The sequence below is a fragment of the Arachis stenosperma genome, chromosome 5 (assembly GCF_014773155.1).
Source record: "Arachis stenosperma cultivar V10309 chromosome 5, arast.V10309.gnm1.PFL2, whole genome shotgun sequence".
NCBI lineage: Eukaryota > Viridiplantae > Streptophyta > Magnoliopsida > Fabales > Fabaceae > Arachis > Arachis stenosperma.
In genome coordinates, this window is record NC_080381.1 from 14,282,045 (window position 1) to 14,426,223 (window position 144,179).

Sequence of the window (144,179 nt, forward strand, 5' to 3'; positions counted from 1 at the left end):
AAACCGGTGATTGGCACACTGTGACAGAGTGTGTGCATTAGCTTTCCTGCGCGGATGGGAGGTAGCTGCTGACAACAGTGAGACCCTATACGAGCTGCCATGGAAAGGAGTAAGAAGGGTTGGATGAAGACAGTAGGAAGCAGAGAGACGGAAGGGAAGGCATCTTCATGCGCTTATCTGAAGTTCCTACCAATGAATTACATAAGTATCACTATCTTTATCTTTTATGTTATTTTCGTTCATCACCATATATATCTGAGTTTGCCTGACTAAGATTTACAAGATGACCATAGCTTGCTTCAATACTAACAATCTCCGTGGGATCGACCCTTACTCACGTAAGGTTTATTACTTGGACGACCTAGTGCACTTGCTGGTTAGTTGTGCGAAGTTGTGTAATGCCATGGTATGAGCGCACCAAGTTTTTGGAGCCATTACCAGGGATATGAGTTGTGAAAAAGTATAGTTCACAATTTCGCGCACCAAGTTTTTGGCGCCGTTGCCGGGGATTGTTCAAGTTTTGAGCAAGCTTTTGGTAACAATGCCTGGGATTGTTCTAGTTTGGACAACTGACGGTTCATCTTGTTGCTTAGATTAGGTATATTTTTTTTTTTTTCGAAATTCTTGAAGATGAATTCTAGAGTTTCATGATGATTTGTTGAAATCTGGCTGGCTGAGAAGCCATGTCTAATCTGATTGGACCGAGGTTTCAACTTATCACCACAAGAGCTTGTTGATTTTCATCAATCTTGCTTTTGGAGCAGTGATCTGCTAAGGCTTGGCTGACCTTTGGTCATGTCTAGTGTTTTGGACCGAAGCTTTCTTTGAAAGCTTGGCTGGCTGTGAAGCCATGTCTAATTCCTGGACCGGAGTCTTAGACTAGCATTGCACTGATTCCTGGAATTCTCATTAAGAATTTTGATACCTTTTTCCACTTAATTTTCGAAAAACACAAAAAAAAAATTTGCAAATTCATAAAAAACCAAAAATATTTTTTTCAAGAAACAAGAAACATCAAATATTTTCTATTTCTTCTTTTTTTTTCTTGCTTGAGTCTAGTGTTTCATCTTAAGTTTAGTGTCAAATGCATGTTTTTGTTACATTTTTTCGAATTCATGCATATATTTCTTGCTCTGATCTTTAAATTCTATTGACTTGAGTGTTTATGTGTCTCATATAGTGTCAGTAGTACACAAACTGCTAAGTTTGGTGTCTTGCATGCATTGTTATTTGATTCTTGTTGCATTTTAATTATTAAAAATCCAAAAATATTTTTAATTTGTGTCTTTTCAAGTCAATGATACAAGGGATTGAAGATTCAGACACACTGCAGAGAATTATCAGAAAAAGCTGAGCATTCAAAATGCCCAGTGAAGAAGGCAGACTGGCGTTTAAACGCCAGCCAGGGCACCTGGTTGGGCGTTTAACGCCCAAAAAGGTAGCATTTTGGGCGTTAAACGCCAGAATGTATACCATTCTGGGCGTTTAACGCCAGGATGGTGCTAGGGGGAAGATTTTGTTTTCAAATCAATTTTTTTCAAGTTTTTCAAAACCAAATCTTTTTCAAATCAAATCTTTTCACTCAAATGTTTTCAAAATTAATTTCTTTCCTTTCAAAGATACTTACTAACAATTAATGATTGATTGAACATTTTTTGCCTTTTCTGTTAAGGAAGGTTTTATGTTGAATCATATCTTTTCTTGTTAGGCAAGTCACTAATTTTCCAAATCAAATCTTTTAAAATAATTTTCAAAACATATCTTTTAAAATGGTTTTCAAATCATATCTTCTCAATCACATCTTTTTAAGACAATACCTTTCAATCATATTTTTTTATCATATCTTTTTCAATTAGTTTTCAATCAAATCTTTTTAGTTTCTAATTTCAAAATCTTTTTCAAAAATCACTTGATTTCTCTTCCACTTTCAATTTTCGAAAATTATCAATCAAATTTTCAAAATGTTTTCAAAATCTTTTAATTGAATTTTCGAAAATCCTCCTCCCTCCTTCTCACATCCTTCTATTTATGGAGTACCACTCCATCTAAATGCACAATTCGAACCTTATCCAATTAAAGTTTGAATTCTTCTTCCCTTCTTCTTTCTATTTCTCTTTTTCCTCTGACATTTCAAGGATCTCTATACTGTGACATAGAGGATTCCACATTTCTTTTTCTCTTCTCTTTCATATGAGCAGGAGCAGAGACAAAGGCATTCTGTTGAAGCTGATCCTGAACCCGAAAGGACCTTGAAGAGAAGCTAAGAGAAGCCAAAGCACAACTCTCTTAGAGGACCTGACCGAATTCTTCAAAGAAGAAGAACCCATGGCAGCCGAAAACAACAACAATGCCAACAATGCAAGGAAGGTGCTGGGTGACTTTACTGCACCTACTCCCGACTTCTATGGGAGAAGCATCTCTATCCCTGCCATTGGAGCAAACAACTTTGAGCTTAAGCCTCAATTAGTTTCTCTAATGCAACAGAATTGCAGTTCCATGGACTTCCAATGGAAGATCCTCATCAGTTTTTAGCTGAATTCTTGCAAATCTGTGACACAGTCAAGACTAATGGGGTTAACCCTGAGGTCTATAGACTGATGCTATTCCCTTTTGCTGTAAGAGACAGAGCTAGAATATGGTTGGATCTCAACCTAAAGAAAGCCTGGACTCTTGGGAAAAGCTAGTCAATGCCTTCTTGGCAAAGTTCTTTCCACCAAAGATGGAGTAAGCTTAGAGTGGAAGTCCAAACCTTCAGACAGAAGGATGGAGAATCCCTCTATGAAGCTTGGGAAAGATACAACAATTAATCAGAAGATGTCCCTCAGACATGCTTTCTGAATGGAGCATCATAGGTATTTTCTATGATGGTCTCTCTGAACTATCCAAGATGTCTTTGGATAGCTCTGCTGGAGGATCTCTTCATCTGAAGAAGACGCCTGCAGAAGCTCAAGAATTGATTGAAATGTTGCAAATAACCAATTCATGTACACTTCTGAAAGAAATCCTGTGAACAATGGGACTAGTCAGAAGAAAGGAATTCTTGAGATTGACACTCTGAATGCCATATTGGCTCAGAATAAATATTGACTCAACAAGTCAATTTGATTTTCTCAAAGTCTGTCTGGAATGCAAAATGCACCAACAGTACTAAGGATGCTTCATTTGAGGAAGAAGCTTATGATCCTGAGAACCCTTCCATGGAAGAGGTGAATTACCTAGGAGAAACCCTATGGAAATACTTACAATTCTTCATGGAGAAATCACCCAAATCTCTCATGGAAGAATCAAGAGAGACCTCAACAGGTTTCAATAACAATAATGGTGGAAGAACAGGTTTAGCAATGCAAGCCTTTTCCATCATCTTCTCAGCAACAGACAGAGAGTTCTAAGCAGAATACTTCTGACTTAGCAACAATGTCTCTGATCTAATAAAGACCACTCAAAGTTTCATGAATGAAACAAGGTCCTCCATCAAATTTGGAAGGACAAGTGGGTCAGCTGAGCAAGAAAGTTACTGAACTCCCTCCTAGTACTCTCCCAAGTAATACAGAAGAAAATCCAAAAGGAGAGTGCAAGGCCATTAACATGGCCGAATGGAGAGGAAAGAGAGAAGAAGACGCCACTGAGAAAGACCCATGGGCGTGCACCACTCTCCTCTGAGTCCTCAATGAGGAACCTTGGGAATCTGAGGCTCAAAATGAGACCATAGAGATCCATTGGACTTACTTCTGCCATTCATGAGCTCTGATGAGTATTCTTCCTTGAAGAGGATGAATATGTTACTGAAGAGCAAGTTGCTAAATACCTTGGAGCAATCATGAAACTAATGACAAGTTATTTGGAAATGAGACTTGGGAGATGAACCTCCCTTGCTCACCAAAGAACTGGATGATTGTCTAGGCAGAAACTGCCTCAAAGAGGCAGGATCCTGGGAAGTTTTCTATACCTTGTACCATAGGCACCAACTTTCAAGAAGGCCTTGTGTGACTTAGGGTCAAGTGTGAACCTTATGCCCCTCTCTGTAATGGAGAAATTAGGGATCTTAGAGGTGCAAGCTGCAAGAATCTCATTAGAGATGGCAGACAACTCAAGAAAACAAGCCCATGGACTTGTAGAGGATGTTCTGGTTAAAGTGAAGACCAGTACATTCCTACTGATTTCATAGTCCTAGAGACTGGAAGTGCATGGATGAATCCATCATCCTTGGCAGACCCTTCCTAGCCACAGCAAAGGCTGTGATTGATGTTGACAGAGGAGAGTTAATCATTCAAGTGAATGAAAAATCCTTGGTGTTTAAGGCCCAGGATATCCCTCTATCATCATGGAGAGGAAGCATGAAGAGCTCCTCTCAAACAGAGCCAAACAAAGCCCCCACAGTCAAACTCTAAGTTTGGTGTTGGAGGCTACAACCAAACTCTAAGTTTGGTGTTGAACCCCACATTCAAACTCTAAGTTTGGTGTTGGGAGGTTTCAACACGGTTCTGACATTTCTGGGCTCCATGAGAGTCCTCTGTCAAGCTATGACATTAAAGAAGCGCTTGTTGGGAGGCAACCCAATGTTTTATAATTAATTATTTTCTTTTGTTATTTTATCTTTTTTGTAGGTTGATGATCATAAGAAGTCACAAAAACAATGAAAAAAGCAAAACAAATGAAAAAACAGAAAGAAAAACAGCACACCCTGGAGGAGAAGAAACTGCGTTCAAACGCCAGTAATGTTAGCTGTTGGGCGTTTAACGCCCAGTCTGGCACCATTCTGGGCGTTTAACGCCAGAAAGGGGCACCAGACTGGCGTTAAACGCCAGTAAAGGGCAAGAACCTGGCGTTAAACGCCAGGAATGGGCACCAGCCCGGCGTTTAACGCCAGAAATGGCTCAAAAACGTGATTTTGAGCAACATTTGGTGCAGGGATGACTTTTCCTTGACTACAGGATCTGTGACCCCACAGGACCCTACCATCACTCTCTCTCTCTTCCCCCTTCACCAATCACCTCAACACCTCTTCCCAAAACCCCTCACCTATCAATCCCATCTTTCTCTTCACCACTCACATCCATCCCTCATAAACCCCACCAACCTCACCCTTCAAATTCAAACCACTTTCCCTCCCAAACCCACCCATAATGGCCGAACCTTTACCCCCCTCTCTCCTATAAATACCCTTCTTCAACTCTTCATTTTCACACAACCTAAACCCCACTTCTCCCCCCTCTTTGGCCGAATACACCACCATCTCCCTCTTCCTCATTTCTTCTTCTTCTACTCTCTTCTTTCTTCTTTTGCTCGAGGACGAGCAAACATTTTAAGTTTGGTGTGGTAAAAGCGTTGCTTTTCGTTTTTCCATAACCATTTATGGCATCCAAGGCCGGAGAAACCTCTAAAAAGAGGAAAGGGAAGGCAAAAGCTTCCACCTCTGAGTCATGGGAGATGGATAGATTCCTCTCAAGGGTGCATCAAGTCCACTTCTATGAAGTTGTGGCCTTGAAGAAGGTGATCCCCGAGGTCCCCTTTTCACTCAAAAAGGGTGAATATCCGGAGATCCGCCATGAGATCCAAAGAAGAGGTTGGGAAGTACTTACCAACCCCATTCAACAAGTCGGAATCTTGATGGTTCAAGAGTTCTATGCCAATGCATGGATCACAAAGAACCATGACCAAAGTGTGAACCTGAATCCAAAGAATTATCTCACTATGGTTCGGGGGAAATACTTGGATTTTAGTCCGGAGAGTGTGAGGGTGGCGTTCAACTTGCCTATGATGCAAGGAGATGAGCATCCTTACACTAGAAGGGTCAACTTTGATCAAAGGTTGGACCAAGTCCTCACAACCATATGTGAAGAGGGCGCACAATGGAAGCAAGATTCAAGAGGAAAGCCGGTTCAATTAAGAAGGCATGACCTCAAGCCCGTGGCTAGAGGATGGTTAGAGTTCATACAACGCTCAATCATTCCCACTAGCAACCGGTCCGAAGTTACCATAGACCGGGCCATCATGATTCATAGCATCATGATTGGAGAAGAAATAGAGGTTCATGAGGTTATAGCCCAAGAACTCTATAAGGTGGCGGACAAGACCTCCACCTTGGCAAGGTTAGCCTTTCCTCACCTCATCTGTCACCTCTGTTATTCAGTTGGAGTTGACATAGAAGGAGACACCCCCATTGATGAGGACAAGCCCATCACCAAGAAAAGGATGGAGTACACAAGAGATCTCACTCATCATGAGATCCCTGAGATTCCTCAAGGGATGAATTTTCCTCCACAAAACTATTGGGAGCAACTAAACACCTCCCTAGGAGAACTAAGTTCCAACATGGGACAACTGAGGGTGGAGCATTAAGAACACTCCATCATCCTTCATGAAATTAGAGAAGATCAAAGAATCATGAGGGAGGAGCAACAAAGACAAGGAAGAGACATTGAGGAGCTCAAGCACTCCATAGGATCTTCAAGAGCAAGAAAGAGCCGCCATCACTAAGGTGGACCCGTTCTTTGATTTCCTTGTTATTGTTCTTCTGTTTTTCGAATTTTAATGCTTATGTTTATCCATGTTTGTGTCTTATGATCATTAGTGTCTTAGTGTCTATGCCTTAAAGTTATGAATGTCCTATGAATCCATCACCTTTCTTCAATAAAAACGTGCCTAATTGATAAAAGAAAGAATTGCATGAATTTTGAATTTTATAATAGTTTAATTATTTTGATGTGGTGGCAATAGTTTTGTTCTCTGAATGTATGCTTAAACAGTGCATATGTCTTTTGAATTTGTGGTTCATGAATGTTGGCTCTTGAAAGAATGATGAAAAAGGAGACATGTTATTGAGGATCTGAAAAATCATTAAAATGATTCTTGAAGCAAGAAAAAGTATTGCTATTCAAAAAAAAAAAAAACCGAAAAAAAAAATCGAAAAAAAAAAGAGAAAAAGAAAACGAAAAAAAAAAATAGAGAAATAAGAGTTGTGATCCAAGGCAAATAAGAGTGTGCTTAAGAACCCTGGACACCTCTAATTGGGGACTTTAGCAAAGCTGAGTCACAATCTGAAAAGGTTCACCCAATTATGTGTCTGTGGCATGTATGTATCCGGTGGTAATACTGGAAGACAGAGTGCTTTGGGCCACAGCCAAGACTCAATAAGTAGCTATATTCAAGAATCATCATACTTTACTAAGAGAATCATTAACACTATCTGGATTCTAAGTTCCTAAAGAAGCCAACCATTCTGGATTTCAAAGGATAGAGTGAGATGCCAAAACTGTTCGGAGGCAAAAAGTTAAAAGCCCCGCTCATCTGATTAATACTGATCTTCACAGATGTTTTTGGAATTCATTGCATATTCTCCTCTTTTTATCTTATTTGATTTTCAGTTGCTTGAGGACAAGCAACAATTTAAGTTTGGTGTTGTGATGAGCGGATAATTTGTATACTTTTTGGCATTGTTTTTAGTATGTTTTTGATATGATATAGTTAGTTTTTAGTATATTTTTATTAGTTTTTAATTAAAATTCACTTTTCTGGACTTTACTATGAGTTTGTGTGTTTTTCTGTGATTTCAGGTATTTTCTGGCTGAAATTGAGGGACCTGAGCAAAAATCTGATCCAGAGACTCAAAAGGACTGCAGATGCTGTTGGATTCTGACCTCCCTGCACTCGAAGCGGATTTTCTGGAGCTACAGAAGCCCAATTGGCGCGCTCTCAACGGCGTTGGAAAGTAGATATCCTGGGCTTTCCAGCAATATATAATAGTCCATACTTTGCCCAAGATTTGATGGCCCAAACCTGCGTAGCAAACCGGCCTCAGAAATCCCAGCGTTAAACGCCGGAACTGGCATAAAACTTGGAGTTAAACGCCCAAACTGGCATGAGAACTGGCGTTTAACTCCAGAAAACGTCTTTACACATAAAAGCTTCAATGCTCAGCCCAAGCACACACCAAGTGGGCCCGGAAGTGGATTTTTCTGTCATTTACTCATTTCTGTACACCCTAGGCTACTAGTTTTCTATAAGTAGGACCTTTTACTATTGTATAGAAATCTTTTGATCACTTTTAGATCTCTAGATCATCTTTGGATATTTTAGTTCTTAGATCATTGGGAGGCTGGCCATTCGGCCATGCCTAGACCTTATGCTTATGTATTTTCAACGGTGGAGTTTCTACACACCATAGATTAAGGTGTGGAGCTCTGCTGTACCTCGAGTATTAATGCAATTACTATTGTTCTTTCATTCAAATTCCGCTTGTTCTTTATCCAAGATATCACTTGTTCTTCAACATGATGAAGGTGATGATTGACGCCCATCACCATTCTCACTCATGAACAGAGTGACTGACAACCACTCTTGTTCTACAAGCATTTGAGGCTTGGTGAATATCTCTTGGATTCCTGATTGCACGATGCATGGTTGATCGCCTGACAACCGAGTGCTCGCCTGACAAACGAGCCAACCATTCCGTGAGATCAGAGTCTTCGTGGTATAGGCAAGAACTGATGGCAGCATTCAAGAGAATCCGGAAGGTCTACCTTGTCTGTGGTATTCTGAGTAGGATTCAATGATTGAATGACTGTGACGTGCTTCAAACCTGTAACCTACTGGGCGTTAGTGACAGACGCAAAAGAGTTATTCTATTCCGGTAGGGGAGGGAACCAAACCGGTGATTGGCAGCACTGTGACAGAGTGTGTGCATTAGCTTTCACTGCGCGGATGGGAGGTAGCTGCTGACAACAGTGAGACCCTATACGAGCTTGCCATGGAAAGGAGTAAGAAGGGTTGGATGAAGACAGTAGGAAAGCAGAGAGACGGAAGGGAAGGCATCTTCATGCGCTTATCTGAAGTTCCTACCAATGAATTACATAAGTATCACTATCTTTATCTTTTATGTTATTTTCGTTCATCACCATATATATCTGAGTTTGCCTGACTAAGATTTACAAGATGACCATAGCTTGCTTCAATACTAACAATCTCCGTGGGATCGACCCTTACTCACGTAAGGTTTATTACTTGGACGACCCAGTGCACTTGCTGGTTAGTTGTGCGAAGTTGTGTAATGCCATGGTATTGAGCGCACCAAGTTTTTGGAGCCATTACCAGGGATTATGAGAGTTGTGAAAAAGTATAGTTCACAATTTCGCGCACCACTTAGATTGAGTAGTTATCTCTTGGGTTCTTTAATCGGAATCTTCGTGGTATAGGCAGGACCTGATGGCAGCATTCAAGAGAATCCGGAAGGTCTAAACCTTGTCTGTGGTATTCTGAGTAGGATTCAATGATTGAATGACTGTGACGTGCTTCAAACCTGTAACCTACTGGGCATTAGTGATAGACGCAAAAGAGGGATTCTATTCCGGTAGGGGAGGGAACCAAACCGGTGATTGGCAGTACTGTGACAGAGTGCGTGCATTAGCTTTCACTGCAAGGATGGGAGGTAGCCATTGACAACGGTGAAACCCTACACGAGCTTGCCATGGAAGGAGACTTGCGTGTTTGATGAAGAAGACAGTAGGAAAGCAGAGATTCAGAAGATGGAGCATCTCCAAAACCCCAACCTATTCTCCACTACTGCAAAACAAGTAACCATTTCATGTTCTTTTGCTTTTCACAATCAATCCTGATAATTTCTGATCTCCTGACTAAGATTTACAAGATAACCATAGCTTGCTTCAAGCCGACAATCTCCGTGGGATCGACCCTTGCTCACGCAAGGTATTACTTGGACGACCCAGTGCACTTGCTGGTTAGTTGTGCGGAGTTGCAAAAGTGTTATTGCAATTTCGTGCACCAAAGACAGTAGGAAAGCAGAGATTCAGAAGATGGAGCATCTCCAAAACCTCAACCTATTCTCTATTACTGCATAACAAGTACTTATTTCATGTTCTTTTGCTTTTTACAATCAATCTTGATAATTTCTGATATCCTGACTAAGATTTACAAGATAACCATAGCTTGCTTCAAGCCGACAATCTCCGTGGGATCGACCCTTGCTCACGCAAGGTATTACTTGGACGACCCAGTGCACTTGCTGGTTAGTTGTGCGGGATTGCAAAAGTGTGATTGCAATTTCGTGCACCAGTAGTGTAGGATAAATTACTTGAATTAGCACTCTAATGAAGGCAAACAAAAAGTGCATATTATTAAAATAGTATTGGATAACACCAAATTCAGCACAGAATAACTAACGGAATATCACTAAAATTTTAAAAAATTATACTTAACTAAATAAAAAATATTAGATTCATTAAAATAGAAAACTCACATAATCAGGAGTTGAGTCAGTGATAGGCTAGGTTCTATAATAATAACTTCAGTGCATGAAAGAGTTATGCCATTGTCAAATGATGGTCTATAGATGCACTATTCTAAAGGCTGCAAGATGACACAAAAAATTGTTTAGAATAACTCAATATAGAATAACTAATGGAATAACACATAAATTATAAAAAATATATATTTAACTAGAACTTACTCATAAAGAGATTTTTGGGCTTGTTGTTCAGGTTATGGAGGATTAGAGGTGAATATGTGTGCTTGTTGTTGAAGTGGCGTAGGATGAATTGGCACTCTAATGAAGATAAACAAAAAAGTGCATATTATTAAAAAATTATGCTTGACTAAGTGAAAAATATTAGATTCATTAAAATAGAAAACTCACATATCCATATGCATTTGTTGTTTAGCACCAATCTCACTCTCAAGATTTACAGTTGGACTACTAATTTAAAACACACAAATTTATTATGTGAGACATATAAATATGGTCTTAATAACACAAAAATTATGTTACTTACTTGTCAGATTCTAGTGCATCTTCCAGTTTTGGATTCCCATGGATTTCTTTTTCAGCAGGAAGAGCATTTTCTTTTTTTATTGGTGCTTTTTTAACTTGATCATCTTTCTCCATTTTCTCCTTTAACACTTCCTAGTTGAATAGCACCGAAATTATATTAAGACATCATGAAAATTTTTGAATAAAAAAAATTATGTTATATATGAAAACTTACAAAGCTACAAGCAGTAAACTCTTTTTTTTCCTTTTTTACATGCGTTTTTTTTTTTTTTTGAAAAAAATCTTAGAGGGAATTCTTGTATTTTTTCTAAGAAAAAAGATATGAAACTATAGTTATGAACCATGTTATTCATATTAAGAGCACATAAGCTACACAATAAATTTATATTTAAGAAATAAAAAAATAATTAAAAAATTACATAAGATCACTTGGTGCATTTAAAAATCCCTCAATGATTGACTGTATTTAAAATATAGGATCATTCTCACTTGACAAATTGATCGTCGGTATTTTAAGAAAAAAAAATAACTTTAAGAAAATTATATAAAGAAATAAAAAAATATAAGATCTTGATTTTACTGCTCTAAAGAAGCACGCTGAGCTTCTGTCGAGTCTTTTTTACTCTTTTGTTGTTCAGGTTGAACAATTTTTTTGTGTTATTTTCTGTAAAACATTTTTTTTAGCTTCACTTCTAAAGATTTATCATTTTTTTATTCTTCTTTCTAGTTTTTTTTTCTTTTCTTTCTTCTCTTTTGAAGAAAAAAAATTTGATCAATAAATAAAATATATTTTTAAATAAATATATAGCTTCTGAATCTTATCCGTAGTTAAAATTAGTCTTTGTTTCTGAAGATAAAAGTTCTATAACAAATTTTTTTTACTCTTTTTTTATCTTTTTTTTCTTACTTGAACTCTGCTCTTTTTATGATCTCCTAAACAAAAATTTAATTAATTAGCATATTCAATGCTATAAGATTGAACTTTGAGTGTTAATTTGAATGGTATTTGGTGTTATTTTGTAAAGAAATAATGATACCAAAATTTGAAAGAAATGCGTTCTTTTATTTTACCATTTCTTCCTTTCCCTCACGTTCAATCCTCTTAACGAACATCTCTCTTGTCCATTGGACAACCCACAGTGGTCTAGGTGTTATATTGGCTGTGATATCAATAAATTTAGACTCATAAAAGTATATAATCACGAGTGCAAAAAGACACTTATCGATTGAGTATTTTCCTTCATTTTTGTTATTCTTTATTCTTTTAATTAGGAAGTTCAACAAGTGAGTAGCCCAATTCTATCTTCGTGTGTTTTCAATATCAAGAATTGCTGGCATGTGAACTGGTAAGATTTTGCACATAGTTGTTGACAATAAGAAGCATTTTTGGATTAAGAGAATGAACATCCTCTTGAATTTCAGCCTATTTTCCTCTTCATTCACGCTCATTTCTAACAAAGATTTTGTCAAAGAAGACAATGAAGTGAAATTTTTAATAACTTCCTTTTGCTCCGCAGTGATGCCTTTATTTATAATCTTTTATGGAAAAGCATCTCCTACAACAACACCAAAATAAGTAAACAAAAACATTATCAAAGAATAAAAATACCAAAAGTTGATCATGAGAATAGATTACAGAAGCAAATTTTACTTATTGCTTAAGTCCAGGACATCCTTTATCTTTACAGGGGTTATGGTGATTTTTCCATACCGTGTAATGAGGGTATTTTCATATAAATAGAAGGAATTAGCCCGTTCATTCAAAAGCGTGTGTGTCACATTTAAGGATGGGATATGGCTCAGAACACCAAATCTCATTTCATCCACAATAACTTTCTTCTCTTTACTCATTTTTCTAAAATATCAGATATAATTCTTGTAGAGCACTACCAATCATGAGTTTTCTGCAAAGTAATTGAAAATTATATTATAAAATTTATTTATGCAACAAAAACAGAGTTGTTTTGTTTAAAATATGCTTAGATCATTGGTGCGCGAAATTGTGATCACTACGACTTCGCACAACTAACCAGCAAGTGCACTGGGTCGTCCAAGTAATAAACCTTACGCGAGTAAGGGTCGATCCCACGGAGATTGTTGGTATGAAGCAAGCTATGGTCACCTTGTAAATCTTAGTCAGGCAGACTCAAATGGGTATAGTGATATACGAATAAAGCATAAAGATAAAGATAGAGGTACTTATGTAATTCATTGGTAGGAACTTCAGATAAGCGTATGAAGATGCCTTCCCTTCCGTCTCTCTGCTTTCCTACTGTCTTCATCCAATCCTTCTTACTCCTTTCCATGGCAAGCTCATGTAGGGTTTCACCGTTGTCAGTGGCTACCTCCCATCCTCTCAGTGAAAATGTTCCTATGCTCTGTCACAGCATATGGCTAATCAGCTGTCGGTTCTCGGTCAGGCCGGAATAGAATCCAGTGATTCTTTTGCGTCTGTCACTAACGCCCCGCCTGCTAGGAGTTTGAAGCACGTCACAGTCATTCAATCATTGAATCCTACTCAGAATACCACAGACAAGGTTAGACCTTCCGGATTCTCTTGAATGCCGCCATCAGTTCTAGCCTATACCACGAAGACTCTGATCTCACGGAATGGCTGGCTCGTTTGTCAGGCGAGCACTCGGTTGTCAGGCGATCAACCATGCATCGTGTATCAGGAATCCAAGAGATATTCACCCAATCTAAGGTAGAACGGAGGTGGTTGTCAGTCACACGTTCATAGGTGAGAATGATGATGAGTGTCACGGATCATCACATTCATCAAGTTGAAGAACAAGTGATATCTTGGACAAAGAACAAGCGGAATTGAATAGAAGAACAATAGTAATTGCATTAATACTCGAGGTACAGCAGAGCTCCACACCTTAATCTATGGTGTGTAGAAACTCCACCGTTGAAAATACATAAGAACAAGGTCTAGGCATGGCCGAATGGCCAGCCTCCCCCAAAGAGGGTTTAATCATCAAAGCATGATCAAAAGCTCTCTAATACAATAGCAAAAGGTCCTACTTATAGAAAACTAGTAGCCTAAGGTTTACAGAGATGAGTAAATGACATAAAAATCCACTTCCGGGCCCACTTGGTGTGTGCTTGGGCTGAGCAATGAAGCAATTTCGTGTAGAGACTCTTCTTGGAGTTAAACGCCAGCTTTTATGCCAGTTTGGGCGTTTAATTCCCATTTTGGTGCCAGTTCCAGCGTTTAATGCTGGAATTTCTGAGGGTGACTTTGAACGCCGGTTTGGGCAATCAAATCTTGGGCAAAGTATAGACTATCATATATTGCTGGAAAGCCCAGGATGTCTACTTTCCAACGCCGTTGAGAGCGCGCCAATTGGGCTTCTGTAGCTCTAGAAAATCCACTTCGAGTGCAGGGAGGTCAGAATCCAACAGCATCTGCAGTCCTTTTCAGTCTCTGGATCAGATTTTTGCTCAGGTCCCTCAATTTCAGCCAGAAAATACCTGAAATCACAGAAAAACACACAAACTCATAGTAAAGTCCAGAAAAGTGAATTTTAACTAAAAACTAATAAAAATATACTAAAAACTAACTAGATCATACTAAAAACATACTAAAAACAATGCCAAAAAGGGTACAAATTATCCGCTCATCACAACACCAAACTTAAATTGTTGCTTGTCCCCAAGCAACTGAAGATCAAATAAGATAAAAAGAAGAGAATATGCAATGAATTCCAAAAACATCTATGAAGATCAGTATTAATTAGATGAGCGGGGCTTTTAGCTTTTTGCCTCTGAACAGTTTTGGCATCTCACTCTATCCTTTGCAACTCAGAATGATTGGCTTCTTTAGGAACTCAGAATCCAGATAGTGTTATTGATTCTCTTAGTTAAGTATGATGATTCTTGAACACAGCTACTTTATGAGTCTTGGCCGTGGCCCAAAGCACTCTGTCTTCCAGTATTACCACCGGATACATACATGCCACAGACACATAATTGGGTGAACCTTTTCAGATTGTGACTCAGCTTTGCTAGAGTCCCCAATTAGAGGTGTCCAGAGTTCTTAAGCACACTCTTTTTGCCTTGGATCACAACTTTATTCTTTCTTTTTTCTTTCTTTTTCTCTTTCTCTTTTTTTTTCGATTTTTTTTTTTCGCCTCTCTTTTTTTTTGTATTCACTGCTTTTTCTTGCTTCAAGAATAATTTTTAATGATTTTTCAGATCCTCAGTAACATGTCTCCTTTTTCATCATTCTTTCAAGAGCCAACATTCATGAACCACAAATTCAAAAGACATATGCACTGTTTAAGCATACATTCAGAAGACAAAAGTAATGCCACCACATCAAAATAATCAAACTGCTATAAAATTCAAAATTTATGCAATTCTTTTTCTTTTTCAATTAAGAACATTTTTTTTATTTAAGAAAGGTGATGGATTCATAGGACATTCATAACTTTAAGGCATAGACACTAAGACACTAATGATCACAAGACACAAACATAGATAAACATAAGCACTAAAATTCGAAAAACAGAAAATAAAGAACAAGGAGATTAAAGAACGGGTCCACCTTAGTGATGGCGGCTCTTTCTTCCTCTTAAAGATCCTATGGAGTGCTTGAGCTCCTCAATGTCTCTTCCTTGTCTTTGTTGCTCCTCTCTCATGATTCTTTGATCTTCTCTAATTTCATGGAGGATGATGGAGTGTTCTTGATGCTCCACCCTTAGTTGTCCCATGTTGGAACTTAGTTCTCCTAGGGAGGTGTTCAGTTGCTCCCAATAGTTTTGTGGAGGAAAGTGCATCCCTTGGGGCATCTCAGGGATCTCATGATGAGTGGGGTCTCTTGTGTGCTCCATCCTTTTCTTAGTGATGGGCTTATCCTCATCAATGGGGATGTCTCCCTCTATGTCAACTCCAACTGAATAACAGAGGTGACAAATGAGATGAGGAAAGGCTAACCTTGCTAAGGTAGAGGACTTGTCCGCCACCTTATAGAGTTCTTGGGCTATAACCTCATGAACTTCCACTTCTTCTCCAATCATGATGCTATGAATCATGATGGCCCGGTCTAGAGTAACTTCGGACCGGTTGCTAGTGGAAATGATTGAGCGTTGGATAAACTCCAACCATCCTCTAGCCACGGGCTTGAGGTCATGCCTTCTCAATTGAACCGGCTTGCCTCTTGAATCTCTCTTCCATTGTGCGCCCTCTTCACATATGACTGTGAGGACTTGGTCCAACCTTTGATCAAAGTTGACCCTTCTAGTGTAAGGGTGTTCATCTCCTTGCATCATAGGCAAATTGAATGCCAACCTTACACTTTCCGGACTAAAATCCAAGTATTTCCCCCGAACCATAGTAAGATAATTCTTTGTGTCCGGGTTCACACTTTGATCATGGTTCTTGGTGATCCATGCATTGGCATAGAACTCTTGAACCATCAAGATTCCGACTTGTTGAATGGGGTTGGTAAGAATTTCCCAACCTCTTCTTCGGATCTCATGTCGGATCTCCGGATATTCACCCTTTTTGAGTGAAAAAGGGACCTCGGGGATCACCTTCTTCAAGGCCACAACTTCATAGAAGTGGTCTTGATGCACCCTTGAGATGAATCTCTCCATCTCCCATGACTCGGAGGTAGAAGCTTTTGCCTTCCCTTTCCTCTTTCTAGAGGTTTCTCCGGCCTTGGATGCCATAAATGGTTATGGAAAAACGAAAAAGCAACGCTTTTACCACACCAAACTTAAAAGGTTTGCTCGTCCTCGAGCAAAAAAAGAAAGAAGAGAGTAAAAGAAGAAATGAGGAAGAAGGGAATGGCTTTTGTGTTCGGCCAAAGAGGGGGAGAAGTGGTGTTTAGGTTGTGTGAAAATGAAGGGGTGAAGAAGGGTTTATATAGGAGAGGGGGGGTCATGGTTCGGTCAAGTGAGGGTGGGTTTGGGTGGGAAAGTGGTTTGAATTTGAATGGTGAGGTAAGTGGGGTTTTATGAAGGATGGATGTGAGTGGTGAAGAGGAAGATGGGATTTGATAGGTGAAGGGTTTTTGGGGAAGAGGTATTGAGGTGATTGGTGAATGAGTGAAGAAGAGAGAGAGTGGTGGGGTTGGTGGGGATCCTGTGGGGTCCACAGATCCTGTGGTGTCAAGAAAAAGTCATCCCTGCACCAAATGGCAAGCAAAATCACGTTTTGAGCCAATTCTGGCGTTAAACGCCAGGCTGGTGCCCATTTCTGGCGTTTAACGCCAGGTTCTTGCCCTTTTCTGGCGTTTAACGCCAGTCTGGTGCCCCTTTCTGGCGTTAAACGCCCAGAATGGTGCCAGACTGGGCGTTAAACGCCCACCTGCTAGCCTTACTGGCGTTTAAACGCCAGTAAGTTCTGCCTCCAGGGTGTGCTGTTTTTCTTCCTGTTTTTCATTCTGTTTTTGCTTTTTCAATTGATTTTGTGACTTCTCATGATCATCAACCTACAACAAACATAAAATAACAAAAGAAAATAGTCAAAATATAACATTGGGTTGCCTCCCAACAAGCGCTTCTTTAATGTCAGTAGCTTGACAGATGGCTCTCATGGAGCCTCACATTTTCTCAGAGCAATGTTGGAACCTCCCAACACCAAACTTAGAGTTTGAATGTGGGGGTTCAACACCAAACTTAGAGTTTGGTTGTGGCCTCCCAACACCAAACTTAGAGTTTGACTGCGGGGGCTCTGTTTGACTCTGATTTGAGAGAAGCTCTTCATGCTTCCTCTCCATGGTGACAGAGGGATATCCTTGAGCCTTAAACACAAAGGATTCTTCATTCACTTGAATGATCAGTTCGCCTCTATCAACATCAATCACAGCCTTTGCTGTGGCTAGGAAGGGTCTGCCAAGGATGATGGTTTCATCCATGCACTTCCCAGTCTCTAGGACTATGAAATCAGCAGGGATGTAATGGTTTTCAATCTTCACCAAAACATCCTTTACAAGTCCATGAGCTTGTTTTCTTGAGTTGTCTGCCATCTCTAATGAGATTCTTGCAGCTTGCACCTCAAAGATCCCTAGCTTCTCCATTACAGAGAGAGGAATGAGGTTTACACTTGACCCTAAGTCACACAGAGCCTTCTTGAAGGTTATGGTGCCTATGGTACAAGGTATTGAAAACTTCCCAGGATCTTGTCTCTTTTGAGGTAATTTCTGCCTAGACAAGTCATCCAGTTCTTTGGTGAGCAAAGGAGGTTCATTCTCCCAAGTCTCATTTCCAAATAACTTGTCATTTAGCTTCATGATTGCTCCAAGGTATTTAGCAACTTGCTCTTCAGTGACATACTCATCCTCTTTAGAGGAAGAATACTCATCAGAGCTCATGAAAGGCAGAAGTAAATCCAATGGAATCTCTATGGTCTCATTTTGAGCCTCAGATTCCCATGGTTCCTCATTGGGGAACTTAATGGAGGTCAGTGCACGCCCATTGAGGTCTTCCTCAGTGGCGTTCACTGCCTCTCCTTCCTCTCCAAATTCGGCCATGTTGATGGCCTTGCACTCTCTTTTTGGATTTTCTTCTGTGTTGCTTGGGAGAGTACTAGGAGGGAGTTCAGTAATTTTCTTGCTCAGCTGTCCCACTTGTGCCTCCAAATTCCTTATGGAGGACCTTGTTTCAGTCATGAAACTTTGAGTGGTTTTGATTAGATCAGAGACCATGGTTGCTAAGTCAGAGGGGTTCTGCTTAGAATTCTCTGTCTGTTGCTGAGAAGATGATGGAAAAGGCTTGCCATTGCTAAACCTATTTCTTCCACCATTATTGTTATTGAAACCTTGTTGAGGTCTTTCTTGATTCTTCCATGAGAAATTTGGGTGATTTCTCCATGAAGAATTATAGGTGTTTCCATAGGGTTCTCCTAGGTAATTCACCTCTTCCATTGAAGGGTTCTCAGGATCATAGGCTTCTTCTTCAGATGAAGCGTCCTTAGTACTGCTTGGTGCATTTTGCATTCCAGACAGACTTTGAGAGATCAAATTGACTTGTTGAGTCAATATCTTGTTCTGAGCCAGAATGGCATTCAGAGCATCAATCTCAAGAACTCATTTCTTCTGATTAGTCCCATTGTTCACAGGATTCCTTTCAGAAGTGTACATGAATTGGTTATTTGCAACCATTTCAATCAGCTCTTGAGCTTCTGTAGGCGTCTTCTTCAGATGAAGAGATCCTCCAGCAGAGCTATCCAAAGACATCTTGGACAGTTCAGAGAGACCATCATAGAAAATACCTATGATGCTCCATTCAGAAAGCATGTCAGAAGGACATTTTCTGATCAATTGTTTGTATCTTTCCCAAGCTTCATAGAGGGATTCTCCATCCTTCTGTCTGAAGGTTTGGACTTCCACTCTAAGCTTACTCATTTTTGAGGTGGAAAGAACTTTGCCAAGAAGGCATTGACTAGCTTTTCCCATGAGTCCAGGCTTTCTTTAGGTTGTGAGTCCAACCATGTCCTAGCTCTGTCTCTTACAGCAAAAGGGAATAGCATAAGTCTGTAGACCTCAGGGTCTACCCCATTAGTCTTGACGGTGTCACAGATTTGCAAGAACTCAGCCAAAAACTGATGAGGATCTTCCAATGGAAGTCCATGGAACTTGCAATTCTGTTGCATTAGAGAAACTAATTGAGGCTTAAGCTCAAAGTTGTTTGCTCCAATGGCAGGGATAGAGATGCTTCTCCCATAGAAGTCGGGAGTAGGTGCAGTAAAGTCACCCAGCACCTTCCTTGCATTGTTTGCATTGTTGTTGTTTTCGGCTGCCATGGGTTCTTCTTGTTTAAAGATTTCTGTTAGGTCCTCTACAGAGAGTTGTGCCTTAGCTTCTCTTAGCTTTCGCTTCAAGGTCCTTTCAGGTTCAGGGTCAGCTTCAACAAGAATGCCTTTGTCTCTGTTCCTGCTCATATGAAAGAGAAGAGAACAAGAAAATGTGGAATCCTCTATGTCACAATATAGAGATTCCTTTAGGTGTCAGAAGAACAGAAAAATAGAAGAAAGAGGTAGAAGAATTCGAACTTAATCAGATAGAGTTCGAATTGTGCATTGAGAAGAAGTGGTACTCCATAAATAGAAGGATGTGAGAAGAGAGGAGGAGCTTTTTCGAAAATTAAGTTAAAGAATTTGAAAACATTTTGAAAAACACTAATTAATTTTCGAAAATAAGAGTGGGAAAGAAATCAAGTGATTTTTGAAAAAGATATTGAAATTAGAAATCAAAAAGATTTGATTGGAAACTATTTTGAAAAAGATGTGATTAAAAAGATATGATTGGTTTTTAAAAAAAATGTGATTGAGAAGATATGAGTTGAAAAACATTTTTAAAAGATTTGATTTTAAAAATTAATAACTTGGCTATCAAGAAAAGATATGATTCAAACATTAAACCTTTCTCAACAGAAAAGGCAACATACTTGAAATGTTGAATCAAATCATTAATTGATAGCAAGTATCTTTGAAAAAGGAAAGAAATTGATTTTGAAAACATTTGATTGAAAAGATATGATATGAAAAAGATTTGATTTTGAAAAACTTTGAAAACTTGAAAAAAAATTGATTTGAAAACAAAATCCTCCCCCTTGTGCCATCCTGGCGTTAAACGCCCAGAATGGTATCCATTCTGGCGTTTAACGCCCAAAATGCTACCTTTTGGGGCGTTAAACGCCCAACCAGGCACCCTGGCTGGCGTTTAAACGCCAGTCTGTCCTTCTTCACTGGGCGTTTTGAACGCCCAGCTTTTTCTGTGTAATTCCTCTGCTTCATGTTCTGAATCTTCAGTTCCCTGTACTATTGACTTGAAAATAGAACCAAGATCAAATAAACAATACATGCAAGACACCAAACTTAAAATTAGACACTAGACTCAAACAAGAAACATAAAATCTTTTTGGTTTTTTTGATTTTGAAAATTTTTTTTTTGTGCTTTTCGAAAATTATATGGAAATAGAAAATAAAAGTTTCAGAATTCTTAATTTGGATTCCAGGAATCATTGCAATGCTAGTCTAAGACTCCGGTCCAGGAATTAGACATGGCTTCACAGCCAGCCAAGCTTTCAAAGAAAGCTTCGGTCCAAAACACTAGACATGGCCAATGGCCAGCCAAGCCTTAGCAGATCATTGCTCCAATAGCAAGATTGATAGAAATCAACAAGCTCTTGTGATGATTAGTTGAAACCTCGGTCCAATAAGATTAGACATGGCTTTTCAGCCAGCCAGACTTCAACAGATCATCATGAAACACTAGAATTCATTCTTAAGAACTCTGAAAAAAAATACCTAATCTAAGCAACAAGATGAACCGTCAGTTGTCCATACACAAAACAATCCCCGGCAACGGCGCCAAAAACTTGGTGCTGTTGCCGGATTTTGGCACTGATGTTACCGGACCAAAAGCTTGCTCAAAACTCGAACAATCCCCGGCAACGGCGCCAAAAACTTGGTGCGCGAAATTGTGATCACTACGACTTCGCACAACTAACCAACAAGTGCACTGGGTCGTCCAAGTAATAAACCTTACGCGAGTAAGGGTCGATCCCACGGAGATTGTTGGTATGAAGCAAGCTATGGTCACCTTGTAAATCTTAGTCAGGCAGACTCAAATGGGTATAGTGATATACGAATAAAGCATAAAGATAAAGATAGAGGTACTTATGTAATTCATTGGTAGGAACTTCAGATAAGCGTATGAAGATGCCTTCCCTTCCGTTTCTCTGCTTTCCTACTGTCTTCATCCAATCCTTCTTACTCCTTTCCATGGCAAGCTCATGTAGGGTTTCACCGTTGTCAGTGGCTACCTCCCATCCTCTCAGTGAAAATGTTCCTATGCTCTGTCACAGTATATGGCTAATCAGCTGTCGGTTCTCGGTCAGGCCGGAATAGAATCCAGTGATTCTTTTGCGTCTGTCACTAACGCCCCGCCTGCTAGGAGTTTGAAGCACGTCACAGTCATTCAATCATTGAATCCTACTCAGAATACCACAGACAAGGTTAGACCTTCCGGATTCTCTTGAATGCCGCCATCAGTTCTAGCCTATACCACGAAGACTCTGATCTCACGGAATGGCTGGCTCGTTTGTCAGGCGAGCACTCGGTTGTCAGGCGATCAACCATGCATCGTGTATCAGGAATCCAAGAGATATTCACCCAATCTAAGGTAGAACGGAGGTGGTTGTCAGTCACATGTTCATAGGTGAGAATGATGATGAGTGTCACGAATCATCACATTCATCAAGTTGAAGAACAAGTGATATCTTGGACAAAGAACAAGCGGAATTGAATAGAAGAACAATAGTAATTGCATTAATACTCGAGGTACAGCAGAGCTCCACACCTTAATCTATGGTGTGTAGAAACTCCACCGTTGAAAATACATAAGAACAAGGTCTAGGCATGGCCTCCCCCAAAGAGGGTTTAATCATCAAAGCATGATCAAAAGCTCTCTAATACAATAGCAAAAGGTCCTACTTATAGAAAACTAGTAGCCTAAGGTTTACAGAGATGAGTAAATGACATAAAAATCCACTTCCGGGCCCACTTGGTGTGTGCTTGGGCTGAGCAATGAAGCAATTTCGTGTAGAGACTCTTCTTGGAGTTAAACGCCAGCTTTTATGCCAGTTTGGGCGTTTAACTCCCATTTTGGTGCCAGTTCCGGCGTTTAACGCTGGAATTTCTGAGGGTGACTTTGAACGCCGGTTTGGGCCATCAAATCTTGGGCAAAGTATGGACTATCATATATTGCTGGAAAGCCCAGGATGTCTACTTTCCAACGCCGTTGAGAGCGCGCCAATTGGGCTTCTGTAGCTCCAGAAAATCCACTTCGAGTGCAGGGAGGTCAGAATCCAACAGCATCTGCAGTCCTTTTCAGTCTCTGGATCAGATTTTTGCTCAGGTCCCTCAATTTCAGCCAGAAAATACCTGAAATCACAGAAAAACACACAAACTCATAGTAAAGTCCAAAAAAGTGAATTTTAACTAAAAACTAATAAAAATATACTAAAAACTAACTAGATCATACTAAAAACATACTAAAAACAATGCCAAAAAGGGTACAAATTATCCGCTCATCACAACACCAAACTTAAATTGTTGCTTGTCCCCAAGCAACTGAAGATCAAATAAGATAAAAAGAAGAGAATATGCAATGAATTCCAAAAACATCTATGAAGATCAGTATTAATTAGATGAGCGGGGCTTTTAGCTTTTTGCCTCTGAACAGTTTTGGCATCTCACTCTATCCTTTGCAACTCAGAATGATTGGCTTCTTTAGGAACTCAGAATCCAGATAGTGTTATTGATTCTCCTAGTTAAGTATGATGATTCTTGAACACAGCTACTTTATGAGTCTTGGCCGTGGCCCAAAGCACTCTGTCTTCCAGTATTACCACCGGATACATACATGCCACAGACACATAATTGGGTGAACCTTTTCAGATTGTGACTCAGCTTTGCTAGAGTCCCCAATTAGAGGTGTCCAGAGTTCTTAAGCACACTCTTTTTGCCTTGGATCACAACTTTATTCTTTCTTTTTTCTTTCTTTTTCTCTTTCTCTTTTTTTTCGATTTTTTTTTCGCCTCTCTTTTTTTTTTGTATTCACTGCTTTTTCTTGCTTCAAGAATAATTTTTAATGATTTTTCAGATCCTCAGTAACATGTCTCTTTTTTCATCATTCTTTCAAGAGCCAACATTCATGAACCACAAATTCAAAAGACATATGCACTGTTTAAGCATACATTCAGAAGACAAAAGTAATGCCACCACATCAAAATAATCAAACTGCTATAAAATTCAAAATTTATGCAATTCTTTTTCTTTTTCAATTAAGAACATTTTTTTTATTTAAGAAAGGTGATGGATTCATAGGACATTCATAACTTTAAGGCATAGACACTAAGACACTAATGATCACAACACACAAACATAGATAAACATAAGCACTAAAATTCGAAAAACAGAAAATAAAGAACAAGGAGATTAAAGAACGGGTCCACCTTAGTGATGGCGGCTCTTTCTTCCTCTTGAAGATCCTATGGAGTGCTTGAGCTCCTCAATGTCTCTTCCTTGTCTTTGTTGCTCCTCTCTCATGATTCTTTGATCTTCTCTAATTTCATGGAGGATGATGGAGTGTTCTTGATGCTCCACCCTTAGTTGTCCCATGTTGGAACTTAGTTCTCCTAGGGAGGTGTTCAGTTGCTCCCAATAGTTTTGTGGAGGAAAGTGCATCACTTGGGGCATCTCAGGGATCTCATGATGAGTGGGGTCTCTTGTGTGCTCCATCCTTTTCTTAGTGATGGGCTTATCCTCATCAATGGGGATGTCTCCCTCTATGTCAACTCCAACTGAATAACAGAGGTGACAAATGAGATGAGGAAAGGCTAACCTTGCTAAGGTAGAGGACTTGTCCGCCACCTTATAGAGTTCTTGGGCTATAACCTCATGAACTTCCACTTCTTCTCCAATCATGATGCTATGAATCATGATGGCCCGGTCTAGAGTAACTTCGGACCGGTTGCTAGTGGGAATGATTGAGCGTTGGATAAACTCCAACCATCCTCTAGCCACGGGCTTGAGGTCATGCCTTCTCAATTGAACCGGCTTGCCTCTTGAATCTCTCTTCCATTGTGCGCCCTCTTCACATATGACTGTGAGGACTTGGTCCAACCTTTGATCAAAGTTGACCCTTCTAGTGTAAGGGTGTTCATCTCCTTGCATCATAGGCAAATTGAATGCCAACCTTACACTTTCCGGACTAAAATCCAAGTATTTCCCCCGAACCATAGTAAGATAATTCTTTGTGTCCGGGTTCACACTTTGATCATGGTTCTTGGTGATCCATGCATTGGCATAGAACTCTTGAACCATCAAGATTCCGACTTGTTGAATGGGGTTGGTAAGAATTTCCCAACCTCTTCTTCGGATCTCATGTCGGATCTCCGGATATTCACCCTTTTTGAGTGAAAAAGGGACCTCGGGGATCACCTTCTTCAAGGCCACAACTTCATAGAAGTGGTCTTGATGCACCCTTGAGATGAATCTCTCCATCTCCCATGACTCGGAGGTGGAAGCTTTTGCCTTCCCTTTCCTCTTTCTAGAGGTTTCTCCGGCCTTGGATGCCATAAATGGTTATGGAAAAACGAAAAAGCAACGCTTTTACCACACCAAACTTAAAAGGTTTGCTCGTCCTCGAGCAAAAAAAGAAAGAAGAGAGTAAAAGAAGAAATGAGGAAGAAGGGAATGGCTTTTGTGTTCGGCCAAAGAGGGGGAGAAGTGGTGTTTAGGTTGTGTGAAAATGAAGGGGTGAAGAAGGGTTTATATAGGAGAGGGGGGGTCATGGTTCGGTCAAGTGAGGGTGGGTTTGGGTGGGAAAGTGGTTTGAATTTGAATGGTGAGGTAGGTGGGGTTTTATGAAGGATGGATGTGAGTGGTGAAGAGGAAGATGGGATTTGATAGGTGAAGGGTTTTTGGGGAAGAGGTATTGAGGTGATTGGTGAATGAGTGAAGAAGAGAGAGAGTGGTGGGGTTGGTGGGGATCCTGTGGGGTCCACAGATCCTGTGGTGTCAAGGAAAAGTCATCCCTGCACCAAATGGCAAGCAAAATCACGTTTTGAGCCAATTCTGGCGTTAAACGCCAGGCTGGTGCCCATTTCTGGCGTTTAACGCCAGGTTCTTGCCCTTTTCTGGCGTTTAACGCCAGTCTGGTGCCCCTTTCTGGCGTTAAACGCCCAGAATGGTGCCAGACTGGGCGTTAAACGCCCACCTGCTAGCCTTACTGGCGTTTAAACGCCAGTAAGTTCTGCCTCCAGGGTGTGCTGTTTTTCTTCCTGTTTTTCATTCTGTTTTTGCTTTTTCAATTGATTTTGTGACTTCTCATGATCATCAACCTACAAAAAACATAAAATAACAAAAGAAAATAGTCAAAATATAACATTGGGTTGCCTCCCAACAAGCGCTTCTTTAATGTCAGTAGCTTGACAGATGGCTCTCATGGAGCCTCACATTTTCTCAGAGCAATGTTGGAACCTCCCAACACCAAACTTAGAGTTTGAATGTGGGGGTTCAACACCAAACTTAGAGTTTGGTTGTGGCTGTAAAACATGTTGCTTGTATGCGAAGTTTGTATTCGTAGGTTTTGATGAATGACAAACCAACAAACGACATGAAAGACAAACCATCAAACAACTTGAATGAACAAGCATGTTGAAAGATCAACCAACATTCAACGTTGAGGAATGAAGAGTTGAAAGCAACACAACAACAACAAGAAACTCAAGTCCACAACATTTGAAGACAAGTATAGTGTCTTAGGACTTAGGTAACTTCTTGTTAAGAACCAATTGCTAAATCTCTCAACACACACTCACAAAATGTTTTGATGCACATCTTGCAATTCGATGCTAGCCAAATGGTTTAAAAACTTGTTTTCAAAGGTACAAAAGCATAGGAATTGACTCCAACAAGTTTGAGATCAATCCTAAGCATTTTGAAGTGATTTTAAGCCATTCTTTAAGGTCTGCATCGATGCACACTCATCTTGCATCGATGCAAAGCATGCAACGACTTGTTGCATCGATGCAAAGATGTTTGCATCGATGCAACCTAGCTGAAATTCAAATTTCAGCATCAAAGACACATTTGCATCGATGCAAAGTGTTATGCATCGATGCAAATAATTCAAAAACATAAAAAACGGCTAGTTTTGACATAAATGCTCTATCCCATTAATTCCCCAACGTTTCTAAGGTTTGGGGAATCTATAAATGGATGGATTCAAGCCTTATTTCATAATCTTAAGTATTTGGAAACTATCTTGTTCATATTCTTTCATTCTACACATTTTTAAAGTAATATAATACACAATTTGAGAGAGCAATATCAATTGGTTCAATAGTGCTAAACTTGTAATCATACACTCTTCTAGAGAGTACTCATTTCATCTCAACAATTCTCTGAGAATTGTTTTCTTGTACACCTTGTAAATTGGAGTGTGATCTCCAAGGTTGAGTCAAGAGTTATAAACACTATAGTCGGTGAGGATACCAAAGAGGTATACTAAGTACTCAAGGCAAATCTTAGAGAAGGTATCTCTAAGTGGAGTGGGTTAGTATACGAGTGGTGATCATATACCGTGAGGTGTTAGAAACTAAGGACTCGGATTGTAAAAGGTTTTGCGCGAGCACCTTGAAGCTTGGCAATAGTGGAACTTCTCAATTGCGATTGAGAAAGAAAGTGGACGTAGGACAAGGATTGTGCCGAACCACTCTAAATAGCGTTTGCATCTCTCCAAACTTATCTCTTCAATAATATTGCCTTTTTACTTTTGAACAAATAAATTGTGATCGAAAAGTAGCTTCGTAAGTACTTAAGGAGTGGCTTAAGTCCGATTGGTGAAAATCTTGATCAGTTTATTTGAGTCAGTGTTTATTGGAAAGTAAAAGCTCCTTATAAATGCTTAGCAATTGAGTTAAGCTCTTGGAAAAATACTAGTACAATAACATTTTTATATATTGTTCTTAAATTTCGCAAAAAGATAAATTGTTGTTGCATTACTCAATTCACCCCCCCTCTTGAGTAATTGTGCATAGGTTCTACAAGTGGCATCAGAGCTTAACCCTTTGAAAGACTTAACCGTTTAAGGGAAAAGATCATGGCAAGCACAGGCTTTAACAACAACAACACTAGCGAAGGTAACTCAACCGCTAGACCTCCTCTTTTTAGCGGAACAAATTACTCTTATTGGAAAAATAAGATGAGAATTTGGATCCGTTCTCAAGATGTGAGAATTTGGAAAGTAATTGAGAATGGAAATCACATTCCAACAAAGACAACAAGCGCTAAAGAAGAAGGAGTCTCCGTCTTAAAGCAAGTTCCGAAAGGAGAAGATGAATATAGTGACGATGATTGGAAGAAAGTGGCAATGAATGATAAAGCCATCAACTTCATTCATTGTGCACTTAACGAGCATGATTATATGAAGATCTCTACATGTGAAACCGCTAAAGAGATTTGGGATAAACTCCAAATCACTTACGAAGGAACCGACCACGTTAAAGAATCAAAGGTATTTATGTTGGTTCATGAATGGGAAAATTTTAAAATGAAAGATGAAGAGAGCATTGAAGAAGCTCTTGAAAGACTCTCCAAGATCTTCAACAATCTAAGCATGCTTGGCACAAAATACAATAATAAACAAATTGTGACCAAGGTGCTTACAAGCCTTACACCAAAATGGAACTCCAAAGTGAACGCCATTGTGGAAGGAAGGCTCTATGATCAACTTACATTTGATCAACTGCGAGGAAATCTTCTCACCTATGAAATGACTATGCTAAATAGACAAAAGGTGAAGAAAGCAAGAAGAAAAGTCTCGCCCTTAAAACACATCACTGCAAGAAGAGAGTGATGATAATGAAGAAGAAGGAGATGAAGAATTTGTACTCTTATTAAAAAGATTCAATAAGTTTGCAATGAAGAAAAACTTCAAGAGCAAAACAAAGGTACCAAAATGCTATGAGTGTGGAGAAGTTGGACACATCAAACCCAATTGTCCAAAACTTCAAAAGGAGGACAAAAACAAGAAATTTAAGAAGAAGGAGAAAGCATACATATCATGGGAGAACGAGGATGAATCCGACTCCGATGACAACGAGGTTGCAAATCTTTGCTTAATGGCAAGCGAAGAAAAGGTTAGTGATGACAACCCCACTTCTTTTAATTTACAAGATGAATATGATGCCTTACTTGAGGTGTACACAAAACTTACCCAAGATTATTCTCTCCTAAAGAAAAAGAATATGGAACTTTTAAAACAAAATGAGATGTTGAAAAACGAGAATATCAATCTTGGAAAAGATAAGTGTAGCACAAGTAGTGATCCATACAAATCTTGTAAAATGCATGAAAATGAAATTACAAATCTTAAGAACACTTTAGCTAAGTTCAATGAATCTTCAAAGAACTTAGATAAAATGTTGAAAAACCAAAAGCATGTTCATAATAAGGAAGGCTTGGGTTTTGAAAAAGGAAAATTTAAAAATGCTAAAACTCCTATTAGGCAACCGCAAGCCCAAAAGGTAAGCATGCCTAAAAGGAATGAAGCCTTTAAACATCCTCCTCAACATGCTTCATTTAGAAATTATAATCACAATGTATATAGATCAAAAGATGTTGCATTTAGGAAACAACCTAGGCAACCATTTAGAAACATGCATAGGATGCATAATCCAAATGTCATATGTCATTATTGTAATAAAGTAGGTCATATAGCACCCGTATGCTTTACTAGAATTAAACATATAAACTTTCGTAGTCAAGATACGAGATGGGCACCTTATGGGCATTATGCTCATACTAACCATCAAGGACCCAAATTCACTTGGGTACCTAAAACCAAATTTTAATTATTTTGTAGGTACGTGTTGGAGCTAAGGATACAAATTGGTATGTTGATAGTGGATGCTCCAAACACATGACCGGCGATGAATCAAAGTTCACCGCAATAGAGCCTACAAACGGAGGAAACGTGATCTATGGAGACAACAACACCGGCAAAGTAATCGGCGTTGGAAAAGTTTATGAGTTGATGAATGAGTGATTAATCTTGAGGTAGATTGAAGAATTTGAAGATTATAAACAATGGAGGATCAACAAATTGAAGCTTATAATGATTTAAGCTTGGTACCCCTATTTTAAGTTAATGTACATGTCTTGATATACTTCAGGGGGAATTATGCATGCTTATTATATATAAAAAGAGGAAATCAAATTTTTTTTGAAAGGGGGAATATCTCATCCTTGAAGATTAATAGAGAAATTAAACTTAAACAAATTCATTGTTTTATGCATGCTTCTATGACACTTTTTAAACTCCCTTCTTTTTGATAATGTCAAAAGGGGGAAGAACAAGTTTGAGGATATTTGATTGAAGTTCTGAACTTTTGAAAAAGGAAGAGAAGTTTGAGGATTTGAAAAGAAGAAATAAGTTTGCGAAACAATGATTTCAAAAAGACTTCCGCTAAGCAAAAACTTTGATATCTAAATCGTTTTCTTTGATAAACGCCCTTTAAAGGAACAAATGCACATATTTAGGGGGAACTTTTGAAAAAGGAAGAGAAGTTTGAGGATTTGAAAAGAAGAAATAAGTTTGCGAAACAATGATTTCAAAAAGACTTCCGCTAAGCAAAAACTTTGATATCTAAATCGTTTTCTTTGATAAACGCCCTTTAAAGGAACAAATGCACATATTTAGGGGGAACTTCTGCAAATTTTTTTTTTTTTGAAGTCTTCTCTAAAGCTTTCTATAAAACAAAGTGCATTATTGTTGCTTTCAAAATCATTTATAAATACATATCCTCAAAATTGGTTTGTCATTATCAAAAAGGGGGAAATTGTAAAACATGTTGCTTGTATGCGAAGTTTGTATTCGTAGGTTTTGATGAATGACAAACCAACAAACGACATGAAAGACAAACCATCAAACAACTTGAATGAACAAGCATGTTGAAAGATCAACCAACATTCAACGTTGAGGAATGAAGAGTTGAAAGCAACACAACAACAACAAGAAACTCAAGTCCACAACATTTGAAGACAAGTATAGTGTCTTAGGACTTAGGTAACTTCTTGTTAAGAACCAATTGCTAAATCTCTCAACACACACTCACAAAATGTTTTGATGCACATCTTGCAATTCGATGCTAGCCAAATGGTTTAAAAACTTGTTTTCAAAGGTACAAAAGCATAGGAATTGACTCCAACAAGTTTGAGATCAATCCTAAGCATTTTGAAGTGATTTTAAGCCATTCTTTAAGGTCTGCATCGATGCACACTCATCTTGCATCGATGCAAAGCATGCAACGACTTGTTGCATCGATGCAAAGATGTTTGCATCGATGCAACCTAGCTGAAATTCAAATTTCAGCATCAAAGACACATTTGCATCGATGCAAATAATTCAAAAACATAAAAAACGGCTAGTTTTGACATAAATGCTCTATCCCATTAATTCCCCAACGTTTCTAAGGTTTGGGGAATCTATAAATGGATGGATTCAAGCCTTATTTCATAATCTTAAGTATTTGGAAACTATCTTGTTCATATTCTTTCATTCTACACATTTTTAAAGTAATATAATACACAATTTGAGAGAGCAATATCAATTGGTTCAATAGTGCTAAACTTGTAATCATACACTCTTCTAGAGAGTACTCATTTCATCTCAACAATTCTCTGAGAATTATTTTCTTGTACACCTTGTAAATTGGAGTGTGATCTCCAAGGTTGAGTCAAGAGTTATAAACACTATAGTCGGTGAGGATACCAAAGAGGTATACTAAGTACTCAAGGCAAATCTTAGAGAAGGTATCTCTAAGTGGAGTGGGTTAGTATACGAGTGGTGATCATATACCGTGAGGTGTTAGAAACTAAGGACTCGGATTGTAAAAGGTTTTACGCGAGCACCTTGAAGCTTGGCAATAGTGGAACTTCTCAATTGCGATTGAGAAAGAAAGTGGACGTAGGACAAGGATTGTGCCGAACCACTCTAAATAGCGTTTGCATCTCTCCAAACTTATCTCTTCAATAATATTGCCTTTTTACTTTTGAACAAATAAATTGTGATCGAAAAGTAGCTTCGTAAGTACTTAAGGAGTGGCTTAAGTCCGATTGGTGAAAATCTTGATCAGTTTATTTGAGTCAGTGTTTATTGGAAAGTAAAAGCTCCTTATAAATGCTTAGCAATTGAGTTAAGCTCTTGGAAAAATACTAGTACAATAACATTTTTATATATTGTTCTTAAATTTCGCAAAAAGATAAATTGTTGTTGCATTACTCAATTCACCCCCCCTCTTGAGTAATTGTGCCTAGGTTCTACAGTGGCCTCCCAACACCAAACTTAGAGTTTGACTGCGGGGGCTCTGTTTGACTCTGATTTGAGAGAAGCTCTTCATGCTTCCTCTCCATGGTGACAGAGGGATATCCTTGAGCCTTAAACACAAAGGATTCTTCATTCACTTGAATGATCAGTTCGCCTCTATCAACATCAATCACAGCCTTTGCTGTGGCTAGGAAGGGTCTGCCAAGGATGATGGTTTCATCCATGCACTTCCCAGTCTCTAGGACTATGAAATCAGCAGGGATGTAATGGTTTTCAATCTTCACCAAAACATCCTTTACAAGTCCATGAGCTTGTTTTCTTGAGTTGTCTGCCATCTCTAATGAGATTCTTGCAGCTTGCACCTCAAAGATCCCTAGCTTCTCCATTACAGAGAGAGGCATGAGGTTTACACTTGACCCTAAGTCACACAGAGCCTTCTTGAAGGTTATGGTGCCTATGGTACAAGGTATTGAAAACTTCCCAGGATCTTGTCTCTTTTGAGGTAATTTCTGCCTAGACAAGTCATCCAGTTCTTTGGTGAGCAAAGGAGGTTCATTCTCCCAAGTCTCATTTCCAAATAACTTGTCATTTAGCTTCATGATTGCTCCAAGGTATTTAGCAACTTGCTCTTCAGTGACATACTCATCCTCTTCAGAGGAAGAATACTCATCAGAGCTCATGAAAGGCAGAAGTAAATCCAATGGAATCTCTATGGTCTCATTTTGAGCCTCAGATTCCCATGGTTCCTCATTGGGGAACTTAATGGAGGTCAGTGCACGCCCATTGAGGTCTTCCTCAGTGGCGTTCACTGCCTCTCCTTCCTCTCCAAATTCGGCCATGTTGATGGCCTTGCACTCTCTTTTTGGATTTTCTTCTGTGTTGCTTGGGAGAGTACTAGGAGGGAGTTCAGTAATTTTCTTGCTCAGCTGTCCCACTTGTGCCTCCAAATTCCTTATGGAGGACCTTGTTTCAGTCATGAAACTTTGAGTGGTTTTGATTAGATCAGAGACCATGGTTGCTAAGTCAGAGGGGTTCTACTTAGAATTCTCTGTCTGTTGCTGAGAAGATGATGGAAAAGGCTTGCCATTGCTAAACCTATTTCTTCCACCATTATTGTTATTGAAACCTTGTTGAGGTCTTTCTTGATTCTTCCATGAGAAATTTGGGTGATTTCTCCATGAAGAATTATAGGTGTTTCCATAGGGTTCTCCTAGGTAATTCTCCTCTTCCATTGAAGGGTTCTCAGGATCATAGGCTTCTTCTTCAGATGAAGCGTCCTTAGTACTGCTTGGTGCATTTTGCATTCCAGACAGACTTTGAGAGATCAAATTGACTTGTTGAGTCAATATCTTGTTCTGAGCCAGAATGGCATTCAGAGCATCAATCTCAAGAACTCATTTCTTCTGATTAGTCCCATTGTTCACAGGATTCCTTTCAGAAGTGTACATGAATTGGTTATTTGCAACCATTTCAATCAGCTCTTGAGCTTCTGTAGGCGTCTTCTTCAGATGAAGAGATCCTCCAGCAGAGCTATCCAAAGACATCTTGGACAGTTCAGAGAGACCATCATAGAAAATACCTATGATGCTCCATTCAGAAAGCATGTCAGAAGGACATTTTCTGATCAATTGTTTGTATCTTTCCCAAGCTTCATAGAGGGATTCTCCATCCTTCTGTCTGAAGGTTTGGACTTCCACTCTAAGCTTACTCAATTTTTGAGGTGGAAAGAACTTTGCCAAGAAGGCATTGACTAGCTTTTCCCATGAGTCCAGGCTTTCTTTAGGTTGTGAGTCCAACCATGTCCTAGCTCTGTCTCTTACAGCAAAAGGGAATAGCATAAGTCTGTAGACCTCAGGGTCTACCCCATTAGTCTTGACGGTGTCACAGATTTGCAAGAACTCAGCCAAAAACTGATGAGGATCTTCCAATGGAAGTCCATGGAACTTGCAATTCTGTTGCATTAGAGAAACTAATTGAGGCTTAAGCTCAAAGTTGTTTGCTCCAATGGCAGGGATAGAGATGCTTCTCCCATAGAAGTCGGAAGTAGGTGCAGTAAAGTCACCCAGCACCTTCCTTGCATTGTTTGTATTGTTGTTGTTTTCGGCTGCCATGGGTTCTTCTTGTTTAAAGATTTCTGTTAGGTCCTCTACAGAGAGTTGTGCCTTAGCTTCTCTTAGCTTTCGCTTCAAGGTCCTTTCAGGTTCAGGGTCAGCTTCAACAAGAATGCCTTTGTCTCTGTTCCTGCTCATATGAAAGAGAAGAGAACAAGAAAATGTGGAATCCTCTATGTCACAATATAGAGATTCCTTTAGGTGTCAGAAGAACAGAAAAATAGAAGAAAGAGGTAGAAGAATTCAAACTTAATCAGATAGAGTTCGAATTGTGCATTGAGAAGAAGTGGTACTCCATAAATAGAAGGATGTGAGAAGAGAGGAGGAGCTTTTTCGAAAATTAAGTTAAAGAATTTGAAAACATTTTGAAAAACACTAATTAATTTTCGAAAATAAGAGTGGGAAAGAAATCAAGTGATTTTTGAAAAAGATTTTGAAATTAGAAATCAAAAAGATTTGATTGGAAACTATTTTGAAAAAGATGTGATTAAAAAGATATGATTGGTTTTAAAAAAAATGTGATTGAGAAGATATGAGTTGAAAAACATTTTTAAAAGATTTGATTTTAAAAATTAATAACTTGGCTATCAAGAAAAGATATGATTCAAACATTAAACCTTTCTCAACAGAAAAGGCAACATACTTGAAATGTTGAATCAAATCATTAATTGATAGCAAGTATCTTTGAAAAAGGAAAGAAATTGATTTTGAAAACATTTGATTGAAAAGATATGATATGAAAAAGATTTGATTTTGAAAAACTTTGAAAACTTGAAAAAAATTGATTTGAAAACAAAATCCTCCCCCTTGTGCCATCCTGGCGTTAAACGCCCAGAATGGTATCCATTCTGGCGTTTAACGCCCAAAATGCTACCTTTTGGGGCGTTAAACGCCCAACCAGGCACCCTGGCTGGCGTTTAAACGCCAGTCTGTCCTTCTTCACTGGGCGTTTTGAACGCCCAGCTTTTTCTGTGTAATTCCTCTGCTGCATGTTCTGAATCTTCAGTTCCCTGTACTATTGACTTGAAAATAGAACCAAGATCAAATAAACAATACATGCAAGACACCAAACTTAAAATTAGACACTAGACTCAAACAAGAAACATAAAATCTTTTTGGTTTTTTTGATTTTGAAAATTTTTTTTTGTGCTTTTCAAAAATTATATGGAAATAGAAAATAAAAGTTTCAGAATTCTTAATTTGGATTCCAGGAATCATTGCAATGCTAGTCTAAGACTCCGGTCCAGGAATTAGACATGGCTTCACAGCCAGCCAAGCTTTCAAAGAAAGCTTCGGTCCAAAACACTAGACATGGCTAATGGCCAGCCAAGCCTTAGCAGATCATTGCTCCAATAGCAAGATTGATAGAAATCAACAAGCTCTTGTGATGATTAGTTGAAACCTCGGTCCAATAAGATTAGACATGGCTTTTCAACCAGCCAGACTTCAACAGATCATCATGAAACACTAGAATTCATTCTTAAGAACTCTGAAAAAAAAATACCTAATCTAAGCAACAAGATGAACCGTCAGTTGTCCATACACAAAACAATCCCCGGCAACGGCGCCAAAAACTTGGTGTTGTTGCCGGATTTTGGCACTGATGTTACCGGACCAAAAGCTTGCTCAAAACTCGAACAATCCCCGGCAACGGCGCCAAAAACTTGGTGCGCGAAATTGTGATCACTACGACTTCGCACAACTAACCAGCAAGTGCACTGGGTCGTCCAAGTAATAAACCTTACGCGAGTAAGGGTCGATCCCACGGAGATTGTTGGTATGAAGCAAGCTATGGTCACCTTGTAAATCTTAGTCAGGCAGACTCAAATGGGTATAGTGATATACGAATAAAGCATAAAGATAAAGATAGAGGTACTTATGTAATTCATTGGTAGGAACTTCAGATAAGCGTATGAAGATGCCTTCCCTTCCGTTTCTCTGCTTTCCTACTGTCTTCATCCAATCCTTCTTACTCCTTTCCATGGCAAGCTCATGTAGGGTTTCTGATGAGCGGATAATTTGTATACTTTTTGGCATTGTTTTTAGTATGTTTTTGTTATGATTTAGTTAGTTTTTATTATATTTTTATTAGTTTTTAAATTAAAATTCACTTTTCTGGACTTTACTATGAGTTTGTGTGTTTTTCTGTGATTTCAGGTATTTTCTGGCTGAAATTGAGGGACCTGAGCAAAAATCTGATCCAGAGACTCAAAAGGACTGCAGATGCTGTTGGATTCTGACCTCCCTGCACTCGAAGTGGATTTTCTGGAGCTACAGAAGCCCAATTGGCGCGCTCTCAACGGCGTTGGAAAGTAGACATCCTGGGCTTTCCAGCAATATATAATAGTCCATACTTTACCCAAGATTTGATGGCCCAAACCGGCGTTCAAAGTCACCTCAAGAAATTCCAGCGTTAAACGCCGGAACTGGCACCTAATTGGGAGTTAAACGCCCAAACTGGCACTAAAGCTGGCGTTTAACTCCAAGGAGAGTCTCTACACGAAATTCCTTCATTGCTCAGCCCAAGCACACACCAAGTGGGCCCGGAAGTGGATTTTTATGTCATTTACTCATCTATGTACTAGTTTTCTATAAGTAGGACCTTTTACTATTACATCTAAGACTTTTGGTAGCTATCTTTGTTTTATGCTATCTTAGACCTTTGGGAGGCTGGCCATTCGGCCATGCCTAGACCCTGTTCTTATGTATTTTCAACGGTGGAGTTTCTACACACCATAGATTAAGGTGTGGAGCTCTGCTGTACCTCGAGTATTAATGCAATTACTATTGTTCTTCCATTCAATTCCGCTTGTTCTTTTACCAAGATATCACTTGTTCTTCAACATGATGAAGGTGATGATTGACGCCCATCACCATTCTCACTCATGAACAAGGTGACTGACAACCATTCTTGTTCTACAAGCATCTGAGGCTTAGTGAATATCTCTTGGATTCCTGATTGCACGATGCATGGTTGATCGCCTGACAACCGAGTGCTCGCCTGACAAACGAGCCAACCATTCCGTGAGATCAGAGTCTTCGTGGTATAGGCAAGAACTGATGGCAGTATTCAAGAGAATCCGGAAGGTCTAACCTTGTCTGTGGTATTCTGAGTAGGATTCAATGACTGAATGACTGTGACGTGCTTCAAACCTGTAACCTACTGGGCGTTAGTGACAGACGCAAAAGAGTGATTCTATTCCGGTAGGGGAGGGAACCAAACCGGTGATTGGCAGCACTGTGACAGAGTGTGTGCATTAGCTTTCACTGCGCGGATGGGAGGTAGCTGCTGACAACAGTGAGACCCTACACGAGCTTGCCATGGAAAGGAGTAAGAAAGGATTGGATGAAGGCAGTAGGAAAGCAGAGAGACGGAAGGGAAGGCATCTTCATACACTTGTCTGAAGCTCTTACACCAATGATATACATAAGTATCACTATCTTTATCTTTTATATTATTTTCGTTCATCATCATATACATTTGAGTTTGCCTGACTAAGATTTACAAGATGACCATAGCTTGCTTCAATGCTAACAATCTCCGTGGGATCGACCCTTACTCACGTAAGGTATTACTTGGACGACCCAGTGCACTTGCTGGTTAGTTGTGCGAAGTTGTGTAATGCCATGGTATTGAGCTACCACGTTTTTGGAGCCATTACCGGGGATTATGAGAGTTGTGAAAAAGTATTGTTCACAATTTTGCGCACCAAGTTTTTGGCGCCGTTGCCGGGGATTGTTCAAGTTTTGAGCAAGCTTTTGGTAACAATGCCTGGGATTGTTCTAGTTTAGACAACTGACGGTTCATCTTGTTGCTTAGATTAGGTATTTATTTTTTTTTCGAAATTCTTGAAGATGAATTCTAGAGTTTCATGATGATTTGTTGAAATCTGGCTGGCTGAGAAGCCATGTCTAATCTGATTGGACCGAGGTTTCAACTTATCACCACAAGAGCCTGTTGATTCTCATCAATTTTGCTCTTGGAGCAGTGATCCGCTAAGGCTTGGCTGACCTTTGGTCATGTCTAGTGTTTTGGACCGAAGCTTTCCTTGAAAGCTTGGCTGGCTGTGAAGCCATGTCTAATGCCTGGACCGGAGTCTTAGACTAACATTGCACTGATTCCTGGAATTCTCATTAAGAATTTTGATGCTTTTTTCCACTTAATTTTCGAAAAATACAAAAAAAAATTTACAAAATCATAAAAACCAAAAATATTTGATGTTTCTTGCTTAAGTCTAGTGTCTCATCTTAAGTTTGGTGTCAATTGCATGCATTCATTCATGTATCTTAAGGATCCTCAAGTAATTCTTGATGATTTTTGTGTTCTAATCTTTGAATTCTATTGACTTGAAGTATTTTGTGTGTCTCATATGCATTCTCATATTGTTAGTGTCAGAAGAATACAAACTGCTAAGTTTGGTGTCTTGCATGCATTGTTATTTGATTCTTATTGCATTTTGATTATTAAAAATCCAAAAATATTTTTAATTTGTGTCTTTTCGAGTCAATAATACAAGAATTGAAGATTCAGAACATGCTGCAGAGGAATTATACAGAAAAAGCTGAGCATTCAAAAATGCCCAGTGAAGAAGGCAGACTGGCGTTTAAACGCCAGCCAGGGTACCTGGTTGGGCGTTTAACGCCCAAAAAGGTAGCATTTTGGGCGTTAAACGCCAGAATGTATACCATTCTGGGCGTTTAACGCCAGGATGGTGCTAGGGGGAAGATTTTGTTTTCAAATCAATTTTTTTTCAAGTTTTCAAAGTTTTTCAAAACCAAATCTTTTTCAAATCATATCTTTTCAATCAAATGTTTTCAAAATCAATTTCTTTCCTTTTTCAAAGATACTTACTAACAATTAATGATTTGATTGAACATTTTTTGCCTTTTCTATTAAGGAAGGTTTTATGTTTGAATCATATCTTTTCTTGTTAGGTAAGTCATTAATTTTTAAAATCATATCTTTTCAAATTGTTTTCAACTCATATCTTTTAAAACTGTTTTCAAATCATATCTTCTCAATCACATCTTTTTAAAACCATAACTTTTCAATTAAATCTTTTTAACCACATCTTTTTCAAAATAGTTTTCAATCAAATCTTTTTAATTTCTAATTTCAAAATCTTTTTCAAAAATCACTTGATTTCTTTTCCAACTTCAATTTTCGAAAATTATCAACATCTTTTTGATTGAATTTTCGAAAATTCTCTTCCCTCCTTCCCACATCCTTCTATTTATGGAGTACCACTCCTTTTAAATGCACAATTCGAACCTTATCCAATTAAAGTTCGAATTCTTCTTCTCCTTCTTCTTTCTATTTCTCTTTTCCTCTGACACTTCAAGGAATCTCTATACTGTAACATAGAGGATTCCACATTTTCTTGTTCTCTTCTCTTTCATATGAGCAGGAGCAGAGACAAAGGCATTCTTGTTGAAGCTGATCCTGAACCTGAAAGGACCTTGAAGAGAAAGCTAAGAGAAGCCAAAGCACAACTCTCTTTAGAGGACCTGACCGAATTCTTCAAGGAAGAAGAACACATGGCAGCCGAAAACAACAACAATGCCAACAATGCAAGGAAGGTGCTGGGTGACTTCACTGCACCTACTCCTAATTTTTATGGGAGAAGCATCTCTATCCCTGCCATTGGAGCAAACAACTTTGAGCTTAAGCCTCAATTAGTTTCTCTAATGCAACAGAATTGCAAGTTCCATGGACTTCCAATGGAAGATCCTCATCAGTTTTTAGCTGAATTCTTGCAAATCTGTGACACAGTCAAGACTAATGGGGTTAACCCTGAGGTCTATAGACTGATGCTATTCCCTTTTGCTGTAAGAGACAGAGCTAGAATATGGTTGGATTCTCAACCTAAAGAAAGCCTGGACTCTTGGGAAAAGCTAGTCAATGCCTTCTTGGCAAAGTTCTTTCCACCACAAAGATGGAGTAAGCTTAGAGTGGAAGTCCAAACCTTCAGACAGAAGGATGGAGAATCCCTCTATGAAGCTTGGGAAAGATACAAACAATTAATCAGAAGATGTCCCTCAGACATGCTTTCTGAATGGAGCATCATAGGTATTTTCTATGATGGTCTCTCTGAACTATCCAAGATGTCTTTGGATAGCTCTGCTGGAGGATCTCTTCATCTGAAGAAGACGCCTGCAGAAGCTCAAGAATTGATTGAAATGGTTGCAAATAACCAATTCATGTATACTTCTGAAAGAAATCCTGTGAACAATGGGACTAGTCAGAAGAAAGGAGTTCTTGAGATTGACACTCTGAATGCCATATTGGCTCAGAACAAGATATTGACTCAACAAGTCAATTTGATTTCTCAAAGTCTGTCTGGAATGCAAAATGCACCAAACAGTACTAAGGAAGCTTCATCTGAGGAAGAAGCCTATGATCCTGAGAACCCTTCAATGGAAGAGGTGAATTACCTAGGAGAACCCTATGGAAACACCTACAATTCTTCATGGAGAAATCACCCCAATTTCTCATGAAAGAATCAAGAGAGACCTCAACAAGGTTTCAATAATAATGGTGGAAGAAACCGGCTTGGCAATAACAAGCCTTTTCCATCATCTCCTCAGCAACAGACAGAGAGTTCTAAGCAGAATACTTCTGACTTAGCAACAATGGTCTCTGATCTAATAAAGACCACTCAAAGTTTCATGAATGAAACAAGGTCCTCCATCAGAAATTTGGAAGGACAAGTGGGTCAGCTGAGCAAGAAAGTCACTGAACTCCCTCCTAGCACTCTCCCAAGTAATACAGAAGAAAATTCAAAAGGAGAGTGCAAAGCCATAGATATGGCCGAATATGGAGAGGAAAGAGAGGAGGAGGACGCCACTGAGGAAGACCTCAGTGGGCGTGTACCAATCTCCTCTGAGTTCCAATGGGAATCTGAGGCTCAAAATGAGACCATAGAGATTCCATTGGACCTACTTCTGCCATTCATGAGCTCTGATGAGTATTCTTCCTCTGAAGAGGATGAGTATGTCACTAAAGAGCAAGTTGCCAAATACCTTGGAGCAATCATGAAGCTAAATGACAAGTTATTTGGGAATGAGACTTGGGGGGATGAACCTCCCTTGCTCACCAAAGAACTGGATGACTTGTCTAGGCAGAAACTGCCTCAAAAGAGGCAGGATCCTGGGAAGTTTTCTATACCTTGTACCATAGGCACCATGACCTTCAAGAAGGCCTTGTGTGACTTAGGGTCAAGTGTAAACCTCATGCCCCTCTCTGTAATGGAGAAATTAGGGATCCTTGAGGTGTAAGCTGCAAGAATCCCATTAGAGATGGCAGACAATTCAAGAAAACAAGCTCATGGACTTGTAGAGAATGTTTTGGTGAAGATTGAAAACCATTACATCCCTACTGACTTCATAGTCCTAGAGACTGGGAAGTGCATGGATGAATCCATCATCCTTGGCAGACCCTTCCTAGCCACAGCAAAGGCTGTGATTGATGTTGATAGAGGAGAGTTGATCATTCAAGTGAATGAAGAATCTTTGGTGTTTAAGGCCCAAGGACATCCCTCTATCATCATGGAGAGGAAGCATGAAGAGCTTCTCTCAAAACAGAGCCAAGCAGAGCCCCCACAGTCAAACTCTAAGTCTGGTGTTGGGAGGCCACAACCAAACTCTAAGTTTGGTGTTGGGAGGCCACAACCAAACTCTAAGTTTGGTGTTGAACCCCCACATTCAAACTCTAAGTTTGGTGTTGGGAGGTTCCAACACGGTTCTGAGCATTTCTGAGGCTCCATGAAAGTCCTCCGTCAAGCTAATGACATTAAAGAAGCGCTTGTTGGGAGGCAACCCAATGTTTAATAGTTAACTATTTTCTTTTGTTATTTTATCTTTTTTGTAGGTTGATGATCATAAGAAGTCACAAAAACAATGAAAAAAAGCAAAAACAGAATGAAAAACAGGAAGAAAAATAGCACACCCTGTAGGAGAAGAAGCTGGCGTTCAAACGCCAGTAATGCTAGCTGTTGGGCGTTTAACGCCCAGTCTGGCACCATTCTGGGCGTTTAACGCCAAAAAGGGGCACCAGACTGGCGTTAAACGCCAGTAAAGGGCAACAACCTGGCGTTAAACGCCAGGAATGGGCACCAGCCCGGCGTTTAACGCCAGAAATAGCTCAAAACGTGATTTTGAGCAACATTTGGTGCAGGGATGACTTTTCCTTGACACCACAGGATCTGTGGACCCCACAGGACCCCACCATCACTCTCTCTCTTCTTCCCCCACTCACCAATCACCTCAATACCTCTTCCCCAAAAACCCTTCACCTATCAAATCCCATCTTTCTCTTCACCACTCACATCCATCCTTCATAAATCCCCACCAACCTCACCCTTCAAATTCAAACCACTTTCCCTCCCAAACCCACCCATCATGGCCGAACCATACCCCCCCTCTCTCCTATATATACCCTTCTTCAACCCTTCATTTCACACACCCTAAACACCCTTCTTTCCCTTCTTGGCCGAACACACCACCTTCCCCTCTTCCTCATTTCTTCTTCTTCTACTCTCTTCTTTCTTCTTTTGCTCGAGACGAGCAAACATTTTAAGTTGGTGTGGTAAAAGCGTTGCTTTTTCATTTTTCCATAACCATTTATGGCATCCAAGGCCGGAGAAACCTCTAAAAAGAGGAAAGGGAAGGCAAAAGCTTCCACCTCCGAGTCATGGGAGATGGATAGATTCCTCTCAAGGGTGCATCAAGACCACTTCTATGAAGTTGTGGCCTTGAAGAAGGTGATCCCCGAGGTCCCCTTTTCACTCAAAAAGGGTGAATATCCGGAGATCCGCCATGAGATCCGAAGAAGAGGTTAGGAAGTACTTACCAACCCCATTCAACAAATCGGAATCTTGATGGTTCAAGAGTTCTATGCCAATGCATGGATCACCAAGAACCATGACCAAAGTGTGAACCCGAATCCAAAGAATTATCTCACTATGGTTCGGGGGAAATACTTGGATTTTAGTCCGGAAAGTGTGAGGGTGGCGTTCAACTTGCCTATTATGCAAGGAGATGAGCATCCTTACACTAGAAGGGTCAACTTTGATCAAAGGTTGGACCAAGTCCTCACAACCATATGTGAAGAGGGCGCACAATGGAGGCAAGATTCAAGAGGAAAGCCGGTTCAATTGAGAAGGCATGACCTCAAGCCCGTGGCTAGAGGATGGTTAGAGTTCATACAACGCTCAATCATTCCCACTAGCAACCGGTCCGAAGTTACCATAGACCGGGCCATCATGATCCATAGCATCATGATTGGAGAAGAAATAGAGGTTCATGAGGTTATAGCCCAAGAACTCTATAAGGTGGCGGACAAGACCTCCACTTTGGCAAGGTTAGCCTTTCCTCATCTCATCTGTCACCTCTGTTATTCAGTTGGAGTTAACATAGAGGGAGATACCCCCATTGATGAGGACAAGCCCATCACCAAGAAAAGGATGGAGTACACAAGAGACCCCTCTCACCATGAGATCCCTGAGATTCCTCAAGGGATGCACCTTCCTCCACAAAATTATTGGGAGCAACTAAACACCTCCCTAGGAGAGTTGAGTTCCAACATGGGACAACTAAGGGTGGAGCATCAAGAACACTCCATTCTCCTCCATGAAATTAGAGAAAACCAAAGAATCATGAGGGAGGAGCAACAAAGACAAGGAAGAGACATTGAGGAGCTCAAGCACTCCATAGGATCTTCAAGAGCAAGAAAGAGCCGCCATCACTAAGGTGGACCCGTTCCTTGATTTCCTTGTTCCTTATTCTTCTGATTTTCGATTTTTATGCTTTATGTTATCCATGTTTGTGTCTTGTGATCATTAGTGTCTTAGTGTCTATGCCTTAAAGTTATGAATGTCCTATGAATCCATCACCTTTCTTGAATAAAAATGTGCTTAATTGAAAAGGAAAGAATTGCATGAATTCTGAATTTTATATTAGTTTAATTATTTTGATGTGGTGGCAACACTTTTGTTCTCTGAATGTATGCTTGAACAGTGCATATGTCTTTTGAATTTGTGGTTCATAAATGTTGGCTCTTGAAAGAATGATGAAAAAGGAGACATGTTACTGAGGATCTGAAAAATCATTAAAAATGATTCTTGAAGCAAGAAAAAGCAAAAAAAAAAAGAGAAAAAGCAAACGAAAAAAAAATTCGAAAAAAAAAGAGAAGAAGGAAAAAAAAGAAAGAAATAAAGTTGTGATCCAAGGCAATAAGAGTGTGCTTAAGAACCCTGGACACCTCTAATTAGGGACTTTAGCAAAGCTGAGTCACAATCTAAAAAGGTTCACCCAATTATGTGTCTGTGGCATGTATGTATCCGGTGGTAATACTGGAAGGCAGAGTGCTTTGGGCCACAGCCAAGACTCAATAAATAGCTATGTTCAAGAATCATCATACTTCACTAAGAGAATCATTAACACTATCTGGATTCTAAGTTCCTAAGGAAGCCAATCATTCTGAATTACAAGGGATAGAGTGAGATGCCAAAACTATTCAGAGGCAAAAAGATAAAAGCCCCGCTCATCTAATTAATACTGATCTTCATAGATGTTTTTGGAGTTCATTGCATATTCTCTTCTTTTTATCTTATTTGATCTTCAGTTGCTTGGGGACAAGCAACAATTTAAGTTTGGTGTTGTGATGAGCGGATAATTTGTATACTTTTTGGCATTGTTTTTAGTATGTTTTTGTTATGATTTAGTTAGTTTTTATTATATTTTTATTAGTTTTTAAATTAAAATTCACTTTTCTGGACTTTACTATGAGTTTGTGTGTTTTTCTGTGATTTTAGGTATTTTCTGGCTGAAATTGAGGGACCTGAGCAAAAATCTGATCCAGAGACTCAAAAGGACTGCAGATGCTGTTGGATTCTGACCTCCCTGCACTCGAAGTGGATTTTCTGGAGCTACAGAAGCCCAATTGGCGCGCTCTCAACGGCGTTGGAAAGTAGACATCCTGGGCTTTCCAGCAATATATAATAGTCCATACTTTACCCAAGATTTGATGGCCCAAACCGGCGTTCAAAGTCACCTCAAGAAATTCCAGCGTTAAACGCCGGAACTGGCACCTAATTGGGAGTTAAACGCCCAAACTGGCACTAAAGCTGGCGTTTAACTCCAAGGAGAGTCTCTACACGAAATTCCTTCATTGCTCAGCCCAAGCACACACCAAGTGGGCCCGGAAGTGGATTTTTATGTCATTTACTCATCTATGTACTAGTTTTCTATAAGTAGGACCTTTTACTATTACATCTAAGACTTTTGGTAGCTATCTTTGTTTTATGCTATCTTAGACCTTTGGGAGGCTGGCCATTCGGCCATGCCTAGACCCTGTTCTTATGTATTTTCAACGGTGGAGTTTCTACACACCATAGATTAAGGTGTGGAGCTCTGCTGTACCTCGAGTATTAATGCAATTACTATTGTTCTTCTATTCAATTCCGCTTGTTCTTTGTCCAAGATATCACTTGTTCTTCAACTTGATGAATGTGATGATCCGTGACACTCATCATCATTCTCACCTATGAACGTGTGACTGACAACCACCTCCGTTCTACCTTAGATTGGGTGAATATCTCTTGGATTCCTGATACACGATGCATGGTTGATCGCCTGACAACCGAGTGCTCGCCTGACAAACGAGCCAGCCATTCCGTGAGATCAGAGTCTTCGTGGTATAGGCTAGAACTGATGGCGGCATTCAAGAGAATCCGGAAGGTCTAACCTTGTCTGTGGTATTCTGAGTAGGATTCAATGACTGAATGACTGTGACGTGCTTCAAACCTGTAACCTACTGGGCGTTAGTGACAGACGCAAAAGAGTGATTCTATTCCGGTAGGGGAGGGAACCAAACCGGTGATTGGCAGCACTGTGACAGAGTGTGTGCATTAGCTTTCACTGCGCGGATGGGAGGTAGCTGCTGACAACAGTGAGACCCTACACGAGCTTGCCATGGAAAGGAGTAAGAAAGGATTGGATGAAGGCAGTAGGAAAGCAGAGAGACGGAAGGGAAGGCATCTTCATACACTTGTCTGAAGCTCTTACACCAATGATATACAAAAGTATCACTATCTTTATCTTTTATATTATTTTCGTTCATCATCATATACATTTGAGTTTGCCTGACTAAGATTTACAAGATGACCATAGCTTGCTTCAATGCTAACAATCTCCGTGGGATCGACCCTTACTCACGTAAGGTATTACTTGGACGACCCAGTGCACTTGCTGGTTAGTTGTGCGAAGTTGTGTAATGCCATGGTATTGAGCTACCACGTTTTTGGAGCCATTACCGGGGATTATGAGAGTTGTGAAAAAGTATTGTTCACAATTTCGCGCACCAGTTTCACCGTTGTCAGTGGCTACCTCCCATCCTCTCAGTGAAAATGTTCCTATGCTCTGTCACAGCATATGGCTAATCAGCTGTCGGTTCTCGGTCAGGCCGGAATAGAATCCAGTGATTCTTTTGCGTCTGTCACTAACGCCCCGCCTGCTAGGAGTTTGAAGCACGTCACAGTCATTCAATCATTGAATCCTACTCAGAATACCACAGACAAGGTTAGACCTTCCGGATTCTCTTGAATGCCGCCATCAGTTCTAGCCTATACCACGAAGACTCTGATCTCACGGAATGGCTGGCTCGTTTGTCAGGCGAGCACTCGGTTGTCAGGCGATCAACCATGCATCGTGTATCAGGAATCCAAGAGATATTCACCCAATCTAAGGTAGAACGGAGGTGGTTGTCAGTCACACGTTCATAGGTGAGAATGATGATGAGTGTCACGAATCATCACATTCATCAAGTTGAAGAACAAGTGATATCTTGGACAAAGAACAAGCGGAATTGAATAGAAGAACAATAGTAATTGCATTAATACTCGAGGTACAACAGAGCTCCACACCTTAATCTATGGTGTGTAGAAACTCCACCGTTGAAAATACATAAGAACAAGGTCTAGGCATGGCCTCCCCCAAAGAGGGTTTAATCATCAAAGCATGATCAAAAGCTCTCTAATACAATAGCAAAAGGTCCTACTTATAGAAAACTAGTAGCCTAAGGTTTACAGAGATGAGTAAATGACATAAAAATCCACTTCCGGGCCCACTTGGTGTGTGCTTGGGCTGAGCAATGAAGCAATTTCGTGTAGAGACTCTTCTTGGAGTTAAACGCCAGCTTTTATGCCAGTTTGGGCGTTTAACTCCCATTTTGGTGCCAGTTCCGGCGTTTAACGCTGGAATTTCTGAGGGTGACTTTGAACGCCGGTTTGGGCCATCAAATCTTGGGCAAAGTATGGACTATCATATATTGCTGGAAATCCCAGGATGTCTACTTTCCAACGCCGTTGAGAGCGCGCCAATTGGGCTTCTGTAGCTCCAGAAAATCCACTTCGAGTGCAGGGAGGTCAGAATCCAACAGCATCTGCAGTCATTTTCAGTCTCTGGATCAGATTTTTGCTCAGGTCCCTCAATTTCAGCCAGAAAATACCTGAAATCACAGAAAAATACACAAACTCATAGTAAAGTCCAGAAAAGTGAATTTTAACTAAAAACTAATAAAAATATACTAAAAACTAACTAGATCATACTAAAAACATACTAAAAACAATGCCAAAAAGGGTACAAATTATCCGCTCATCAATCATATTCTGGTACCTTCTCAGCTATAATGTTCTTTTCAGCAACTTTTTTCTTTGTCCTTTTGCCTGTAAGAAATAAATTAAAAAAGATGAATCACACTGAATCTAACTCATAATAAAACTCGAAAATTGGAAATGATCACACCAGAAAACTCATCAACATGACTTAAATCACATAAGAAACAATCAACTATATAGAGACTTTAAATCCAAGTCTATGACATAAATCACATTGAATGTAACTCATAATAAAATCCAAAAATTACAAATGATCACACAAAAAAATTTATCAACATGACATAAATCATATAAGAAACAATACAACTGCATAGAGACTCTAAATCCAAGTCTATGACAAGAATTACATAAATTTAAATCAAAATAACACCAAAAATTGAAATGATGATACCAACAAACTCATCAACACGGCTTAAATCACATAAGAAATAATACAACTACTACATAGATACTCCAAATCCAAACCTATAACAAGAATCACACTAAATTTAAATCACCAAAACTTGAAATGATGACACCAGAAGACTCATCAACATAGTTTAACTACAACTACATAGAAGCATAAATGCCGGGTTTAGAATCAAGTTACCTTTAATAATGTTTCGTCTTTTCATATTTTAGAAATGCACAAAGAGTTTCGCTGAGAGGATCTTTCATTCGGTGTTGTTGATAATTCAACCTAGCAGAGAGAGATTGGTTGAGAAATTTTTTAGAGTAATTTCAAGTTCAATGTTAAAATGAGGTTTTGAAACGGTTCTTCGTGTCAAAGAGCGTGCATTGAAACGTCGTGTGTATGGAGAGTGAGAGCGTGTTTATTTGCACGTGTAATGAAGCTGGTTTTTGTTGGGTTTGAACAAATTTGGTTAGGTTTGACTGCCAAAAAGACTTGTATGTATAGCATTGTTACTATAATGCACAAACACTAATACAAACATAGGACACAACACGACACGGGACACGTAGACACCAATTTTAAATTTTATAAGATACAGGGACACGACATATATATAAAATATAAAGTATTTTTTAGATAAATTATAATGATATTTTGATATTTTATTGATATTAAAATATAAAATAATATTTTAAATATTTTTAGTGTTTTCTTTTAATTATATAAAATATTTATAATATTTTTTATTTTAATAAATAATAATATATATTATTTTTAAACTTATTTCAAGAATATATCTTAAGAATAAATCTAGATACGCTAATATGTGATGATATTTAAGTATATTCAAGTGTGTTAAAAAAAATTTTATTTTTTTAAGACACAATTAAATATAATAAATATACATATCGAATAAATATCGATAAATATTATATTTAAGATGTATCTGTACAAATACAATAACTTAGTAAAGTGTGAGTACTTCTTACCATTGTTGTTATATTAGTTCATAGGGATTAAATGATTGAAATGGTGACTTATTGCGAAAATAATTTAATTATATGTACATTATTCAATAAACATTATTAAAACTTTAATTTCCAGCGCACCACCTATATTTGAGGGGTTGAAGGCTAGAAATAGTGCACTGAATAATATTATGGTTTCTCAACACTAAATAAAGAAGAATCATGTGTTATTGAACTTTATATTTTTAGCTTCTTAAGAATTAAGAAATCAAGCATGCCTTAAAATTATATGGATGGCACGCGGGCTGGCTCGTCCCGTTTCGTCTCTTGAGGTCGTTTTAAATTTGTACTTCATTTCATTTAACAATAAATTAGTGGGTTAACAGATTAATTTTGTCAATATAATTCTTTCTCTTTTTAAATTTATTAAATTATTAAATATTAAAAGTATATACAATTTCATAAATATTTTAATAAATTTAAAATTTTTGAATTCACAAGTACTATTATTTTAAATATCTAATAAATATAATTATCAACTAAATTTTTTAAAATAAAATAATAGAATTAATATTGTCTAAGATAAAATATTGTCTAAATTTTTAATTAATTAAACATAATCTAAATTATAACTTAAAGTAAAACGAACAAACTTTTTAAATACAAGCACAAAAATAACATTTCAGATTTAATTATTATTTTAAAATAAAAAATATGTCAGGCAAGTTTGGCCTGTTCTGCCCTACCAAAATTCATAAATTAGATGGTGCAGGATAAACGAATTTTTTTATTATAGCGATCTCAAATTTGTAGTCTCGCCTAGAAGTGTTTAAGACCGTCCCAGCCCGAACCCAAAACATATTTTTGTCGGGTTTGAATTTTCATTTTTTATTCGGTGTTATTTTTGAGTCTGGCTCAGATTTTGTTTCGGGACACCCGTCTGGTCCGACCCAAAATTACTTTTTACAATGAAATATATATATATATATATATATATATATATATATATATATATATATATATTGAGTTAATTAGTAATGTTATGTTATACTTTTATAATTCAATTAATATTTTTTATATTATATGGTATTATTTTGTATTAAAATAATTTATTTTGATACAAATATGATATAATATTTATTAAATTTATTTTTTAAAAATAAAATTTTATTATTTTAATATATAAAATTTACAAATGTATATACTAATGTTCCGTTGGATCGATTTCGATTTAACCCGATTTTTTTTCGAGTTGGGGTAAAACAGACCCGTTGCCTTTTAGGGTCGAGTCTGGGTTTATTTAAACCCAGTTCGGCTCGGCCTATGAACACCTCTAATTTGGCTTATGGGTTTCGGTTCATTTGTCACTCCTATTTAGTTACTACACTTAATGAAATTATGTTTTATATTTTGTTTCTTCTGTGAAATTATGGGTGGTAAACGGGCCAAAATCCGTTGGCCTAGTCTGCGTAACCCGCCAAAAAAGGCTGACTGTGTTGGAAATTTGAAATCGCCAAATTTAAAAAGCCCGCATAACCTGCACTACCTAATTCTTGGACTTTAGTGGGCTTCGACGGGGCGGGGTCGGGCTTCCCGACGGGCCAGACGTTTTTTTTATTAGGGTCATTGTTTTTAAATTTCTATGATGTTATTGATCTACAAGAGGATGAAGATGATAGTTGAAAATGTTGTAAGTTATAGTTTAGATTATGTGCTATGTTAAATTGATTATAAATTTAAAGATGTTTAATTATATATTTTGGATAATATTTGTTTTATTTTAGATAATATTAATGGTTTTATTATTTTGTTTCAAAAATCTTGATTTATGATTATTTATTGCATATTTATAATTATAAAGATTTTAATATTTATAAATTTAAAAATTATAATTTTTTATGTCTTTAAAAATTATAAATTTATTAAAATAATTATAAAATTATATATATTATTTAATATTTAATAATTTATAAAAAAATATTTAACAAACTTAATCCGCTAACTCACTGTTAGACAGAACGAGAAAAAAATTTAAGATTATTTCACTAGAGCGAACGAGATTAACCAACTCGACAAATGACTAACTTTAACGAGATGGACTTTTCGATTTGCCACCTAGTTAAAAAAATAATAATTATGGGAGTATACATGAGGAATTAATTATATTGAACTTAAAGTTGAAAGGCAGCCAATATATACTTCTTTCTTTGTCGTTAATTAATCGAGTTATTATTTTTTTTACATTATTAATTTCTTTCTCCCTTTCATTTCTTATGGACTAATTTCGTCAAGGAAGCTTAAGCCATAAACTTAATGTGCATTTACATAAATATAAAATTAAAAGCTTACCATATGTTTGGAGGATGATCGATGCATGTGAATGAAACGTGTAGTGCATTGCACATATATAATCAACGTTGCTGTTTTTGAACCACAGAAGCAGAAAAAATGTTGTTTTCTTGAGTATAAATAAACTGAAAGCGTATGTATGTGGAATTGTTCTTTTACCGAGACAATCGCATGTGCACATGCATGCACACTTGTGGATCCATGGGAATAATTAATAATAATTAACACCGAAACTCATCACAAAATCACTAATTCAGCATACTATATATGACTGCAATTAATTCTTTCATTTCGTTGAATTTCGTTATTAATTACATTAGTTAAAAACACCTAGTACGGCCTCATCAGTATCATAGTTAATATAAGAGAGTTGGTTGTACTAATTAATTAAATTGAGAAAATGAAAAGAGTGAATAAGATCATAAAAAAAAATTAGATCCTATATATTAATTATTTTATTTAGTTTGATGCCAATTGGCCCTTCTTTTACATTTTCTTAAATTAAATAACGTAACTGGGAAGTCATTTGCCCAAAAACCAAGCTTATTATCCAGGAATCAAGTTAATTAATAATTTCTACACTTTCATTGTTCTTCTCTAACTAAACATAGAACATGCTAGACACGTCATCACTTAGTCTTAATGTTTAATAGTTAGTTAATTGATTAATTAGTAGCTAGTCCCACAATTGGCGTATATAAATTGCTACTAGGTTATTACTTGGGCTATTAAGTGATTTAATTAAGGTTAAGCTCCATTTAGTTTGGAGCTAAGAGTAATCTAAAAGATTGATATACTATTATATTGTAAATTATAATTCAGTATCAACCAATCATGAAGGTATTATTATAATAAGAGAAAATTTCAGCTTATTATTATCTGCATTAAAATTTAATCAATATTTAATTATCAATAAACGAAGGTATAATTTTATATTATTAAATATAATCTCACATTATTAAAAATATTAATAATAATTAATTAATAATTATAAATTATAAAATATATTAATCTTTAACACTACTGTTATAATAATATAATATTATACATATAATACTAAATAAACAAAAAAAACACTTATTTTATTTAATATTTATTATAAAATATATTAAATAAAATTAAAAACAATAAAAACAATCAATTTTAACTATTTTTTATTAATATCTCTTTGTTATCAAATATTTTTCATATTATATATATTATTTTGGATACGGAAAGTTCAATCCCTACATGCTAGCTTCCTACTTCTCAAGGTAGTACCTTCTGTCGGCCTTATAGAACAGAGTTTGTTTAGTTCATTTTTATATATAAAATCCTAGGACTATCAAAAGTACCCATGAAGTTTACGAACGCTGACAAAAGTACCCATAAACTAAGGAAATTAACGATGTACCCATGGAAGATGAGTTCCGTATGACAAAAGTATCCAAACCCTAATTTTTTGTTTATTTTTTAATAAAATTACCAAACTATCCCCACCCTCAACCTCAATTCACTTTTTCAACTTTCCATAACTCAACATGCACCTTTAAAATTCTTGCCATGAAGTCCAAAACTACTCCTACAACAGACGAAATGAACCTTTTATGGTGAAAATTTTGGATAGTAACACAACAGAGGATTGCAGCGCCGAAATTAACAAAAAAATCAATCAATACCGATGAAGAATCAGAGAAAGAATCATAAAGGAACAGTTTTTAATCGTTTCAATTGTTTTCTCCTTTTTTTTCTTAATTTGAGGGCTTTCTTTGTGTGAAAGGATTGGCGAAAAAAATAGGAAAGAGCTCACCATACTAAATTTATTTGCCAGGAATCGGTCGAAGTCCTCTACCACCACCACTATCATTGATTTTGGCCTGGTCTATTATAGGAGTAGTTTTGGACTCCATGAGACCATGACAAAGGTTTTAAAGGTACAGGTTGGGTTATGAAAAGTTGAAAAAGTGAGTTGAGGTCAAGAGTGGGGGTAGTTTGGAAATTTTATTAAAAAATAAACAAAAAAATTAGGATTTGGATACTTTTGTCATACGAAATCCATTTTCCATGGGTACATTTTTAATTTCCTTAGTTTATGGGTACGTTTGTCAGCGTTCGTAAACTTCATGGGTACTTTTGGTAGTTTTTCCTAAAATCCTATATACTATTTGTTGGGATATTTAAATTTAAACTAATCTAAATTAAATCATTTATTCAATCTAATTTAAATTAAAAATTAATTAAAGTTACACTAATTTAGAGTTGATTAGATTTTTTCGATAAATAACATAGTTTAGATCGAATTTTAAATCTATTTTTTAAAATCAATTCAATCTAATTTAAACCACATATTATAATATAATATTATTATTTTATTATTATATTTAAAATTTTGGTTATAATATATTCAATTTATTATATATTTTTATTTTATTTATATATTATTATTATTTAATAAATATTTTTTAATATTTATTTTATTTTATATATATTTAGAAAATAAAATAAAAAATACTATTTATACACTAAAATTAATCGCTAATATTTTTATATATAAATACATATATTATTTAATTTATTTTTATATAAATTTATATTTTAATATATATTTTATATTAATAATTAATTTTAGTGGTTGATTTTAAGATATATCCACCATAATTAAAATAAATTACTTTTTCTCATCGAATGAATTGCCTTTGGCTTCGAGTTCCAAAATGGCTCAGTTCTTATCGTTCTTGGTAACTGGCATGGCTCCACCCAGAACCTCTCAATTATAATTTATAAATATAAAAATTAGTTACTAATTCAATTATGATATCTCTGTGTATTTGTATGTAAATATATATTATTTAATTTAATTTTAATATATATTTTATATTTAAATATTCATTCTATATGAGTAGTTGATTTTGAATCTACAAGAAAGTGAACAAAAATGCTAAATATTGTATAAGTTTCAGGAACTAATTAAGGACGCCTTAGTTTCTTTTTATAATATTGCGAAGTTTAGACTTTAGATGCCGTCATCGGTGAGTTCATACTTGACATAAATTACGGGCCTCACCTCAACTTTCTAGTTTCTTGAAACTTGAAAGCCTCCATCCCTTCAAAATTAATCAAATTATTTTTCTATATAGATGTATGTCGTAATTTATACAAGGTGTACACAAAATAACACGTTTATTTACACATCACTAGTTCTTTCACTTTTCATAACAAGTAATTAAGATCTTACACTAATATTAATATTAATTTGTTACGGCTCGGCCCAACTAGTACAACGTCCTGACTCGGGCGTCCGATCCAACCGAAAACGTCAGACTCGAACTGAAAAACCGAACCAGACACTTGTTCCTCTGTAATCCATTATGAGACAGCTGAAACAGAGAAACTTCTAGAAAGGTGGGTCTATCCTCGTGGGATCCACCTCACTGACAGAGTATATATGGGGAGGGTCCTACTCTTCTCTCAAGGTATATCACTATCTCATTTCCTCCTATTGCCATCTGTATCATTCCTGACTTGAGTGTCGGAGTGTCATTGCAAGTAACACCCTCCTCCACACACAGCATCAGCTCGTGAAGTCGGTAAACCTCCGCCCTCATAATCGGGACTCAGATCAAGGCCAATTCTTACCAGGAAATGAATCCTCTCCAGTTTTTTTAACAATTGACAGAATTCAGTGTGATCTCTCACTTTTGATTCTATAAGTGGGATCAGAAATAAATAAGAGAGAGTAATGAATGGTTAGATTAAACACTGCACACCATCTAATTTTTTTTACTGGAGAGGATCCACTCCCATTCTTACCATCTCATCCGCAAAGCTCCACCGACCTGGCTGGAACCCGAAAAACCGAACATACATAATTCTTATTCAATTTACTTTAATTTATTATCCATTATTATTTTCTCTTGATGTTCTTTCCCAGCTTTAATTTGTTTATTCTTTGGCTTGGAAAGCAAGGATGCAATTATGTGCATTATTGACTCCTAACTATCCTAACCTTGCAATAACCAAGGCTTTCAATAGTGCAATAAATAGATATATAACATAATAATAACAATAATATATAATAAATTAAGGCCATGGTTTGTTGTAGAAACAGCCGAAAGAGAAGGATGTAATATGTTGCATGTTGGCCTATTGGGGTTGGTCATGAGAGTCCAAAATGAAAACTTATATATATTGCCGAACCAAATACAAGAGACTAACATTGAAAATAAAGCAGATGAGGGTTATGATCAACACTGGCAGAACATGGATTATTATTTGTTGTCATTATTGTATTTGTTGCCGGTGGATTATATGGCATGTTTCCGGATATTCCGACATGCATGTTGGCTCCCTCTAGCAGCTTGTCCTACTACTATGTTCACAACATTTAAAATATGGTGTGTCAATCATCAACATCTATTTCACCGAGGCTAACAACCTCCCTATTCAATTACTATCAAATTTAAACACCTGTTGCTGCTTGCTTCTGTTACAATATATATCTGATAAATAGTAGAGAAAGCTAAGAAGACAACATTTTTAGTTAAAAAAAATGACTAGTATTGGTTCAAATATAGAAATAACATTTCTGAATAATATATTAAGCAATACTTGTGTTCTTAACGAGATCCAATAATAAAAAACCTAAGGTCTACATGTTTTTACTTGACACCTATACAATTCCATGAGAAATCTTGTTGAAAGAGAGTTCAATAAATAATTAAATACTCAAAAGCATCTTGTCTTATTTAGATTATGTTAAAATTGCAAGTGTGAGAATTGTAATAAATTGAGTCTACATTAGAAAAAACAACAAAAAAGTGAATTATTTATAAGATAAGAAATTCAAATAATTTAACTGTCTTAAAATTTTGAATTGAATGTAATATTTTTTTGTTTTGGTGTTCTTTTATTTGATTTCTCTATAAAATCTCTCCACTTTGGTAGTCTGAGAGTTCCTTACTCTGGCTCTACTATTTTACTCTTTTGTGGTCTATAAATATCATTTTAGATAACATTTTTAATAAAAGAATCATTAATTTATTTGTACATTTATTTAGACATTAAAATTTTTTGAAGAAACTCCCAGTTATTGAAATTTTTTTGGGACGAAGGTCAAGGCCCACAAAAACAGACTGACCCAACCCGATAAACCTAACCCATCCCCACAACCCGTTCCCCCTACCTGCCATCTTCCAATCCTAATAGCAGGCTAATGAGTCCTTCAAAAATAGACCCTAAAAAGATTATGTTTAAGCGGATTAGTTGGATTTTTTTTTGTTCAATAAGAGCACCAAATATAAAATGTAAGAAACAATTTGGAACACCAACCCATACCAACAAAAAAGGAATGGAAACACTAAGTCCAATAAATTAAAAAAAAAAGACACAGCATGTTATTCCCCCGGCCCTGCAAGGCTGCGAATCTGAGTTAACTTGAAGAAATTGGTTGTTCTAGTCCCAAAAAAAAAAAAAGGAATTCGTTGTTCATGATTTATCCTTTTTTCATTTTTATCCTAAACTAGTAGTCACGTTTTTTCTTTCAATTATTAATAATACAGAATAATATATATTTTTTAATTAAATTATTTTATCATTTTTCTAAAAGAGATTTTCTTAAAATTGCACATAGCGATTATTGAAAAAAAATTAAAAAGGGAATAATATTATTAATAAAAAAGTATCCTTTTTCCCAATTTTTTGGTTATAAAAAAATTTCATAATTTAGCGAATCGTTAAAGGGCAAATTGAAAAAAATAGTTAGATCCATGACTAAAAAAAAAAGAAAAAAAAGAAAAGAATAGTTAGAACAACTTTATAACCATATAATAAGCTCTGATTCATTGTTTTTGTATATAGCGTTGTCCTATAATGTTAAGAGTCTAATACATGTTCTAAAATATTTATACTAACTCAAATTTATAGCAACCTAAACACTAGAGAAAAAGAGTGTAATTCTTTTTTTAAAAGTAAAGAATTGGAAATGTTGAAATTAAAGGTGTTTTACTTGTTTGGGGCTTCAAAGTATCTTCGGATGGATCTACTTGCGAAGAAAGAAAGCAAAAGACCAAAAAGTCCAGCAGCCTAAGCTACAAGTTATAACCAAATAGCGTAGAAGGTTGGAGAACTCCAACCATTCGATTTCACCAATTTACCCCCGGAAAAACTACCATAAAGACCAAAACACCCCTAAGAACCCATCCTTGTCTCCTCGTTCTCTCGCTCCTGTTGCCCTTCCTACCCACCGCTTTATATAATTTTTTTGATATTTCAGTCGAAAAATATAAATACAAACATTTCTTACTTCTCTTTTTGAAGCTCCAATTCTTCTCCATAAAGCAGACGAAAACAAATCTCATTCTTTCTCTTCATTATCGAATTCTTTTCTTTTTATTTATTCTTCTGCTGTATTGGGGTTTCTTTGAATTACGATGTCAATGGCGAGGCCTAATCAAGAGGCAATTGAGACATTTATGAGCATCACTGGCTTATCTGAACCCATCGCAGTGCAAAAGCTTGAGGTTTTTCTCTCTTTCATTTCTTTTTTATCATCGCAGATTCTCTAAGAATTCTATTTGAACAAAAACCGAACTAATCAATCGCTCATACTTAGGGTTTCTTTTCTTTTCAATTTGATTTTATTCTGCAGTTCAGTTACACACGTGGCATTTGGAATGTAATTGTGGTTGTTTATTCTATAATCTGATCAATTATGCTCGATCATTATAGCGCAACCATCTACTGATTTTGAACTATTTTACGAATTATCTTTTATTTTTACCTGATATTTAATTGGTTGTTATATTTTTGTTAGTTGGATTATCGATTTGTTTAAAGTTATGCTTAGACTATGGGGTCTTTTCATGATTCACTTTTAGTCTTTAATCAGTTCGATTATTTTTGCTGAACTTATTAATACTGTATTACGAGCTCAAATGTTGTAAACTTTATGCATTAGCTTAGAAACTTAGTTGTACATAGAATTTTCCAAATGTGACTGTGACTGTGAGTTTGCGTAGAACCAACGATGTTTTGATTTTGTGGCTTTAGATTTTAGGCACTCAAAAATTTCATCTCAGGTAGCTGTTCTGTTCCTCCTTATTATTTGTAAATATTGTTTCCTCTCAGGAACATGGGGGCAATCTTAATGAAGCTGTCAATGCACATTTTAGTGAAGGTGACCGAAATTTGTCAACCAGGTATACTGTTTGTGATTCTTAGTAACTAAGCTAGTAAGGTATATAGATATTTGCCTTATCAAGACAATGGCTTTCTTTTTTAATATGCATGATATTGACATTTTAATCGACTCCTTTCATGGCCAGCACCCTCAATACCTCTGCTGCACTTCCACAAGATGATTTTATGGATATAGATAACGAACTTAATGCTGAAATGCGCAGACCTCTGTCTCTTTTGTCTTCGGCAAGAACTAATCCCTTTTCTCTTCTTGATCCAACTATTGGGAGAAGTATATTTGATAATCATCTTGATCCAACAAACCGATCACCATTTGTTACACATCCAAGAGAAGTAAGACAAATTCCTATAGAGGTTAAGGATAGTAATCAATCCAACCCTCCAGGGGACCATGTTCCGACCATTGAAGATGTCACTGGAACTTCTCAGGCCCATGGTCCAGATATTCATGGAACAGTCATCATTCATGATGATGATGATGATATTCCACCTGCCCAAACTGCTGCTCGGGATGAGCAGATGCATACACTTGACAGAAATGCGAGACCCAGTGCTCCTGAGTTTGAGAATTTGCCAGATTATGGCAATGACATAGAAGAAGAAATGATCCGTGCAGCAATTGAGGCTTCAAAAAGGGAGGCTGAGGAGAAGTACTCAAATCAAAACCTTAACACAGAAAGTGTATGTTTCCCCCCTTGATGGATTTCTCGTGCTTTATTTACTGAATTCTTGCCTAATGTTCAACTATTTATTTCACATTTGATTCAGGATTTCAGCGAGCCTGGGGCCCAGAGAACTGTATCTCATCTGGATGATCCTGAGCTTGCCCATGCAGTCTCATTGTCCCTGAAGGTACACTTATATTATTTATTTTTCCTTTACCATGTTAGGAATTCATTGCATTGAGCATCTTCAGCAGTGTGTGATGCCTCCGGGATAGAATGTTGTTTTCACCTTGCTTTTCATTAATAATGGAATTTTGGTACCCGTATTGCTTCTAACATGGAAAGAGTCCAGACTGCTGAGCAAGAGAAACAATTGCGCATGCAAGGAGGAGAAGCTGAAGCATCAACAGTTGGTTCATCCAAACCATCTAAAGTGGAGCTAGGGGAAGCCTCATCAAATGGAAGGTATATTTCTTTATACCTGTAGTTTCTGTTGGATCTGTTGCATTGGCTGCCCAGATCATACTCAACTTCTTCCCTTCTTGTGACTGTCAAATCTGAAAGGGGCAATCATGGTCATTCTAGGTTGCAGTCAGGAAGTTCTTCCTTCCAAGATGAAGATGAAGACTTAGAAGAGCAACCTCTGGTTTGGAACAGGCCTAGACGTACATCCTCAAGCCCTAAAGAGTCACCACAAGAAGTTGAAGCTGTTGAGGCTAATACTCTGCCCAGCACAGGACAGCAGGATAACAGCAATCCTGCTCAACAAAATGAAAATTCCTTCCAATTAGATGAGGTATAATCCTTTCTCTTTGTAACTTTTTAAGATGTAATTCTGTGTGTATTTGCCATAGCATGTTAGGTTGTCTATCTGCCATGTTTCCTAATTTCCAATCTTTGTCTAAACTGAAATTGAAGTGGGGTGGTATTTCTTCGGTGGAGCACGATGAAGCAGTTATGCTTGAGGCTGCAATGTTTGGTGGGATCCCAGAAGGAACCGGTTATCGCTATGCCTATGCACCTCATGAGTTCATGCAGAGTAGGGGTTCATATCCTCGGCCAACCCCACGCCCACCGTCACCATCACTGACAGCTCAGCGCTTGATAAGGGAACAGCAGGTGCAACTTCTTTCTTACCTGGGTTGGAATTATAAGTTGTAGCCTTGTAGGAAATATCCTCACGGTAGCTATCACTTTCTATGGTTGTTCAATGCAGGATGATGAATATCTTGCATCATTACAAGCAGACAGAGAAAAGGAATTGAAAGCCATAGAAGAAGCTGAGGCTGCTCGTGAAGAGGAAAGGCGGAGAGAGGAAGAATCTCGCAGGAAGTTACAGGAAGAGCAGGTACTACATTTGTAATTAATTGTCTGGTCTTTGTTAAGTTTTCCCTCGCTTTAACTGCTTGTTCCTTTTCTTTCAATTTTGTTTTAGTTTAGACCAAGCTGGTGAGAAAGAGTACTATCATGCTTTTCAATTTTTTTTTTTTTAATATTTGCATTTCTTTGTACTTTTTGTTGGAGGGTTAGGTGAGCATTTGTTATTGAAGCAGCAGTTGCTAGAGGTCTTGTGAAGTAGGTACTCCAATTTCTTCACTTTTCAGCTTACTAGAAGCTTGTTGAGCTAGCTTTCAAGGCCTAGTTAAGCTCAATTAAATAGTTCATGTTAGATACAAATGAAACCTTTTAGGTTTTAATGATATTTCTAGTCATAAAATGTAAAATCTTAGTCTTATGGAGCCAATTCATATGCTACTGAGTCAAACATAGTAGAGTTCAAGTTTGACTCATTTAATGAGCACACCTCGTTGAACTATAACTAAATTGGGTTGGAGATAGCTCCCGTGCATTCTCACAATTTTTATCCTGCTGTTGATGTTAACTTTCTCATGTCCAATCCTGTTACCAATATCAAAGTCACGCTTCTCACTTATGTAATTTGCATGATCCTGCTTCAGGAATTGGAAACACAGCTAGTAGCAAAAGAAGCCTCTCTACCACCAGAACCATCCTCAGATGATGAAAATGCTGTCACCTTGCTGGTAAGGATGCCAGATGGAAGCCGCCGTGGACGTCGATTCCTTAGATCTAATAAACTGCAGGTGAAATCTGTTGTAGAATTTTGTAATAATCCTTTCTTTCAGTGGATGTTTTTGCTAAATCTGATCCTGGAAATTTTCAGTCTCTTTTCGACTTCATAGATATTGCTAGAGTGGTGAAACCAGGCACTTACAGACTGGTGAGCAAACCCCGTTACGTTTCAGTTTTATCATTATAATTGGTACCCTTGATATGTATTATCGTAGTGATTGCTCTTTCCATGTTATTCTTGTTGGGACAGGTGAGACCGTATCCTAGGCGTGCTTTTAGTTACGAAGAAAGCGCATCGATACTTGAAGAGCTTGGACTAACCAACAAGCAAGAAGCCTTGTTTTTGGAGTTAGTCTAGTGCCTTGATGGCGCAGATTTGGAAAACATTGAAGTTTTTAGTTTACGAATCAATCCATTTATACGGTGATATGGAATTTCAATCTGGTTTGTGCTGTTTGGATAAGTTTATTCATCATATAATTTCTAGAAGATCAGAATTAGATGTACAAAGCGATCAGGTTTTGGCATGTTATGAATCTTCGTGGTAGCAGTTTCATGAACAATTGATTACATGGCGCCTATTATTTTTTCCATCTTTTGTACGTGATCATATATGATACCGTTACGTTACGCTGGTGTGTTCCTTAGGAGAGAACAAAATTTTATATTTGATAACTGGAGCTTCAATCTGCGGAAAGAACTAAAATAGTTAAAAAACGTATTTACCGTCCATTATGAGCGAAAAGTACTGTTCATAATTTCCTAAGGTTTTGTTTTAAATTTATCGATTTCAACGATATGATTTTTGCTCAATTTCATATTCAAGCGTTTATTTTTAGTTCATTTAAGCTTTTTCTCTCGACATCTATATCTTTTTATCTTTTTCTGTGAGCTTATTTTGGAGTATCATCCTTGGCGTGGCTGGAACAACCAGCTTTTGATATCACTATTACTAGTTCCTATTACAATCTAAATGGCAAGAAGAGATTATAGACGTTGAGTTGGAGGAAATAATTTATTGTTGAGCAAACTTTAGATTCAGTACGAAATTACGAATTAAAATTTAGATGCAAACTGGTTTTCTCTCAGTTTCGGCATCTTTGTCTCCCCCACTCGAGTTTGCATGAATTTAGGGAAGCTAAGCAAAGTAACCCTAATACATTTTCGATTTTACGAAGAGTACATGTTAATTAAATAGTTTATACGTGAGTGCGTGGTGTTAAGGGGAAAAAGTAATGAGATACAATATTTTTTTAAGTTTCAGAAAATTTTCATTTATAAATTTAATTCAACACAGTCTAGAATTTTTTTTCATGTATTATTAATTTATTACTTCAGTTTGAAAAATAGACGAACAGCTTTTAGTGCAAATAAACTATGAGAAAGACATCGCTTTTATATGAAAGGATGAAAGTATTTCATTAATAATTTAATTTATAATATTTAATATAGGAAGTTCATTTAGGGATTTATTTCATATTAATTGTTGTAAGAAAAGTTTTGTACAATCATCTAATTATATATTACTACATTATTAAGAGTAATTACTTTTAGCACTTACTATTTGAATAATTATAAAAGTTGAGAATATAAACAAGTTAACTTTTCTACACTATCATAAAATTATTTTAGATTGTCAATCAACAAATATTTAAGAAAGTCAGGATCATGGTATGTGTTTTTTTTTTTTTTTTTGAAATGGTAGATAAAATTTATGCTAAGTGTGTTTTATCTAGGACTTTGCTCGCAAATACTTTGAAGTTATTATTTTTTAAGCAAGGAAAAGATTTTTACTGTAACTAATATATTTGTTTTGGATTTAGTAGATACATGTTAAGATTATTGTAAATAGAACTTTTTAAACCTTTTACTTTAATAAATATAAAACAAATGCATTATAAATTTAAATTTGTATATTTTCTATAAAAAAAAATTTCACTGATAATCTTAATATATGTGTTTGGGAAACATGTTAGTTAAATTTTTATTTTTTATATCCTTAAATAATCCTATTAACATATTCATTAACAAAATCTTACTTTGATTTATATCAGGCGCATTATGATATTCCAAAGATCAAAATAACTAGAGCAGTCTAGTCAAATGGTCGTGGACGTGTCCCCTCAACAGGGGTTTAGTTTAGTTTATAGAAAAGGGGAAAAAGGAAGGAACAAGATGATGATGGTGCAAAGTTGCATGTTGTGTTGTTACTCACTCCCACCAAAAAGCGAAGAACCCAATGCAACGGTCAATTGAACAGATACCCGCATGATGGGCACGTGCGGCGGCCACTAGTCACTTCCCCCACAACGGTCATATTTCACCGACATCACACAACGGTCACATGATTATATGGCATCAGCGATGGGCCGTTGGATGATGATCGTACGGTTGAGAAGGGGAGGTTGGGGTTGTTCCGTGGTGCCCGCTGTCATCATCTCTATTCCTTTTTCTTTCTCCCTCCGCCGATTCTTACATCAAATCAGGGTTTAGTGTAGGCCCAGCCACGCACTCACACCACAACACAACTCACTCACTCACTGCGACGATGATGGAGACAGCCTTGGAGTGTTGAAGACCACAACAACATGAAGCTGGTTCATGCAGGGGAGAGGACCCTATAGCATAGTGTTGTGTTAAACTATAACATTTACTATTATATAAAAGCACAACGCTTTTAAGGTTTGTGTTTTCTCTTTTAGGTAAGTGATTGATGGCGTTCTGAGAGGTGTTAGGGGGCTTTTGTTTCTGTTCTTGTTCCCTCCCCTGGCGCGGGTAATTGAGCCATGACGTTGTTGTTGAGAGTTTCCGGTGCTAATAATAATGATATGGGTTTGAATGTTTCTCAGGAGTTCAGCCATCACTACCACCACCACCACTTTGAAGGAGTATGTTTCTGTTTCCCCTCCCTTGTTTCTGTTAAAACTACTACTACTACTCGGCACTTTGCCATGACCCTTGTTTGAGTTTATCTGGAATCCGATGATCGTTTTGTGCATGTGTTAGGTTAGTTTCTTTCCAAATTCATTCTTTCATTCTTTTATTGTCATTACTTACTTACTGGGTTGGGACCATTCTTTTTTTGCATATACAGATTCATTTCTTCACATACATACCTACACACTGAATTTGTAAAGAAACACACTAGAAAGCTTGACTAAATTTGTTTGAAACATATTCATCGGATTCCTTTCTTTTTCTCTTGTTTCTCATTCTTTGGACACAAAATCTTGCTAACTAGAAACTTCATCCACTGGCATTCACTCTGCATTTCCCCTCTTGTAAAGTTTTACTACATACATGTTTGATTGTTGGGCCAGGGTCTAGCTAGTTGAGAAAACAAACACATACATAACATTTTCCTACATCCACCATATTATATATTACATACATCACTTGATCAAGCTATTTACTAGATACAAAAGAAAAAAGGGAAGGGAAAAAGAAGCAGGTACCATAGCAGAAGCAGGAAGCAGCAGCAGCAGCAGCATTGGGGAAGAGAAGGAAAACGGGGGGATTAACCAGCAACAGAAAAAGCAATAGAGGATGTTGGCTGGGTGTTCTAGTTCTACATTGTTGTCACCAAGGCATAGATTGAGGAGCGAACCATCACCACAGTTTCATCATCAAGCTTGTCATCTTCAGCTACCACCTTCCATGAGCACGCAGAGATTGGACTTGCCAGCTTGCACCTTCCCAAGGAACAACAAAGTCTCACCAAGGCCTTCTGTTGTCACCACCAACACCAACACCAACAAGCCCATTGAAGCCAAGACAAGCTCTTATTCTCTCAAGCAGCACATTAGGCTTCCGCCATTGGCAACCACACCACAAGTTATCACATCTGCACCACCTTCACCCTTCCTTGAAGCCAAAGAAGAGCCCTTCTGGGACAACAACAACAACAACAACAACAACAGGAGCTTGAAGAAGAGGCCAGTGGATAATGACGACTCTTTTGACAGCAGAGCCAAGAGGAAGAAGGGTAGCAACAGCAACAGCAACAGCACCAGCGACAATGGCGATTCTTCCGATGATTTTATGGAAGAAGAAGGAACAGGAGAGGGTCTGAGTTTATCTGCAAACTTCTGGTTACAGCCATCTTCACTTCCTCCATTCTCTCTAACATGTTCAGGGGAGGAAGAGAGGGTGTGCTTTGTTCCAAGCGAGGTGGTTTCCGCCCCTTGGGTGGAATCCGCAATAACAAAGATAACAAACCATGGCGAGAAGGAAGGCGAGGGTGGTGGCAGCCGCTTCCCTCCGCCACAACCCTCAGCCTCCTCCAACACCTCATCAGAGAGCCAAGGTTTAAGCCTCAGGCTGAACGAGAATCCTGAAGTCGGAAACGGTTCAGGTAACCCTTACCATAACCACCACCATGAAGAAACCACCGCGGAGGAAGACGAAGATATCCAAGAGGAGCACCGTGGATTCGAGCTTGTTAGTTTACTAACCGCATGCGTTGAAGCCATTGGAACAAAGAACATCGCCGCAATCAACCATTTCATAGCGAAATTAGGAGATCTTGCTTCACCAAGAGGAACAAGTTCAATGAGCCGAATCTGTTCTTACTTCACAGAAGCCCTAGCCATAAGAGTGACGAGGCTATGGCCTCACATTTTCCACATCACCATCCCTCGGGAGCTCGATCGTGTTGTGGAAGACGAAAACGGCACCGCATTGAGGCTCTTGAACCAAATCACACCGATCCCTAAGTTCCTTCACTTCACATCCAACGAGATGCTGCTGAGAGCCTTCGAAGGCAAAGACAGAGTCCACATCATAGATTTCGACATCAAGCAAGGTCTTCAATGGCCGAGCTTGTTCCAGAGCTTGGCTTCCAGATCGAACCCTCCCAGCCACGTCAGAATCACCGGCATCGGCGAATCCAAGCAAGATCTGAACGAAACAGGTGACAGGCTCGCCGGTTTCGCGGAGGCGCTGAACCTTCCGTTCGAATTCCATGGAGTGGTGGACAGGCTGGAAGACGTGAGGCTGTGGATGCTTCACGTGAAGGAGAACGAAACGGTTGCGGTGAACTGTGTGTTCCAGCTTCACAAGACTCTGTACGACGTAAACGGCGGAGCGTTGAGAGATTTTTTGGGACTGATACGAAGCACGAACCCCGCAATGGTGGTTGTGGCGGAGCAAGAAGCAGAGCACAACGATATGAGGTTGGAGGCTAGGGTTTGCAACTCGTTGAAATACTACTCAGCGTTGTTTGACTCGGTTGAGCACTGTCTTGAAGGGGATAGCAGTGCGAGGAGGAAGATAGAGGAGATGTTTGGAAGGGAGATTAGGAACATTGTGGCTTGTGAGGGGAGTGATAGGTTGGAGAGGCATGAGGGTTTTGGGAAGTGGAGGAAGATGATGGTGGAGCAAGGAGGGTTCAGGTGCTTGGGTGTTACTGAGAGAGAAAGGGTTCAGAGCCAGTTGCTGATGAAGATGTACCCTTGTGACAGTTACAGTGTTAGGAATCATTCAAGTGAGGCTCTCAGTCTTTGTTGGATGGACATTCCTTTGTTCACTGTTTCAGCTTGGGCACCTCTTGATGCTGCAGGAACCTCTTCATCTGTTTCTCAGCCAATTTGATTTCATTTCTTTGTTTCTATACACACAAAGGGAAGGTAACATTCTTTAATTTCTCTAGGTAGGGGGATCAAACACCAAACAAATTTGTTATTATTATTATTCTTTCATTCTTTGTTGCAGATAACATTTCTTTCTTTCATTAATTAGATTTATCATTTCTCATTCAATTATTTTTATAGTCCAATTCTTTGTATGTTTCTGGAGTTGATCATGATTCCAAGTTTTATTCATTTTATATGTGAAAAAGTGAATCCCATTGATCTGTGTCAGCTTCAGGTGTGTCTAACTCTAGCTTCTATATTTCTGCTGTTTCATTTCATATGCTAAATATTGTAATAAAGTTCATGACAGGTCATTTTACTTAAATATCAATATCAATCCAATAAAATCATATAATTGCAAGCATTTAATGTAATGAAGAAAATCAAAATCATGCTAGCAACAAGTTGGTGAAAGTGACAATTCGATTCAAGGCAGGAAAATGACGAATCCATACGAGTGTCCTTCCGTGTTCTTCCTCACCATATCTTTCTTGTTATCAACTTATCATCACTCATTCCGATGCGGTAGAAGTTGTAGTGCTTATGATAAGATGGATCGATGATTAACATTAACGAGCAAGTTGAGGAGTGAGGAGGGAGGGGTTTATGTGAAAGTCTTCAAGATATTTTGATATAACGATGATGCACCGTTCTAATCATTAAATGTAGGGTGTCGGGTAGGGCCGGCTTTACTCTGGTCGGATACTTTGTTTTGATTTTATTTATTTTGTAGATCCTTATTCCTTATTCAACATTTAAATACAACGAAATCTAATAATATTCGGATTAAACTTATTTCGGGTCTACATAAAGTAAAGTAAACATCGGGTATGAGTTTAAAAACGAAGGATTGAGCATTTGAGCTTGAATATATTTGTCATCTGTGGTCGTCTGTGGAGAAGTGGCTGTGAGAAACAAGAAAAAGCAAAATCAAAACTTATACAATATCTTAATCAAACAAATGAACAAAGAAACTAAACAAAAATACTCTCTCAAATCTCAACTTGATTTGCCTAAAATGCTAATACAGATTTTAGAATAAGGGCAAGTTATTCAAATAAAATGGTTACAAATTTATATTATCAGATTGCAATTTTTTTAAACTGAATATATAATTATTGCAACTTTTATACATCTATGTAACTTTTAGATTAATATAAACTGCTATAGTAGCCACAGTTTACATTTAAAATGGTGCATACAAAAATTGTAACTTTTATACATCTATGTAACTTTTAGATTAATATAAACTGCTATTAGTAGCCATAGTTTACATTTAAAATGGTGCATACAAAAACTGCTATTTGTGTGAGATTTAAAAATTTTGCGTAATTCATAGGAGACTCTATCACGTGGAGCTGGTTTCTCTCTCTGTATATATATAAGTGCAAAGGTAATTGGAAAAGAGTAGAGATATTTAGAGATTCAATTAATGGAACATAAATTAAAATACTATTTTTGATAATTTAAGGTAAAAAGAAGATTTATTAAATAGATAAAAATTGTATTAAATGCAAATAAATGATTAATGTGCATCGTTAATATTTCAATTCGATCTGTACTAAAATATAAATAAATATAATTTAAATTATAAAACTTTTAAAATTTAAAAAATAAAACCAAATATACTATATGAGTATACTATATTAATAAATATTGTCTATTTAAATTTAATTTTTAAACAAATAAAATTTAAATTATAAAACTTTTAAAATTTAAAAAATCAAAATACTAAACTTGTTGTATGAGTAAAAAAATGAATATTAAAGGATAAAGCAATGTATGCTTTATTATGGGAAGTGGATGTTTTTCAATAAAAAAAAATTAGATGATATCAATTGTAATCTCTCATTTTTTATTATTCTCTTTTTTATATTTAATTTTAATCCTACTTATAAAGTTAATGATAAAAAAATTACATTTTATTTTTTTAAATATTAAAAAAACTAAAAAAAAAATTATTCCTTTTATTGCATATGCTAGTCAATTTAGATAGACTCCTATACGCGGCTGAAGTAGTTGCCAAGATGACTCGGATCCACATCACTTTTTTGTTTCTACTGATTTAACCAAAGCTATTCAATTATTGGTCTAGCACCATGAATGAAAACGTGAAGATGAAAACCAAACCTCACCATGAATTTTATTCCTTTTTTAAATACTAAGTACATGTCCGTCCACCGTAGTTGATAAATATGAGAGTGGCCTCATTGTCTCCACCTCAGCACAGTCATATGTAATTAATATGTTCATTATCTTTTATTCTTTTCTAACAAGATGGCCCCGTTGTTGCCATACAAGGCACATAGATTTTTTAAAAAATAATTTTCCTAAAAAAAATTATGGCATGGAATATGGATTGTGTGGATGCTACTTGAGTACTTGATTAACAACAAATGGCAATGCTTGTGTTGATTCTGAAATATATTAAAAAAACCTCCCTCGTACGATTTAAAAAGAATAAAAAATGATAATATCACACTCTTGTTTTTTATAATATTAATATACACATATTTTTTTATAAAATATATTTATATCAATTTATGGAAAGAATAATGTTATCAAATAACAATATTCATTTTTAATATGATAATCTATTAATCTTAATAGACCGATCATTTTCATTTAGAAAAGAGAGTAAAGTAACAATAAAATTTTTGAAAATTTTAGCTTTTAGTTGGGTAAATAGTTTAATTAAATTTTTTTAAAAAAATAGCTCAAATAATAAATATCTATATTAAAACTAGTTTATATAAGTTATTTTATATTTAGATTTTTAGTTCTAAAAGTACTTATTTTAAAAAAATAATATAATAAAAAAATTTATTATAAGAGAAATTATTTTTTTAACTTTTCTATAAATTTTTAAATAACTTCTTATAAAGTTGTAATTTAGTTTTAAAAATTGCATAAGATATTAATACCATTACTTTTTATAAGTCAAAAATTTAAAAAAATTATTTTTAAAATTTTTTAAATTGACCTTTAATTAATTTTTGAAAAAAATTATTTAAATTTTGCACAATAATAAACAGTTGACATATATGTCTTTTTATTAGTGAATAGTACAAAATAAAATAAAATAATTCCTGTAAATAAACAAAAATATTTGCACTTAACAACATCATGAATATTTCTAATCTTTTATGAGGGTAAATAAATCGGCACGTTAAGTTTTCATTGATAAAAAATAAGTTATTTTTATTAATATAATAATATATGATTAATTAATTATATAAATTTTTTACACTCATGAGATGTAAAAATTAAATTCTACACTTAATTATGTATAACCATAACAAATGTAGCTATTTTTATATTTATTAAAAAAATGAAATTAAATGATGGTGTAAAATAATACAATAAAATTATAATCTCGCTAAAATGTGTATATAAATCCATAATATAATACTATACTAATAGTGTGATGAGTTGAGTTGAGCGTAATGTTAGTATGTTACACGATTATTATTTTTAGTTAATAATAATTTATATTAATAAAATAATAAAAAAATTAAAATTATTTATCGTAAAATTTTAAATTTAAATTTTTTAAATTTTAAATTTATATTTTAAAAAATAAAATATAATTTTTTATTTTTAAATAATTTTTTTATATTTATTTTTAATTTTATCTATAAAATAAATAATAAAAAATTATAAATTATTTTTTAGAGTAAAATTCAAATTTTAAAGAATGAAAATACGAAATTTTTGGCTGAGCAGATGATGTTGTTATCCATCCAAATCAGAAACCGCTGGCTGTCCCAACAAACAAACAAAATAAACAAAATCCCAAAACAGAAAAAGGAGGTACATACAACTCGTACGCCTCCGTGTCTGAACTGTACAGTATATCATTCATTCCAAAATCATTTCGGTCGCCACTTTCCTCTTCTTCTGAGTTACAGTGCTCTCTCCACTCCATGGGTATCCTGTTCTCCTCGACTTACGCGCGAAAAGCACCGCCTTCGAGTCCTACTTTGGCGGATCTACCAGAGAGTTGCGTCGCTTCCATCATTGGATACATGGATCCTCCCCAGATTTGCAAGCTCGCTATGTTGAATCGCACTTTTCGCGCCGCTTCATCTGCTGATTTTGTTTGGGAATCCAAGCTCCCCCCAAACTACCATGTTCTTATCGCTGAAATCTTCGATCAAACTTTTCAAAACAATCACAGCAAAAGAGCAATCTATGCCAACCTCTGTCGCCTCAATTCGCTTGACGAAGGCAACAAGGTAAATAATAATAACGATAATAATTTTAATTATCTGATCTCCTTTTAACGAATACCTTAATTATGATTTGTTTAAGAGCTTGCTTGCTTGCTTAGCTTTTTTTGGAAAATTGAAAAGGGGTTGATGATTTCTGATGTGTTTGTTTGTTGCAGAAAGTTTGGTTGGATAGAAGCACGGGTAAGCTATGTATGTGCATATCTTCCAAGGGGCTATCTATAACGGGGGTTGATGATCGAAGATATTGGAATCGTATCCCAACCGAAGAATCTAGGTCAGGTTCTAAATTGATATTTATATTCTTAGTAATAAATTTTCTGGCACTGTGAGCACTTCTCTTTCTTTTCATCTGAGTTGGTAGTTTTTAGGTGGATTATTAATTTATTATTTCATAATTATTGGTTTGTTGATAAATTTGTATTTTGAATACTTCAATGAGGGGAGATAAGGGCTAGAGTAAAGGAAAGAAGTAATTGAGTGTTAGAGATACCTAAACTGGAGAAACACGGGGAGAATTAGGGAGAAAAATAAGTTTAGGAACAATAATTTCATTTCTATATATAAGTTTAATTCTGCAAAACATGATGCACAACAAATGTTGATTAACCAGCAGTGTAAATCACATACTTAATCATAGCGGTTAAAGAAAAACTAAATAACCCAATGGGAAATGACAAACCCATAATCCTGTTATGAAATGGGAATGAGTCAAGGAACAGACTTGTGTGTGAATGAAGATTTTGTGATTTTTTCCTCTTCAAATATTTTTACTTTTGTTTATTCTGGTTTCATTTTATATAATCAAGCGTAAAATAGTCTAAGTGTGGTTTTAGGTTGAGAATTAAGGTTTCTGGACATACTTGACTGAATTATTAATTGTGATGTTCTTAAAGTAAAATATTTATTGCATAGTAAATTAAATGTTTGATACACAAACAATGAATGTCACACTATGGTCTGTTTAATAGTCATATTGAATTATTAACCTTTATATCGTGTTAGCAATGGATAAGCATGTAAACAGAAAAATCTGCATGCAGTCTATAGTGTGCCTCTCTTCCTCTAAGCACATACAGACAGCTAGTATCATGCATAAGATTTTGGAACTTGAATGTGATTCTTCTTAACCCCCCCCCCCCCCCCCCCCCTTCTTTTTCCTCTCTTTTCCTATTGTTTTTTCTTTCTAATTTTTCTTTTCTTTCTTTTTGTTTTCTCTCCTTTTCTGATGATGCAAAATACTATTCAACTAGTTTGATTGTCAAAATTATAAGTCTATTCATTCTAAGGGTGCTTTGGAACTAAACATGAATCATCTCCATTGTTTGCGTTTGCAGATTCCATGCTGTTGCATACCTCCAGCAAACCTGGTGGTTTGAAGTCATTGGGGAAGTTGACTTTCCCTTTCCTGCCGGGACATATAGCCTATTCTTTAGAATCCATTTGGGGCGAGCTGGCAAGAGGTTCGGTCGACGAGTCTGCAACACCGAGCATGTTCATGGGTGGGACAAAAAGCCCGTTCGGTTCCAGCTATGGACTTCAGATGGGCAGTATGGTTCATCCCAATGTTTCCTGAAAGAACCTGCCAAATGGAGTTTTTATCATGCTGGCGATTTTACAGTTGTCAATGGCAATGTATCAACAAAAATTAAATTCTCTATGACTCAAATTGATTGCACACACACTAAAGGTGGTCTATGTTTAGATTCTGTGCTCATATACCCAAGTGAATTCAGAAAGGTAAAAGCATTTTTGAATCACTCCTTAGCTTCATAGATGTAGTGTGCATCTAATAATATATAGTGCTTAGTGCGGCGTCAGGGAGAGTAGAGAATCGAGTTTTTATATGGTTCTTTGAGTATTAGACTTTTGTAGGAGCTGGGAGGTGATGTATATAGGTGTGTAGTTTGTCAGTTTGAAGGATGGTTCTTTTATTCATACCTCCGAACGGTACACTTAAGAATAGTTTGCGTAGAGATCTGGGGTGGAATGGAGATTTGAACTGGGCTCATATTTTTGGCTTGACCGTCTGGTTGCTCCTATTTCCAACTCTGTAAGGCTTAGCAAGTTGAGACAGTACGCGGACCTCTCTCACCCAAGTGAGTTGGATGTATTGGTGTAGAAGTACATTGCTCTAGGTTGGTTCATTTAGCAGCTTCTGTTTGTTGCATTGCGCAGCCTCTCGGGAATGGACTGTGTTTCAACAATGGTACTCGGTAATTTTGTTTACAATGTAGTTTGGGAGAGTGGTTTGATAGGATTAAGTTGCCCAGTTGTGGTGGTATTCAGAATCTCCTTCAATGGAGTTGGTCGTGTGTTGCAGATCAAGACCTACATCAAGGGTATTCTTGTTGCGGATAGGCTTTTCAATTATGATCCGCCAAAAAGATGTTGCTGGATTTTTCTTCAACATGTAATGGCTAAACGTTCTTGTTTAGGGGTCTGTTCTTGTTTAGGGGTCTGTTGTCAGTTACTAAACTTATAAACAAAACCAATATTGTGTTATTTGTGGCAGATTGAACTAGTCGTTCGTTTGAATGTTTTAATGACGTTGACTCATCTTACATATTCTTATATTATTAATGGGACCCAAGTCCTAAGAAAACTAATATTGTGCTATTGTGGCAGAATGAATGAGTCGTTAGTTTGAATGTTTTCATGACATTCTTTTATCTTATCTTACATATTCTTATCTCTTATGAGAAATGACACACTGATTTTTTAATAAAAAACTCTTCTAGAAAGCAACTCTTTTCTCTCTCTCTTTTTTCCTTTCTTCAAATATATCAAACCAAAAAGATAATACTGTGTGTAATTAACATGGAACAGAAAATTAATTAAATCCAATTTGTCCAGTTTGAATTTGCTTGGTTTATTCAAATAACTCTAGGCACTTATTATCAAAAACCTATAGAAGATCGGTAATTCTGATAATTGAATTAATATTTTAATTTGGCCCTTGAAATTTAAGATCAAATTTAAATTGATTTTTAAAATTATAATTGACTTAATTTGAATCTTGAAATTCATAATAGTAATTTGTATTAGTTTTTGAACTAATTTCTGTGAATGACATTGATTTTGCATATTAATTTGTCAAGATTTGGGCTCTCGCCTAAGTTTCATATGATTAAGATCTACTAGATCTTCTATAAATTTGATGAAATTTCAACATCTTCACGAAGACGATAATAACAAATTCAATTTAAAAATTTTAAAACTCAGGAGCAGCAATCAAGTTTCTAAACTCGATCACATAAAACTTGAGCAAGAAATTCAAATAGTAGCAAGTTAATGTATCAAATCAATACGTCGTTAATGAAAATCAGTTCAAAAGCTAAAATTTTAAGAGTCAAATTGAATTCCACCACAAATTTAAGAGTCAAATTGAGTATTAAGTCTTGATTATCATTTTATAAAAATCATTTATAATTACTCTCCTAACCAAAACATTATAAATATATTTTTAATGTATTGGAATTTCATAATGTACTAATAAATATTTTTATTTTATTTATAGTTCGAAAATTCTTTAGAAAATGTAATTAAGGAAATGGTTCCCTTCCCTCCCCTGCATTTCCCCTCCATGTAAACAGAGATTAAGGCGTATAATAATTTTTTCCTAAAGTGTGTACATAACATTAGATGGATCAAACGTACTAGTACGAAGTACTATATATAGCAATAGCATTGGCTCTGGGCTCTGGGCTCTGGCTGGCGCCTGGCGGAGTTCTCGGAAAACATTACCATCTGTCAGTCTTAAAAATAAAATAAAATTCGCATATCAGATTCCCACACCCGTCCGTAAATTCCATGCTTGCACTCGAGACAAGTACCATTAGCATTGAAGCCATTTAGGTACCGGAGGGCATAATTGTACTTTCGACAGATATAATGGAAATTGTTGTAATCTATTTGGTTGGCATTGAAATTGAATGGCAGGGTTGTCGTCAGTTCGAAGGAGAAGCATAAGTACAACAGAGATAAGTAGGCTGTAACTGAAGCTAAAGTAGATCTACAGCGAAGAAACCAGAAGGAAACACTTTTGAGTCTTTGAACTCTCAAGTCTGACTCAAAACGACGCCGCATATGGAGGAGCTGCAGATGGATTCCATGGCGGCAGCCATAGGGGTTTCTGTTCCCGTGCTTCGCTTCCTTCTGTGCTTCGTTGTCACCATTCCTCTCAGCTTCCTCTCCCGCTTCGTCCCCTATGGCTTCTCCAAGAACCTCTACTCCGCCGCCGTCGGCGTCATCCTCTCCTACCTCTCCTTTGGTCTCTCCTCCAACCTCCACTTCCTGGTTCCCATGTCACTCGGCTACGTTTCCATGCTTCTCTATCGCCCCCGCTGCGGCATCCTCACCTTCTTCCTCGGATTCGGTTACCTCATTGGCTGGTAATTTCAACTCTCCCTTATTATGCTCTATTCGTTCAATTATTTTTATTTTTAATTATTTGTAATTGATTAAATGGTTTTGTGTGTAGCCATGTATATTACATGAGCGGTGATGCATGGAAGGAAGGGGGTATCGATGCCACCGGTGAGACTCACCTACCGCTAATTCCTTATTTAATGCTGTTAATTTTTCTCCTTGTTCTAACCACTGACGTTATAATAAAGCAAAATTCAAATCAAATTACAGAGGAAAAGTATCGGCTAGTACACAAGGACCTTAGCTGGTGCCTAATAGTGTTATTAATGATGTTGTTATTGTTGTACTAGGGGCCTTGATGGTTTTGACTCTTAAAGTCATCTCTTGTGCGTTTAATTATAATGATGGATTACTGAAGGAGGAAGGTTTGCGAGAGGCTCAGAAGAAAAACCGTTTGATTAAATTGCCTTCACTAATTGAATACATTGGTTACTGCCTCTGTTGTGGCACTCACTTTGCTGGCCCGGTTTATGAAATGAAGGATTATCTCGATTGGGCAGAAGGAAAAGGGGTGCGTTTATCATTCATCACTATTGCAAAACCTTTTGCTTAGTTGATTGTGCTTCAAGGATTAAAATTTATGCTCCTTAAGTTGGTTGAAGCATTTCATTTTTCATGCTTATACCGGCTCTTGTAATTGTGATTTCAATGCTGGAGTCTTTATTGTTTGCAGCTTTGGAGCACCGAAGCAAAAGGGCGATCTGCATCACCATATGGGGCAACCTTACGAGCTATCCTGCAAGCTGGTTTTTGCATGGCCTTGTATTTATATCTGGTGCCATACTTTCCTCTTTCCAGGTTTAATGATCCTATATACCAAGAATGGGGATTCTGGAAACGGTTGGGTTACCAATATATGTCTGGTTTCACAGCACGCTGGAAATATTATTTCATCTGGTCGATTTCAGAGGCTACTGTGATCATTTCTGGGCTGGGTTTTAGTGGCTGGACAGCATCTACTCCGCCAAAGCCCCGCTGGGATCGAGCAAAGAATGTAGATATAATAGGTGTTGAGTTTGCCAAGAGTGCAGTCGTGTTGCCACTTGTGTGGAACATTCAAGTCAGCACCTGGCTTCGTCATTGTGAGTTTTTGCCTTTTGATGATTTTCTTGCTTAGCGTTTACTTATTAGCTATGTTAGTATCATATTGAATTCTTTCAATTTTAGGCAAACATTTTATCTTAATTAGGGTCTTGACAGCATGATATTCTCAATTCCTGACATTGAACTGGCCATAAGACTTTATATCGTTCTATCCACATGGTAACATTGAAATAACCTCTGTTCTTGAATGCTAACATATATCTTTGTTAATCAACAGCGAGTTTCCTTTCTCTTTCCTTTTTTCATTTTGATAAACGAGGCAATATATGATGGCGAATCAAATAGATTGTCTATTTACCTACCATTGTAACATTTGGCTATAACACAAGTAGTAATGTTATTGTTTGTTTTTCCTCAGATGTTTATGATAGGCTTGTTCAGAATGGGAAGAAACCTGGTTTCTTTCAGTTACTTGCCACACAGACCATCAGTGCTATATGGCATGTGAGTACATTATTGTATTCAAGATTATTGTACCTTCTATATGCATTATTATCACTTCAAGATTATAAGCTACTGGATTGGAATTGCTTGTGCATGAATTTTTCATGATGCATACATTGGAGTTCTGAGAAAAGACATTGGTTGCATATATTCTTCCTTTAAATCTTGATATCATTTTTCACTCTCTGGCTTTGGAAATGGATGGTAGATTTGAAGGAATACAAAGTCATTAAATTCATTACTCAAGCAGGTTGTGATGGTTGATAAGAGGCATAACCATATTTGTTAACTTCTTTTGGTCTATTCATTCACAAAATTTTCCTTTAAAGAAGATAAATAAATGAATTGCTGAGTCCATGTTTTAACTCTTAAGTTTGAAGGTCTCATTTTAAAAAATAAATGAATGAATAATAATCTTCTTTAAAGAAGATAAAAAATATTAACATATGGACTTTGTTATTTCAGGGATTATATCCTGGTTACATCATATTCTTCGTTCAGTCAGCATTGATGATTGCTGGTTCCCGAGGTATAAATTGGATTTAACTAATTTTCTTTTCTTACTTCGCTTCAGGTAGTTGACTCGTGTTTCTTTCTTTCTTTCTTTTTGTGCAGTCATTTACAGATGGCAGCAAGCAGTGCCTTCAGCAATTAAGAATGTGTTGGTGTTCATCAATTTTGCCTATACACTTTTGGTTCTGAACTACTCGTGTATTGGTTTCATGGTTTGTCTTCTCTCTTTCTCTCTCTTCTGCACACAAATTCAATCACATACATGCATGTGCAATTTGATTGCTCACACAGTCACACTTACTCATGTGAATACATCATTTATCTAAGTCATAATATTATAAATTTTTGTTTGCTGATTTTCTTTTTGTGTATAAATAGGTATTAAGTCTGCATGAAACTCTGGCATCATTCAGAAGTGTGCACTTTGTTGGAACTGTTGTTCCTATTGCCATGATTCTTCTTGGATCCATAATCAAGCCTGGAAAACCTGTCAGATCCAAAGGTCGGAAGGAGCAGTGAGGCAGTAAGAGCAGTTTTCTGTGGATTTTTTACATCAAATTAGGGATTAGCTTTTGGCAGTCGTCTCCTCTGTTATTTAATGTTTTGTAACATCTCATTTGCTTTTGAAGTGGTTGAACCTATTTACACTTTTGGCTTTGGCATTGAATTGTATCATCAGAGCAGAGTGTTGGGTCTACTTTTTTACATGGTCATAAATAACTGAACAGTGGGGCTAATTATTGAAGAAACTGATGAGAAATATAAAAACCAAATTTTACTGTTGTGCTTGTATTGTGACATCTCTGGTTTCTGTGTTCTTTTTAGTTTTCCACCCTTAACTATCTTGGCAGTATATATTTCCTTTATCGCAAACATAACCATTGGAAGTCAACTATCCATCCTGTACCAATATGTTGAGTATTCCCGATTCGTGTGCATACGTTTAATGTGATTCAAAAGAACATTCATAGTCATTCATTCTTTAATTTTTATATAACTTAAATATTTGTCAATTAAAAAAAAGAGCAGACACAGATGTTTATGAAGTATACATTTGCCTAATCAAAGAAGAAAACATGTCAATAGAGCGAAAGTTGGAATTATGAAAGTTTCTATGTGTCTCTTTGCGTGTGCAGTATGCTGCATGCAAAAGGGTTCCAACTCTAAGTATATTCAAGAAGTTTACGGCTGTAATTAATCTGTAAACATGTGAATTAGTTGAAAACATCAAAGAAAATGTTAACAAAACACCTGATAAGTTGACAGTTATTATTTTCTACTTTCTGGCTTTAATCTAAATCTATTAATCTTCTGCTGGGTTTTGATAATCCATGACCCTGCAACTGCAAATGAGCATTGCCATAATTATATACTCAAGCTATTAATAGCAGAAAGCGATGTTTGTTTGTAGCCTGCCACTTCACGTGATTCTGTGTATGGAACAGTGTGTTTGTGTTTATGCATGGTAAGTAGATAGAAGGATTCAGAGGACCTAACAAGTAGCTAATAGCTAGAGATGCAAACAAGAAAGGCTAGGTAGTAGGTATAGTGGTATACACATATCTGTCTTTCAAAGTAGCAGCCAAATTTGGCCAACAACCACCATGTCCGGCTAAATTCAGTCTCATACTCGTGTAAATTTGTAGTCTCATGAGTCATGAGAATTGAGAACAGCAAAAGAATGTGTTTGGATGTTATGGAGTTTAGGCCCAAACCACTCATTCAATTGGTGGGTTGGATAGGATTATTAGGGAAAGCAAAATCTGTTTTTAGCCTAACCCAATTGTTTCATGGATTCAATATGTGATGCTAGTTTGACCCAAAAATTATATCAAATACATATGTTTCTTTTACCAAGAACGATAATAATAATTTAAATATCAACATTGTATGATGTAACCCAAAAAAAAAAAAAGAAAAAAAGATATCAATATATAAACTCTTAGTTGCAATAATAATAAAGAAAGGTGTTTGCTATGGTACGATAATAAATTTATATGTACCAATACGTTTAAAATATAGACAAATAACAATAAGACATGTGGAATTTATTTTCCACGTCAACATTTAATTTTTTTTTTTTTAAATATATAGTATATCACCACTTTTATTAAAACATCCTTTTAATTAAATAAAAATAAAAATATTTATTTATTTAATTTTATAAAACAATTTAAATATCCTTTCTTTATTTGATTAGACAAAAATACCCTTTTAAATTAATCAAATTTTAAAATTCAATTAATCCTAATATTATAGTTTCAAATAATTAAAATAACAAAATAAAAACATATTAAAAAAAATAATAAATCAAAATTATTCTTCATTTGTGTTAAACATATTAAAAAAACAAAAAACCAAAATTGTTCTTCGTCTGATTCAGAAATCTTCTCCTTTGCGCCTTTAAAGATTTCAGTCTTCTTCATCTTCTTCTCTCCTCTTCCTATCCTCTTTCTCTGCTACTCGATCTCTCTCATCTGTCTCGCTGTACGTCGCACGCAAGATGCCATCATTTTGCTGGGATGCCCTAACCAATTACCCAACCCAACAACCTTAGCTCCACACAATGGCTAAACGCGAACTCATCCCTCCCATCACCCTCGAGCTCCTCCTTCCTCTCTCCGTCATCGATCTCACTCCCTCGCCTCCGTCCATCTCCCGCTGCCGTCGCCGAAACGAGCTTCGAAGCCACCGTCGTTATCGTGCAGCTTTGTTCCACCATTGTGCAGCTACTGTTTCAGCTTTGAAAGCACCGTCGCGCAGCTCGGTTCCATCGTCGCCGGGCTCGCCTCCTTTTTCCGTCGAGCAGCTCTGTTCCATCGTCGCCGGCGCTATCTCTGTTCCACCTGTTATCCCTTCGGTCGTGCCCTTGTCCCCCTCTTGCTCAGGATCTACTCTGCTCTGTTCTAGGGCTTCTAGCTTCTAGGTAATTTTTTTATAACAATTATTGAATAATTGTTGTTAGTTAATTTGTAATAAATCTAACAATGGAAAATCAGACCTACTAAGCATGATTTCGAGTGCTTCTTTCGCTTTCATGTCTTTGTCCCTGTCAAGGCAAATTGATCTTGGCTTTGAAGCTGAGCTCCTCAATTTCTTCCTTGGATGCCTAACTATTCAACTCATGAAGATCAACTTGATGCTCTCCATCCGTTGGAGTCAGTTATAGCTGTTATAGTTTGTTAGTGCCTGCTGGCAGTTAGTTATCTCAGAGTGTACGGGTTTGTATATAATCATATGATCTCAGGTATTGGACTTAATTCCATTCACAATACAAACTCAGTTTTTGCATTCCTTTACTTATATCTATACTTTAGCATGGAACTTCATATTGAACTTTGTCCGTCCATAAAAGAATTAATAGGTGATTTACATTATTTTTGAATACTTGTTCACTGATGGCTAAAGGTGTGAAAACCAATTAACCTGAGACCAATCTAAAATCCGTCGTACTAGTAGATAATAGAAGCCCCCCTTATTAACCTGAGACCATAGCCCCAAAGATCTATGGGTTTGCCACCGCATCAACCATGAAACCAACCCAATGGAGCTGTAAGTTTGTGGGCTCAAATCATTACTTTAGTACTTCTTTTTTAATATAAGATCTTCAATATTCATGATTATATTTTCTACTGTAGATCCTGGAGGTGGAATCAACCAAATTCCAGGGGAATGTACTATTTCAGGAGATGTTAGGTTTATGCTCTAGGAAATTACAATCAATCTAGATTTTTCTTTTAGGAATGGTTTTGATATGGCATTAGTGATGTTTTTATTTTGTGTGTTGCAGGTTAACCCCATTTTACAAGTAAGCAACATCTTATAATATGGCCAAAGTTGTGCTCTTTTTGGAACTTTGGATCCAATTTTTTATTCTTTGTTTTACTAGTATATTTCATTTGCAAAGTAATTCTCTAAAGGTAGAAGAAAACATGTGAGATTCAGATATTTCAATGATTTTTCAAGCATATCCTGCGGTCTAATACTTTGTTCAGTGTGAAGGATGTAGTGACAAAGCTGCAAGAATATGTGGACAACATTAATCTCAACATACATAAGCTAGAAACACGGGGTCCTGTTTCAAAATATGTTTTGCCTGATGATGACTTAAGGGGAAGGTTTGACTTATTTATCCTCCACTATATATAGCTATTAAGGTTTGGATCCCTTGATTTTTAATTTTCACGTATGTGTAGCTATTAAGGCTTCCTTTGCATTCTTCTACAACCTTACTCTAACTTTTGATGAGGAAAATTATGGAATAGCTTGTGATCTTAATTCCAAAGGCTACCATGTTTTGTCCAAAGCAACTGAAGTAGTTGGGCATGTGAAGCCTTACTCAATTACTGGAAGTTTGCCACTCATTCGGGAGCTACAGGTGATAATACATTCTCGTTGCTCGGCAAAAATTAAAAATCTTTTCTAGTTGTAGGCAGTTAGCACTCAGATCCCTTACTTGAACTCTTATTTTATCTACCGCAGGATGAAGGTTTTGATGTCCAAACTACTGGATGGCCTTCCTAAGAACAAATTTATACACGTTGAATCTTGATGTAGATAAGAAACAAGTTACTCACTTGCGTTTCATGTTACTATTAGGTCTAATGGCTACATACCATGCCCAGAATGAGTACTGCTCGATTGATAGACTTTGGCAGAGTCAAACGATATAGTTTCACTGAAATTTTGGGTGATGATTGGATACAAAAGCACACAAAAAAATTCCAGCAAAACCTTGAAGACTATCAAAGAAGCTCATGGAATGAGGTGCTAGGCTTGTTGAAGCTAGACAACAACAACGAATCACTGGCAAAAGATGTAGAAATTGAGTCCATGAAAGAGAAGTTAAAGTTGTTCAACATTCAATTTGAGGAGATATGTTGCACTCAGTCTAAATGGTTTGGCAGCTATGAAATACGGAAAGAGATAATAGTATCCGTAGAAAACATGTTGCCGGCATATGGAAGCTTCGTTGGAAGGCTCCAGGATGTTCTTGGCAAAGCTTCTTATGACTATATACAGTAAGGAATGCTTGAAATTAAAGCTCGGCTCAACCTTGGAAGAATTGATAAGGGAAGTGGAGAAGAAAAAAGAGAAAATCAACAGGAAGGACTATTGGTTGCGTGAGGGAATCATTGTTAAGGTTATGAGCAAGGCCTTGGCAGAGAAGGGGTACTACAAGCAAAAGGGTGTGGTGAGAAAGGTGATTGACAAATATGTTGGGGAAATTGATATGCTTGAAAGCAAGCATGTGCTGAGAGTCGATCAGGAAGAGCTTGAAACTGTGATTCTACAAGTTGGGGGCCGTGTAAAAATTGTCAATGGTGCATATCGTGGATCAACTGCGAAACTTTTGGGAGTGGATACGGATCATTTTTGTGCAAAGGTGCAGATAGAGAGAGGTGCCTATGATGGCAGGGTACTCAAAGCTGTGGAATATGAAGACATTTATAAAATAGCACAATGAGTTTGATGAGAATAATAACCAAGTGATTTTGTGTTAAGTTGGTTGAATAACATTGTTTGTTCTTATGTATCTGTCTGTAGTTTATCAGTTTTATCTATATGTGAGATCAGTCATGTCGATAATCTTCTTGATTAATGAACTTCTACAATGTTATACGTGCAATTAAATGATTAATGAACTTCTTGATTTAGAACGTAATGGTTCAATGTTCACAAGGTTGAGATGTTGTTCTTCTGCTTACATGTATATACATTGGATCATTCTTATATCAGTTGCACATATGAAGAAAAAGATTATGATTATGAATTTATTTTCTTCTGCTTCACATGTATTTTTATGGACCAAATAGCGAGCTTATTATCGACAGTATTTATTTATTTATTTATGTACTTCAAAACGTCTAACAGTTTTTGGATGGAAGTTCAAAACACAACAATAATAAAAGGTTGAGTCCTTACATATTGGACTAAAATCCTCCCTACTTGTAAAGCTCACAAGATCACAACGTTTTCTTAATTTTCAATATATAACAAGGCACCAAAGCCATGATAATGATACATTAAAATAACATAAACAATAATGGCAACTGAACATGCTTCAAATATACAACCAAACTTCTAGGAGGCTACCCAGTTCAATAGAATAGGAGGCTACCCAGTTCAATAGAATGAGACGCATGATCAAAATATGTATCTCAACTCTAGAAGCAGACAAGACCCCAAATAGCATGAAAATAACTATAACTATAACCATAACCATCATATGGCAGTTTTTGCCTTCTCTGAAGATCCACTGATGAGCAACATACTAATTGTATCCAATATGGTCTGCTCTTGGCTTTCCTCTTTTCCCTCTTCATTTCCGTAGGATATCTTGCCGGTGAGTTCCATTCTTTTGCAGCGTCGTTTATCAGAGATTGAGCTGAAGGCGAATCAGGACCTAGAATGGAGTTAACAGTTGTCAATCCAGAACCATTGTTTTGTGGAAGTTTACTATTCTTTCTGCTTGCCAAGTTTTCTTCCAAATTTGGAGAACTTGGGCTGTGGCTGTGAGCAGCCTCACCTAAGAGGCTCTTCAGAGGGTCGTGCTCCTTAGGGGTGCTCCAGTTTGTGACCTTTGCTATTATCTCTTCATTCTTGTTTCTCGCTTGAGACTCATTCATGACCTGAGTTTGAGAGGTAAACCAGCCTGCAAAGTGGAACTCGAATTATTCCCCTTTTTGTCTTCAGATGCAGGTGCTTTATGGCTAGGGCATCCCTAGGCTCCACCACGGCAAATTACTCATGTTAGGTAGTAGCAATCTTCTGTCACTTTAAACTTCCTAATACTCTTCATAAATCAAGGTTTTTTCAAGATTTATCAACAGCAATTTAGTTTTTAAAACAATCATTACATTAGCCTTTTAGTTAAACAAGGAGGTAAAGGGAAAAATTAAGAAAGCATTCCATGAAATGGTTTGGTATATCTGAATCAATTCTTGATTAAAGTCATGAATTAGGTAACCTTCGAGGATGAACTTCCTTCTCTAAACCACTACTGAATAACAAGCAATCAAAGGGAAAAAATAACAGCAATGACATTGGAATCCAGAATCTATTCCCCAAATTTCTAACAATGAAAGAAACACAGTATGAGTAAAAGACAGCAATTAGTATGATAATAAGATGAAACTTCACAGGATCACGGAACTACTATCATGCTGAAGGTTATCAGGTAGATAACAAGGGCATCAAACATCAAGAAGGTAAAGAAAGAACAAGAATCTAACCAAGTTTTGTTCTAACAAGAATAATTGGAACACCAGGAGCATAATGCCTCAACTCAGGAATCCACTGGAAAAGGAGGAAAAGAAAAAACTAGTCTAGAGTAGAGAGAAAAAAGAACAATAATAATAATAAGTATATACCAATCTTACTTTCTTGGCAACATTTTCATAGCTAGCCCTGCTTATGAGAGAGAATGCTAGCAGGAATACATCAGCTCCTCGATAGCTTAAAGGTAGAAGAAAACATGTGAGAATCAGATATTTCAATGATTTTTCAAGCATATCCTGCGGTCTAATACTTTGTTCAGTGTGAAGGATGTAGTGACAAAGCTGCAAGAATATGTGGACAACATTAATCTCAACATACATAAGCTAGAAACACGGGGTCCTGTTTCAAAATATGTCTTGCCTGATGATGACTTAAGGGGAAGGTTTGACTTATTTATCCTCCACTATATATAGCTATTAAGGTTTGGATCCCTTGATTTTTAATTTTCACGTATGTGTAGCTATTAAGGCTTCCTTTGCATTCTTCTACAACCTTACTCTAACTTTTGATGAGGAAAATTATGGAATAGCTTGTGATCTTAATTCCAAAGGCTACCATGTTTTGTCCAAAGCAACTGAAGTAGTTGGGCATGTGAAGCCTTACTCAATTACTGGAAGTTTGCCACTCATTCGGGAGCTACAGGTGATAATACATTCTCGTTGCTCGGCAAAAATTAAAAATCTTTTCTAGTTGTAGGCAGTTAGCACTCAGATCCCTTACTTGAACTCTTATTTTATCTACCGCAGGATGAAGGTTTTGATGTCCAAACTGCTGGATATGGTATGGCCTTCCTAAGAACAAATTTATACACGTTGAATCTTGATGTAGATAAGAAACAAGTTACTCACTTACGTTTCATGTTACAATTAGGTCTAATGGCTACATACCATGCCCAGAATGAGTACTGCCTTTTTACGGATATGTCTCAAGGGTATCGAGTTTTTGCAAGCATCATCGCTCAGTTAGAGGAAGATTGAGACTACTAGTTGAACTTCATTCAAGCATTCCACGGCCTATAAATATGTCATTGCTGCTAAAGCTGAAGGAAGACCTTAAGTGACTCTGTATTCATTGTATGTATGAAGTAGAAGTTTGGTGGTATTGATTTCTACACTAGTCTTACGAAAATAGTTGACTTAGTACACTATTATCTAAGTTATATGTTGTTTTATACTATTACTAATATGTATTTTCTTTTCCTTTTTGGGTGATATATAACGCTCCATGTGAAAAAATGTTTAATTAAAATTTTCAGTTTTATCTACCCAAAATAAATTCCTTTTCTTTATGAAGAATCTTATGTAACATTGTTTAGATGCTTATCTATTTACCTACTTTCTTTTGCGTTTACAGCTTGACTTTAACCAGCACCTAACTTGTATGTCTTTTTTTGTCTCTTATTTAGCCCAGTCAACATTGGGGTAAAACCGTGAAGGACATATACTACCCCACTATGTCACATGGTGAATTATTCACCCCATGATAGCTAGTGGTTCAAATAAAACGTTCCATGGATAATTTAAATGGAACAGTAAATGTGCTATTTGTTTCACCAAATATTTTCCCCCATTTTATTGGAAAACATTCATAACTCGAAAATTTTGTAATCAGAACTTGCTTATTCTGTATGTAAGAGATCTCAACTAACATAATTATACAACTTTCCTTTACAAGATTAACAACTCTAATACATCTACAATTTTTCATCAAGCTGTGTCAGCCATGGATGGTATTTCAAAATCTACTTGGAATATCTTTCTTCTGATTTGAGCTGTTGGATTCTTTGCTGTAGTCTACGCCGGTGGTCATGAATTTTCCAAAGGCCATGTCCCAATATAACCGTTGAGTATATGCCATGTGTGATAATGGGAGCTAGAATGTTATTTGTCTGTCACATAACCATTGCCAATTAGTTTATCCTTGAAAATCTTACACAAAACAGAAAAATATTTTCAAAAGATTATATAAAATGTAAAGCTAAGAAGATTACTTGAATCCATTCAAAACCCAAGTAGAGGGCAAGAAGTCCTTCAAGAGGGTAATATATCTTTTTCATTTGGCGCTTCTCATACCATGCTGCAAACCGAAAGCAGACAGTGCAATCAGACTCATGAAACAGATATAATAAGTAGAAACTGCTTAATCAATGACTAGTAGATATTATATCATAGAGAAACTTTATAAGTTTATGACTTTATTCCACCACTTTCTGAACCAAATGAAACTTTGTTCAACCTATGAATCTATGAACTGATTCTAATGCTTTGCTGCAGGGATAAGTAATTGAACTCAACAATCAGCATTCAGCACCAAACATTACAAAACATTAACCAATAATCACACTAAACCTGCTACCAGCAATTACAAAACAGCAACAAACATGAGTACATTATAAAACATTCCAAAACAGTGATGACACTAAACCTGCATAGTAAATAATCTCAAAGATAATGATCACCAATATCCAGCAAATAAACAATAAATACACAACAACAATTTAGCAAATAAACAAGAACAAGGCCTAAACAGAAAATCCAACAAATTAAGTCGCAGCAACCTAACAATTTGACAAATTAAAACAACAGCAGCCCAATACTTTACCAAATTATCAACTTAACAAATTCAAGAACAGAGAATCACAACAAAACAAAAAAATTAAAAGTAACAGAAGAACACAAGAACAGTTAGCAAATTAACAAGTTCACAATAATAGTTAAAAAATTTACCAGAAGAACACTAATGCAAGTGGAATCATCATGCTAATATGTTTTCTGCAAAGATACTATTTGTACAGCTAAAATTTCCTAATTACTATGATCCAATTATTCTAATTTCACATGCAATCAACTTAATAAGTTTCTAAAAGCTAGAAATTATAAAACCAACCAGAAATATGGTAAAAGCATTTCATCAAACATGTTGAGTGTGGTAAAATTAAAACGAAACAAGAGAATTCAATGCTTAATTTCAATGTGATAGAGAAGAGAACATAACTATTGTAACTTTAATTTAGTCTATGAAAAAATCCAAACTACTACCAAATCAAATAATTACTTATTGTAATAGAAATCAGAAGTTGCAGAGTTTGAAGAAGAGTATTGGTGTTGTGTGAGTGTATTGTCTGGTGGCGGGTTTAGGAAACTCACGGCGGGGACAACAGAGAGCAGTTCGACGGCTGAGTGGAGGCGCGGGTTGGTCGCAGAGTTTGAAGCAGAGCAACGTGGCTTCCAGATGAACGCGAACTCGAACGGTGAACAGCGAGTGAACGCGAACGGTGAACGCCGAGCGAACGCGGACGAAGACGCTGCCGTGAACGGCAAACAAACGGCGACGGAAGCGCGGCTTAGCAGACAAAGACGACGGATGCCGAGCTCGAGGAAGCAACCGCGATCGGTGACAGCGAACAGGGGTTGAAGACTTGGAGCACGAGGGAAGCTAGATGACGGATGGCGAACTTTGAGTGCGACAGACGGCGGCAGTATGCCACTCCTTGTGGCGGTGGTGTAGGCTTACAGTGCTAGGGTTTTGTGGTTGCGTTTGTGTGATTTCTCTGACTGAAAGAAAGAAAGGGAGAACGGGAGAAAGAAACCAAGGAGCTACCTTCTTTTGTGTAAACCGGCCGAGTTCCGGTTCGGTCTGACCGACCGGTTCAACGGTTTTTTACCGATTTTCTGATTAGCGGTTTTATATGCCTGACCGGACCGTTAATGTTGCCGGTTCGCAGTTAATCCGGTCCGATCAATCGGTTCGGTCTGATTTTTAGAACATTGGTTTTGGTTACTGGTTAGGGTTCCACTAACCAACGGCACCGTTTTGAGCAAATTTTAAAAAACCGGTCGGGTTCTGGTTCGGTTCGACCGACCGGTTCGACGGTCCAACGACGGTTTATGAATCTTTTGGTTTTGATATATGACCGATTCTCTTTTTATACCGGTTGACGGTTCGAACTGGTTTTCAGAATCTTGGTCAGAATCGCTTTTTCCCTCGGTTCACAATTTGACCGGTTCGACCAATTGGTTCGAACCGTTTTCAGAACTTTGCGTTTTTTTTAGCAAAAGAAAATTACATTTATTGTATAACTATACGTCTTCCTGTAGTTTATCATCCAGGTTGCCACCCATACCCCACAATCATTACTGTGTTAAATAAGACGCGGTTAGCTTATGCAGATAAAAATTTGAAAGAGAAAAACACAAATACAGATATTTCTTACAAGCCAGGAGCTTGTTCTCCTGTTTCTAGCATATCCACAAATGCAAAATCAAGTATCCTTGGCCTGAACGAAGTGTTGTATTTATAGAACGAGTCATACTTAAGCATATCTTCCAGATATTTTGCTTATTTATATAGGAAAAAAAATTAAATAAAGGACGATATTTGAAACCTAAAAAAAATGTCATAAAAGTGAAAATGGAAAAAGTTAATTTACCAACTTTACTATACTCGATCTCTTTTGCTCTTTATCTATAGCAATCGGTAGGGAGTCTAGCAGAATTGTTTGATGATTGCACAAATAAAAAATAACCAGATACTAATGTGTATTGTTCTCATTAACATGTAAAAAAATCTAGTACCAACTTTCACGTATTAGAATATTACTAGATATAATTTTTTTAAAAAAAATAAAAGGTATAGATCAGTTCATAAAGATAAATGTCATTAAATAATAAAAAAAATTAAAAATACAATAAATCATATACCTTTTTTAGACCTTCATAAACTTTTTTCATACAATTTTTTTGATAATATTTCAACAGAACTTCAATTTTGGTATCACGTTGCAGTATGAATTGCTGAATTTAATAGGGGCTAAGTCAGTGACACCAATTAAGTAATAAGATAAAATAAATAAAAATGGTAACAAGCCTGAAAAAGACATTGCGTACCGAAAACGCAGCTGGCAAATACCAGTGTGTTTGACATCCTATTTCTTTCTCCTGCATGGTTAGCATAGTAGCCACCAAATCCAACACCTATGTGGTAAATAATAAATATATTAGGAATTAAAGTATGCTAGAGATAGCAGTTTAATTATGCACTTACATCCCCATGTACCCACTCCTTGGGAATTAATGACTTGAAATTGTCACGAGTTCCGCTAAATTTGTTTGTTGTCGCCAATACCTCATCACTACAAATATGAATCACATTAATATTGAACTATTTTTTAAATTTTTAGTAGATAGATAATGAGATATTTAACCTTCTTTTATTTGGTGCAAACACATAGGTTGCCATTTTAATATCTAAGTCATCCAAATCCATGTATGCAGGAGGCTTAAATAAAATCGGGATCCACTGCAAAAAAAAATGGTAGATCACTAAGTTATGTAACCGTAGAGGATTCATGCGAATGCTTGTGATATGAGAACTTACAGATGGCCATTCAATTCTCCGTTTATTGTGCTCAATTTTTTTCTGGTTTAGGGTAGGCATGCTAATAGAATATCCACTTGGTGTACTATTTTTTAAGAGTGCCTTTTGCTCCTCAGTTAGAGATTTGTGTAAGGTCCATAGTGGAGTTTTTTTATTTTTTGAAAAGTTGTCTTTAATGGAGGCAGCATTCACACCAACCTTATTTTCAGACAAATGTGAATTCCAGACAATTCTTCTCTTGCCCGTAGATATCTTCTTATCGCGTACACTTGTCTGTTTTGATGCCTTATTATATGTACCAGAGTCAGACTGATGATGTTGTGGAGACTTTAGCAGTTTAAGAATTTTATCTGTATCTCTTGGATTAGTAGATTGAAAAGGATATAAGAGAGTAGGAGGCTGAAATTTTGTGACAATTGGACTTACAATAAATGATGATGGGAATATGTTGTATAGTGATGGATGCATGGTTGTCGGATATTGGTTAGAATATACTGCAGCAGTATAAAAATCGGGGTACATAGAATACAAAAATTAGGGGGTATGTGAGGTATATGGTTTATGTACGAATAATGTAAGAGTTGGTTATCAATAGCATTAAAGCTAACATCTCTTGTGTCTCTGTTGTTCTCACTACAATGGTAAAAACGCGAAGAAATAATCGAGCCACTTCTGTTGAGGCAAGTTCTATTCCTAACATGAAGATCTGTCAAGAACCAACTGAAATTCTGAACAAGTACGTACTTTTTTTTTGTTTCTTGTATTATAAATTTATTCTGAATGGTCTTGTATAATTTGTTAATAATGAGCATGGTTCTGAAAACTGAACTGGACTGGCTGGTTCAACCGGATTAACCGAAAACCAGTCACCAAGCCAATCCAGTTAGGCCTAAAAACTGCCTAGCAAAAAACCGGTTACAGAATAGGTCAAACCGGTGGTTAACCGGTGAACCGACAGAACCGTCCGGTTTTTTAGAAGGTTTCCAGTTCGGAAATAGACCCTAAATTAAAAAAAAGAAAAATGAAAAATGGCAAAACTAAGTAGTGAACCCTAAATCAAACGCAGCCGGGCCCATTTGTTCTTCTTCTTCCCAGAGCCACAAACTCATATCCTCTCCTCTCTTCTCTGAGAACCATAGAAGCCACCGCAACCCCAATCGTGCAGCCACAGCAGCCCGCCGCCACAGCATCCCGCAGCCACCACGTCATTGTCATCGCCGAGCTCGCCTTCTCTCTATTCGCCGGTGTTGCGTCCTCTGTCGTCGCCGTTGCTCGCCTTCCACCTCGCCGCCGGTAAGTAATACTTTGTTCGCAGTTTCGCACTTCACAGCCATCTCCTCGGCGTCTGCTTGCTGGTTTAGGGTTTAACAATGATTTCTGATAATACTTGTTATTTGTTTCAAATTGATTTGCTTATTAGCTGGATTTTCTGAGGTTATTGTTTGTTGATTTAATTTTTTACTGTGGAGTTTGCTGAGTTAATTTCGTTCATAATTTTCTGAAATTTTATTCTTGAGTTGCTATTTTTTTCTGTTGTGTTCTGAGTTGGGATGAGTTGCTGTTTTTATCTTCCAACTACTTAGTTGGCATGATTCCATCATGTTTGGGAAGTTTTAGTCAATCTCTTCAATATTTGTCGCTCGCAGGGAACAAACTGACTGGCAATATTCCTCAAACTTATGTGAAAGGAAATGCCCTTCACTGGATTGTTTTTAATTCTAACAAGTTGTATGGTCAATTACCAAGAGCACTTGTTGATGCGTGAGCATCTTATCTATCTTTTCCTAGTGAATTTGCATCTAATTTGTTGAGTTTAATTAAAAATTAATTATATTTTAGCCACTATGGATGCTATTTTGAGTTTTGCGCAATTTTATTTATTTTAGGTAGCATTCGGAGGGATTTGATAAAGTTTCTGCAGAGAAAAAGAAGAAACCAAAGAGATGACCAGCGAAGACCGACGCAGACGCATGGCTCACGCGACCGCGCGGAATGGAGAAATCGCAATGACGCGATCGCGTGCTTGACGTGAACGCGTGGACTGGAATCTGCACAAATGACGCGAGCGCGTGGACGACGCGGACGCGTCACATGCGCGATCTGCAATAATACAGAAAATGCTGGGGCAATTTCTGGGCTGTTTTGACCCAGTTTTCAGCCCAGAAAACACAGATTAAAAGCTGCAAAATGGACAAATCAAGTGGTCCCCACCCGTTAACTGAAGATTTGTTAATTAATTCGAATTTAAATTCAAATCTTATCTTTTAGGAAAAGATATCATTTTTAATTTTAGATAATTAGATTTTAAATTTATTAGGATTAGTTATAAATAGGAATTTAGATGCCATCAGATGAAAAAGAACTGACAATCCTAATTTTTTCTCTTTTTCATGAGCAACTAATCCTCCAAATGTTAGGAGCTTTGTCTATTTGTATGGATTGATTTTATTACTTTTTCTATTTTAATTTATGTTTTGGATTTATATTTAAGAATTGTTTTCGTTCTTTATCTTATGAATTTGGGTGGAACGGAAGTATGACCCTCTTTCTATTTGAGTTCTTGTATAACTTGGAAAAGCTCTATACTTGAACAACAGCTTGAAAACATATTCTCCTAAATTCTAATTATCTGGATTTAACGAGATATATGACATATAATCCTTTTATTCTTTGGGTAATTAGAGTTTTTGTGGCATGCAAACTAGAATTTGATCATGTACCCTTTAATTGGAATTAATTGACCAAGGAATTGGCCGTTAATGAATTTTAGAGGAGACTAGGAAGGTCTAAGAAATTAGGGTCTAGTCACATATAGTTTGCCATAAATTAAATCCTACATAATTAAAATAGTTAGTAAGAAAAGTAAATCCGGAAAAATAGATAACTCTAAAGCCTTAACTGCTTTCTCAATATTTTATTCCCAATTTATTTATTTGTCTATCCTTTTTATATTCTGAGTTCGAATTTAAATCTTTTGAATATCTCAAAACCCTTTTCTGCTTGCCTAACTAATCCTATCAAACGCTATTGTTGCTTAATCCATCACTCCTCGTGGGATCGACCCTTACTCACGTAAGGTATTACTTGGTACGACCCGGTGCACTTGCCAGTTAGTAGTGTGGGTTGTAAAATACCGCACCAAGTTTTTGCCGCCGTTGACGGGGATTAATAGTGATTAACAACTATTAGTTGTTTGATTGCTTAGATTAGGCATTTTATTTTTAATTTCATTAAAATCTATTTTTAAAAAAAATTTAAAAAATTGACGGTATTTTTCTTTTTTTTCCTCTCTTTACGTTAAATTTTTTTTCCTTTACGTTATTTTCTTTTTTTTTTTATTTACCCTTTTTTTTTTGCTTACGCCATACCTTTTTTTCTTTCAGCCCCAAGTATTCAAAATATGCTCTCTCCTTCGTCATCGGCCATGACTCCCCAATGCAGCGAATATAAGGCAAAGCCTTAAAATAAAAAAATCGAACTTTGAATCGAAAGCTACCAAATAAACTAAATTTGCGAGTTCCCACGATTTTTGGATCAGTGGGGAGAAGTTTTTTCTCCATATATATATATATATATATATATGTTACCTGCTTGATGACAAAAGAACCTGTGGAATTGAGAACGATGAAGACGAAGTTAAGATTGCCATCTCCAACTTCTTTGACGGACAAGGTGTCGAAGTCGTTGGCAGTATAATTGCAGAGTAAAAAATTTTCGATGCCAAATCAATTTGGACTTCCAAATATTTAGGCCTTTATTGGTTGAGTTTGTTTTAAGGCCCGTTAAGCCATCACTGAACTGGACCATTAAGGGTTTTCCTTCTCCTCCTCGTTACTCTATTACTGCTAGCTAGCTGCTGCCACCACCATTCTACACACACACCACTTTCTTCTTTCGTTTAGATTTCGAGCCTCAAGAACAATGTTCTGAAAATCGGACCGGACCGGCCGGTTGAATCGGTTTAACCAGAAACCGGCACTATAAACGGTCCGGTCCACTATCCAAAACTGTTGGAAGAAAAACCGTACAAAAACCATCAAACCGGCCGAGAACCAGTCGGTTGGACCGGACCGGTAACCGGCCGGTTCGAATAAAGCGACGCCGTTTTCTATTAGTAAAAAAAAAAAAAAACGAAACAGATCCGTGAAGTGTGAACCGACCCTTATTCCCCCAATTCATTCGTCACTCACTCACACCCTGGATTGGAGAACTCTGAAATCTGAAGCAAAGGGAACCCTAGCCCTTCTTCGCCGCCGCCGGTCCCAGGTCGTCAGCGCCGCCGCCGTCCCCAGGTCCTCAGCGCCGCCGCTTCTTCCTCTTCCCCGTGTCCAGAACCCAGTTGCTCGGCATGTCCTCTTCATCTTCACTGGCTTCTCGGCATGGAACTAGGCATGGCAAAAATCCCCGGCGGGGCGGGTACCCGCGGGGATTTACCCGTCGGGGAGCAGGTATGGGGGGTCATTTTTACCCGTGGGGACGGGGGACGGGGCCCCGTATAATAAATGGGGCGGAGGCGGGGGTAGAGGTCCCCGCTCCGTGGAGACCCGTTAAATCCCCGTTTGTGTAAAAAGACAAAAATGCCCTGATATATATATATATTATATTTGAGCCACTTAACCACTCTCATTTGAACCTAACCCTAGCCGTCCTGCTTCAGAGAGAGACAGAGAGTGAGAACTGAGCTGAGACCTGAGAGTCTCGTCTCCGCACTCCGCTCCTCCTCAAACCCTTAGCCCCTCCTGCCTCCTTCCCGCTGACCGCTGACCGCTGACCGCCGACCGCTGACCGTCGCCGCTGCCTTCCACCCTCTGGTCTCTCAGCGCTGCCTCCCACCCCAGACTCAGCAACATAGTCGTCTTTTCCTGGTCGTGGTCGTCATCTTCTCCTGTTCGCGTCGCCGGTCTTCGCTGGACGCTGGTCTTCCTTCCCCTTTTCTCCATTAGGTTCAGGTAAGTCTGCCCTGGTCTTCGCTGGTCTTCCATCCCCTTCTCTGAATTTAGATTTCTGAATTAGGGTAACGAATTTGGGTGTTCTGAATTAATGAGATTCCTATTGATTTGAATTTTTGTGTTTTGAATTTTTGGATTTTTGAGTTTTGAGTTGCTAAATTTTTAATTAGGTTGCTGAATTTCTGACTATGAATTTCTAGATTCTGGTTGTGTAAGTTCTGAATTAATGAGATTCCTATTGATCTGAATTTTTGTGTTTTGAATTTCTGGATTTTTGAGTTTTGAGTTGCTGAATTTCTAATTAGGTTGTTGAATTTCTGACTATGAATTTCTGGATTCTGGTTGTGTAATTTATACTTCTGAGTTAGGTTGATATAAATTTGATTTTTGATTCTGATTAATATTTGAGTTAATATTGAGTTAATCTAAAGTTAGGTTAATCTGATTCCGATTATGAATTTCTGATTGTGTAATTGGTATTTCTGAGTTAATATTCTGAATTGGACTAATTTTCTGGGTCGTCCTAATTTTCAAAACTATGCCTCATAGTTTATCGGTGCCATACTGCCATGTTTGCATATTGTTTCTGCATAAAAGTTTATTATGCTAAGTCCAAATAGTTTCATTCTTTTTAAAGGTCATTGCAAAATAATTTGATAAACAGGGATTGGAGTATTGGATTTATAGAAAAAAAATCCATCCCTTCCTCTCATCAACACACAGGCACACCCCAACTGAGCTTGGTGGAGAAGGTCTATATTGAAGATAGAAAAGGAAAACAAACTGAAGCTAATCAAGAAGCAACCCAAGAAATTCGTTAGAAACTGTTTTATGTTTTTATGAATATTATGTTTGTAATGACAAATTGACAATTGAAGATTATTTTTTATTTTCTCTAATTTTTTTCATTTTTTTCAATTTTTACTTATTTTTACAAAAATCCGCGGATATCCGCGGAGACCCAGGTCCCCAGCGGATACGGGGTCCCCGCTACCCGTCATGGGGACGGGGCGGGGACGGGGACAGTAATTGGGGGCGGGGGGCGGGGGGCATGTCCCCGCCCCCATGGGGACCCGTTGCCATCCCTACATGGAACCCAGGTTAGTGGCTTCTCCTCTTCATCTTCACTGAGGGCTCGGTCTTCTTGGTTTGAAGTTCCGAAATTGTTGTTCTTCGGTCTTCTTCTTCAATTTTTGTTCCATTTTTCTTCAATTCTTCTTCTTCGGTCTTGGTTTGAAGTTTGGTTCTGAATGTTTTGTAAATTGTAATTTCCTGTTGTTGATAGATCTGTCTTGTACTCTTGAATTTGCTGGTTGCTGATGGTTGAAAATTTACAAATTTGCAAATTTGTATCATATGGTTTTGAACTTCTGATTGCTCTGTTACTCTGTTAAATCATGTGTATTAAAATAAACTTAGTCTGTTATATCATTTGTATCAACCAGAACACCTAATACTTACTCTTTTATTCTGTTTTAGTGTTTTCTAATTGCTCGATGGCTCTGATAGTGTTTTACTGGTTCACCAGTTGCTGATGGCTCCTAAATTTTTTGTTCATATTTGCTCATGGTCTGTTGCAAAAATTAGAAATCAAATCATTATTGAAATTTTTTTTATTTTTGTTTATCTTTATTGATTTCAGGTTTAGTGTGGTTACTTTATGCTTGTTTTATAATGTTTGTTGCTGGATGAAGTGTGCTTCACTTGGCATGCCTTGTATCTGATGCTGGAATGGTGGAGCTGCTCCTACAATTTAGAGGGAAGATTGCAACTGCAAAATTACTTATTTTAAGGTAGTTATGTCAGTAGTTCTTCTATCTTTTAGATGATGTACTTTATGCTCTAAAGTGCAACTTGCCAAAGGCTGCACTAAGAGGAGACAAACCCATTTGTCTTCATACTGTGTGTCCTATATATTATATGCCTTTGAAATTATCTATCCTAGCTATGAAGATCCACCCCGCCTCTTGTTATATTCTGTTTCTGCACTTGTAGTCACATTTCTTATCTTACTTTATGTGCTAAACATCTAGTTCATGAGAAACTTCATAGAATTAAGGCTAGTGAAACATTGTTATAATTTACTGGATAATGCATGTTTTTCTAAGTAATACATATACATTTGGTACTTTTCAAGTGTTTCAAGTGATAACAACACTCGAGATCATTATATTTATGCATGTTTTTTTTTTTATTGTTGGAATCAGCCACTTTCTGAGGTAGTTATTAAGGGAGAGGGCATTTATTCAGTTTCATTATGATTCATTTTGTGTTCATTTTTGAGATATTTGTTTGGTTGCATCAGACATTTTTGTGAATATGATAAACACATGATTTGGTATGTGTATAAAGTATAAACTTTTTTTCGATTTCTTACGGTACATACAATTAAATATCTAAATGACTTATTGCTTGAGTTTTATAGTTTATTTTCTAATGATTTATTAGAATGTTGTTAGTTTATAATATAATGATAACGCGTATTCTATTCTAAAACGGTTTTCCCGGTTGAACCACTGGTTAGACCGGTTGGACCAATAAACCAGTGAACCAGTAACTAAAGCGGTTTGATGACTGGTCCGGTTTTCAGAACCTTGCTCAAGAATGATTTCAGCTATTTCGTGGATACCGATAGGTGCTTCGAAGGCGGAACCCACAGTAGCTGAACCTCCTTCCAAGGAAGAAATTCAAGATATAATCACCACTGCCGCCGCCAGGTCTTTCTCTTCTTCTTCAAAACTCACTTAGCCAATTATAAAATTTTATCAAATACTTTACAATACATGTATGTTATGCAGTACAGCAGACAGTGAAAATGAGGAAGAAGCAGGGGATGAACGCATGGATGATGCCGGTGGCGCCGTCGATGAAGTTGCGCGAGCACTCAATGTTGCTGATGCTCTCGGGAAGGCTGATAAATTGGACGATATTGCCCTCGGTTTGAAGGAGCTTGACATGGAACATTACGATGATGAAGATGAAGGTATACAATAACATCTCAGGGAGTTATCTATCATAGTTAGTTAGTTAGTTAGCGGTTTTAATTAGAGTTAGCTATCGAATCACTTAGCATGATATCAGCCATGGCTATGGTTAGCTAGCTAGCTCTGTCTCCTTGTGTTGTCTGTGTTAATTTGCATCTTTTTATTGACCTTAGGAGTTGAGGTATTTAGTTCCGGGATTGGTGATCTTTATTATCCAAGTAACGACCTGGATCCTTATATCAAAGATAAGAACGTAAGTTCCAATACTTTGCTGCATTCTGTTGTTGACCTTCATTTGTGACTCTACAACATCATATTGTTTTACATTGTTAAGGATGATGATGACTCTGAGGAACTCGAAGACATGATCATTAATCCAACTGATTCCGTCATTGTTTGTGCTCGTACTGAGGACGATCTCAGTCTTCTCGAGGTAAACAAATCCTCACTTATTGGCTGATGTATTTTTCTTTGATGTTTGTTATGTGATGCAATGGTAGACTTATATGAGTTGCGTCTTTTTCTACTACAAGGTTCATATACTTGAGGACGCCGGTACTAGTGAGATGAACATGTATGTCCATCATGATATCATAATTCCTGCATTTCCACTATCCACAGCTTGGCTTGACTGCCTTCAAGGAAGAGAGAAAGGTGGGGAATATTGCCTTTGTCAATGCATCTTGCATGTTTACTCCTTTTTTTTATATTAAATATGTTGGTTTTTTGTGCTCTTGTCTGTTTTAGTAAATAAGTTCTAAATTCTAGCCTTCGTTTGCATGCTCAAAATTTGACTTGATCCCCTTATGCTTCCTCTACTTTCTATCGCATTATTATTTCATTATCATTGCAGGAAACTTCTTAGCTGTTGGTTCAATGGAACCGTCAATAGAAATTTGGGACCTTGATGTTGTAAGTGAATATGGTTAATAAATTTCACTGAAAAGTTGGAAACGTCATTCAGAATATAAAGTCACTTTCATTGAATACCTTCTAAGCTTCCTTTGTTCCCAGATTGATGCAGTGCAGCCATGCATGGTTTTAGGTGGCATTTCAGAGAAAAAGAAGAAGGGGAAGAAGGTTTGTACATCTTTTTGTGTTGAAGTGCAATTCTGAGTATAGACCCAGTTACTGATTCTGTTAATTGGTTTTGTAGAAATCAATCAAATACAAAGATGACAGTCACACTGACTCTGTACTTGGTCTTGCCTGGAACAAAAAGATCAGGTTTGTTAAATTTAAAACTGGATTTTGGTATTATTTCATCTGTTGGGCACCTTTTGGGACATAAAGGTTTCATTTATTACTTATTTTGAAACTCTATTATTTTGTACCTCTGATGACAGTCATTCTTAAAACATTCAGGAATGTACTTGCTAGTGCCAGTGCTGACAAGCGAGTCAAGATTTGGGATGTGGCTACTGGGAAGTGTGAGAGTACAATGGAGCATCACTCAGACAAGGCAAGTAGTATGCTAAAGTGCAATCAATTATTACAAATATGAGCTTCTTTTATTTATAAAGAGGACTTTCCCTCTTCATGTCCATCATCTTTTCTTTTCTTTTTTCCCTTAGTTCTAAATAGTGTACAAGCTCAGAAATATTACTTATACATTGGTAGGAAAGATTTTCACTTTTTTCCTTAATTAAGTCATTTAATATTTTATATTTTGTCTTACTAACATTAATTTAGGTTGCTTGAGTCAATATGTTGTCTGATGCCTTTGTTCATCCATCTTGACAGGTTCAAGCAGTTGCTTGGAATCATCATGAACCAAAAATTCTTCTTAGTGGTTCATTTGATCATACTGTGGTCCTGGTAGTGACAGAATGTTGCTTATATACTCTATATTTTTGCATTTCTTTTTTTTATACTGTGGTCCTGGAATGGATACTTATTACACTGTAGATTTTGGTTGTATAATATTCATGTGCCAAAACAGACTTTCTCTTTAAAAATGATCACATTGGAATTTCTGTCTGCCTTTTTTCTTAGTTATCTAACATTCTAATGCTTTCAATGCTTTTACACTTTGCAGAGGGATGGAAGGATGCCATCCCATCCTGGTTATAAGTGGTCAGTCACAGCTGATGTCGAGAGCTTGGCCTGGGATCCACACACTAACCACGATTTTGTGGTGTGTTATGGTTAATTTTGATTTATCGTTTCAGTGATTGAATTGGTAATTGTATTTTTATGGATGCATAGTTTTAGCTTCACTAATAATAATTAAATTGTGCTTCTAGGTGAGTCTCGAGGATGGTACTATCAAGTGTTTTGATGTTCGGACCGCAATGTCTGAATCCACATCTGATCTAAGTTCTACATTTACTCTTCATGCACATGACAAAGCTGTTACCTCAGTATCCTATAATGTGTCTGCACCTAATGTATGTATTTTCAATGTTTTGATGAGAAATACCAAGTTATTATGTACTCAGTTTAACCATACCTTGTTGCCTTCTTGCAGCTACTTGCTACTGGATCGATGGACAAAACGGTAATTGTGAAGTCCGTTTGTTGTGTTCCTATTCCTATATACTATATCTTGCAGAATTGGAAATCATCTCATTCGAGTACTATTATTTGTTGTAGGTAAAGCTTTGGGATTTATCGAACAACCAACCATCTGTTGTGGCATCTAAAAACTCCAATGCTGTAAGTTTGCTTCTTTTATTTGTTGAGATTTAACCGAAAGAAAAAAATGTATTCTCTAGTCTGAATCATGATACAAGTAACACTGATGACTTCTGTTTTTGGATGCGGCTTTTCAGGGAGCTGTATTTTCTATTTCGTTTTCAGAGGACAACCCCTTTGTGTTGGCTATAGGAGGCTCAGGGGGAAAATTGCAAGTGAGTGAAAAGTGCCACAGAAATTCAAATGTGTTCTTGATAGATTTTTGTGTGAAATTTACTGTTGTCGCTCATACCTTGTAGGTTTGGGACACTTTATCTGAGTCTGCTGTCTCTCGGCGTTATGAAAATTACAACAAGAATAGAACTCGGTCGTGATATAATTGAGTCATAATAGCCTTTCCGGTCTCCCCTTCATGAGTTCATGTTACGGGTAGGCTAGAAGTATTTATGTTAGATACAGTTGTTGCGAATAATTAGAATTTATTTCAAAAAAAGCTGTATTTTTTAATAATAGGTCTCATGACCAAAAGAAAAACAAAACTATTTAACATAGGTCTACTTTATTTCTCTTTTTATTAAAAAATAATAAATTGGTAAGGATGGTTATTTACTTATTTTAACATGTGTAATTTTTTATTTTTAAATATTCATATTTTATTTTTATTTACCCTCTTTTTATTTTTGTAACATAACTAATTTAATATTAGATATTTTATTTCTACAATATCAATAAGAAATAGCAACATTGTGACTTCTAAGTACTGATAGCAATGACTAATGTTAATGCACTTTAAGAAAAATAGAGTGATTCTTTAAACAATAGAATATAACAGTTAGAAAATAGATATCATCACTTTTATTTTGATAGTCACCCATTTTTATAAATTCATGTAAATATATAATATAGGAAAAGTATATATGAAGTGACATTATCAAAAATAGTAGTGACAATATTATTATCCTAATTGTTATTTAAATTGCAAATTATGACTATTTTAAAAAGATATATACTTCAAATTAATATTTAAATTCTATATTATATTATACATGATAAATTAAAATTAGACAACCACCTTCAGATTAGAATTTAATATTGTAAATATTGACTTTAAGAATATTTCATATCCATTACTGATTAATCATAATTTTCATTTCATTATTAATCATGGAAGAAACTCTTCGCAGTGTTGACGTTATAATCCGTAAGCAAGATTTGTAATCCTTTCATACCTTTTAATAACTATCCCTTGAAGCAAGTTATGTTCATACGTAAAAGATGTAGATTGTCGAGCAAACAAACCACCATAAAAAATGTGAACCTTCTTGATATGAGGGTACTACCAAAATAAAAAGATATTACATTGGTTTAACTTTTTAGTTATTATTTTCTACTAAAATAATACAAAAGTACCAGAAATTTCCAACCATCTTTCTTTTCTCCTTAAAGACAAGTTCCAACAAGGATGATGTCACTCACTCGGGTACAACTAAAACACACACAACCACCTTAAACTCAAAGAAGCATAACGCCAGCATCCCTGAGAGAATCAATAACTGCCTTAACCTTCCCATGATACTTCTGTTCTCTCTTCAAATGAACAGAAACAGCAGCAATGTCCTTAAGCAAGAGGCGTTCGGCTAGTAACTTTCCGATCTTTGCAGCCGCGGCCACATCACGCTTAATTTCCAAGCTTGATCTCAATGCTTTCTCCTGTGAGCTAGCAGAAGAGGCCACGGTAGCAGTTGGCGTGTGGATCACCTGGGCACTCACATACTTATTAGTAAAATGCATCCTCGGAACGTAGGGTTTTAGAAATTGTGTGATCCTTGGAGGCCTTACTGGAGAAGGGATAACCATGTCTGTTTTGCGGTGCAAAGGAAACTTCATTTGTTAGTATCACATAACTTTTTGGCATATCACACAAAACTCAGTTATTTATCAACAGTCACAACAACTATTTCTCCCTCATTCATTCCACCACATCAAAGAACTGAATATTGAACAAAAGAAGGCTAGCATTTCAATCTATCTGCAAAATATAAACTTTTCCCCTCTCAACATTCCTATATGGATTACCTTATGCAAAATTAATCAAGGATATGGGCCATGTAGCATATATCTTTAAGAGTTCGATAAAACTTATTAGCAAGCTCAGGAGAAATCTATGAGCAAAGTTGGCAACAGTCCCAAAAATTTGCTATATGCAAATAAGAGGTAATCAAAGCTGGTGTTTGATTTTGTAAGCATGCAACAGCAAATTTAGGGGGAAGTTAAATTTTAACAGCTTAATATCAACATTAAGGAGAACAAGTAACACGAGCAAAAAAGAAACTTGATTCACAAGAGATTAAGTTTTGCTAAGTCTCTAAAATTGCTAACTTATTCGTGCACCATATTGGGTCCTTTTTGGTTTTACTTTTTTCATTTTTTCTTCACTTTAATGCACTGTAGTAGCAGCAGCTAGTAACTTCCTTTGTTTCCAAGACACCAATAAGGGCACGATAACTCAGGCACAAGGCAGCAATTAAGCAGAGTATACAGAGCAAGAAAGTGGCAAATGCGGAGAGCGTAATTAAGCAAAAAAGAAAGTAACTTTTGCAACCACTGCATCTAAAAACATTGAGGATCAATGCACACGAAACCCAAAGAGGAAAAAAAAAAGAGAGGGAAGAGCTACAAATAATGAAAAATGGGTTGTTGAAAATTCAAATTGTGGTTGGGGAATTGCATCAAACAGGTTGTGTGCAAGCAGTAAACAACGAAACAAACAATACATAAACGAACCCAGCAATAAGTATAATACGCAGAAGCTAAGATTGTGCGATGCCCCAATTCGATTACGCACAAGTAGATGAGATGGTGGATTAGTGGGTGGGGCAAGAGCAAAGAAAGCAAGTGAGAAAACAGGGAACAAGTAATCGAATATAAATGAAGCAATTGATTGATACATTACACATAGAACACCGACTAAGAAGAAGAAGAAGAAGAGGTGAATGGAGAGAGCATAGCATTACCTGAAGATTGAAGAAGAAGAAGAAGAAGAAGTTGCAGAGCTTCGATAAGAGCGCGTATACCACTCTCTAAGACTCAGACCCCCTCACTCACTCTCATCTGTATAAATAAAAAATTATAAATATAAAACAAAGGACAATAAATCAATGTATGTGTTATTTAAATTACGTTTCAGGTGCTCCTCCGTCCTTTTTTGGAGGTTTGATACTCCAAGTACGAACAAGTTGCAAGTATTATATTTGTCGTTTAGTATGGATGTAAATGACCAATGTATCCAAGATCGTAAGAATGAAAAGACGGAAAAAGACAGCTGGTTTAGGGGATAGTAAACAGCTGGGAGGCTTAGTTTTGCAGATATGAGCTTGGCTTTAATGTTGTGAAGTACTTGTAATTGAGGTTAGGGATTGAAGGGTGGAATCCAGGAGAGGAGTGGTGTGGTGTGTTGTGGCATCCTATTCGAAAAGCTGAAAAGCCGATCAACACGGTGATGATGATGAAGATGATGATGATGTGGCGAATCGTCGCCGATCGTAGCAGGAAAAACAATTACTATAAAAGACCGTTAATAAAATTTAATTATTAAAGAGGCTGTTCATTACTAAATTTATTAACGAATCAATTTTTTTTATAGTATACTTCTTATAAAATTTTAATAATTCTGATTAATTAATTTTTTTTCCATACCCATGGACATAATTTATTAGCCCATTTTTCATGATTTCAGCCCAAAACTATACATATGGCCCATTATATCAGCTTGGCTCCTCCTCTCTTCATTCAACTCCGCTGGAAGCCACTGTGTTATGTCCCCTTCTTTTTTCAATGTTACCCACAATGGGTATTTTCACACAATTTTATTCTCCAATGTCCTAGCAGGTGAAAAGTGTAACATACACCCTCTTACCTTAATATTCATAATAACCACCTTACCTAGGATCTAAACCATTCAAATATTTAATAATAAATATGAATGTTAAAAAACACTGGAGAACTGAAACTCCAATAAAGTACATTGGAGTACCTGAAACGTTTCCTATGCTATATATATTTATTTATGTTTTAACTTAATAATTAGCTATAAAATAATCAAAGTTAATATAGTAAAATAATAAATCTGCACTAGACAAATATTTATTTATTTTTGGTTAAAAGCATAGAAGAAAAAATTAGGAAAGAATGAATGGATGCGGCAGGTTTGGGAAAATAGAAGCAATGATGTGCGAACAAGTCAGATTAGTTTTGTGGATTTTCCAAGAAAAAGGCATTAATTACGTGCAGCAAGAGCATCATTAATTGGCAGTGATGTTCTCCGTCTCCATGCAATTCAAATCGCATTGCATTGCCACAATGGATATGATATCATCATGAAGGGCCTCTTCAAGAACAAGCCTCGCACCCCTGCGGAGCTCGTCCGCCATGTGCACCACCTCCTTCTCCTTCTCAGCTCCAAATCTGACATCGATCAAAAGCGTGAAGAAAAGGTTACTTAATTTCTTCAAAAAAAATATTCTTCCTTTATACTTTTTCTTAAACTGATTATTTGAACAAAAAAAAACGCGATTAAGTCATTTATTTCTTATTTTTAGATTAACTTTTTACTTGTTTTATATACTTAGAAACATATCAATTTTTCTTGTCTATACCAATAAAATATTTTTTGTGGTTTTTGCAAGACCAATTTTATATAGTGCCTACAACATTTTTTTACCTAAATTATTTAAATATAAGTATTGAAAAATAGAATCAATATCTTTTCAAAATTAAAGATTGTATTATTTATATAAACACCGTAGACACACATTCTTTCAATAATGTGATTGTTATTTTCTAAAACAGTAAGGGACAATCAATATTCTATAGACGTAGTTATATTATATTATATAGAATGAAAATTATAGACAGAATAGAATAATATAATTAATTAATTAGGGGGTCCAACTATTAGTAGTAACATGTATGTTTGTGTACGCGTGAATGATGCATTCAATTCGAACATATATATTGATGGTAGATGACTATATGAGTTATCAGCCTCCGAACTTGACTTTGTTGAAAGGTAAAGTTTTATTTTACTCTTTAATATTTGAGATAGTTATTATTATTTGATAATTTCAAAGCCACAGAAGCTCAACATCGAGATTTTCAAGGAGGAAGACCCCATAATGCAACTTGAGCAACCAAAGCTCATTGGCAAGCAGTATTTATGTGTTGAACTTAAATCATCATAATCAAAACCTCTTTTGTCAAAGAAAATAATCATATCACTCGTATAAAAAGCTTACTATACACGATAATAATAATAATAATAATAATAATAATAATAATAATAATAATAATAATAATAATAATAATAATAACAAAAGATATAGAATAAAAATAAAAAAATTATCACGATATTTAAAAAAAAAAACTTAAATGAATAGAAAAATACAACGTAAACTATTATAAGCAATTATATATCTCTATGGTGCTAGTATTTATCTGATAATATAAATGATTAGAGGATCAAAATGTTAAATTTGTTGTGAAATAACTAAATAAATAAATAAATAAGGAAGGGGTAACAAATATAAAGTATGAAAATATAATTAGATAGTTTTAGTAGTAATGTTTACTAAAATTACTATATTAATAGTGTTACGATAAGAATGAAATGAATGACCATGGGTGGCTCATCTTTTTCGTACTGAAGTTCTATGTTACCAAAGTCCTTGCATTTAATAATAGTGAAAAAAGGTAGTCTCCTTACATGTATAAATAGAGGTTAAACCTCAGTACATAACACACAGTTACACAACAATAAGAAGTGCTAGGTAAATAATGATAATCTTAAACAATATGAACAATTACCAATCAAATAAAAATACACTACACCCTAATTTAATGCTACTAATTAAATTTAAGATTAATTTACTCTTTTAACCCTATTAATTCACATTGTTCACACATTGTTCAAAAATGTTGTTAGTAACATATACTTTTCCATATTAAATATTCTTCGCTCTCTCTCTTTCTTATACTATTCTCTCTTATATTCTTTACTACGATATTATTAAATATATCTATTAATATAGTAATTCTAGTGAACATTACTACTAGAACTATCTAATTATATTTTCATACTTTATATTTGTTACCTCTTCCTTATTTACTTATGTCACAACACGTTATCAGTACGAGACTCTGATCAAATTTTTAGGAAGACTCAGGTAACAAATTTTTATTATGTCGAAACTCTCTCATCTTAAATTTAATGCTCTTGATATATCTGAAAATAATTATTTATCATGGATACTAGATGCTGAAATTCATCTTGATTCAATAGATCTTGGAGATACCATAAGGCTGAAAATAATGCATCCCAGAAGGATAAAGCCAAAGCCATGATTTTTCTTCGTCGTCATCTTGACGAAGAATTGAAAAATGAATATCTCACATTAAAAGATCCTGCAGATCTTTGGAAAGACCTTGAAGAAAGGTATAATCATCAGAAAACGGTGATACTTCCTCAAGCCCGATATGAATGGACGCACTTGCGTTTACAAGATTTTAAATCCATAAATGAATATAATTCTACAATGTTTCGAATCACCCCACGAATGAAATTATGTGGGAAAAAGATAACTGACCATGATATGTTGGAGAAAACTTTCTCAACCTTCCATGCCTCGAATGTGCTCCTGCAGCAGCAGTATCGAGAAAAAGGGTTTAAAAAATATTCTGAGTTAATTTCTTGCATTCTTGTTGCTGAACGCAACAATGAAGTACTTTTAAAAAATCATGAAACGCGTCCAGCTGGCGCCGCCCCATTTTTTAAAGTAAATGCGGCAAATCATTACCCCAGAAGAGGTAAATGGCAAAGTTTTAATAACAATAAAAATTATGGAAGGGAAAGGAATTATATTTAAAAGAGAGGATCTCACACAAAGTGGGATAAAGAAAGAAATATCGGGTACAATAAATCAACAGAGAATAAGTGTTTCCGTTGTGGTGGAAAGAGCCATTTGTCACATACCTGCCGTACCCCAAGGCACCTAGTCGATTTTTACCAAGCATCTTTGAAAAAGGACAACAAGGGAAAATAGTCAAATTTCGTTTCAAATGATGCTGAAAATTTCACCATTTATTATGATGTATCTGATTTCTTTGAGGATCCTGAAGGAAATATTGGTTGTAACACCCTAACTATCAAAATGTCACGCTTCCGGCTGCGCCACTTTGATAGCTCGAATATTACCACGAATCTTATAATATTTAAGACTAAAATATGAGCCTGTTTAAAACTTAAAATCGCATAACCTTTCGATAACTCTTTTTCGTGAAAACCTAAACATAGATGTACATACAAATCATATACAACCTTAAGATATATATATATATATAACACTAGTTTACAAATATACATATCATAATTTCCTATCCCTCTTACAAACTTAATAAAAATAAAGGCGAGGGAAAACAATAGCTACGGTAATATAAAAAGACCAAATAAACAGAAAATAAACATCACTCTCCTAAAGCTTCGTCTTCCATATCCTGAAAAGGAAATAACCTGTAGAGGAGTGAGAACGTCGTCCTCGCTTGTTCTCACTCTAGGATTATAGAAATTGCTATAATAAGATATGTAAAGATAAAATCATTCTTAAAGTTCAGTGATCATTGCTCGTCTTATGAGTCTTTCCAAAACCATGGCTTCACATTCGAAATCCAGAAAATCCCGTTTTGAAGTCTTGATAAATTTCTCAAATATATTAAAACAAAACCTTTTTCCTTTCTTATAAAATCTGAAAAGTTTTTCCTAGACAGTATGAATGACCAACATGTCCCAAACATAGCTTCAATTAAGTCTATGCTGTAAGAGTTTGATTTTTCATACTTTTCTAGACCACAACCATGAAAGTAGTTACCTACGCGGTATAAATGATCATCCCGTTCCAAGCATAGGTTCATTAAGTCTATGCTGAATCGGTCAGGTACTTTATACAAAACTAGAACTCAATATACCAACCACGGCCTCAAGTCCATCCAATCCAACACGTCCCCTGGCCCAAACAACTCAAACATCAACCAATTCATCACAAACCAACCAATCAAATACAATCACAAATAATGTAGTTCAAACACAATGAAGAGCAATTACAACAAGTATAACAGTTAGCAGTTAATATAAGTATTCACATAGGCAAACCAAATACAATATGCACACCCAAACAATATCACATAGATGCAAATGATGAATGCCTGTCCTACTGGCTGTGATATCACATTGTCGGTTCAATTGCCAACTCGACACATTCTCATGGGAATGTTGCCCTTCGGTCACGTATAAATGGGAACCCTCTGGGATAACGTGTCCGCCACACGGTCCAGGATGTCAGTACCTGCACACTCCTGTGATCCGAAAGGATGTGAACGGGATACTTTGCCTCTGACCTCACATCTACACGTAAGTGAGATTAACCACCGTCCTTACGCGGGCGCCGCAACCTCGACAAGCGGGATTAACCACCGTCCTTGCCAGGCGCAAGCGACTTATCAACAATCTCGTCAATTATCAAATCTCTCAGCATAAGCGGGACGAACCCGGCCCTTACGCCTACCAAACAATAACTCATCAATCTTGATGATATCCACAATCAATCAGGTTCAATATCTTATTTCAAAATCATTCTTGGCCCATTTACTTTTAAATAACAAACGTAGTCAAATCACAGGTAGCCAAGAATCACTTTTCAAAATGGAGCCACTTTCCACATCTTTCCAACACTTCCAAAAATCTCAAAACTATGCCAAGTTTAAAATCTCTTTGAAATACTCAAAATCATTCATTTCTAGATCAAGATTTGGTCATAAGATTCCTCAGCAGAGTCTCAAGACTTCAGGGGAGAATAACCTAACTCATTTCTTAAATTCCTTGAAGACCTCCGAAACTTTAACTTCTTGAGTTGAATAAATAGAATAGGGTTTAAACCCAAAACCAACCAAACTTAAGCCAAAACCAAATCATTTTTTTAACCGAAAACTAATTTCAGTTTTATTCTTAAATCTGTTTTTAAGGGCTTGAGAAGTGTTTCAATTTTAATAAATCAAAGTTCCAGAAAATACTTCAAGCTCTTCCTAAATGTCGTAAAGTGAAATAGATTAATTGAAAACCAAGTTTATTTTAAATCCATTAAAACCCTCCAAAATCTGTTTACGTAAATCAAATTCTAAAACATAAAAAGTTTCATATTTAAATTGATTTTTAAGGCATAATTCCTTTCTTAATAATTACATCAAAAATATAGAGATTTTCCTAATAAGGCAAGTTCAAACATAATTTATTTCTCAAACATTTAAGTCAAAGCATAATTCATTCTTTTCCAAAATAACAATCCCAATCAAAATCTCAAATTTTCTAGAAATTTCGGCAGTATCTCCCCTAAAACTTGGACTTTGCCACCCTTTTCGGGTCCCAACAAAACCAATCATCAACTCTTTCCAATAGGTTCAAGACCAAATCAGTTTTCAATAAACAAAAACTCAACTTTTAGATTGTCAAAATCATTCAAATCAACCAATCCAGAATTCTCCAATTTATCAAAATCAGACATTGTTTCAATCAAACAGGCAATCATATTCATTCAAGATGAAATCAGACAATTCATAAGACTCACATAACCACCAGGAATACATTCTGCACAACATATCTATTTAGAACAATTTCTAATTTAAAATGATTTAGTTTGTATGAAAGGCCCCTACCTCAAAACGCAAAACCATATCCCAAACGCCTCACTGAGTCCTTTTCGTCTCAACTCGAAATCACCGGCAACCAAAACCTCGGCTCCAAGCCACTTTCGCAATAACCATAGCAACACTAATCGCAACATAAAATAATCAGAACTTGACTCCACGTTATCAAAACTCATATTCATTAACCAAACACAACAGAATACTAACGCGAGGCTTTTCGAAACATAAATACTTACTGAGCTAGCGAAACGAAGCAGCTGCGAACTCCGAGCACATCACGCAAGCATCGATACACAACTTTACGACTGATAACGCCACAACACCTCAGCCTAAACTATCAGAACAATAAACAAAAGGGCTTTCAAATCGTAAACGCTTGCCGAACGAAGAAGGAACGGCCGAACCAATACAGCGGCAGTTTCCGAATCGGTTTGGCGGCAACCCCGGTAACCACCTCAGGTGGCGGCGGCGACCAGCTCTCTGGCGACGATAACTAAAACTAACCATACAACAACAATGAAGCTTCCGGAAACCCAAAGGAAATGAAGACCAACTTAAACCCTTACCGGCAGGATTTTTCAGCGACGGCAGCGAGGTTTTCCAGCGGCAAAGGCAGCTTCGTCCCCCCTTTCACCCATAATCAGCCACGTCGGAGGTGAAATCTGGTAGCAACGGCGGCAGTTCCGACGGAGGCGACGCCGGCGAAGTGAACGGCGCCTGGGTGCGGTGGTTGGACTCCCAGCTCGGCCTCAGATCTCTCTGTCTCTCCTGCTCGGTGTGACTGGACGGCCTTCCTCTCAGCTGCACGACGGCGGCAAACCCTAGCAGTGGCGGCGCGACAGAACGGTGGTGGTGGCGATCTGGACGCGTCACAGTGGTGACAACACGACGGCAGCGTTAGAGAGGCGCAGCGACGACTCGGGGCTCCATGGACGACGGCGAGGCAGAACGGCAAGGGCGGCTTCAGTGGCGACAGCAAGGAGGCTCGGTAACGGCGACACTAGCGGCGCTGACTTCACCTGGCGATGATGAAGACGGCCTGGACGGAAATGGCGGCGCGACGGGATTCACGGCAAGGATGACGGCTTGAGGCAGCGGCGGTTCACGAGGGCGGCACGAGCTCCTCCCTTCACCGGCGCTCTCCTTCTCTCTCGGATCACCTCCATCCCTTGCTAACAGCGGCGGCGACGGTGGCAGTGACACCCACCGCGCCACCTTCCTCTTCTTCTCCCTTCCCCTTTCCTGCGGCTCCCTTCCCCTCTGTCCTCTTTCTTTCTTCCTTCCTTTCTTTCACAGGGAAACGGTGCTGTTTGATGAGAGTGAGGATGAGGGGCAACAGCTGCTACTGCTTGGGTTTGAGGGTGGCTAGGGTTTGGTGAGTGTGTGGGGGTGTTAGGTTAGATTTAGGGTTAGGGATAGTTTTGTAATTTCAAATAAAAATAGGGATAATATGGTAATTGAAACCCTAATTAAATCCAACACTAATTGTATATAGAAAATACTATTTGCTCATTAATTTTATAAATTATTTTCAATAAAATATCCAAATTCAATAATTAGTAATACTATAATTAAATTTTTTATTTTCCAAAACAGTAGTATTAATATTTTAAAATATTAATTATTTAATCCAATTTATATAAAATTATTATTATTTCATAACTACCAACTTTATAATTTAAATATGCAAAATAACTCAATAATTGTAAAATTAAATGAAATTTTGATTTAAATAGCCAACCTCATTATTTTTTAATTTCTAAAACTTTAAATCATAAATAGAAAAATAATCCAAGAATATAGAATTTGGATAAAAACCTCAATTTATTTTAAATTCAATAATTCAAAATTGCCTTAAATTATTTTCAATAAAATGATTTCTTGAAAATAAACTGTAAATAAATATATGATTTGAGATTAATTCATAATAGGGCTTTTCAAAAGTCTTGGATCTTACATTGGTCATTGGATCAATGATGCAATAGTTTAATGTGTGAAATTGTTAAGTATTCATGTAAATAAATAATGTAAAAAACTTATTATTAAGTTTTATTTTCTATGTATTTAAGTTTCAAAATATGATGTATATAAATAATGAAATATTAATGTTTATAAATTTTGAAATCATTAAATATGTCATGATTTAAAATAAAATTTTAGTATATGACATTATTTTTATGTGCAGTATTTCTTAGAAAAATAATTCCGATCAAATATTCAATTTAACTGTGCATACTACTCATTTTATTATTATTTGTCTTTGAAGAGAATGTCAAGGATATGTAATGAAGATATATGCCTTGCGGATAGTGCAAGTTCGCACACTATTCTCAAAAGTGATATATATTTTACCCATCTGGTGCCAAAAGAAGAATGTGTTAATACTATTATTGGCTCAGACAATGTGATAGAAAGCTCCAGAAGAGCTATAATTTTGTTTCCTGGAGGAACAAAATTTATAATAAATAATGTACTATTGTCTACCAAGTCTCGAAGAAACTTATTGAGTTTTAAAGATATTCGCCGAAATGGATATCATATTGAGACTATGAATGAAAGAAATCATGAGTACTTATGTATCACAACTTATGATTCAAATAAGAAAGTTATATTAGAAAAATTACCCTCATTTTTATTTGGGTTATATTATACAAAGATTAGTGCAATTGAATCATATGTCATTGTAAACCAGAAGTTTACTAGCCCAAATGAGTTCATAACTTGGCACGACCGATTGGGTCATTCAAGAACAACAATGATGCGGAGAATTATTGAAAACTCTCATGGACATTCACTAAAGAACTAGAAGATTCTTAAAACTAGTGAATTTTGTTGTGCTGCATGTTCTCAGAGAAAGTTAATTTTAAGGCCATCACCAATAAAGATTGGATTTGAGTCCCCTGAATTCTTAGAAAGGATTCAAGGTGATATATGTGGATCTATTCATCTACCATGTGGATCTTTTAGATATTTTAGGTCTTAATAGACGCATCTTCAAGATGGTCACACGTGTGCTTATTATCTTCTCGCAACCTGGCGTTTGCGAGATTACTGACTCAAATTATTCGATTAAAAGCACAATTTCTAGAAAATCCAATCAAAGCAATTCGTCTTGATAATGCTGGTGAATTTACTTCCCAAGCTTTTGATGTTTATTGTATGGCTAATGGAATAAGTGTTGAACATCCAGTAGTTTATATTTACACACAAAATGGGTTAGCAGAATCACTTATTAAACGCCTCCAATTAATTGCTAGACCCTTGCTTATGAGAATAAATCTCCCAACCTCGGTCTGGGGGCATGCTATTTTACATGCCGCAGCACTTATTCGTTTGAGGCCAACGAGTTACCATCAGTTCTCTCTTATGCAATTAGCATTTGGCTAGCAGCCAATTATTTTCCATTTAAGAATATTTGGGTGTGCGATATATGTTCCCATTGCACCACCTAATCACACTAAAATGGGACCCCAAAGAAAATTGGGGATATATGTTGGATATGATTCTCCCTCTATAGTGAGATATCTTAAAAATTAAAATACAAACTAGAGATGTATTTAAAGCCCAGTTTGCAGATTGTCATTTTGATGAATCAAAATTTCTAACATTAGGGGGAGAGAATAAGCTTCCTGAAAAGGAACTTAATTGGAATGCATCATCCTTGATGTATTTAGATCCTCGATCAGGACAATGAGAACTAGAAGTTCAAAAGATTATACATTTGCAAAGAATAGCAAATGAATTGCTTGATGCATTTTCCGATACAAAGAGGATAACTAACTCGTATATACCAGCAAAAAATGCCCCAATTCGAATTGATGTCCCAGTTGGACAAATTGCCATCGAAGCAAATACACGCCAGAAGCGTGGCAGGCCTGTCGGTTCCAAAGACAAAAATCCTCGAAAGAGAAAAGAGGTAAATACTATTCCTGTTGAAAAAGACATAGTAGAGACACATACAATTGTCCAAAATTCTGATATAGTTTTAACGCCAGAAGATGTTCAGGTACCTGAAAATTATGAAAATGACGAGATCTCGATGAATTATGTCTTTACAGGAGAAAAATGGGACCGAAATAAGACAATTGTCAATGAAATATTTGCATATAACGTGGCATTAAATATTATGCATGAAAGTAAGGATCTTGAGTCAAGATCAGTTGAAGAATGTCGACAAAATGATGATTGGCTAAAATGGAAAGAAGCCATGAATGCTGAATTAGACTCACTTATAAAACGTGAAGTCTTTGGACCTATAGTCCACACACTTGTAGTCCAAATATTATCAATTTTTTGGTAAGTATACATTAAAAATTAATTTTGATCACTATACTATATATCCAAATACTATTATACATTTCTCGTTTTGGTGTTTTTTTTTTCAAAAAAAAAAACAAGAGTCATAAAAGATAGATAACTACCACTTTAGTTTTTTTTTAAAGAGAGAATAATTTAAAAGATTGATAACTATCACTCACTACAACAATATAGATTATTTTTGAGGGTTATAATGTGTAAAAAAAATTAAAATTTGTCAAAAAAATAAATTTTGACACTATTTTAACTATGAAAATATGTTAATAAAAGTTTTGTCAAAAATAGTATTTTTAACATATAAGTGATTGTGAAAAAAATTTAAATCTTATTTTGATAAATATTGGCTGTCAAAAATAATTTGTTAGAAAATTTTGAGAACATATTTTCTGTGATACTTATTAATTGTCAAAAATATTATTTATTTTGACACTTATTGACTATAAAATATTCTCAACAAAAAAATTTAACAAAGAATGAGATGAGATCTTAAAACTAAAGAATAAATTGAGATTTTGAAGATAAAGAATGAGTAGTACAATCTTAAACTGAGAGCAGTGTGATATCAAAATTAACAGAGCCAAAAGAAGAAGAAAAATAGTGGAGTAAATTGAAAACAAATGAGTGTCAAAAGTGAGGAGTAATTTTCTACGGTCAAATTATTCATCAAAAAAATATAGAAAATTTGACATTTGTAATATTTGTTAAAAATATATATTAATTTTGACATTTAATTAGTGTTAAAAAATAAAGTGTTAAATAACTCTATTTTCTTGTAGTGAGTTTAGTTTTGGTTTAAAATAAAAAAAGACATGAACTTTTAAGAAGGATTACCATTTTATTACGATGAATATGATTTTATAATTAATCACATTTAGCATCATGAACTTACTTAAAAGACATGAACTTTTATTCGACTCATGATTTGACTAACTAATAATTAATCATATTTATAAAGGTCAAGTTCAGCTTAGTAAAAATTCAGAAATATTGATTTAAGTTTATCAACAACTCAAATAATATAAATATAATCTATAACAAAATGAATGAGAAAGATCCAAACTATAACAAACAAGTTTGCAACTAATAAGGGCAAGTAGAAACAAGTATGCTGCTAGTGCAATAGGAGAATGAAAACAAGAGACCATTTTATCAATGGATATAACTATTGATTTGCCAATGCCACAAAACATCCTCAAAATTTTTAAATATATAATAGCCTGCAGTTTCAACTAAACTGGCACTTATGAACTTAATTGAAGAGTATACACAAGCCTAGCTCAAGCAAGCCTGCATAACTAAACAAGAATGGTAGTCATGACAATCTAGGTTGCATACAATTGTTAGAGTAGTTTTATGTTTGACCAAAGCATGATTATACATGGAATTGGAAACTAAAATCCTAGGAAATAGCTTTCGCAGAGAATTACAATTTCATTTATAGTAAATGATATTATACCTTCTTGCTATTGTTTTTGTATATGTAACTACTGAAAATGTAATATATGAAGTTTAGTTTCTCACAAACAAGTTCTTAACCACGTTCTGTTTCTAACATTTATGCTTTGTACTAAACATTGAAAGTCATGTAGAATGAGGTTCATTGGAAGATTGTTAATGTATGTAATGAAGAGCAGAGGTAAATTTAAGCATTTAAGAATTAGCTCTTTACGAAAAACTGTAATAGTCAAGTTGTGTAACACCCAGATTTTTAAAAATTAAATAATTAATTTTTTTTGTGACTAAAATTAAATAATTAATTATTTATGAATCCTTATATTTATTGAAATTTTATTTTAAAAAAAATTATTTTATCAAAAATAATAAAATAAAATTTTATAATTATTAAAGTTTAATTTAATTATGACTTATTCTATTAGTTTGGATTATTTATTAGAAATTATTTTGATAGACAAAAATTTAAATTTATTATTATTATTATTATTATTATTATTATTATTATTATTATTATTATTATTATTATTAAAATTTAAAAGAAAAAGAAAAAGAATACTAGGCCGAAGACATTAGGAGAACAAAAGGAAAAGAAACATTGGTAATGTATATATATATACCCATGCATTAACATAACAATGACACATATGATTAGAAAATAAGGGTCAGAATCTGATAGCAGAATTAATTTCTCTGATAAAGGAGAACCAGCTTTCTGAAATTCTGGATGCCAAAGTGCTTAAGGAAGCAAGGGAAGGTCACATTCTTGCCATTGCAAATCTTGCAATGAGATGCTTGAGACTCAGTGGGAAGAAAAGACCAACCATAAAAGAAGTTTCAGCAGAACTAGAAGCATTGAGAACAGCACAGAATTCCGTAGTTATCGACCTTGACCGCATCTCACCGGAAGATGGTGGATCACCTAACCACACCACCAGGGGACCAATTCAAGAATCTGGCGAGGAAAGCATTTTACTATCCCTACAAATGGAGTCCACATCCTTCTAAGATGCCTGATTGACACCCCAGATATTTGTTCATGAAAATGTTGGCTACATTATAGAGGAAACCCTTTAGTTGTATATGTATTTGGTTATGACAGAGAATTTTTTTTCAAAATTTTTTAGCAAGGCTAGAGACTCGGCTTATCACATATGTTGTTAAAATATTAGAACTGCTCCTATCACATGTGGTAAATAGTTCTGGAATATTCTGATAAATTCTCTGGCTGTGAAGCAGTTTCCATTCTCTTTTTCTCCCATTGGTAAATTTTAAGCATTTGAAGCTTAGGAAGCTCTGAGAATTTCAATTAAAATAAGAAAAACAACATTCACTTAGCATAAGGTCCACATGATCCCCTACATTTTTACAAATTTCTGATCTATAATTTGGAACATTTTTCTACAACCTTTTTCTACAGCTAAGAGCATAAATTAAATAAGGTTATCCACATCAAACACATATTTATTGGTGTTTGTTATAAGCTGGAACGCTTATCATCAGATATGGTCTCTTTAGAAGATGTGTCACTATTTTTTAACATTGGTTTTCACCTGCAAACGAAGAGAGCCTAACATGTTATGATCACTAGGTCGGACAAAGACGTGAAGAATTAATAGAACTATACAACAAACCTTCAAAAAGAGAAAGCCATATTTGAATGAAGGCTTGTGAAAGCATAATTTTGAATGAACCTTAAAAAAATGTAGATTTGATGTTCAACTATACCATGTCCTGGAGTTGCTATGCTCAAATTAAGTTCAAGATTAGGAATGCCACCTGTAGAAAACAAACACAAATTCAATTTTAGAGTGACATAGTCACTTGTACATTAAGAGGAGCAAAATAGATCATTGTTATACCTTCATTGATGGCTGGAGATTTCATCTCTCCTTCATATGTACTTGGCTCAAAGTTAGTCACTGCTTCCCTTCCATTGCATTTGATAGCAGCCTTGTCATAAGCTCTGAATTTCATAAAATTAAAAGGGATACACGTATTGGATTGGAGCCCTGGTGAGCTTGAAAATTCAGGGTAATAAATTCAGTGCAGGTATAATGTAATTCATGTGTCACTAGGACCTTGCAGCTTCTACTTCATTGTCGAATACCCAAGATATATATACCTGCATCATGAAAAGCATCGCAATCTCTATAACCGAAACGCCTTTTACCAATAGTTTCTTTGAAACATGTATTTTTTGTGAGAGCAGGGCCACTAACCTTCAACGGAGACACGGCAGCAACCGGTGAGATGACGGCGAGAGCAGAGACGATGGCAAGCGGTGACCCGAAGGCGAGTTGGTCTAAGCCACAGACAGAGAAGCCGGCGAGGATGGGGACGACGTGTCGAGCTACCTAGGTTCCGGAAAGGGGGAAGAGGAAGAAGCGGAAGCACTAAGAACTTGGGGACGGCCGCAGCAAAGAACCTAGGACTAGGATTTTACCGTTTTGGTTTGGAACTTTCAATGCTTTGCTTCAGAAGGGGGCAAGAATGATTAGGGGAATTGGAGAGGATGAAGAACGATTGATTTTTTATTTTTTTTGATATGTTTGCTTCAGAGGGAGGGGACGAATGATTAGGGAAATTGGAGAAGATAAAGAACGATTGATTTTTAGTTTTTTTTTTTATGTTTTTATTTTGTTGTTTAAATTATTTGAAATTATAAAATTAAGATTAACTGAATTCTAAAATTTGATTAATTTAAAAGGGTATTTTTGTCTAATTAAATAAAGTAAGAATGTTTAAGATTTTTTATAAAATTAAACAAAAAATATTTTTTATTTTTATTTAATTAAAATGGTGTATTAGTAAAAGTGGTGATATAATATATATTTTAAAAAGAAAAAATCAAATGTTGATGTGAAAAATAAATTTCACGTGCCTTATTATTATTTGTCTATATTTTAAATGTATCAGTACGTATGAATTTATCATCGTACTGTAGCAAAAATCTAGGTAAATAATTCTTAACTAATTAATTTTAAATAATTATAATTAATAATGATTAATTTTGTATTTTTTAAAATATAAAATTTAAATAATTATTAAAATAATAATTAATTAATACAAAATATAATTTAAAAATATTTGTTAATTTATTGTTGATTAGATGTTTGCTGATTACTTAGTGGGATTGTTAAAAGAAAAATATTCAGTGTAGAAGATTTTCCTAGTACAGTAAGATTTATTTATGTCGCTTTATGCCGGCAAATCAATCAAATAATTACCGACAATTTTATACTTTTGGAAAATACTAAGAGGATGAAACTAACATCATCAGGTTCATCGTGAGCTGTACCCGATTAAACTCCAAATAAATATGTACCTTTTGGGATAATAATGGACAAAACTAACGCGTATACCATTAGAATTCTACTTGACAATGCTTACAAGTCTTATCTTTAGATTAATCGTCCATATTTAAATTGTGTTTTGTATTCTTTTTTCTTCTTTGAAAACCTGTACGTTTTAGTATTTTCTAATTTGATAAGTATATCATTTTTAATTCTACAGGGTGTGCAAGATTTGGAACACTACCAAAAGCATGCGTTTTATTTAATAAATAAACAATTTTTTATGAGTATAACAATGAAAACATGGATTTTAATGAAGCATATGGCTAGCAAAAAATAATGCCAACCTTGGATGTTGTCACGTCTTTTGTATGTTTGTGATTGTTATAACTATACACAAGATCATATGCTTTCCGAGCTAAATGTCGCGCCTATGATTAACTAAAGGATTAATTACGATTTTTTTTTTCTTAAAAAATTTAGGCCTAAAATCTTTTTTGTTTTTAATTTTTTTTTATATAAAATTGTCTATAAAATTTAAAATCAAGTTTTAAAATTATTTTTTTATTTAAATTTTAAAAATTTAAGCCAAATTACTTATAACAAAAAAATTATAAAATAAAATAAATAAATAAGAGAAAAAAAATGTTTCTATTCTTGTGAAAGAAGAAAGAAAGAAAAAAAAACAAATTAAATTTTAGAGATGATTTTAAAACCAAGTTAAACTTTAAGGACCATTTTGTATGTAAAAAAAAGTTGAAAACGAAAAACATTTTCGACCTATATCTTAAAAACCAAAATCATACTTAACTCTTAACTAAACGATCATCTTAGTTATATACCAAAAATTAATTACTAAATTTGCAACCAATTTAATATATATATATATATATATATATATATATATATATATATTAAAATTTAAAATACACATTAAAAATAAATTAAATAATATATATATATACATAAATATATTATAAATAATTTAATGACTACTTTTTAATATACACATAATATTTTTGTTAAGTAAATTATACTAAAAATTATTTTATTAAGATAGAGATTTATATACAATTATTTTTATATAAAATTAATAATTAAAAATTATTATATAATTTAATATATTTGACAAAATTAAAATTTAACGAGTCTTAACTATAAATTTTATATAAAAATAACTACATATCAATTTTATTTTCCAGTGATACAAACAAAACGGCAAACACGGCTCCCTCTTCTCTTTTCTAAAAAAAATGTAAGAATCAAGAGTCAAACAAACCCCTTATCCACATGCGAAGGTATATAAAGGTCAGAATCAATTATAGTTGGCAAATTAATCATCATAAGCGTACAAAGGCAACATGAGAGACACTCTATATATTGACTTGGACTTCCCAAGTCTAATTTTTAAACATATAATTTACCGTCTTCATATCTTGTAAGGCACATTCTGTGGTTTGCATTTGGACATTATATTGCACGGGGTATCTGCTTACCATGTTAATTAAAAGGATTTGGACTAATATCCCTAATATAATATATACACACGAGGGCATCGTGGCCAAATAACAGCCATGCTTGTTTAACACAACTTAAAGGGCATAGGAAGATGACCTATTGTAAGTTTTAAAATTATTAAATAGGATAAACTATAATTTTACCAAAGAATAATTACAATATAAAAATGTTATGAAAAAATTTTCATTTTCTTGATAAGCAAGTAATATACACCTCCTTATCACCCATTCTTCTTATCATTCACATTTATTCTGTGTGGTTAAAGTCATTAATGTTCTTTCTAAAATTAGTTTCAGTTTTTCTCAAATCAAATTCCTAACATCTCTCAATCACATTATTACTCATTAAAATGCAATTTCTCTGCAGAAATTATAGAGGTTAAATTAAAAAATTTTAAAAACTTTTACTATACAACTCATATTTTACATATAGACTATTAGAAAATAAAAAATAAAATATAAAATATAAACAAAAATTAAAAAATAAATTTTAGAAATAATTATTAACTTGTTATATTAAAATCAATAAATAAACATACATATGAATATTAAATAAAAAATATTAATAATTAAAATTATGACTTATTAGTGCACATGAGATAATTTGAAGAATACAATAAGACGCATAGTTTAAAATTTGGTAATATTAATTATAAAAATTTATTAATTATAGACATCATAAGTATGAAATTATGAATAATATGTGCATAAAATTATGGATGTTATTAATATGAAATTATGGATGTTATGTGTATAAATTTATAGATGTTATGAGTAAATTTATCAATTAAATAAATTAATTTTAAGAATTTGACATTTTTTAAATTCAAATATGATAAAATTTAAACATTTGTAGTAACTTGATAGTTACTTATGCAATAACTAAAAAATGATATGTGTATGGATGTAATGTCTAATAAACATGAATTTAATTTTTAGATGTTAGTTGTATGTAATTATAGATGTTATGTATATGAACTTATGAATGTTATGTGTATGAACTTAGTTAGTACAGTATAATTATAAATGCATATAAAAACACACACAAAATTATATCAGTGTATTACCATACCTCATCAAAGCTAATGTGGTTATATTTTCGAAAATTGGTTAACTGACAACAATTTCATTGAGTGAGTCCGTCTGTTGTTCAAATTATTCTTCAGTTTCTTCTGATATAAGTACCGTGTTAAGGTCGATTTCAAATGTCATACTATTTACAACGATATAAAAGCGATTTTTTGTAAATTTTTTTGGCCTATCCTAATTATGCTTGTAATTGATGAACTAGAATTGTGTTTGTTAACTTCTAACCTATACAACCTACAATCAGGGACAGATTTATGTGTGGCAGTGTGGGGGCAATTGTCCCCATTGAATTTTTAAAAAACTAATAACAATTATATATGTGTGTAGAGAATTGTCTCCATTATAATAATTTATTTGTCCCACACTTCAAAAAAAATTATGTGTAAGAAATATTTATATTATTAAATATTAATACAATCATAAAAATTATTATCTTATATAAATTCAAAACAAATATTAATAATAACTAATAAAAATTTAATTATTTAATTGCCTAAATTTAAGCTTAACTTTTTAAATATAATGAGATTATTAGTATTTAATTCTTTTTTTATAATATATATCATTTATTTATTTTTTATTGTTTTGTTTAATTTAATTTTGTTTATACATACATATAATATTGTTCTCGTTAAAAAAACGTTTACTATAATATTATAAAATGTTAACTTTTCAATTAAATATAAAAAAATATTTAATATTTATTTAATAAAAAAATATATTATTTTATCTATACCTATATATAAAGATAATTGTGGTTCGTTGTTTGATTTGAATTTTTATTTTTTCACAAATTTTTTGTCTTTCTCGCATAATTTTAAAAAAAATTCAGACATCAAAATAAAAATTTGTCAAAATTTTAATTTAGTTCATTTGAGTTATATTTTTTATAAATTTTTTAGCTATTAAGTTATTGTTCATACACTGGCCCAACACTAAGGCCCAGGTCCAAATACACCAAAAGGCCCAATCCAAAGATTGGCCTTTGTTATTCACCGACCTCCTCAAAAGAGGTCGGACTCAACACAGACTTCTTTCCAAAGAAGTCGGGTTCAAGAGATAGCTGGCAGATAACGCTTATTCAAATAAGTAACTGCCCCTAAAATCTCTCTAACCACTTCTAGAAGCCATATCCCAACAATCCCTAGATAAAGGGACGGTTATCCACCTAAAAAGGTGGCACTACTCCAACGGTGGTTATTGGATCACCACTATAAATACCCTGACACCCCTCAGGTATCTCGAAGTTCCAATACATTCTAAACCTGCTTTACCCCATGCTGACTTAGGCATCGGAGTGTCTTTGCAGGTACCACCCCCCATCTCTTGGAACACACAACTCGGAGGCGGCTCCCAGACGTAAACCAAGTCGGAGACCACACTCCTCCAGCGCTTGGGCCTCAAACAAGTCCAACCACCGTCCGGTTCTAGGTAAGCCCCGGAACATTGGCGCCGTTGCCGGGGACCTGGAGCTCAACTCTTGATAATGGCGGATGATCAATAACATAGTCAGACAACCACTCGACATGAATAAGATGCAAGCATGTTAAAAAGAAGCTGGAATACAGTTTCTATGGATACCAGAAATCCCGTAAAAACTTCTCCCAATGGGCAGAGGATATCAAATAGGGATGATGATTCTACTTCTACAGTTAAATTGGATTAAAAGAGAAGAAAGCACCGTCCCAAGGCCATTGTAGAAAGCAAACCAAGATGAACTCGAAAGCCAATTGAATAAAAGAATTTTCAATTCAGAAAATTCAATTGGCAAAAGAAGTTACGTGAAAAAAAAAAAGACGAACTCGAAAGCCAATTGAATAAAAGAATTTTCAATTCAGAAAATTCAATTGGCAAAAGAAGTTACGTAAAAAAAAAAAAAGACGAACTCGAAAGCCAATTGAATAAAAGAATTTTCAATTCAGAAAATTCAATTGGCAAAAGAAGTTACGTGAAAAAAAAAAAAGACGAATTCGAAAGCCAATTGAATAAAAGAATTTTCAATTCAGAAAATTCAATTGGCAAAAGAAGTTACGTGAAGAAAAAAAAAAGGGGAAAAGGGAACGTGACTAATCCCAACCTCTTCGTGAAATAGGTTGGACAATGACATCTGTGCCAACTTACAATCTCGGAAAAATCCATGATACCCACTCATGAAATGGAACAGTTGCATGTTCCAAATACACAAAGAATTCTTATGGTACATCTTTGGTTGGTTGCTCACAAATTACATCACTGCCAATGAATATGGAAAAAAATATTCCTGTGGTAGAATTTGATGTTGTTTGCACACCAATAAAGATGGATGTCTTCCAAGAAGAAAACTGGAATCCGACCTCTTTTAGAGAGCTCAGGAAGAAAAGTCCGACCTCTTTTAAAGGTCAGACTTTAAAATCCGACCTCTTTTAGAGAGCTCACAAATAAAAGTCCGACCTCTTTTAAAGGTCAGACTTTACAATAAAGTCGGATGAGTTGGGAGCTCACCAAAGAAAATCCGACCTCTTTTAGAGAGCTCACAAATAAAAGTCCGACCTCTTTTAAAGGTCAGACTTTACAATAAAGTCGGATGAGTTGGGAGCTCACCAAAGAAAATCCGACCTCTTTTAGAGAGCTCATGAAGAAAAGTCCGACCTCTTTAGTATCCGACAAAGAAAAAATCCGACCTCATTTTGGAGTCTGTAAAAAATCCGACCTCTTTTACGATCAACTCTACAATGAGGTCAAAAACCTCGAAGAATATCAGAAAGAGGTTCCGACTTCTTTTAAAGATCAGAGTCTACAATGAGGTCAAAAAACCCCAAACTTAGAAAGAAAGCCCGACCTCTTTCCAAGCTTAGAAAGAAGAATCCGACCTCTTCTAAATATCCAAGCTTATGAAGATAATTTGACCTCCTCTGAGGATTCAAGTCTACAAATAAAAATCCGACTTCCTTTAAGAGCTTACAAAGAAAAGTCCGACTTCTTTCTTGAGCGGACGAAGAAAAGCCAACACCAAAAGAAAAAGATCCAACAAAGTCACTTAAGACTTGAAAAAGAACTACTACAACATACTCAACTTATTCGAAAACAATCTACCTAGATTGTGCCATGTTTACAACAAAAGGGATACTACAGCTAGAAAGTGCACCTTACTCCTTAATGCACACTTTTTCTGACTTGAAGTGATGAGATCCAAAGTGGCATAAGAAGTTATAAATGCAAATCGTGGTCCGACCCCATTAAGCCACTTGTACTAAATCAAACTGGCAAGGGGCAAAGCCTAAAACGAATTGCACAAATAACTTAAGGGCAACGTGATCATAATCAAACATCAACACGAAGAGGATGTAAACCCGACGTCACAACAATTTGTTTAAAACAAATTGAGAAAGGATGGCGATTTATAAGGATGCCTCCTCAAGCCAAGAGATAAGTATCCAACCTTGCTAAGTTGACACAACAAGTATAAAACAAGTTATCCGACCTCCCAAAAAGAGAGTCCAAAATAACTTGTAAAAGTCACATAGCAACAAATAGTAAGATTCAAAGAATGGCATGACTGAATACTCGAGTCCGACTTTATGAAGCTCGACCTCGAGTAGGGGCACTGGCTTATCATGAAAGCTAAGTCCAAAATTATTAAAAACTAAAGACAACATTCTACAATGATGCTAGAGCACGAAAGAAGAACGTGGCCCCCTTCCAGAAACCTGAGAGCAAACTCAGATAAGGAAAGAGCTCTTGAGACAAAGGATGGCTACGAGATTCGCCGCAAAAGACCTCATCTTGATCAGGCTACTGAGTTCGGGCGAATGAAAGCTGACAACAAAAAGGATAGGACCCTACAAGATTACTGAGATCTTAGGAAAAGGTTATTACAAGGTGACTGACTTAAACAGCACCGAGCTACCAAGGTCGTGGCATGAAAAGGTACTAAAAACGAACTCTACTCCCTGATGTACTCTTTTTCCAACTTCATGATTTTTTCCCAAAAATTAAAGAATTTTTTCTGAAGAAGGGTTTTTAACGAGGCATCGTAGTAGAGACTAAGGGATCATAGATAGTGAGAAACCCTTAGTAGCAATAAAAGTACCTTCGCAAATAAATAAAGATCTTTTATCTCTTATAAATTCCTTCTCGTTTTTCTTTCTTTCTACGAAACGCACCGACTTAAGCTCGACAAAGCGTGAAAATCCCATGAACCGACCTAGATGGTCGTCAGGATAAAACGACGAGGTACAAGTCGGTGTAAGAGGTTATAAAAGTCGATCGTAATAAACTCGGAAATTATCTGACTTACAAGTCAGAAAAACCGAGAAAAAGGAAACGCATCGCAAAAATAACCTAAATCATAAGAGCTCAATAAATCAAAAATTGAGTGTAAGGAATACCAAAAAGAGATTAGGAAACCTATTGAAAGCACTAAGGCAAAAGGCTGTCCCGAGTTGTTAAAGAAAACTTAAAGAAAGGGACAGTCAGCCAAGTAAAAGGTTTTCCAAAAACAAAGATCAAAAGGTTTTTTCTAAGATTACTGAAATCTTAGAAAAGGGCTACTACAAAGTGTCTAACTTCGAAGGTGAAAAACTATCCAGGTCGCAACACACCTCCAACATAAGGAGATAAAACAATTCCTTATGAAAATTGATTTTCTACAATTAACACACACCAATTGAAGCTCGATAAACCGCGAAAGTCACGGCCGATCATATAGAAATCGCCTGGATGAAGCGACGAAGAACCAATTGGTGGAAAGAAGTTACATATGCGAATTGGAAAGAAAACACCTCGAACAGCTCGGGCCAAACGGGTTGAAAAAGTTGTGTTTAGAACAAGTCGCAAAAGTAACTTAATATGCCCCTTGAGGCATAAATACGATCTAACAACTCGATCCACACGGATAACAAATGGATCGTACAAAATCTCAAGCCCAGAATCTCATCTCTACAAGTTCTAAAAATAAACGACCTAGTCGTATAAATGGAACACTTTCACAAAAACAAGTTGTTCCAAGAAAACTCGTTCTAGCATTCACAACAACATAAGGATAACTTGGATAAAACGAGTTATGCCAGTCAACCATATTTTCAACAAAATTGTGTCAAGCACAAGTCGTGTCTATCTAAAAGCAAAGCTTTAAAAGTGATTTGTATCAAAATGAATCACTTCAAACGACTCGTATAGAAACGAGTTAAAAAGGAAGGATTGTAAACGTTTTTGAGCAAAATCGAAACGTAAAACTATCCTCCAAAACAACTTGGATAAAACAAGTTGTATCATACACAAGGACGACAACCTTGTAAAAACTAGAAAGGGGAGGGAATAAGCATATAATCCCTTCACCTAAGGCGCCAATTTATGCTCGACAAAACGCAAAAATCACGAGTTGGCCTTTTCAATGGTCGCTCGGATAAAGCGACGAGGTATAAATTGGTGTCCAATGGTTATACGGCTTGATGATTTAAAACAACTCAAGCCCATGAGTTGAACAAAATCGAGTAAGAAAATAACCATATGATCTAAGTAATTTAAATTGCGCAAAACAACTTGATATATAACGAGTTGTGCTTCAAAAAAGTGACTTGTATAAAAAACAAGTCATCTAGAAAACTCAGAATGAATGAGTTCAACAAAAAAAGGCTTCATTCGAAAATCCTTTCTGCTTGATTGCTCGAGTCCGACTTCATAAAGCTCGACCTCGAGCAGGGGCATAATGGATAAAGCAACGAAGTCCGATGGTTATAAAGATGATCTGATAGTTTAAAGGGACTCAAAATAAACAATTTGTACTTGAAACAAGTTGTGAAGTCCTAAAAAAAAACAGCTCGAATTCAAATGAGTTGTATGAAATTAGATCAAGAAATAGCCACATTTTAATTAAACGATTTGAAATGAAACAAATCGTAAGACCTTAAAACTACTCGCATCAAACGAGCTAGATGAGGTTATACTAAAAAATACGAGTTTTGAAATAAACGATTTGTATCAAAACAAGTCGTAAGAAATCAGAATAAGTTTCAGAAAGGTGATTTGTATTAAAACAAGTCATGGATCCTCAAAACAACTCGAATTGAACGAGTTGTATGAAACTAGGACAAGAAATATTCTTTGGTTAAGTAAGATGTGCTAAAGCCAATTATACAGAGCCTACAAGCCCGAGTTTAAATACTCGAATCCAACTCTTAAGAAAAAGAGATTGAACTCGAGTAGGGGCACTGTTCATACACTGGCCCAACACTAAGGCCCAGGTCCAAATACACCAAAAGGCCCAATCCAAAGATTGGCCTTTGTTATTCACCGACCTCCTCAAAAGAGGTCGGACTCAACACAGACTTCTTTCCAAAGAAGTCGGGTTCAAGAGATAGCTGGCAGATAACGCTTATTCAAATAAGTAACTGCCCCTAAAATCTCTCTAACCACTTCTAGAAGCCATATCCCAACAATCCCTAGATAAAGGGACGGTTATCCACCTAAAAAGGTGGCACTACTCCAACGGTGGTTATTGGATCACCACTATAAATACCCTGACACCCCTCAGGTATCTCGAAGTTCCAATACATTCTAAACCTGCTTTACCCCATGCTGACTTAGGCATCGGAGTGTCTTTGCAGGTACCACCCCCCATCTCTTGGAACACACAACTCGGAGGCGGCTCCCAGACGTAAACCAAGTCGGAGACCACACTCCTCCAGCGCTTGGGCCTCAAACAAGTCCAACCACCGTCCGGTTCTAGGTAAGCCCCGGAACAGTTATAATTTTTTTTGTATCATATAAAAAATAATCACTATAAATGTAATTTGACAGATATTAAATGCTTGACTAGGCACAAATATTAATAATAAATGTAACTCACGCAATATTACTGAAATATTGAAATAAAAAAATTAACTAAATTACTATACTTTTAGATGTATTAATTATATTTATTTATTAAAAATTTGATTAGCTAATATACTTCAAAATTTAAATATCTAAATATATTAATATTAATATTTTTTATTATTTTATTATATTATTTTACCCCACTTCTAAAATTTTCTGGATGCCTATAATTCATGATCCTTGTAAAAATGATAAAGATATTAAACAAGGCTTTCACGTTTTCTAATTCCTGAAATGGTAATAAATGAATTAAAGGAAATAAAGATTAAGGTCAATTGTAATTATTTAATGTAATTGATATTATAATTACCGTTTTTAAATATAATTATTATTAATTTTTATTGTATTTTTATATATAAAAATTAAATTATAAAAAAATATTAAGTATTGATTACAATAGTGCCTAATAAAAAGGAATATGATTTTATAATTAATATCGTTAATAAGTATATTTGATAAGAACAGTGATAAATAGAATGATAAGAGAGTAGAGTAAAAAATAAAACTGTTATTAAGTGATATAAATGAAATAAAATATAGAAAATTTTAGCTAATTATGGCTGAAAAATTTTAGTTACCAAACTTTTTTTTTAATGGTTTAATACACTAATTAATAATATAAATTTAATACAATTATAAAATTACATTTATATTTTTAAATAATTATTTTCTCAATCAATAAAAATAGTAATTATTTTTTATAATGTACCAATATGTAAAAACTATTTATTCACTATTTCCTTTCTTTAGATTTAAAAATGCGTCTAAAATAGACGCTAAATTAAACGTCTAAATTAAATAATATTATCCAATATTTAAATATTGCAACCCTAACAACTCATGCAGCCGGTTCCGCCCCTTGCAATTGATTAACCTGTGATGACTTCAATTAATAAACTTTTAAAAGCCGGCAAAGAAAATAATACATGTTAAATAAAAAATGCCGTGAATACGTAAAAAAAAAATCAATTATTAGATTAATTATTATATATGCGTATTATTTTATAATATGAGTGACTAATTTTATAATTATTTTTTAATGTACAAATAATATTAAATTATTTATACCAATTACCAGTTATAATTCTCAAAAAGCTGCACGCAATATTATTAACTTTTTCCAATTTCTGAGTTTAAAATTACAGTAACATATAGTATAAAATACGTCTCAACATCCATTATACACTTATTATTTTAGTTTAGGTGAGTTCTATGGTGTAGAAAGAAAAAAATTTCTACACCTATAGATATGTGTTGGCTCATTGGAGAGTTTGACAAGTGTTTAAAGAAGGAGACAAAATTTATACTCTTTGTAGAAATGATATAAAAAAATTCTCTTTTTTATATAGAATTTAAGTGAGTAATTATTTTCATTATGACTAATTATGTTGACATAATAATAGACCTCATCATAAATTGGATTTCTGTTTTATTATTGTTCGAAAAATAACGACTCAGTTGTTTCCCATCTCTTCTTGAGAAACAAGCGGGCTATTTCTTTGCAAAATTGTGCTCAATTTCATATGTGGCAATTCCGCCAAGATCTCTTCGTTAGTTGGGGGAAGAATCCGCACGAATCGGATTTTTTGAGGAGCATATCGAGCTATTAACCATTTAATCTAAATTTATTTTTATTTACAAAATATATAGTAAATTATTTTATATGGCAATATTGTTTAAAAATAAAGGGTTGTATGATATATAAAAAAAATATTTGTGTCATAAGTTTTATATTATTAAATTGTATTAAAAGTATGTTTACCGTCACAAAATTTAAAAATTGTAAATAACAATATAATAAATAATATTTTTTATTGTTAACTTTTAATTTAATTAAGCATATTTAGTGAATTTAGATGCTAGCAAAAATTAGTGTAATTTATTTTATTTTAATAATAAAAAGATCATTAAGTATGTATTACTCATAATATAAAAAAAATTAATTACAAATGGATATTGTTAATATGACTAATTATGTAATATGTGAGTCATATTTCTGGAATACATTACAATTGTATTTTGGCTTACAATATAACACAATGAATATATTTTTTATTTGGAGCTTATTTATTTTATTAATTTCTATAATTTTATGAAATTTTTAATTAAATTTTTATATATTTTTTTTTAATTGAGTCTTTGCTCTAAAGTTTTTTTAATTGAGTCTCTATACGATAAAAAGGACCTAATTAAAAAAAATTAATGCAGAAACCAAATTAAAAAAATATAAAGACCTAATTAAAAATTTTGCAAAATTATAGAAACCAACAAAATAATTAAACTTTTATTTGGATTTAACAAAGTTTACTATAATAGTAATAACAATAATAAATATGGATTAAAAATAAAAATAATAAGTTAGTTTATTAAAAGATTAAAATGATTCAAAGTTCAAACAAAATAAAATATATAAACTGAAGCCTTTTATTGTAGTTGTTAAAGATCGATAAAAAAATAATTTTGTAGTGAGGTTTATCATCTTACTAAATTTAATTTTAATTAGTATAATTAGTCAATCAAAATTTTGACCTAACCACTTGCAGAAAAAATAAAGGCCCTTGTACTTCTCCTGCAAAGAATACATATTTTGTCCCCCTTTAAACACTTGTCAAGCTCTCCAATGAACCAACACATATCTATAGGTATAGAAATTTTTTTCTTTCTACACCATAGAACTCACCTTTAGTTTATTATGTATGATATGCGCTGACTACTTTTTTTATAACTAAACCTTTAACCAACGGCCGGATCAATAGTAAATTTATATTATTTTTTATCCTATGAGAATATTTGAAATAATATATTTTTGGAATTAATTTTATTTGATTTTATTGAAATTATTTGAATTGAAAAATGAAGTTTTGTATTTATTTATAATCAGTTATGTAAAATAAAACATAATTTAATTTATAAATTAATATAATAATTTTATTTTTTTATTCTTTATTTATCATACAACTTTCTACCACTACTAATAACCACTCCTGTTGTCAGGGGGTAGAACTAAATATTTTGTTTGGAGGAGCAAATGTAAAAATATAACTTAAGAAAGGGAAAAATAAAATAAAATTAGGAGGAGTGGGACTAAAAGATTTAAAAATTTTGTGTAAAAATTATTTGGAGGGAGTGGGGATGGGAGTTTCCCCTTTCCCTTGTGGATGGCAGATTTAGGCTTAGTTTGGTAAAGCTTTTGCTTTTTAAAAGTAGCTTATGAAAACTGTCTTTTAAAAGACAGCTTTTTAAAAGCTGCAGCACTTACGTTTGGTAAAATCAAATTAAAAATGACTTTTAATAAGGACAAGCACCATAATTGTGTTTGGTAAAACAGCTTTTAAAAGTTGAAAAAATTATAATAAACATGTTTATAACAAAAAAATAATTTTTTTTTCAAATTCTTTAAAATTTTATATAATATTTTAAAATAAAATAATGTTAAAATAAAAAATTCATAATAAACATAAATATAATAAATAAATTCTTCTATTTTTTAACTTTAAAATTTTATATAAGTATCATAAAATTTGTATGTAATCCAATGTTAGTACTGGGTACGTCTATTACCCACTTATGTATATTGGCTCACCTTTACAGATCATAAAAAATGGGACACATATCTCAAATAAACTACTCTTATGATTATATATCTATATTTACATATGTATATACATGTTGTTATTATAATTTGGACTAATGCTCATGCAAAAAAAAATTTTATGATTGGTTTTCATCAACCTCTTCCCGTTTCAAAGAACAGAAAAAAACAAACAAAGATAATAGATCTACTGAAAAAATACAAAATTAACGCAAAAAAAATAATATAAATAGATAGAAGTTCATACCTAATATGTGATAGAGATGTATTTGTGTTGAAATTTGTGAAGATTAGGTTGAAAAATAAAAAATATATGAAGATTGTGTTAGATTTTATGAAGGTTAGGAAGAGAAGTTAGAAATATATGAAAATTTTAATGGCAATATAATAGCGGGAAATATGTGCGGGAAAATGAAAAAAATTTGGTAAGCATAAGCCAGCTTTGAAAAGCTCCCTCCTAGGTGCTTTCAAAAACACCCCTAACTTTTAAAAGCCGCAAGCACAAGCACTTGAGCTTTTTAATTTACCAAACGCAAAATGACGTGCTTGTGCTTTTTAAAAGCACAAGCACCTCCCGAAAAAGCTTTACCAAACCCAGCCTTAGTAGTCATAACATGTACTTTATTATGGGTATTTAATTCAAACTAATTCAGTTGGGTAGAATTTTTAATTCGATTTGCAGCGGATAGAATACTTGTACCTTATATATATATATATATGTTTTATATATTTATATAAAAATATGTTTTAAGTAAATGTTAAACTAAAGATTTTTTATTAAATACAAAAGATTCTTAGTCACTAAAAAAATATTAATTGATAATTTAATATTTTTTATATAAAAATCTATTTTATTTTAAATTATTATCAAGTTATATAATAATGTTGTATCTTTTTGATAACCTACGGATAAGATCGAATATCTGTGAACTAAAAATGGATAGGCTTAAAGTTAGGATATTCTTAATCCTAGGATAAAATTAGGGTTGGATCCAAATTCTATAATATCCTATCTATTGTCACCTTTACCAGACCACCGCCATCTATTTTTATTTTTAAACTTATCACTTTTTTATTAAAAAAATATTGGGTTAAAAAATTATTTTTATAATTAAGTTTAATCAAGTATATTTTTTTTTTATGTGTCTCTTCCTTTCTTAATTTTCAACTTATTTTTATTGTGCCAATAAATTATTAAATAAACGTGGTTAAATTTAATTACTAAAATAATTTAGTCATGTAACATATATTACCGATAACTTAAACAGTAAAAATGACCTTATATATATATTTAGCACCAAATTATTTTAATCTAAATTAAATTATCTATTAAATTTATCTACTACTTTAACCCAAAATAAAAGTAACAAGATTTTCAATCAGTTCACACAAAATGGTCCAATCTAACAATAATAAAAAAAATATTGTCTCATATTCTATACACAAATACTTTTCTAGAAACAAATTTAATTATGGTAACTCGGTGCTTTAGCCGGTTGTCAGCATTTTCTTATTATTGTTAGATTGATTTGTGTGGGCTCTGATTGAAAACCTTATTACTTCTATTTTGGATTGAAATAGCAGATGTATTTAATATGTTTTCAAAAGCTAGAAGATAAAATATATCCAAAATACCAAGTTTTAAAAAGTTGAGATAAAAGGGATGAAGAGACAACAACTTTGTAAAAATATCAACTAACTATCCTGAAAAAAAAAATTTCATCACTTCAATTTGAATTTTTTTGTTAAATTAAATGGTAGTCAACTTTCAAATATGTTGTCCTTTCATAAAAAATGAGATTGACCGCAATGTGAGGCAACATCTTTTTATAACTGTTAAAGTAAATATGTAGGATTCATAAATTAATTCAATTTATTTTTTCATCCATTCCAAATAAAGATTAATTCTAAAATCATATTAATTTTAATTTCGTTGTATTATAAATAAACAAACCCTAACGAAACTCATCTAAAATAAACTTTTACAATTAAACTAGTTTTCTATGCCAAAAATAAATACAAATAATACAGCTTGAAATTAAAGCATCCCAAAATCTATAGACTATATTGACTATAATATATATGTGTGTTTTGTTTAGTGGTGTACGTTAATGTATTGTAATTAATTTTCAATGCATGAAGTAATTTCACATGAAACAGTTATCTTTGTTAAGTGGTCAACCACAAAGTTTGCTTTATGTGAAACATGAGTCCAGAACACATAAGGGATACGGTTCGTTTGTATCTTTATGTCTTCAATGAGAGAGGAGCTTGGGTATCTAATTGGACAGCCTTGGGTAATGAATTTTAGAGCTGTTGTGGAATCAGATTCCACAATTATACAAGAAAAATTTAGAACAGTAGCAACCTAAAGGTCATGACTAATTCCCCAAAATTTCGCATGCATGATAGGGCAACTTCTAAGATTGTAAGAAAAATTTGACAAAGTTTCCAAAGTGATTTCTAACAATCCCACCGCAAGCAGTATTGTTGATGGGCGCGCCATGTAGGATCCATCTACATTCAATTTGAAAGTATCTTTGTTGGGGATTTTCAGTAAATATTTCGATCAAGGCTCACCTTAGATTCTAAGTATCTAATAAAAAATTTATCACAACGAATTCGGATTTGAACAAGGGCTGAGGAAACTGATGTGGTACTTCCTTCGAAGATCAACCTATTTTGGAAGAACCACAGGGAGGACGTTACCACCTCAAAAAGGCATTGCCAATTGCTAGAGTTAGAGAATTGGAGTTGATTCATTCTTGCAAGTTACTTCTAAAGAAACTTCGCCTCCACATTAGGGGCAAGAAAGCTTCTTAAATCTTGGAAGCAAAGTTGCAATCTCTGAGTACATGTAGCACATATTCAGTTTGATTGCTGCATTGGAGCATATGACATGATTTGGCATGTGTCGTCGTTGCCTTTTTTTATTGGTTAAAAGTGTATCATTTGACGCTAAACAAAGGAAAAATCTAATGCGTTCGGGTACGTGCCAACGCCAGATTTGGTTGAAGGTTCCAAAAGAGTTAGGAGGGGTGTCGCACAAGGCTAGGTAAACTTGTTTCAGATTGAAAGATCCATCAGCTGACAGGGTCATGCCACATGATCCGGCATCTTCCAAGGGGAGGGAGGGGAGATGGAAGTAATCTTCTTAACTACATCCTTTGTCAGCCATTGGTTGAGTTTATTTAGGTCTCAATTACCTAAAATGTCAAGAAAGTCCATCAATAATCTTGAACTATCAATCGAAGAATTGCTTACCTGAGGAACGTATTGTTCCAACCTGCCCAGATTAAAAACCCAGTTAAGATCCCAAAATCTGATTTCAGAAGCGTCGCTAATCCGCCAAATGTAATTCAGCTTCATATCCGACCAAGACTTGGAAATTCCTTTCCAAATATTTGAGCAGATAGCCTTACGCTCAACGTTTGGGATGATATCACTCCCCGCTTTGTACTTCAATCGGGGGATTCTCGCCCAAGGAGAATTCTTTTTTTCAACAAGGCCCCAACCATCTTTCATCATGAATGCGTAATTTATCTTGCTCGCATGTCTAATTCCTAGGACACCAGCTTTCTTAGGTTGACAAAATTTATCCCATTTAATCAAATGAACCTTTTTTGTTTGTTCCGTATTACCCCAATGAAAACTCCAGCATTTATGGTTAATTGCATTACAAGTAGAAATAGGTAATAAAATTTTTTTACATAGTATAAGTAGGAATAAAAGTAAAAATAGATTTCACTAGGATAATTCTTCCAACAAGAGACAAAGAAGAAGCTTTCCAAGAATTGAGCCTGGAGTTGAGCTTGTTGATGATGTCATTAAAGGTGTGCTTCGAAACCTTTGAGTGTAAAAGAGGAACACCCAGATACTTCCCAAGGTTGTCTATCCTTGCAAACTATAGAGCTTCACTTATCTCCGTCCTCACGTGAAAACCCACATTCTTAGAGAAAAAACACACAAGTCTTCTTATTGCTGATTTTCTGCCCCGAACTATCACAAAAGGTTTGGAGACACTTATTAATAATGTTGAATTGATTAAGACTAGCATCCCCAAACAAAATTAAGTCATCCGCAATGCATAAATGCGAGAGCTCAGGAGCCTCTCTATTGAGCTTGATCGGTTTCCAAAAGCCATGATTAACAACGGTACTAATACGTTGTGATAGACGCTCAATACAAAGGACAAAGATGTAGGGCGAGAAGAGATCTCCCTGACGAATACCTCAAGGGAACAAACCCATCAAGTTCTTCACCATTCCATAAATTCTCATTCTTACCATGGATATGCATGTCATGATAAGATTAACAATATGATCAGGTAGTCCAACATCTTCAAGAGTGTCCTTCACAAAGCTCCATTTGATTCTGTCATAAGTCTTTTCCAAGTCGATCTTGATGGCCATCCACCCTTTCAGACCCTTTTTTATCATTATCGAGTGAATGGTTTCCTCGGCAATGATAATATTATTCGAGCTATGCTTGTCCGGCACAAAGTTACACTGCATAAGCTTCACTAACTTTCCCATGAGGCTTCTAATATGATTCGCTAGCACCTTGGTAACGACTTTGTAAGAAACATTACACAAACTGATCGGTCTCATCTATTTCAAACTAGTGATAGGTTTCACTTTAAGTATGAGAGTGATGAGAATCTCATTAATTTCCTTCATTCTTCCAGGCTCTTCAAAAATACGATGTATAAGGGTATAGAGGTCCGAAGCTATCTTATCCCACTGATTTGGTAAAAAAAAAAATAGCCTGTAAGCCATCTTTCCCTAGTGCTTTAAAAATCCACATAGCAAAAACAACCTCTTTAATTCCCAAAATAGAAAAATTCTCCCCCAAAATACAACAATCATCATTACTCAGGTCGGAGAAAGCATTTCTAATAACAAAATTATAATCGAGCAGGTGATTCATATATAAATCTAAATAAAAAGCATGAGCCATACCTTCCAAGATGCTTTTGTCAGTAATTAAATTTTCCCCCTATGTCAAGAAGGGAGATGATCTTATTTTTCCTTCTCTTGACATAGTTGAGCCGTGAAAATATTTTGTATTCCTGTCATCAAATTCTATCCACTTGCATCTCAATTTCTGGTATCACAGAATTTCTTCTTGGGCTAGTACTTTCTCATACACTTTCCAAAGCTGGACTTAAAGGTCTTCAAGAAAAGAGTTACTAGCGTGAAAAAGGCTATTGGTGATCCCCTGTAACCTTCTAAGAATTCTGCTTTTTCTTTTATAGATATTGCCAAAAACATTTATGTTCCAATTCTTAAGAGAGTGCCTGAAATTAACAATCCTTTCAGACCAAGAATCCTTTATGTGTCACGAGTTCTATTCCAAATTATTAAAATGGGGGGGGGGGGGAGGGGATAGCCAACCAGCAAGAAACCTGAATAGTCTCTGTCCCCTATTAAGAGAGGGATTAGCAGCAATATTAAGACAGATAGGAGAATGATCAGACTTTAGGGAGAAGATGCTTCAGAAAAGCCTTAAGAAAGGTAAATTGCCAATTTAGGTTGCTCGAACCTCTATCAAGTCTTTCCATAAGATTTTCTCTCTTCCAAGTAAAAGGCCAGCCAATAAAACATAAATCAATCGGACTATACTCAGACACATAGCTTTGGAACTCATTACAAGCACCAGTATTAACTCTACTCGACCCACCATGTCATTCATGATCATACAAAATGGCATTGAAATCTCCAAAAAGGCACCAAGGAAGAGTAGTTATCGGAGCCAACGATGAGATCGTGCTCCATAATGTTCTCCTAGAAACACGTTGTAGACTCCCATAACAGGCAGATAACAACCAAGGAGTAGAATTATTCCCAGAGACTCTGAGAAGGACCAGTTGATTGTTATGCTCAAGAATAGTGACACTTCAAAAATTTTCATCCCGTAAGCACCAAATACCCCAGAGTGACCATTAGCATCCACAATAAAAGACCAATCAAATTTAATTTTATCTCTAATATTTTTTTCTTTGTGCCACTCATCTAAGTTTTGAGCAATATAACAAAACTAGTAGCATATTCCTTGCACATATCCCTAATCAGAGAATGAAAAGGCCTACCTCGAGTTTCCTGGCAATTCCAACATATAATATTCATTGAAACATAGAGAAAAAGGGTCATGAAAGACCAAAATCACTTTTGGGTTTGAGACCCAAGTACTCGAGCAGCACTAGCGTCGGAAAGCTTCCCGATTTTCATCCAACTATTACTTGGATTATCCAATTTCGCAATTGGAGATGTGTTTGAGGTCAAAGTCACACCACATCCTGGGTCCGGTGGTCTTGACGAGGAAGATGGGATTTGGGTCTAATTTAAGAAATCGTTCTTCAACACATGAGCTTCCATAGGAGATGTACATTTTTTTTTCAACCTCGAAACCTCATTCCGCTATTTCTAAAGCTGTTGTATATGCTCGAGCATTAGCATTTCCATTTCCATTTCCTCCCTCTCTGTATTTTTATCTTTGTGATTGACCATGGGAGCACTCTCACTAGGTTCCCTTGCTTTGGGAGTGGGCTCGACTACCACCTTTGTCTTTAGCTTATTAGTCTTGTCATTGGGCTTGGACCTACCAGTAGCCATATGACTTGGTTTTTTTATCCTTTGAGAATTCTTCCTTGCTCCTTATTTAAGGTCCGTCTCCTGACTTCTTGCCTGCTCCACCACTGGTTATTAGTGGCTAAGAGAAGGAGAGGTTGAATCTTCGCTTTCTTTTATGCTGAATAGTACTTTTACTTTTTCAAAGAAACTCAGGAGATGTTTTTACTTTTGTCTCGTAATGAGTTGAGAGACATTTTCATTTTGTCTCCTACGTAATAGAAACAGAAATGAAGTAGAGAAGAAGGAATAACACCAGATGTATCCTAGTTCAGCTACTTAGTACAATGTAGCGTACATCCAGTTTCCATCACAACTATGATAGAATTTCACTATCTCTTTTTCAAGATTACAAACACCAATGTTTCTCTAGGATCTACCCAATCCTATATGGGACAAATTCAGATTCTAAACCTAATCCGAATTTGACTAGACCTCAATCTAACTTTCAACAGCAAAGTGCTAACCCAACTTGCAAGAGAATTCTCACAGGATCATGACACAAAACAGAAAGATATACAAAAAGAAACTTGAGACATCTTATGCCTTTTTCTCACTGTTTATCTCATTGGCTTTTTCTTCCGAACCTCACCATGTTTGCCTTTTACAATGAGACTTTGACAGAATAAATCGAGAAAAAAATATTAAATAAACTACATGAAGGAGAAGAGCTCTAATAGCTTGGTTAGCTATGAGAGTGAACTCTGTGCTTTTCACTTACTCTTCTTTTCTTCAATCCTTGGCCGTTCACCCTTAATATAGAAGAGTGAAGCTTCCAAGGTTGAATCAGGTTCAACCCTAATACTATTTTTTTTCCAATATCAGAGACTAGCAACGGCTTCATCAGAGAGGAAAGAGAAGACCGAATCTGTTCGCATATAACTCACCTCTTTTCTCTCATCCTGTTTCTTCAAGCTTTTTCAATCTTGACCGTTCAGCTTGACTTTGGCCCCAAGTTTTGATTTTGAGCGTTGATGAACTTCTGACTATGATTGACAACACCTCTTCCATAGTTGCTTCTTTTATGCTTGAGACATTGTGTCTTTTTTCTTGGTTTCTTGTCGTAGCACAAATGAGGAAATGAACTTTTGATGTGCTTTGGCCGAGTGAGATTTTGCTACCTGACCGAAGCCCCTTCTTTTTGCTTTGATTTGGCAACAATTTGTTTGCCTTTCTTCAAAGCCTATCTTTTGTAATTTCTATTTTCTTCTTTCTTTTTCTTTGATTGAGTGATGTGACCGAAGCAAAGACAGAGGAGAGAGAAAAGAGAGGTAATGGCTTTCGGTAGAAGGTTCAAGGAAATTAAATTGAATTGAATTTGAAGTTTCAGTTACCAAGAGTGAGAGTAACCATATGAGGCTTGTGGTCTCTTGGGTTTCTTTCTTTAATTCATCATACTTGGTTCATGGACTTGTGATTGGACTTGTCTTTTTTTTTCTTATTTCAAAGTTTAGTGACTAAATTTTGGATCAAGTTGATGATGAAATTTGTATTGATGGACATGGATTTGCTCATTTGTTTATTGGGCCAACATGGAACTTAGATTGCTTTCCTGTGCACTAAACAAAATTCATTAAACAAATAATTTGTAATAATTTAATAAACATCTAATTATTTTAATAATATTTTATCATCATTTTAATATTAATTTTTCAAACTCAATAATATATTTTATCTAAGTAATTGATTTAGTGGTTAATTTTTTGTGTACATATTATTATTATTATTATTATTAAAATACTATTTGCACCCATGAAAAATATAAACACTGTCAAATATACCCATATAAAAATAAAACGACAATTATAACCATAGAAGATGACTTTCGTGTGCCAAAAGTATTCGGACGTTAGTTATGCAATTGGTTTGTTATGATACTTTTGGCACACGTAAGTTATCTTCTGTGATTACAATTGTCGTTTTATTTTTATATAAGTATATTTATTTATAGATACAAATGATAATTTATTATTATTATTATTATCTTGAGTAAATGCCCAAAATGGTCCCTAAATTTCAAATCGGTATTCAATTTAGTCCTTGATTTTTATAAATGACCAACTAAATCCCTTAAATTCAGAAACGTACATCTCCGTTAGTCCCTCACAGAAGTGCCGTCTAAACATTACTGATGTGGAACGTTAATTTCCATGTGGGCATTCCATTAAACGATGTCGTTGAAGGAGTGGATGCCCTAAATGTGTAAAACGACGTCGTTTCAAATAACATCTTCTCCTCCTTTGAATAAACAATTCTTGTTAGTCCCCCTTCCATTTCAACGTTTTCCACCAAAACTTCAGAAAAACTTTCTCTTCTTCTCTGTCCATTCATTCTTCCATACTTCCCACTCACATTTGCTCACCGAGGATCATCCTTAGAATATGTTCTCTCCGGTCAGTGAAGGAGTTATCGACGAAACATCACCTTCGTACACTGCCGAAGGTGAGAGGTAACAGTTCAAGTTGATCATTCTCTTCCATTTTTTGTTTTTCATTGAGGGTTCTTAATACTTATGTGTGAATGCGTTGTTGTATATGTAAGGGAGTAGTTTAGAATGTTGTGGTTGTTGATGGCGCAAATGTTAGAGTTTAGGGTTTCTAAAATGAAACTTGTAACCACATAAATCATAATCTGGTTTAAGTTATAGTCAATAGAAAGTAAATATATGCATTCTTATTACAAATATAGTTGATTTCTAGTTCTTTGCAATATAGTTGTTTTGCGGCAAAATGATTAGTCCTGTCTGTTTTGTGCATTGTGCTGTAAACTTCAGATGCTTGATCGATTGAAACTTGTTTTCCACCATGGTGGAACGTTTGAGACAGATCCTGGTGAAAATTTTATCTACACATCTGACTTGTATGATGAATGGGTTGGAGTCGATGAAGACTATCTTGACGTGTTTGCAGTAACAGGTTATTATAAAAAATTGGGGTATGATAAGGCTGAAGCATGTTGGTTTTTGGACCCTAAAGATGGGTTAGATTTTAGTCTTAGGAGATTGCAAGTGGACCAGGACCTTGTTAGTATGATCAAGCACTGCCATGAGAATAACAACGTCATCCACATCTATTTTGAGCACGGACCTTCGATTCCTGATATAATTGATGTAATGGAGTTTTTTGACGAGGATCATGCTATAGGCCAGAAGGTCGGAATGGAAGGCATGGAAGAAGATATAGTAGAAGGTGTTGAATCTGTGAAGAAAACCAACACAATATTAAGTCAACTTGAAGAACCAGTTACCTTTATCCCAGTTGAACTGAAATCCACTGCACCAAGTCCACTGTCCCCTACCCACTGCCCCACGTCCACTGCCCCCCAACCCATTGACCCCCATTCTACTGCCTCCAAGCCCAGTGCCCCCCAGCCCACTGCGAACAGCCCATTGCTCCCAAGCCCATTGCCCCCCAGCCTGCTGCCCCCCAGCCCACTCCTTCTAAGCCTATTCCACCAAAATCAATTGTCCTTAGTTTTAATGTCCACAAATCATGTTCACAAGCGAAGTCCCCTAAATCTCTATCCCAACCAAATCCCATTATATCTAAACCCATATCTCAGAAAGTTTGCTCTCAACCCACTCCCTCAACCAACGATGCACAAATCAAGAAACCCAGTGCATCAAAGAAATAATCCAAGCCTATTAACTTTAAATTCAACACATCTACAAAAATGCCTAGAAGGTATATCACAAGATCACAAGGCTGGAGAAAGCAAGCAAGCAAGGAGCCAGTTCACTTGAATGTTGATAGCTTATCTGATTCTTATGAGTCTGCAGAAGACAGTTTATACAAGCCACACATGCCACTTGACTCTGTGGACTAAAGTAGTGACAACAATGATGATGTTGGTCCTACCAGTGATAGGAGAAAGAGGAAGACTGGCAGTGACAATGACAAAGGCAAGAAAAAGATTATTAATGATGAAGATACTTCTTGTCCCCCTTCAATGGATGCATCTGATTATGAGAAGGAGGTAGATGATAATGAGAAAGAAGAAAACTTGCAATGTATGTAACGTATATTTTTTTAATGTGCATATGTATTGACTTTATTCTTTTTCTGTTGGTGATGTAATGCATGAATCTGTATGGCAGTGTCTTTTTCTGATGATAGCTGGAAATCTGATGAATTGAAGACTCCACCAGACTCTGAGGATGAAGCAGACCCAGCTGTGAATTTCATCTTCAATGATACTGCCAAGTTTGGACATGTGAGATTAGAGCTAGGTAAGGAGTTTACCACTAGGGATGCTTTTAAAAAGGGGTTAAAAATTATACATTACAAGAGGTAGGGGTGTAAGGTACAAGAAAAATGATACTACTAGATGTAGGGTGGTATGCAAGAATGAAGATTGTCCTTGGATGGTGTTTTGTTCTTATAGCAAATCGAATGGATGTTGGCAGATTAAGACCTTTAATGATGATCATACATGTGAGAGAACTTTCAAGAATAGATGTGCAACTAGGTCTTGGGTAACTGATGTACTTGTTAAGAAGGTTAGGAAGCTCCCAACATTTAGACACTGTGAGGTTTTTAATTACTTTAAAGAAAAAACTAGAATACAACTGTTTAAGACTACAATTACAAGAGCTTTGGGTGATGCAAGGAAAATAGTGAAGGATGATGAAGCTGCAGAATATGCTAAACTTAGAGATTATGCAGAAGAGGTGTTGAGATCTAATCCGGGTTCAACTGTCAAGTTAGGTGTTAGTCCAATGCCTAACGGAGAAGGTGTATTTGAAAGGTTTTATGTCTGTTTGCATGGATGCAAGAAAGGTTTTGTGGGTGGATGTAAACCCTTGATAGGACTTAATAGGGCTTTTTTAAAGACCTATTATGGAGGATGGCTGCTGTGCGCCATGGGTCAGGACGCGAATAATCATATTTACCCAATTTCATGGGCAATTGTTCATAGGTAACAAAGGTTGCTAAAGATGCTGCAAATAAGGGTGACACTGGTTCTAAAGGTAACAAATGTGAGGTTGTTACTGAAGAATGTGAGGTTGGTGCTGAAGAATGACAAATTGATACTCAA

The 144,179-nt window shown here is 35.7% G+C and overlaps 8 protein-coding genes, 1 long non-coding RNA gene and 4 other non-coding genes across 25 annotated transcripts; 9 read left to right on the top strand and 4 right to left on the bottom strand.

Annotated features, from left to right (window-relative positions):
* Positions 1-2,726: 2,726 nt before the first annotated feature.
* Positions 2,727-2,833, bottom strand: LOC130984354 (small nucleolar RNA R71). Its single transcript, XR_009088294.1, has one exon. It is a non-coding gene; the product is annotated as a small nucleolar RNA R71 (small nucleolar RNA).
* Positions 2,834-19,025: 16,192 nt separating this feature from the next.
* LOC130984797 (small nucleolar RNA R71) lies at positions 19,026-19,133 on the top strand. Its single transcript, XR_009088706.1, has one exon. It is a non-coding gene; the product is annotated as a small nucleolar RNA R71 (small nucleolar RNA).
* A 14,099-nt stretch (positions 19,134-33,232) lies between these two features.
* LOC130984800 (small nucleolar RNA R71) lies at positions 33,233-33,340 on the top strand. The gene has a single exon (XR_009088709.1). It is a non-coding gene; the product is annotated as a small nucleolar RNA R71 (small nucleolar RNA).
* Positions 33,341-39,688: 6,348 nt separating this feature from the next.
* Positions 39,689-39,796, bottom strand: LOC130984208 (small nucleolar RNA R71). Its single transcript, XR_009088157.1, has one exon. It is a non-coding gene; the product is annotated as a small nucleolar RNA R71 (small nucleolar RNA).
* A 17,576-nt stretch (positions 39,797-57,372) lies between these two features.
* LOC130982003 (plant UBX domain-containing protein 8) lies at positions 57,373-61,694 on the top strand. Of its 2 annotated transcripts, none has more exons than XM_057905811.1 (11): positions 57,373-57,629; positions 58,237-58,307; positions 58,434-58,989; positions 59,077-59,160; positions 59,326-59,438; positions 59,538-59,769; positions 59,892-60,092; positions 60,190-60,321; positions 60,932-61,075; positions 61,156-61,212; positions 61,315-61,694. In XM_057905811.1, exons 1-11 carry the CDS (start codon positions 57,540-57,542, stop codon positions 61,420-61,422), a joined length of 1,788 nt encoding a protein of 595 aa, XP_057761794.1. In that variant the 5' UTR covers positions 57,373-57,539; the 3' UTR covers positions 61,423-61,694. The 2 variants fall into 2 exon arrangements, with proteins under 2 accessions (XP_057761794.1, XP_057761795.1); XM_057905812.1 differs by having other exon boundaries at positions 59,559-59,769.
* Positions 61,695-63,413: 1,719 nt separating this feature from the next.
* LOC130979011 (scarecrow-like protein 28) lies at positions 63,414-66,851 on the top strand. The gene is made up of 2 exons (XM_057902352.1): positions 63,414-63,766; positions 63,914-66,851. The coding sequence occupies exon 2, from the start codon at positions 64,611-64,613 to the stop codon at positions 66,654-66,656; it is 2,046 nt and encodes a 681-aa protein (XP_057758335.1). The 5' UTR covers positions 63,414-63,766; positions 63,914-64,610; the 3' UTR covers positions 66,657-66,851.
* A 3,664-nt stretch (positions 66,852-70,515) lies between these two features.
* Positions 70,516-73,475, top strand: LOC130982430 (F-box protein PP2-A12-like). Its single transcript, XM_057906437.1, has 3 exons — positions 70,516-70,935; positions 71,088-71,206; positions 72,267-73,475. The coding sequence occupies exons 1-3, from the start codon at positions 70,624-70,626 to the stop codon at positions 72,703-72,705; spliced, it is 870 nt and encodes a 289-aa protein (XP_057762420.1). The 5' UTR covers positions 70,516-70,623; the 3' UTR covers positions 72,706-73,475.
* Positions 73,476-74,671: 1,196 nt separating this feature from the next.
* Positions 74,672-78,211, top strand: LOC130982578 (lysophospholipid acyltransferase 1-like). The gene is made up of 8 exons (XM_057906615.1): positions 74,672-75,323; positions 75,413-75,468; positions 75,651-75,871; positions 76,034-76,442; positions 76,823-76,908; positions 77,374-77,437; positions 77,524-77,633; positions 77,800-78,211. The coding sequence occupies exons 1-8, from the start codon at positions 75,019-75,021 to the stop codon at positions 77,938-77,940; spliced, it is 1,392 nt and encodes a 463-aa protein (XP_057762598.1). The 5' UTR covers positions 74,672-75,018; the 3' UTR covers positions 77,941-78,211.
* Positions 78,212-79,778: 1,567 nt separating this feature from the next.
* On the top strand, positions 79,779-83,219 carry LOC130980076 (KIN17-like protein). Of its 6 annotated transcripts, none has more exons than XR_009086877.1 (4): positions 79,779-80,347; positions 80,479-81,229; positions 81,417-81,799; positions 81,904-83,219. XR_009086877.1 is itself a non-coding variant. In XM_057903698.1 (2 exons), the coding sequence occupies exon 2, from the start codon at positions 82,382-82,384 to the stop codon at positions 82,886-82,888; it is 507 nt and encodes a 168-aa protein (XP_057759681.1). In that variant the 5' UTR covers positions 80,377-81,799; positions 81,904-82,381; the 3' UTR covers positions 82,889-83,219. The 6 variants fall into 6 exon arrangements, 1 of the variants encoding a protein (XP_057759681.1); XR_009086876.1 differs by having other exon boundaries at positions 80,479-81,117; positions 81,212-81,799; XR_009086874.1 differs by having other exon boundaries at positions 80,479-80,973; positions 81,060-81,799.
* Positions 83,220-83,368: 149 nt separating this feature from the next.
* LOC130979990 (uncharacterized) lies at positions 83,369-85,072 on the bottom strand. 2 transcript variants are annotated; one of them, XR_009086837.1, is made up of 3 exons: positions 84,804-85,010; positions 84,657-84,720; positions 83,369-84,145 (listed from the first exon to the last, which is right to left on the bottom strand). XR_009086837.1 is itself a non-coding variant. In XM_057903576.1 (3 exons), the coding sequence occupies exons 1-3, from the start codon at positions 85,020-85,022 to the stop codon at positions 83,589-83,591; spliced, it is 771 nt and encodes a 256-aa protein (XP_057759559.1). In that variant the 5' UTR covers positions 85,023-85,072; the 3' UTR covers positions 83,369-83,588. The 2 variants fall into 2 exon arrangements, 1 of the variants encoding a protein (XP_057759559.1); XM_057903576.1 differs by having other exon boundaries at positions 83,369-84,076; positions 84,804-85,072.
* Positions 85,072-85,898, top strand: LOC130979991 (uncharacterized). Its single transcript, XR_009086838.1, has 3 exons — positions 85,072-85,344; positions 85,449-85,482; positions 85,573-85,898. It is a non-coding gene; the product is annotated as an uncharacterized LOC130979991 (long non-coding RNA).
* An 8,817-nt stretch (positions 85,899-94,715) lies between these two features.
* On the top strand, positions 94,716-101,310 carry LOC130981741 (uncharacterized WD repeat-containing protein C17D11.16-like). Of its 5 annotated transcripts, none has more exons than XM_057905405.1 (19): positions 94,716-95,027; positions 95,692-96,127; positions 96,670-96,820; positions 97,552-97,744; positions 97,826-98,010; positions 98,185-98,264; positions 98,346-98,444; positions 98,545-98,665; positions 98,865-98,923; positions 99,026-99,091; positions 99,168-99,238; positions 99,377-99,473; positions 99,755-99,829; positions 100,050-100,148; positions 100,258-100,401; positions 100,482-100,511; positions 100,607-100,669; positions 100,786-100,863; positions 100,948-101,310. In XM_057905405.1, exons 4-19 carry the CDS (start codon positions 97,632-97,634, stop codon positions 101,020-101,022), a joined length of 1,455 nt encoding a protein of 484 aa, XP_057761388.1. In that variant the 5' UTR covers positions 94,716-95,027; positions 95,692-96,127; positions 96,670-96,820; positions 97,552-97,631; the 3' UTR covers positions 101,023-101,310. The 5 variants fall into 5 exon arrangements, with proteins under 5 accessions (XP_057761388.1, XP_057761387.1, XP_057761386.1 ...); XM_057905404.1 differs by having other exon boundaries at positions 97,618-97,744; XM_057905403.1 differs by lacking the exon at positions 95,692-96,127.
* Positions 101,311-101,976: 666 nt separating this feature from the next.
* On the bottom strand, positions 101,977-104,095 carry LOC130982217 (uncharacterized). Of its 2 annotated transcripts, XM_057906116.1 has the most exons (3): positions 103,829-104,095; positions 103,663-103,759; positions 101,977-102,507 (listed from the first exon to the last, which is right to left on the bottom strand). In XM_057906116.1, exon 3 carries the CDS (start codon positions 102,503-102,505, stop codon positions 102,161-102,163), a length of 345 nt encoding a protein of 114 aa, XP_057762099.1. In that variant the 5' UTR covers positions 102,506-102,507; positions 103,663-103,759; positions 103,829-104,095; the 3' UTR covers positions 101,977-102,160. The 2 variants fall into 2 exon arrangements, with proteins under 2 accessions (XP_057762099.1, XP_057762098.1); XM_057906115.1 differs by having other exon boundaries at positions 103,663-104,095.
* Positions 104,096-144,179: the final 40,084 nt, after the last annotated feature.

What these genes read in the sequence shown, in the direction of transcription:
- LOC130982578 (XM_057906615.1), top strand. Translation starts at nt 75,019, where the DNA reads ATGGAGGAGCTGCAGATGGATTCCATGGCGGCAGCCATAGGGGTTTCT. An exon ending in ATTGGGCAGAAGGAAAAGGG is followed by an intron (nt 75,872 to 76,033) that starts GTGCGTTTATCA and finishes TATTGTTTGCAG; the next exon opens with CTTTGGAGCACCGAAGCAAA. An exon ending in CCATCAGTGCTATATGGCAT is followed by an intron (nt 76,909 to 77,373) that starts GTGAGTACATTA and finishes TTGTTATTTCAG; the next exon opens with GGATTATATCCTGGTTACAT.
- LOC130982003 (XM_057905811.1), top strand. Translation starts at nt 57,540, where the DNA reads ATGTCAATGGCGAGGCCTAATCAAGAGGCAATTGAGACATTTATGAGC. An exon ending in TCGCAGTGCAAAAGCTTGAG is followed by an intron (nt 57,630 to 58,236) that starts GTTTTTCTCTCT and finishes GTTTCCTCTCAG; the next exon opens with GAACATGGGGGCAATCTTAA. An exon ending in GACCGAAATTTGTCAACCAG is followed by an intron (nt 58,308 to 58,433) that starts GTATACTGTTTG and finishes TTTCATGGCCAG; the next exon opens with CACCCTCAATACCTCTGCTG.
- LOC130979990 (XM_057903576.1), bottom strand. Translation starts at nt 85,022, where the DNA reads ATGTATGTTGAGATTAATGTTGTCCACATATTCTTGCAGCTTTGTCAC. An exon ending in ATGAAAATGTTGCCAAGAAA is followed by an intron (nt 84,721 to 84,803) that starts GTAAGATTGGTA and finishes CTCCTTTTCCAG; the next exon opens with TGGATTCCTGAGTTGAGGCA. An exon ending in TCTTGTTAGAACAAAACTTG is followed by an intron (nt 84,077 to 84,656) that starts GTTAGATTCTTG and finishes TCCACTTTGCAG; the next exon opens with GCTGGTTTACCTCTCAAACT.
- LOC130982217 (XM_057906116.1), bottom strand. Translation starts at nt 102,505, where the DNA reads ATGGTTATCCCTTCTCCAGTAAGGCCTCCAAGGATCACACAATTTCTA.
- LOC130980076 (XM_057903698.1), top strand. Translation starts at nt 82,382, where the DNA reads ATGGAAGCTTCGTTGGAAGGCTCCAGGATGTTCTTGGCAAAGCTTCTT.
- LOC130982430 (XM_057906437.1), top strand. Translation starts at nt 70,624, where the DNA reads ATGGGTATCCTGTTCTCCTCGACTTACGCGCGAAAAGCACCGCCTTCG. An exon ending in CGCTTGACGAAGGCAACAAG is followed by an intron (nt 70,936 to 71,087) that starts GTAAATAATAAT and finishes TGTTTGTTGCAG; the next exon opens with AAAGTTTGGTTGGATAGAAG. An exon ending in ATCCCAACCGAAGAATCTAG is followed by an intron (nt 71,207 to 72,266) that starts GTCAGGTTCTAA and finishes TTGCGTTTGCAG; the next exon opens with ATTCCATGCTGTTGCATACC.
- LOC130979011 (XM_057902352.1), top strand. Translation starts at nt 64,611, where the DNA reads ATGTTGGCTGGGTGTTCTAGTTCTACATTGTTGTCACCAAGGCATAGA.
- LOC130981741 (XM_057905405.1), top strand. Translation starts at nt 97,632, where the DNA reads ATGATTTCAGCTATTTCGTGGATACCGATAGGTGCTTCGAAGGCGGAA. An exon ending in TTACGATGATGAAGATGAAG is followed by an intron (nt 98,011 to 98,184) that starts GTATACAATAAC and finishes TATTGACCTTAG; the next exon opens with GAGTTGAGGTATTTAGTTCC. An exon ending in AAATTTGGGACCTTGATGTT is followed by an intron (nt 98,924 to 99,025) that starts GTAAGTGAATAT and finishes CTTTGTTCCCAG; the next exon opens with ATTGATGCAGTGCAGCCATG.